Source organism: Lonchura striata, chromosome 5 (genome assembly GCF_050655825.1).
Source record: "Lonchura striata isolate lonStrDom1 chromosome 5, ASM5065582v1, whole genome shotgun sequence".
Taxonomy (NCBI): Eukaryota; Metazoa; Chordata; class Aves; order Passeriformes; family Estrildidae; genus Lonchura; species Lonchura striata.
In genome coordinates, this window is record NC_140707.1 from 63,521,739 (window position 1) to 63,639,442 (window position 117,704).

Sequence of the window (117,704 nt, forward strand, 5' to 3'; positions counted from 1 at the left end):
ACAGCAGAATTCCCTTTATTGCAGTGTAATGGTCACAGCACACAGTGCATTGGCACAAATGACATAGTTTAGACAGACATAAACTTGTAGTCTGAATGCCTTTTAAAGACATCTGTTGTTTTTGTGCTATCTCCTTTCTTATTTCATCTCCTGTTTTACTTAAAGGAAGAAGAAAAAGACCCCAGCTCAATGACCAGGGGTGTGTATACCTGTGTTCAGTGAGAAATCCCCATTACATAGAGTCAAGACTCTGACCCCCAGCAAAGACTGGCAGCCTTTGCTAATCATGAAAGGATGTTACCAGTTTCATCATCACACTGCTTTTACTCAAAATAATTAAAATGTCTCTATTTTTCTTGTGTATTCACTGGATAGATTTGACCACATCCACTGTATAATTACTTTTGGTGCTATTTTCATGTAAAATCAGCTATTTTTCCCCTTGTAGTTCTGTGTAGATCTTTTCTAGAGCAAGAAGGAAGCCCAAAAGGCAACTGCAGTTATATACCCAGAAAAGCAGTGGAGAGAAAAGGGCCAGGTGTAGCACATGAAACTGTCTGCATTTTTCTGTCCCAATTCCAACACCAGGCTGAAAATATCCCATGGCATTTACAAGAATCTTTAAAAAAAACCCCAAAACTTGAAGATATTCTTGCCTTTGTTCAGATTCCTGTCAGTTCAGAAAATTCATATTTACGCTATTCATGCTAATTATTATTCCTGAAACAAAACCCACATAACACAATGTTGGGAATTATTTTTTTTCTTTGGGATTTCTTTTGTGGTGAGCATTGTGTTTGCCTCTACAACACACTTTTCCATTTGTTTTCATGTAGTTTCATAACTCCTACCAAAAAACCCAAAAAACCAAGAACCAAACAAAAAAAAAACCCTAACCAAAAAAAAAGCCTTCCCCAGAAATGCCAAAAACTTTTGATTGATAACTTTGCACAAATCCCTACTTCCTTCAACACTATTTTTCAGAGTACAGATGATATGCACAGCTCATCCACTGGTGCAGCCCTGCAGCTTGAAAGGTGTTTGCTGTATTATCTCACTCAGATAATTATGTAGGCACTGGTGAACATCACTTTGAAACAGTCAATAAAGCAAGGTGAAAGCCTGAATTATCTTTGTTTTCACACATTTTGGAAGGCTGATAGAAAACTCAAGCAGCAACACCGAGAGGAGCATTGTACATGCACATTTAGCTGTGAAGAGTTGCTTCAGCTCAGCTCCATGGAGCCCACAGGAGCAGTTCTGAGACCAGATGTTTTTCTCCTTCATGAAATAGTGCTGGCCAGCATGCAATTCTGAGCAGAAAAATGCTGGGATTGCTGGAGATACAAGATCTCTTTGTGATGTGAGCTCTGGTTTTACACCTCATCCTGCTGTGTGCAAGTGCTGCAGGGCTGCACAGTTGGACCTGGGGGGTGTGAGCTGGAAATAAACCCCAAATCCAAGGCACATCTGCACACACCTGTCAGCCCCCAGGAGAAAGGGTGAATTTCTGGTCCCACTGAATCTGGTAGGAGTCTTCTCATCAACTTCAGTGTGCTTTTCTTTGCCTGTCTGGTTGTTTGGCTCCAAACTCCACATTTTTATGTCTTGAGCAAAAAGAGTGTTCCTGCAGCTGTTGGTAGTAATAAGTCTCTTCAAATCAATCACTAGGGAAGAACTTCACTCATTTATACAAACAAAGCCAATGTAATGTAGGGATGTCAAAAAGCAACCATGGCTGGCACCTGCAGGGAGGCTGAAAAAGTCAATTCAGGATGACTTTAGAGCTGCAGTTCTGTATTGACTTCCAAAGAGTCTTCCCTGCATGTGGATGGTGGGGTTTAGCCAGGAAAATGCTAGAGCCAGCTAAAGGAAAATGCAGTTATAGGTGATGATTATAGATAAGGAGTGTCTCTCAGGATCTCCCTTGCTTTCTGCTCCAGCCCAGAGGAGTTGTTTAGACTGGAAAGCAAGCAGCATGTGGAGTTAAGACATGGTTTTAACTTCAATTTGCTTTTAAAGGTGGCCAATTGTAACGCTTCATAGCGATGCCACAAGGTCTGTTGTAGATGTGTTTGGTTGGTTGTGGGGTTGTTTTGTTTTGTGGTTTTATTTTTCCCCAAGGATGAATTTTATTTTTCTTGGAACAATTGACTTTGGTAGCTTTCTAAGGAAATTAGGTCCAGATATTTTTTTCTGCACTTTTGAATGGTAACTAAACTAATGCTGCTGGCAATGTGAGGGCTGCTACTGAGTCAAAGGACAGCAAAGGCTCCTGTGCTTGCCAGCAAAGCTCCCTCTGGGATGAGTCTGGCTTGGCAAAGAGGGCTCCATGTGGCCCTATATATTTTTATGTATACCTGTACATATCTGTATCTATCCCTATACATCTATATCTATTCTTGTGTGTCTGTATACCTATAGGAAGACAGGAGTTTTTAAAAACCAAAAGGTAAACTCAAGGAAATTAACCACTTATGGAGTCGCAGTGGACTCTGCTCATTCAGAAACATTTTCATTTAAAAATACTTGGGTTATTTAAAACAAATACTTTCCATGAGATCAAGATTCAGAAGGATTCTCTCAATAGATTGTATTTTTTAGGAGAGTGGAGAGGATGGAAGATGAGGTTAAGTCATCAGAAGCATCAGCAACAAAATATATGAGCATTGCAGTGAGTATTTAAAGAGTGGATTGAATTTTTTGCTGGGTTCATGCCTTGGTGAATGGTTTTCACTGGTACCATGATGAAAACCTGTCCTTCTGTCCATATTTTGAATGTGGAACAGAAAGACCTATGTGAACATTTCTTGTCAATAAGGATGAATTCTGGGATGGGAACAGGGAAATTTTCCTAGGCAATTAGTTTAGTAGCTTTGTGCACTTTGACCCTTTTACACATACTAAGTGTTTTGATGGTAGTTTGAGGATAGTATTAGGAGCATCTGTTAGTCAGATTTCAAGTTAATTAACCAGCCAATCTGCTCACACTGGAAGGGGCTCGTGTATGATTATGAGTCACCCAGTTGGGTAACTGATATTTGTTTATTTTTAGGCAGACTATGAGGCACCCAGACACTACAGCAATGGGTTCCAGATCAGTACTTTAAATATATGAAATATACTGGTATTTGGACCTTGCAGATGAGAGGAGTGTCTGCTTTCTCACAACCTCTCCCTTTGTAGAAGATGAGGTCACGCTCATCACATGAAGACAAATTCCTTATCCTAAGTATAGTTAAGGCTCATTCCTGAAATATACAGAAAGCATTATTTTGGGATGGATCTGTATGTACTCTTGCAGTCCTTGGTAGGCCCTGTATTTCTAAGTGAAAGAGTTGGTCTTACCTGTGTAAGAGTATAAAATTCTGTGGTGCTGCGTTAATAGCATCCAAAATTTTTTGTGCTTTATTCTTGAAACGTGGTGCTGAAAATGTGGGTCCATGAAAGTATGAGAGGCTGGCAAAAGTGAGGCAAAGAAGGTACAGTGGGATTTGGGAACAGAAGTGGGGGCCTTGGGTACCGTTGAAACAAATTGCCTGTCTTTGGAGGTGATCACACCCTATAATCCCTTTAATGAATGCATCAAACTCCTTTCCATACTTAATTAGGCTCCAGTCCTTTCCCACTTCAGAGCCACCAGCTTCTTGCTCCCACCTTAAACGGATTTGTGGCCAGCTCAGACCCATTTGTTCTTGTGCCAATGCTGACTTTCCTTCAGGAATTTTCCTTATAGAGCAAACCACAATTTGTTTTGTCAAGAACAGGAGGAAAATTTTTCTTGTCCACATTTCTACATAAGGAATTTGGAAACAGAAGGAAGGCTTTGTATAATAGGGACTTTTCCAGGGGCCAGTGCCACCTCCTCAAGAGGAGTAAGTACTTTTCTTAGTTTCACTTTCCTTTCCTCAACTTTTGCCTCCTCCATCCTTTTCTCTATCTCATATTTCTCCCGCTGGCCTCCTGTTTTGTTTTCTGTGGAACCTGGCTGTGTGCATTCCCTGTCACTTCTGTCCCTTTGCTGATGGGCTCAGACACAACCCTGCCATCTCCGGGGTAAGGCAGCCACCCATCCTCTCTGTGTGGAAGGGCAGCAGTGGAGAGAAGGTGACACAGGCTTCATGGCATGTTTCTGGGGAAAACATGGGACAGGGGGACATCAACATCAGAAATGCAGAAATGACTTTGGACTATGCAGGATGACAGGAAGAAAGACAGAGTGAAATGGAGACCTAGCAGCTTGTTTACATTGCTGGAGACCATGAGTCCCAAACATTTATCTGTGGTTGTGAGATATGGAGCATTAATTAAACTGTGTAAACAACCATTTATTCATTCTTACTCTATAGCCTGGTGCAGAGAAAAATTAAGTGCTGGGAATTAGGTATCTTTCTGGAAAAGTGTAATTTTTGTAAGAATTGCATTAAGCAAAGAGTTGACTTAATTTAGAATTCCCCTTTTGTGTATTTATGTCTTAATATTGTATTTTTAATATTGTTTAATGTATTTTGCGTAAGCAGTCAATTAGCAATAACTTTATTTAACTATTACAAAGATGATTTCCATATTTTATTAGTATTTGTTTAAGCATTGTAAGTGCATAAGCACAGTCTTCTCTTCAGTTTCCAGATGGAAACAGCTGCATTTTCCTTTTCCTGAAATGGGTTCTTTGAGGATCTTTCCTTGAAATTATTTTGCTCTATACATTTCATATTTGATCACTTCTGCAATGAAATTTAATGAGTTTTCCTTATAACAATTTCCAGTCCAATGGCACTGCAGCATCATGATTCTGGCAAATGCAATGAGAAGATTTTTATGTAAACTGTTTCTATGTTGTGGTTGCAATAGAATTTGAAGAAAAATGTTGATAATTATGGTGAAATTAAAGGGAGGTGATATCATGTATGGTTTCAGACTCTGAAACAGATTCTCACAGTGGTTTCACCCCAGCTGGTGATGGTCATGGAATCACATGAAGGAGGTTTAGTACTGGATGACTGGCAGGGGTTTTCTGTGAGCCACAGAGGCCTGAAAATGTCAGTGGGATGGGAGAAGCCTTTGGGCTCCTGGCTCAAGCCAGTGGCACACATCTCCTGCTATTACAAACACCCAATTAAATCAGCAGTGTTTTTAATAAACAATTTAAAAATATCAGACGTAGCAAAACAAACATGGAGATGACAGAACCAGTGTTGTTTTTAGAGGTGGCAGAGAACAGAACATCCTTTTATTGGAAACACTACACGTCCAGGAGGAAAGCAGCTCCTTTGCAGTGTCTCAGCTTCCCCAGACACTGCTCACACAGTCTCAAGCAGTGCAGGCCCGTGGAAACCCATGTTCCAATATTTGTAGAAACAAGGGCTTCCCAGCTCTCCCAGGGATATTCTGTCACCTAAATAAAAATTCCTCTTGCAATTCTCGCATGTGAAGGCTAAAAAGATTTGGTAATAACCCAAGAAATAAGATTTAGATAGAGAAAAAGAAGGATTTTTGGTCACCCGCAAGCAGTCGATCATTTTGAATGTTAGTGGCACAAATCATACCTGGGCCTTGCCTTGTAATCTGTTATTTTAGCTGATGATTAAGAAGTAGGAAGCTGCCATGCACCTTGGCAGCTGCAGCTCTGGGCTGGGTTTGGCCACTGATGTGTGAGAAAAGACCACTTCAGGTCGTGCTGGTGCTTGAGTAGTTTGAAAACCTGCTGATGACTCCTTTTTAAATAAAGGAATGGGCCAGCCCTCACTGCAAACTCCTGAACATCCCAAATACAGCACAGTATTAAATAATTTCCCCAAAGTAACCTTCCAAAGTTAAGATGCAGATAACTCTGCCTGAGGGGTAAGAAGTGAGGGGTAAGGTATTTCCATGGAAGATTAAGAAATGAACTAAAAGGGGCTGGTGTCTTTCTGTGAGTGTTGGCCATTGAACTCCCAGTATCACAGGTGTAATCTCTGGGGGCTTGGGGAGAATCTAGAGAGACCAGTGCTATCTTTTAGTCTCTAGATAACTTTAATTTAATTATTGGACTCTACACTTTGAAATAAAATGTATTTTAAAAGTATTAAGTAATGATTTCATTTTGTCAAGGACTACTGGTTTAATTCTTGGGCTGTTTAACTCTTGGGCTGGTGTGCTCCTTGCCTACCTCTGTTCCTCAGCTTTAACAGTCCCTCAGCTCCAAGGCACCTCTTGGAGCAATGACCAGGTTGTTATGAAAAAGGATGGTCCCAAAACAAAACAAAGACCTAGCTGACTCATGAAAATTTACAGGGAGTGGGGGAAAATATCTGTTAAGCTCTCTTTCATATCTGTTGGCATAAAGTTAAGATGTATAAAATGTCCTGGAGGATCAGTCCTTTGGGTGACTTCATGCAGGTGTGACACTGAGTGATGCAGAAAGCCTGTCTGGTTTTTTTGCTCCTGGCCCTTCTTCCCCACCTGCCCCAGCACTATCCCCAGTCGTCAGCTGCCTCACCCAGACATTGGGCCCTGCTCAGACTGCCTTGGGAGTCTGGAGAGGTGTTTTAATCCTCTTTCCTTTACAGGAAAGAGGCAAGAGTACAATAAAAATCAAATCTCTTCACTGGGGCCTGGGCAAATATTCAAGTCTCTGGCCTCTGCAAGTTATTTTTGTTTAATAAAATGCAGCAGAGGAGGATTTCTCAGGAGACTCTCTGCTTCACTCCATACTGCAGGGTCAATATTTTAACAACTTATTTTTCCTTGCATTTGTACTCTTAGAGTAAGTGTTTGTGCTGGGATGGCTGAGGTGGGACTGACACCACTGAAATGCAGGGAGAGAGGAGTTAGCAGCTGTGACCCACACATATCATGTAAAACCACCATGAACAAAATGCCCCAAACACAGGCTCCAGCCATGGGCAATGGGGACTTTCTTGGGCACTTCCAAATGCAGCAGTTCTAAGAGTCCACAACATAAAATTATAGCAGAACTAACTGTGGTTGAATAGAGAGAGGTGAAAACATAAAAATCAACAGATGTAAGGTATTTGGGGTTACCCAGGACTGAACTCAGGCCCTCCCACAAGATTCTTTTAAAAATAAAAGCAATTAAATTATTTAAAAAACAAATAATTGATTAGCACAAAAGGCCTGTTGTCACAGACTCAGGGTTCTGTAGATTCACATGGCAAACTAAAAGGTCATTAATAAAGGCTAAATAATGAGTGAGTCAGGTTTCTGCCCTTATTGGGCAGAAATGCAGTGGGCACTACGTGAAGTAAACATTTCTGGGGGAGTGGTTAACTCTCAGGTCTGCCCTGCCAGAGCATTTCTCAAATCCCAGAAACAACTAAATTACTAAAATGGGTGTAATCTACTTTATCTTAGAAAAGTTATGTAGTTAGGGAAATTGAAGGAAAGGATCTAGCCAATAACTTCATTGTTTAGCTTCAGTTTCTTATTTTCTTTGTTTCCTCTCCCTGTTTCCTCTTCTCTGTCTGCTTGTGCCCCTAATTCAGAGTGTGGATTAGCAGCCAAGATTGCATTTTTGTTAGAGTACTGCAAGGGTGCTTAGGAAGGCTGAGCAGTGCCCTGATCAGCCCAATGCTGGTACAAATGTTCTCAGAGGAAATGGTAAGAGTGTGAGCTGTGCTCTTTCTTTCACAATGAGATGGAGAGGAAGAGTCAACACCACAACAGTTGCTGTCTTTTCTGTTTCTGCAGCTCTTCCCTCTTGCTCTCCATTTCTGTGCTCTTGTCTTTTCTATTTTTCTAGCTCTGGAGAAACAAAGGAGAATAACATCTCCTGTGGTCCATTTAAAACCTTTCCCTTAACCTTTTCCCTTTTTGCCAAAATGGACAGTTGTTGTCACCTCTGGTACCTTACAAGAGCCAGTCAGAGGGTGACTTTCCCTGAGAGTAGGTCATCCTGTAAGCAGGGAAAATAATGAAGCCTGTTTCTCTGCAGACCTATGTTCCTATCATGTAAAGGGCAGTATTGACTTTTAAGTTAATTATACTCAAATCTACTGTTATCTCTGCATAAAGCATAAAGCATGTCATGCCCTGCAACTTCTTGGCTGAATGTTCTTCAGCCACTCTGCCTTCCTGACTTCCCCACGGCTGCTCTGCTGCCTTTAGCCTTTCATCCTCCTTTCCATCTTCTCTGCACTTTACAGCCTCTGTGTTTTTCTGCTGCTCCAGGTTTCTCTTGAGATTGTCTTGTCATTCCCTCCTTGTTTTTAACTCATCCCTTCCCCCGATTTGAACCTTCTCTTTGAGGGGCTGTGTGAGCCGCTGCTGTCAGCATAAATAACAGCAGGGCTGTGGTTGAGCAGTAACAACTCCCAGCACATGGGGAGCTCCAGGGAAACAGGGCAATACCTCACCCCACTCCTCCACAATCCGTGAGCTCTCAAGGTCTTTCACATCCCACTAACCACAACACTCTCCAGAACTTGCTGTGCTCCAGAGATGGGACCCACCAACAGCCCATCTCCGCTGTTGGCCATCCATGCAGTGACCACAGTCCAGCTAGGGAATGTCCTTTTGCTGCTGCTGCCACTGTGCAGCTCTGTCACACAGCTCTAGGCAGGGCTCACCCAGCACTCGACAGCGGGGACAGTTCCTAACACTGCTACCAGGGCTTACACAACACAGCAGCTAAAGGTGGAAGAACTGAGCCACAGCCGCTCCCTGGTTTTCAATCAGCCCTTTGCACTGTGCAGTGCACTTCCTCAGTGGCTGCTATCTCTTATTATACATTTTTAATTGATTAATTTTTCATCCTTATCCTAAGGTCGTGCATTCATGGCAGTCATTGTCAGCACCTCGTGTTCATTTCATGTAAAGCTATATTTAGACATTTCCTGAATGACATATCTCTAATCTACAGTATCCTTTTATGGCTCTTATTAAGTCAGACTTCAGACCTTTAGGCCAGGATTGGGTTAGTCCTTGACTGGACCACAAGGTGGGCTGCTCAGGAGAAGCTGCTTGGTCCCACCAGTGTGACCACAGTTACACAGCTACATGAGGCTTCCTGGCTTTTTCACACTGTTTTTGGCATGGCAATATCTTGCCCTATTCCCTTCCTATTCCTGTGCCTGTCCATGGCATACTGCCCGAGGGTGGCTTTGAGGATCCTGTCTTTGGCCTCCCCCACAATAGCACCACAGTGGCTAGTTAGTTGGCTAGTTAGTGGTTAGCTGATGCACTGGTGTTCTCACCATGGCACTGTATTTCCCCTTTGCTTTGCCCTTACAACATTCCACACATAATTCACCCCTGCCACCCCACTCCCTCCCCCTCCTCTCCCCCCACAAAGATTTTAAAGCAAAGTGATATTCTTGAAATAGGGTGACAGGAGCAAAATCATTAGAGGTCAGCTTGGGAAAGTCCAAAACCGTGGTCTCTGCTTCCTGGCCACTGGTTTTTATAAATCCTGTAAAAATTAATTTAAGCCTGAAGGACTTTACTTTCTATTAAGTGCCCTTGAAATTGGCTAATGGGGGAAAGAAGATTGAAGGGTGAGAGATGTGCATTTCCCAGTTGATCTCAGAAGCTTTATTTCTATAGGAAATCGGTATAAAATGTGAAAGGGAGCAAGTCACGTTAAAATAACAGTTGTACTTGATCCTTCACATATCTGATGCTTTTAATACTTTCTCTCCCTTCCAATACATTAAGGGGGGCACACAGGGCTGAGATGCTCTGCCTGAAGCCTCGGGCTTCATTTGCCCAGCTGAAGTTGAGTGAGCACATTTGGGCCCCTGGGGCCGTGCCTTGCATCAGAAGCAGCACAGCTCCTATCAGCCACTGCGCTACTGATGCTGGGGGACACGTGGAGGGAAACAGGGTCTCTTCCAGAATATGTGAAAAGGTAGGTTTGACATAAGATTAAATCAATAAGAGGAAGATGGATGAGCATTCATTACCTGTATTATGGAGGAGACTGTTCTAAGAGAAGGAAAAGTTTACCTTAGGACATTTGTTCCCCTCCCCTTTGTTGTACAGCTGCTTGTCAGTCAGGTCTTTGGCTGTCACGGTTGGGAGGGTGTGTTTCAAGGTGAACTGTTGCTTATTTCAGTTTGCCTTAAAATGTTGCTTGGCAAACCGAGGTAGTTCAGGAGATGATTGATGAGCAATGAGACAAGCATGCAGCAGAGACAGGCTGGACAGCTGGGATGACTTCAGCCTCAGTCCAGAGCTGATCCTATCATTTAAAGGGCAGGATTGGGTCAAAAGGAAAAGGGATGCTAAAGGAAAAATATTGTAAATGCAGGCAAATCCTGTGGGAAGAAATTATGATGTCCAACTCCAGTTCAAAAGGCTGAATGATTTCTTTATTATAACTGTGCTATAATGCATTAATATACTCTATAAAGGAAGATACTAAAACTACATACCTACTTTCTCTATCATATCTAACTCACAACTCAGGACCCTGTCCTTGAGAGTCTAGACATAGGTGGGTTGGATTGGCCACCAGACTCAAACAATCCTCACCAGAGTCCAATCAAGCAATCACCACAGGTAAACAATTCTCCAAGCACATTCCACATGAGAAAAACAGGAGCAGAAATAGAAATAATCTTCTCTTTCTGTCTCTCTGTGCACCTCTATGAAAAATCCTGAGAGAGAGAAATGTGCTTACCACAGGAAAAGAATGAATAAAGGAGAGAAAGAGAGAGTTTCAAAGGCTGTGATACAGTAGTCACCATAGTGATGATGAGGGAGGGAGGCAGAAGAGAAGGCAAAGTCAGTTGAGAGTGAAGACGTTCAAGGTTTAAAAGGCAGCCTGCTGGCTTTGTGCATGTCTAGGAACCCTAAAGACTGGGCAAGCACCATCTGGCATCTTCAAGCCTTTCTGCTGCTTTTGGTTTAATTCTGTAAAAATTGATTTCAAGTTATTATTTGGATCATGATTTAAGAGTTACAATTAACTTTGGTTAAAGAATATTCTCTTTAGATACAAGTGACTCTTGGCTAAACTTGACCAACTTTGTAGTGAGATTGGTACAGGGGGAAAAAAATTCCTTGTGGCCTCCTTCCTGTCTTTTAGTAGTGCCTTTGAGTTGCTAATGCATTTTCTTGCTGTGAAGGGTGGATTGCCCATCTGATGGGGTACTTAGAACATTTCTGCACACCAGCCACAGGAGGTTCTGCAGCTCTGTGGCAGACCCCTTGCCCCCTCAGTGGGTGGAGGTGTCAAGGTAACATCAGAAGAAGATCCCAAAAACCACTATACTGAGATTCCAGTTATGAAAAATAGGAGACACTGAAAAGAGGAGACATCCTTGGATATACATTTCCACTTTAGAAGAAATTGCATCCATTTTAGACATGATCATCCCTTCAGCTGTTTGAGTTGGTCACATCCCTGCCTGAGGTTACCATTGTCACACCACAGGAATCCTCCTCACCTGAGCACTCCTCACCTGCCCCGGGGCACTGCTGGACCAGCCCTCCTCTGAGGCACCCAGTTATGTCACGAGCAGCTCTGCCAGCCCTGCTAAGGGAAAGCAACAACTTTCAGGCCAGGAGCTGCAGCTGAAGGACAAGGACATTCCTGACACTGCCACAGTTACATTTGCAAGAGGCCACCTGACCAAAGCTTTAAATCCATCCCTTCTCATGGGAGAGACATCACCAGGCAGTGCCTGTCTCCTTTCAGAATTCAAACTGCAGCTTGATGCCTGAAACTTTGCTTTATTGTGTGAGGCTGTTGTTTGTGCTGTTTCTGTGTCAGCTGCTGGAGATGACACAAGAGGCAGGGGTTAGAGCACTTGACAAAGAGATCCATTCACCTCCTGTCCATCAGCAGAGCGTTGAGGCAGAGCTGGAACTGTGCTACAAGGGAAGATCCTGAAGACCTTTCAAAGCTTTTATCTGTTGCATGAACTAATTAGAGATTCTTGAGGGACAACAAAGGGGAGAATAATTGTTCCAGATATTACAGTACCTATCTCTGAGTCTCAGCATCCCAGGCCATCCCTATTAATTTAGCTAGTCATGCCAAGACTTGTTCAGTCTTTGTCTTCTCAGAACTTTATTCCAGACAGCAGGGTTTCTCTGAACTGTGGGGAAGGAGGTGTATAAGATTAGAGACAAAAATCAGTCTTATTCCAGTTATTACTGGAATATTCCAAAGGCATAAGAATTTGACACTGGTTATTTAGTGTGCTGTTGCTGTCCCTTTGAAGGCTTCAGGTTATGCTGTGTTTACTTTGTCCCTTTTACTTGCACCTGTATCTTTTAATGCTTCATGGTAAAATCATCTGGTGTTGTCTTTTTTCCTCTCTTTCTTTAGAAATTAGGTAACTTTTAGATTTTCAAACCTGTTTTCCTGACCTTCTTCAATGAGAAAAGACCTTTGACTATGCCATGAGAAGTCTGGGGATATTTGTATTTTTTTCCTAATTTTTAAGGGTATAGAATGGACTGAGTATGGATTTACTTCCTGTTCAATAAATATCCTCACCAGAATATTCCCATTCTATTTTAGGTTGTAAAACCTAGCCTAGTTGCAGGAAAAATTGTGTCAAGCTCAATTAGCCCCCTTTCTTTGCTTTCTTCAGCAGATCACAGCATTTTAAAATTCTTGATTCTTGAACCCTGCCATTCTAGACAGTTTTCAGGCTTCCTGGACCCTCCTAGAAATACCTTAAAATGTGCAGGTGAAGTGCACTGCATGACGGACAATGAAACTGTGAACTTGAATCAATAGACAAACACACTGTCCCTTGCTCCTGCATGGTTTTTTATCATATTTCAACACTTCGTGCTATTTGTAGTTTTAATGCACCAACAAAGGTTCAGATTGCAGCATGGTTGTCTCCAATAACCCACCTCTGGGTGTTTATTTTGGCAAAGATGTCACAATGATAGCTGGTGTGGGGCACAGGCTTAGAGGTGACAGAGATGGAAAGGGAAACTGTACAAGAGCAGGGGAGAAAAAACAGGAATGAACATGATTAAAAGATGGCTGGTGTTTGGTGCAAAGGCATTGACGGTGTAGAAAGAGATCAGTACTTGGATGGAAAATCAAGAATTGAAAGTTATAATGAGAGAGAGACTGGGACGAGGATGGGATCCCTGAGAAATGGAGAGGGAAGTTAAAACAAAAGGAAAAATGAGCAGCATGAGAGGAAGTAGGGTCCATTTTAGGGTCCCATCAAGATGTGCAACACCCCCCATCAGGGTATGGAGAAGCATCCAGGCTGCTGAGCCTCACTGTGGTTAAACAGCAGTGATGCTGTGGTGGCAGGAGAGGAGCTCTTCCTCCAGAGCACCCAGTGCTGCAGCACTGAGCAGCTGCTCTCTTAGGTCAAGCAGTAGAAGTCTGTGGAGTAGATGTAAAGAGTCTCATCTATCTGAGCATGAGAATATGAATTACTCTGGATGACACAATTAAACAAAAAAACCCCAAAAAACCCAAAAACCAAAAAAAACCAAAACCACCCAAACCAAAAAACCATTTGTCACTCTCCTTGCCCTCAACCCAAAATAGAAATCCACATGAACAAGTAACAATGAGGTTGAAGTTCAGGTGATTCATAAATACAGATGACTCAGAAAAATGTCAGAATAATGACGGTGTTATGATGCAGTCCTTAGTGGGATACTATTCTTTCAGAAGAACTTGAATTTCTTTGATATACAAGATGGACAGAGGACCTCTTAGTACTTTTGTTCTATCTGCAGCATTTAATGTGTGGTGCCCTACTTATTTATTTTGTGTTATCCAGGCTTGTTTGAAAAGCCATCTGTTTCCTCCTAAGTGAGGGTGCTATATATTTGTTTTTCTCTGGTACATACTCTTTTCTGCCCTTTGAATCCCAGCTGGATGATTCTCTTAGGCAGGAAACAGGATTTTAAAAGAGGGTTTGAGGGATAAGTGCTCTTGGCTTTGGAGAATTTGAGAGTGACCATGTAAGACCTCTATTCCTCTCACTTTTTGTCAGCGATGTGCTAGCTCAAGTCCTAAAATCTTCTCTCTAGTATTCATCACTGCTGCTCTTAAGGGTTTCACAAACACTCAATTGATCTTCATATCAGCTTGGGAAGGGTTTCACTTTGCGCTGTTATTTTTGGGAGAAGTTAGGTGGGGTTTTAGAAATAAATTTCATTATCCATCTTTCAACTTTGATTATAGGGTGCATCTATCCAAGCAAAGACCTTGCCAGCAGCATTCTGGTAGCGTAATGGATAACACCTTCTGATGATGAATTAGAGGACTGCAAGTATGACTCCTGGATAGTGTTTCTTCTGCAGGCTGCATGCTTTTCCCTTCTCATTGAAGGTGTTTGAAGCACAGTCCTGGATTCCTTACTAGTTGAGTGTGCAAATACCCACTTTTCACCTATTTTCTATAGGTCTTGGTTTCTGTAGCACCAAGTTCCTCTTTAAGGATAACGTGAAATATAGATCTGGAAGGCAGGAGTCCCTCTTGCTGCATGTTTCATTTCCAAACCTCCTCAGAATGATCTCTTACTCAGAGAGGTAGCAGATCCTGTGGAAAAAATGTCATTACATCACTAAGGGCTTCAGAATACACATTCAGAAGCGGGGGCAGGAGGGATATCAGACAAGCTGAAGTTGCATACACAGGCTTAATATTAGTAGTTCTTCAGTCCCCCAGTCACATTGTTGTTACTAGATTTTCATATAAGTGGTAGAAATGGAATGACAAATACGCTAAGCAGAACTGATATCTATTCACTGCAAAATATATAACTTGTGGACAATAAAGTCAGATTATTTTGCTGGATTTACTCTGGGTTTACCCTAGTGTAACCCAGAACAGACTGTGGTCCTGTGGGTATCAGAGAAGTGAGACTTTAAAGAAATAAATCTCACCTATTTCAAGTTTTATTAGCTTCTATTTCCATTGTGCCTTTCAATTTTTATATTTGTCACATACTGGAGCTTGCCTAGATGAAACACTCATTGTGTTACAGAGTTTTTGTAAAGGGTAAATGATGTTTTTAAAAAGCTGAGAATAGACAATACATGTAATTGTTTATAGTGAACTTACTTTTGGCTCAATTCAGACTTTAGCATGACAAAGATTTTTATCCAAGAGCATAATGAATTTATATGGTATTGCCAAGCTGAATAATTTAAAAATAATGAGTCAGATCTTTTAAAAGAAGTAGGAAAGGGGCTTCTAGTTATAATGTTTAGGAGACAATATATGTTCAATTAATTTTGCTTTGCCTTCTGAGTCCTCAGCCTTTGCAGTGTGCTCAGTTTATATTTTTATGCTTCTGTCTACAACCATAAGAGCAGGAAAATTACTGCCTTTTCATTTAAATGAAAGAAAAATGGGAGTTTTTACATAATCACAACATTCCAAGAGACGGTACTTTGAGGAAAAAGCCTCAAATATCACAAAACTTACAATAAAGATTGAGAGAATTGGCAATTTGTAGTTCCTCCGATGTGTCTGAGGCTTAGAAATGCCCTTCTTATAAATAAAGAACTTCCTGAGGTCTATAAAAGATGCAAAGCTATATTTTAGCAGCAATGCCATTGGAAATAACTTCTCTTTCTGCAGGGAAAGATGCAGATTGCCACCTTTGCTCTCCACAGCCACTGAAATGGGAGGCCCAGTTAATGAAAAATAGTTCTGTTCTCAGCTGAGTTGACAGTGGTATGGATTGGGAGTAACTCCAAGAAAGTGAGTGCAAATACCACAGCTTTCCACTTTGGACCTAAGACCAGAATGTTTCCTGATACCCTGGGGGAACTGGAGGAGGGAGGGATACTGGGTTTTGGTTTTATGACTGTGCAGTATCTTAACCAGCCCAGGAGAGGTTTGGAGCCTCTTTCTGCTCTGGATTACATTGGTGTCAGACTGCAGCAATGGCACAAAGACAAATTAGCATTCCCTAGGTAAGAATGAGGCCAAAGAAGAATTTGCTTTTTGTGGCTTTTAATTCAGTGCAAAGATGATGTAAGATTTTGTGCATTTTAACTCGCATCTGTCTTCAACAGAGGAGCATTTAATTCAGGATGTGAAAGCATTTTTCTTAGCAGCTGGAGCAGACACTGAAGACTGAACTCAGGAAAGCAGCACAGGATCAGAAAAAGGCTCTTATCTCTCTTTTATCTCTCTGGGATACAAACTAGGAAGGATGAAAAACTGAAGGACCTGGGAACTGCTGTGGTGTGACCTAGGGAAAGGTGAAGTCCCATTGTCTCAGCTCCCTGAGGATCCTGAGAGTTGAGCTGTTCTGTTTGAGGCTGAACACAGCAGCTCCTTGTCCTCAAACCCACTCACAACATTTGCCTGCTATTATTAAAGTGAGAGGATTGTCCTTAGAATATTCTGGGGCTCCTTTAGCTCCATCTGCTAAAATTACAAGTGTTGGGCTTGCCTGCAGTTTGACAACAGGTTCTGTTCTATAAGTATCTGTTCTTATGAACAAATAAATACACAATTAATTTTGATTTGGAAAGAATCCTTTTCTACACTGGCAGCAGATTACTAAGTTTTTCCTATAAGCTGACCACTCCTTAAGTCTTCTGCTTCTCCAAGAGTTCTTGATGGAGCTGCAGCCTAAGCAACCTTTCTGAGTTTCAAGGACAGCTAGAGCAAAGTGTTACTCTCCTCTGCCCATTTTTCAGCAGGGAGATGCCTGTGACTGAGACACGAACCCATGGCTACAGCAGGTGACCCCTGCTGAGAGAAGTAGTGCATATATTTACTGTGGAAAATCTTCAAGCCACTTTTGTCAGGCTCACCTCTTTCCAATCATCTGATGGCTCCAAGGGATTTTTTCTAATCCTCCCAGTTCAGAGTTTTGCAGAATCTTAGCTGGTGCTTCACCACTTCCACAGCAGGTCTTTCAGCATCTAGGGGAGCAGGAAGGGCTTCTTCTCTGGTGGACATGGCTCTTGTGTGGGTTGATGCCAACAGAACTTCTCTGTTATCCCCCCAATACCAAAACAGCAGCCTCTGCAGTGGAATTGTAGGAGATTATAGCCAGTAATTGAAGACACAATATCCAACAGGTGCACCCAAAAATCTGAATAGTCCCTCCTGATTAAGAAAGTCAAAGTAGTTCCCTTAGCAGGGCAGCTCTCTTCCAAATCCTGCACATGAAAGACTCACAGCTCTTGAATCATTGCTGCCTCATGCTAATCATTGGAACTGGGCTCTTTCTAGCTCTTGTTAATTACTGTCTAGCTTATATATAACCCCCTCATATTGCAATCACAGAGATAGTAAAGATTATGCAAATGTTGATTAGGGTGTAATGTGGCTTACAGAGCATTCATCATAAGCAGTAAGAAAGGAGAAGAAGGGAAGCTTGATTCATAGGGGCTAGGCTGAAATTGTCCTGAGAGCACTTGGATTTTACTTTTTTTACTTGAAAACTGAGCATATTTAATATAGAGACTGCTGAAACTCAGCAAGGAAAATATTTGAATATAATCATGCTTCCCTGAAGATACATTTAAACTAGATACCTGCCCTTGGGTTTTAGCAATGCACTATGTGGGGGTTGCTAAGACAGCCAGTTGTTTTCATCCCAAGACAGCCACTCTCTTCCCAATACAACCTGGAGCACTTTTAGTCATTTTGTTCATATGCACAGGTTGGAAACCTCTCCAACCCCTGTGATAAAAAATTATAGGTGAAAGTGAAATCATTCTAAATATCATCCAGTGAATATGCTGATGTCTCCTAAATCTCAAGACCCAGGTGGATAAATAGAATCCAGCTCAGAGGTATCTTCAGACAAACAGCTGGATAATTATTGCTTCTCTAGTAACCTCATTTTATGCATACTGTCATGAGACAGAACGAATGGTACCTGGGAAACTGTAAATCTGAATTACCATTTTCCTACACAAGGTGAGAAAATTGCAAAGAACAGTGGGAAAAACTGTGGAGTCATATGAGGTAGATCAACAAGGGACTACAAGCTTTAAGGTAAAAGCCAGAGAGAAGGACTTTATGCTGTCATACAGGTGTGCACATCTTGAATCCCACAAGTGTGGATCCACTAGAGGGCTGGATGTAGGTTAAGACAAAGGAAAACATTGTGACAAGAGAAGTGGTTTCCTCTAGGCTTCTATAACAACTGTTCTTTATATGGTGATTCTCCTGACTGGATACTCTTCAGGAATCTGCCAGGACAGCAAACACAGAGGTCCCATCCTGTGTAATCTCTTCAGTACTGAAGCCTGGCTGGTCTGCCTGGGTCAGGCTGCACGTGAATTCAGGACAGAATACTTCAGGCTTTGGAAATGCACCTTTTACAGACAGTTTACTTACAGCAAAAGAACAGCCAGAGGCTCAAACAACCTTCCAGAATACTCTGAAATACCCCTTTAGAACTACCTAGAGCATTGTCAATAAAAGGGAGGGTGAAAAACCTCTCAGACCTGTTCTGATGCTCTGACAACACTGGGTGTAAGGCACACAGCTAAGCTGGCAGCCAGGAAAACTATGATACAGTGACCACTTCTCAAATTATTTCTAAGCCTGATTCTCACAGGTTGTTTGGTGTTCCCATAACTACATGCTGAAAAGGTGAAAGCAAAAGTAGTTACATCACTCTGAAGGAAGAGCTGCTATTGATTACTGAAGAAGAGCCTGTAACAATTTCTACAATAATGAAAGACACTCAGCATTGAAAGTATACCCACCTGGTCTTTCTGGTAATGTTAGGTAAGGCGTTTTCTCTTGTAAGATTAGATTCTGAGATTCTTTGTGGACAAAAGATCCTAAGAATATCAGGATAACCTAAGGATGTTTCATCCAGAAAATGAGGGCATCTGAATAAATCAATACAGCTGTTATATTCATGTCAGCCTTTTACTTTGCCAGGTTTCAACAGAGTCCTTGCAGTTACAAACGAGCATAATAAGTGACACTTTATGTCTGGAGAAATCTTTTGGACCAAAACCTTCTTCCTGATAAAGCTTCTTTGTGCTGCTCTAAAGGCACAAAGCAGCCTTTAAGATGCTTTTATCAGTTATATTCAGTTTCAGCTGTCACGGGGAAATCTCCATATGGTGGAGAGCTGATCTTGCTGAGTTTGCACTCTTCCCATCACGGCTCTGATTTTGCAGCCATACTGAGAGGCAGATGTATGGCTGAGGCATTGCCATGCTCTAGTGATCCCCTGCTGTGGAGCTGTGTCTTGTCTCTTTTTCCAGGCACAGCTTAGAGTTCACGTGAACCACTTTGCAGGCCCCTTTGGGAATCCACTGACATGCCCTCCAAAATGTCATTTGACTCCAAAGTCAATTTGGCATGGGCACAATGGCAGTCTTGATAATAGGGGAGCCTGGGGACCTCAATATATTTTTAATAGTCTCAACAAGAGAGTAAGAAGGCCTTAAGATAACTGAGACACAGTTGTGTTATGCCATACTAATATTCCTTGCCAAGTGTCAAGTAGCTCTGTAAGTTGACTTGGGAATTAAAATTAACTTGAAAGAAAAATGTTACATAGTAAAAGCACAAAGGCACATATAACTTACTTCTGGAAGAGTTGAGGAATGTTTCTCCTTAAATGCTTGTCATTTGGAAAACCGTTACTTTTTAGGAAATTAAAATAGAAAATCATAGCTTGGGCAGGGGAATTTTCTTCCCCTAAATAAATGGGCTATCACATTAGACATTATTGCCTAGTAGCAGTTGAAATAAACTCTGAGGAACCCCTATCTCATGTACAGGATGCAATAAATTAATGTGTATTCCCACAATACAGATCCTCTTGGGCATTGCTTCAGCAATAAAAAAGAATATAAATGTAATGTTTTTATTATTCGGTTAATAAGCATCTCCAATCTAGAGCATAGGATGAGGAAGCTGCAAGTCAAAAAACTGCATCAGTGCCAGAAATGTAGAAAGTGGTTCCTGCCTCGTGTTGCTCAGATCCACAATAGGTATTGATTAGGAAAAAAACCATAACCACCTTCTGCAGAAACTGTGGAGAAGCCATGTGAAGCACACAAACTACGACACTTAATAGTTAGCATTCCATACAGAAGCAGTGCCAAATTGCACCTGAAACAGCAGGGTTAATAAAGATGTACTGTACCATTCCAAATTACAAATGTTCAGCTGAATGACTGTTAATTGCAATAAGCAAATTCACACAAGAAACAATGGTTTGCTGCCCTCTTTCTCTCTCCCTCTCTCAGGTTTACTTCCAGAATTAAAAATAACCTGTTGATGCCACCTCTGAGAAGACAGGACTGGGAATAGATCCCCCTCTATAAACACATGATAACCATTTTGTTTAGGAGATCTCAGAGCAATAACTTTTCTGCATCCTCACTCACCAAGAGTCACCAAACCCTTTTGGTAAGAGGTAATAACATTAAGAGCTGCAGTTAAAAAAAGGCTAAACCTCTCAAGCACAATATCAGAGAACACTATAACCAGTACCCATGCAACAAGATATTTACCAAGTAAATCTCCCAGAAGATTCTGAGAAGGTGGCAAGGGGAACACCTGAGGGAAAAGGTTTTGTGGTGACACAAATCTGGCAATCACAGTATGCCTGTGAGCAAGATCCACCACAAACCACCTGATGACTTAATGTCACCAGCCCTTTCTACATCCGGTCTCTGACTAATTTCCAGTGCCTCAGAGGCAGTTGAAAAAAACCTCACAAGCCAAATGTAGATGGGGGAGAGGACCAGAAGTAGGCCTGAAACTTGGGAATGATTACAGTACAATGTCAAAGGTCAGCAGCTCAGCTGTCTTCAGATACCCTTTGGACACAACAAAGCATGGTGACCTGATTTAAAACCATGTAGGTGTTTGTTCCTGGAGTACTGTTTGCTTGCTTTTGGAATGGTTAGAAAGCTTTTCAATCTAAGTATACTCATGACCAATTTATGACCATGCATCACTGTTTTAACATAATCTTTTAATTTAAAGGATACTCTTTCCTTGATATTTACTGCCTGAATCACGCTATTTTGGCTTAATTTGGCTAGTTGAGGAAGCTAAGTTTGCTTGCTTGCAGCTCCCATTCAAGAACACAGATATTCTGCTCCCTTGTCACCCCAGTATTCCCCTTCTGCACCTGTGGCAACCTGAGTCAATCTTTTCTGACCGTAAATCACCAGAACTGGACGCAATTTTCCAAATGAGGTTCCTCAGCTGTGCTGTGTAAAGCCATATTAATACTTCCCTCTCTCTACTAAAAATACCATACTTTGTGCATCATAGACTCAAGTGAGTCTTTTCCATCGCCATTCTGCTGGCAGCTCACAGTCATTTTCTCATGGAGGAACTCACCCCCATAGTAAGGTCAGAGCAGTAGACCCAAGGCTACCAGCATCACCACCCTCCTTCTTTCACTATACTGTTTTAGGCACAGGGTATTGCTTCTAGCCTTTTCAACTTGAACAAATCCTTGCTTTGGCAATTGTTATTTGCTCCTTCTTCCCATATCTCTAAGTAAAAATCATCGTTGGGTTCATCCATCATGTCAGCCTTAGGAATTTTCCCCATTCCTCTAAGTTTGCTGTTCTGCAATCCCAAGTCTTAGTCAAATATCTGCATTTGTCCCTCTTGCAGTTTAACTTCAGCTGGATTAGTTTGTGATCACTCCGTTCATGATCAGTTTCAACACTCTGGCCTTCTACAAGGTCCTTGCCGCTTATTAATACCAGTCCTAAAATAGCATCCTCTCTCATGGACTGTTTGCTTGAAAAATCGAGTTTCTACAACACTCCAGAACATTTAAGCCCTACCAGTTCCCAGTGGTACCTTCCAGTCTGTAGCTGAGAAATTAGTTTCCCATAATCACATGCCATTTGCTCTTCTATGTCTTCCAAATAGTTTTTGGAGATATGTATCCCTGTCCAAGTTTGTAAGGGATTATCGCTCTTCTCTCAGTGGGTATTTTTTATTCTTTCCTCTCAGGTGATTTTCCAATGTAATGCACTTTTATTTTACTTCTTCAAACAATTTACTAAAATATAGAGCTATTCCATGGTCTTTACTATAATTTCTGCTGTTTTAAGTAGCTACCCCTCCAATGACTATATTCTAAATAATATTGCCAAGTAGAAGTGTTCTGCATATCACAGCAGCATTGAGACAACACTTTAAGTCCCAGAGAGAATATTGCTTATAACACAGAATTCTAAACCAATTAAAGACTAAACATTGGTGACATATCTTGCTGTAATAATTGTATTAGAAATCTCTAAAATTTTGGAATCACAATATGGAAAAAAAGTATCAAAGCAATTGAAATGGTAGGTATTTCATCAAATAATCATTTAATCCCTTCATCAACAGACATTTTTTTTAATGTGGAAAGGCTTCTGACATCTTTAAACGGGATGTGAATTTGTTTTCTCTCTTTGGGGAAGAATACATCAGCACAGCTGCTAGAGCTACAGGCACTGGAATCCTATTATGCTTTCTCCATTTTTTCTTTTCTTTTAGGGCAAAACAAGGGGACACAAATACAACAGCAAAAAGAGTGGCAAAGGAGGAAATTGCAGGTTTGTCTCTGATAGAAACTTATTTGCAGCCCTGCTGCTGGAGAAATCCAGGCTTGGTGCACAATCTTTTCTGCTGGTCCAGAGCCAAGCAGTCTTGAACAAGTGCTGAGAACACGTAAGACATCCATCTGAGCCTGTCTTTCTGATGGCAGGTTCACGGCATCGTTTCAAAAGCCGCAGTTGTCTTGACAGCTAAGCCAGCCTTTGACTGGGGACAGCAGCAAAGGCGGGAGAGAGGGGGAAAGAGAGAAAGCAGAGAAGTGGGATGAGGAGGAAAAACAGCACACAGGAGGGAATTAGCAGCGCGGCCAAGCTTCGTGATTTAGAGGCTGGTGAGGACAGTGCCGGAGCTAGAGATGTTTAGGTTTGCAGGGCAGCGTGGCGTGGGCGGCACGGAGAGCCGGGGGATAAGAACATCGAGGAGGGTCAGGATGGATTTCGGGACGCGTGGAAATGCTGCAAGCGGCAACTATGACGCAAAGCTTGTCCGTTCAGGATCACGCATCCAACTGTTCCTCCCTAGTGATCCCTCGATAAACAGCGTCCAAAAAGGACGGTGACCTCATCCCACTGAAATTAGCCAAACACCACACATTTCTCCGTGTTCAGCTCTGCACATTCCTTAGAGCTGCGGCTCTCCCGGCTGCCAGCTTCTTCGCTGCACCCAGGGCTGCGAATGCCCCGGTGGGGCAATTCCTCCAGCCCACCATGGACCAAGGGTCCGGCTAAGCCCCCCATCCCCAGCTCCGGCCGGGCGCTCCCGGCTCCGGCTGAGCCCCCGCGCTGCTTCTGCGCCAGAGCCGCCTCTCCCCCTCCCTCCCTCCCTCTCTCCCCGCAGCCCGGTGAGGCGGCGGAGACACGACGAGCCACGACAGCCAACGATGCCCCGTGCAAAAGCGTGACCGCCGGTACAGGCGGAACAAATGCCTCCGGTCGGGACACGCCGCGGAGCCAGCGGAGCACGACGCAGGCATTTATTTCACCTGGCTGCCGGGAGCGACAGGTTCTACGGGCTGCCAGCGCCGCCCCCTTTCCCCGGTCGCCTGCGGACGGACGCGGGTTCTTCTCGCAGCCCCGGGGCGCCGGGCAGGGAACACCCGCACCCCCTGCCCGCCGCCGGGGCTCGGGGCTGGCACCTACGGCCGGCGGCTGCCGGGGCGCCCCGACCGGCCTCTCCCGGGGCTGAGCGGCTCTGGCCCGCTGCTCTTTCCTCATCTCTTCCAGACCCTTCTCCCGCTCCCAACCGCTGTTTTCGCTCCCTCCCATTCTTCCCACTGGCGTTTTCTTTGTTTAAGAAACGCTATTGTGTTGGAGGCGCCTCTTTGAGCGGGGCTGCTGCACCTCCCTCGGGACAGGCAGGGGAAGCCAGCGGCTCTCCCGCTCTCCCGGAGCCCCGCGTCCCGGCGCCATCCCCCGCGCCCTTCCTTCCCCCAGCGCCCAGCAGCAGCGCCCGCCCTCCGGCCGAGCCCCCGCGGCTCCGCCGGCACCACGCCGGCCCGGAGCGGGACGCGCCGTCCCCCGCAGCCCAGCCCGCGCCTCCTTCGCCGGGCGCGGGGCCCCTTCGCCCGAGCCGTGCCCGCGGGAGGGGGTGACAGCAGCATCAGGTGCAGCCGGGGCCAGCGGCCAGGGCAAGCCCGGCCCCCGGCTGCCGCCTGCGCGCTGAGCGGCTGTGCCGGGCCCGCCCTCGGTGACTGGGAGGAGCCGGGAGAGCAGCGGGCTTCGCCGGGGATTTCCAGCCCGAGCGGGCGGGAGAGGAAGTGCGGGGCGGGGGGAGACGGCGCACAGCGGTCGGGACTTTCCGCCGGGCTGGCGGTCGCCTTCGCCCGGCTCCAGCTGCCGCCCGCCGCCCCGCTCCCCGCACACGCTCGCAGGTAGGGCGGCCGCGGGGCTCGGCTCGGCTGGGCGGCGGAGAAGAAGGAGGAGGAGGAGGGAGGGCGGGCGCTCCGCTGCCGCCGTGGCGGCGGCTCCCGCGCGGGGCTCCGGCACCGGCCGCGCTCGCTGCCCGCGCTCGGGCGCCGCGGGCAGGGGGACGGGGCCGGGCGGGCGGCGGGAGCCGGGGGCGCTGCGGCGGGGGCACTGAGCTCTGACCGGGGCATCTGCTGGCAGGCAGGGGCCGAGCGCGCTGCACCCGCAGCCCGTGCCGGGACCTCGGTGGCGGCCGGTGCCCGGGGATAGATCAGCCTGCGGCGGAGCGGCGCGGACTCTCCTGCCCGGACGCACTCGCACTCCAGGGCTTCGCAGGTGCCCCTTTTCGCTTACTTGTTCCTGCCTCCCCCTTCCCTCCCCTGCTCCTCTCGCTCGGTGCCCCGCTCCCCGCGGTGCGTGTGCGCCGTGCGGGGAGCGGAGGGAGGCGAGGCCGGAGCGGAGCCGGGGGCCGCGGCGGCGCTTGCGGCGTTTGATGTGTCGTTTGAATGCAGAAGGCTCGCTCGCTCCTGGCTCCCTCCATATGCAGTGCTGGGGGCGGGCCGACGGCCTTTAAAGGGGCACTGCCGGCAGCGCCGCGCCTGGCGCGGAGCGCGGTCCCGGCTGCGCGTCCCCCCGGCTGCCGCTGCGGCGGAGCCCCCGCCGCTCCCCGGCCATGGGGCTGCGCCCGGAGCCGCCGCCAGCGGAGCCGCCGCCAGCGGAGCTGCCCCTCTTCGGCGCGCACGGAGTTGTGTTTTCGCAAAGCCCGCCCGCCCGCACCGGCGCTGCGCTATCCCCGTCTGCCTGCCGTGAGCGGAAAGAAAAGTGTTTTGTTTTCACGCCATTCATTTCATGCGCTGGTTCGCGACGCCGCGTTTTAGCGCGTTGAATGAATCGCGGTGTTGTAGGTTAGAAAAAATAATGAATGTTTAAAAGTTTATACTGAGTCATTCCTCTGCAGATTAACCTATGACTGACTCATAATCTGAGAACTGCAGTGGCTTGTAAAATAGGAAGGTAAGGCATTTACGTCTTGCTTTATTTGTGCTTGCTTTTGAGTGGCTGAGATCTGAATTACCTGCAGAAAAACAGGATAAATTGTATTAATGTTAAGAGGCGTAATCTCATGTTCTGTCGATCAGAGCTTGTATGTGACGTGACGGACTGTATGTGCTCCTCTGCGTGGATCTTTACCATGCATTAGGGCATCTTTCATCTTTTGCTGTTTCTGTAGTAGTAAAATGTGGGAAGTTCCAGTGATACAATTTGAAATATGCTGTCTCTTTGGGTCTGTGACTTCTCTAGCTTGTTGAGATTTGAGCCTTATATACTGTATATTGTAATTGACATGTTTTCTATTTCTTGAGTAGAATGGTGTGTTTTTCCTTGCAGATTTGTCCCATAGGATGCACGTAGCATTATTGAGCACTAATCTGAACTTGCATTCGCAGACTGGAAAGGAGTTTAGTGCATGATGCAAAGGTGCACTAGCAGTGTCTAGCTTAGACAAATGAAATAGTATAATTTGAAGTAGTTAGTAAAAATCTGCATTTAAAATGGCTATTGACTTGCCTAGAAGCCTGGGTTAAAAGGCTGCACTGATGGTTGTTCAGAACTGGTGAGACCATAGCATGCACTACATGTTGTCCTTTTAAAGGAACCATTGGCTCATGCCACACATGGATTGAGATCAAAATGCTATTTGTGGTGATTAGGGAGAGGGCTGTTCATTTAAGGTGAGAAATACTTGAACATTTGGACGGAATCAGTTTTTGATGGCTGCACTGGGAAACCCCTTGTCATAGAGCTTGGTAACGGAAACAGTGATGTGCAGTGAGCTGGGGCATTGCAGGCAGGCGGCACTAGGGGGTTAGAAAAGTTGGGGTGTTCCAGCACAAGGATGGTAGGTGTTTTACTGAAATATGACTTGGTGAGTTGCTTCTGATAATAGCTGGACTTAGATTATAGAATCATAAAGTGCATTCACTATCAACGCAAATTAATTCTAATCAAAGGGGGTGCTAAATGACTCCAGTCTTTAGGCTTTCCTGAAGTCCTCCTATGATTAAGTTTGATGATACCAATTTTGAGAAGCCATTTTGCATGGATTCAGAGAATTTGAGTATCGTGTAAGCATATGTACTGTTGATACATCAGCTTCAGTGACCAAAGATTATTTATGAAGTCTTACTAGTCCATGTTAATTGAGCTTGTCTTTTAAATCATCTTGGGATCATGTTGTATTTCAGGTCTTTGTTCTTGTCCATAATGAACACTTAAAGAGAGAAGAAGAATGGCTTCTTGGTACTGAAGTCCAGATATTATATAGTAGATATGGCAACTCTGAAAATACAAAAAGCAAAAACCCTTGATTTTTGATTGATAAGCAGCTGATCATAGTTCTTAGGATGAAAAGGCAGTTTAAAAATAGGAATTACTTAAATCTACTCCAATATCCTAAACTGGCATGAATGAATAGATATATGTATGAATAGATATAGTAAAAACACAACATTCTGATCTCTTATCTTAGATGATGTAGTTACTGGATTTCATTAGAGTTTTTAGTATTTCTTAGTTGAAGGTGCTGCATGTTATGATGTGTGAATATTGCTCATTACACATTGATTTCAGGTGTCTGTATACTGCTGCACAGTTCCTTTAAAGAATTGCCAGGGCTTGAGTTTGTGTGTGTTTGTTTTTTTGTTTGTTTTTTTTTTTTTTTTGAGCTGTGGCTACTTTCTGAATAGAATGCTTGTATTTGAAACCTCCTTGAATTTTTGGTGTCTGGCTCAGGAACACCAGAAGTGGTGGGAGACATTGGAGATTTCAAAATTAAATGTGGGGAACATAAGCCAGGGGAGGGAGAGTTGTGTGGTTTTGTGCAACAGAATAAAGGTGTGATTGTAGCACAAGAGGGAGTGCTGAACTTGCACTAGTTTTTATCTTAAACTTTTTAACCTGTGGTGATGAAGTGGTGCTGTAGAAACTTACAGTAGTAAAGGTCTGGCAGAGAGAATATAACTGGTTTCCCAGCTCCGCCTGCTGGAATCCCATGCCTTCATAAATGAATAGTTTAAGGTGAGTATATTCAGTTTTGACAAATAGTCTCATTTTTTTCTGGTCTTCTTTCTTACAGCAGGTGGAGGGACTAGAGAATTGGGAAAAAAAGGGAGTCAGCTGACAATGAACTATCATTAGGTGCTGACAATGTAGGAAGATGTGTTGTCTCTCTCTTTTTGTAATGGGAAAGAAGAGAAAAGGAAACGAGTGCTAAAAAGCTCTTGGGATATCTAAGGGAAGAAAGGAGAGTATCCAGTAGAAACATCTTAGGACTTAAGGAGAAAATGAAGCAACAGGTGATTTGGTATTGAGAATTCCATATGTGTGTGAGAGAGGGAGAGATATTTACATAGTCTTTGAGGGAGTGTTTGTTTTCTTCATGTAGATCTTCTCTTCTGGAGCCCTGACGGAAAAATATTGTTGCCACTTCAAATTGCTCCTGACTGTTGGCTTTGTATCTAGGTTAACAGGGCAAGTGTCTCTAAAATTATATACTACAACTGTAGGTCACTAATCCTCTCCACCCCCCAAAAAATCTTAAGCCTTTGATTTCCACTCTGTTGTTCTTCCCCACTGCTTTACTCTGCATGTATAAAATGAGATTTCGGTAGAATTTCAAGTTCTGCTGTTCATCTAGTCAAGGCAGCCTGGGAAGCAAAGTCTCAACGTGTCTGTGTGTGCAGAAGTTCAGTATTGTATGTGTGTGATGGATTCCATCCCCTGCTCACTCCTTCTACTGAAACTTGGGGTGTTGTGTATTTGGACATCAAGATTTGCATTTTTGCCAGTTGCAGGCATTAGAACCTCAGTGGGCATATCAGGAATGCCTCAAGTTGGAATATTTCATAGTTCTGGTATTATTTTATACAGTTTCATAAAATGTTGATTTTTAAAATAGCTTTCTTTGATGTGTAGAGGAAACATTCTGTAGATTATTTGCCATCAAAAAGTTGCTACTAATTCTGTAGTAATTTAGATGCTCTAAAGTGAATCTTTTCACACACAAATAGTAAATGCTTCTCAAAAATATTTGTGAAAGAAGTCATGAATCTTCCATTTTACATGCTTTAGTGATGGCTATATTGTAGCTCATGATTAGAAAAATTTAATATTTGGAGCAATACTGGACTTTTTTCTCATGTTTTGGTTTCTTCATTAATGTGAAAACCATTCTTTTGTATATAAAGTAAGATATGTGCAAGGAAGACAAGCTCAAAATGCCATGCATCTCTACAGCTTTCTTGGGTGTCTAGGAAAACAAGTAATTTGGATTTTGTCTGTCTTGAAAAGTGTCTTGCAGATGCTAGTGTAAGAGAAGTGCCTTCCTGGCTGCCACTTTGTTCCTGCAAGCTTTGACATCTATCAAGAAAGAGAAGATGGTCCACTGCAGGTGCCAGTGTAAAACCAGGAGACCTGGAGGCTGGGTTTTGGTGTTCTTTCTGTCACTCCTGTAGATGTGTGTACCTGGGCCTTTCAGTTAGGGCCAAACCAACCAGGGGCTTTGATGTCGCAGAGCTGAGTGATGTGACATCATGTCCGAGTCCCAGGGGCAGAAGGGGGATTCCAGTCCAAGTTTCCCCCTTCCCAGGGGAGTACTCTCATCATCAAACCACAGGCCAGTTAAGAGTAGTGTCACTTCCTTCTCTTTAAACTTTTTGCCATGCCAGGAAAAATCAGAACTCGGTGTGCCTAAGAAACAGAGTGAGAGGAAGTGTGATGTCTCAGTCAAGTGGTTAGGACTTTGTTGGGATTACCAGGATGAGTCTGCTGATGCTTCATCCACAGTTGTTTTGTTTATTGTTTTCTCATGCATTTGAACTTGATGTTCTTCCTGAGGTTATCAGCCTTGTCAGGATGTTTTCTTAAGTGTGGAATATATGCTGGGAGAGAAAAGAGAAACTTGGGTGTTGTGCAGGTTTAGGTGGTAGCTGACTGGAGTTCTGAAAATAACCTTGATGCAGCTAGTGGCTTATTTTGAGTCTAGCTGCTTGCTCCATATACAGACCATTTTCCCAGTCTGTAATAACATGGGAATAGTGGTACTTTCCTATGATCTGAGGACATAAAAATGATGAGGTGCTGAGACCCAGCAGGGCAGTGCAAGCGTCATCTGTTGATAAAGTGAGTGAATTACAAGTGCTGTGTGGAGGCATCCAGTCCTGCCTGTCTGCAGAGCTGTGCCATCCTGCACCGTCAGCCTTGTGGGACAGGAAACAGCTCTTGCTTTGCTCTTCCATTGATGCCCACAGCAAACATGCAGGGCTCTATGAAGCTGAGTGTACAGGACAGAATTTTTTCAGTGGTAGTTGTTCCCGTGCTTGTACTTGTTCCTGGCTTTCTCCTTTGAATGTTGTAGAAAAGTAATATTTTCTTACTTATTTTATGGAGCCAGGTTGGGTGGCACTTGTGCCACTTTGTAACAGCAAAGCTCAGCTCATAAACCAAATTTTAGCTATGTGAATGGATTTTGTTTTGTAACCTCATCTCTCTACATGCAAGAGAGATAATTAGAGCAATTATTAGAGGTTTTTATAATGAAGATCTTGTGTGCTGTACCAGATTGACTGTGCCCACTCTGTGTCTACACATAGAGGAACCTTGTGAGAGTGGGTTGCTTTGTATGTTGAGGCTTGTATATTAATGACTCGCAGATGTAAACCTTGATTTTTGCACAGGAAGCATAACTTCATAATTTTCATTTAACTTTTTCTTCTTTTAATCTCCTTTAAACCATCCCAAGTGACTCCACTTTCTGCATTTAAGCTCTTCAGTTACCAATGGATTGCTCTTGTCTGTGCTGTGCTTCTCTTCCATCTTGTTTGTCCAGACAGAATAAATGCTCTTGATTTCCCCAGCTGGTCCTTCTGATTCTTAGAAATGACTTATTTTGACCTGCTTTCAATCAGATTTCTCGCAATTTTAGAGTTGTTAACGGGTGACTTTTATTCCAAGGTGGTTTTATCCTTGCGCTTGAGCAAAGTAACTGCATTCTCACCTTTACTTCCATTCATGTAATTATTTTTTTTTTCTTGGAATACCTGTTTCCAGGATTGTACCTGTTTTCACACTCTGGCAAGTAATTTCTGTCTGCAAAATCCACTTTTCTTTGACGTCTCTGTAGCTATGTGCTTCTGTGAGTCCCTCTCTACCCCACCTCCCACTCCAGGTGAATTAACATAGTCTTCTCTTCCAGGTCCCCAAAGATAGACTGCAGTGTTCCCTACTGTTGTCTGAAGTGCATAAGTCTGTGATTCTACACTTGTTCTTATTCCATCCTTTCCACTGTCCTCTTTTCTGTTCAACACAGCATCCTTGAGAGGATGTTGTGCTTGGGAATGTTTTTATCATTACAGCTGTTGTGGTTGAACTTGGTTAGAGTACGGTTCCGTATTTGGTAGATGAAGGTAAAAGTGCTTGTAGTTGTAAAATGCCATGTTCTCAAAATGTTACCATTTGGTAGTCTGAGTAGGAGGAGGTTGGATACCTAAATAAATGAAGATTGCTGAGTTGCGTGTGTGCCTCTCCAGCAGTTTTGGAACCCTTTGATGCAGTAGCATTTTCATTCCATTCTCCAATTAGTATTTTGGTGGGGAGCAGGGAATAAAGGATTTGTGCTAACTTCATTTGAAGTTAATGGCATGCAGTATCCCTTAAAGTCAGTAGTATCCTGTTCTCTGTCAGGATTTGAATCATGTTTCAATCTGCAGAACCTGAGCCTGCTATAGTTCAGATTAGCAAATACATCTCACTACTCACCCGCGGTGTCAATATGTGATGGGAATGCCAATGAATCCTATGCTGAAGTTCAGCTAGTAGATATTGCTGTTGTGTTGCTCATATTGTTTGGCAGGTGGTTTTTGTAGCAGTGTGGTTTTGAGCATAGACAGAAGAATTCTCTTGCAATATCTAGGAAGATAAAACAAGTTTATTATCATTTGAGTATTGAATTTCATCAGACATTTTTCACTAGTTGGCACCATAAATTTCCCCTATTCCTCTTTCCTTCTTGCAAATTCCTGAGAACTGCACTTTCATTTTGAAAAGGATTATTTAGACATGCAACTTTCAGTATTTTATCCAGTAAGATCTTGAGGGAATTTTGGGAGATTTACTCTTTTGGTAGTTTGTGTGGTTTGGTTGATGTTTGAGATTTTTTTTGTTGTCATTGTATTGGGTTTGTTTTTTGTTTGTTTTTTTTTTTTTTGTTAGCTTGTTTTTATGTGTGCTTTTGTTTGCTTTTTAAAGAAAGCTTTAGGACAAGCAAATAAATATCTACCCACTGCATTCTGTGTATTTTTGCAGAGGAGACTCTCTCAAAATGAATAAGGAAGAAGCTTGGAATTATTCTGTTTGTGTAAATAAAGCTTTTAGTACATATAGCCAAAGTATGATGCTGTAATTTTGCAGAATTAATGACTATGATTTTGGTGGTGTTTTTGTTTGTTTGTTTTTTTTTTTTCAGTATGAACTCTCAGTATATTAGCTGACTGTTTTGATATGAGCTCGGGCAGACAGGCTTTGAAAGTCCTCTGAGCCATACATAAAAAGGGAATTATTCCAGGACAAGTGTCCATATGCTGAGTTAATTGGAAAAGTTCAACGAGTTGAGCCCTTACTTAGTGTTGTGATTTATATAACAAACACAGAGGACAAAAGGTGGTGAGGAAAAAACCGATTTCTTGTGTATCCAGTTATACATAAGTTCTGTCATGTCTATTGGCAAGAGATAAATGATGGATGTTTACAAGCATTGTGCTGCACACTTTATTAATGCTTACAATAAATTGCTGCACATCTCCCATAGGGTGTTTTATAGCAGAATTGCAGCCTGAAGATGTCTGGGAATGCATAACTTCATCTTAGGTTGGGGTTTGTCAATGTTCTGTACACTTCAGAGGTAGTGACATCTATGTTTTCCTTTCTGAGGACAAGCTGAAGCATGCCTAAGGTAGCTGGAACTACTGCACAGTTATTGTTGTTTGGGTTTTTTTATAAATTCTAACTAAAATCTTCCTAAAATCTTATCTCCTGGTTAAACAAAGGTCTTGTGTACTTAAGAAATTTCTGTATGACTAATGTGGGTGTGTGCAGAAAAAAGGACCGTGATTGTCTATAGAGAAATGGTTTGGCTTCTCTTGTTGCTAATCGGATTTTGTAGGGGAATAATTAGGCCATGTGCTAAAGTATCAGTTGTTAACACCTCCAAACTCAAATATTTGTTATGTTAAAGAATGGGGAAAATTGGTGAGCTCTCCATTAGGTGGTGCTGCTGGGATTGAAATATTTATATACCCAATAGAAGCAGGCTTCTGCCTAGAACTATTTCCATGTCTGTATTTTTCTTTTTAAGGTCTTTATTAAAATAAACTTTTCAAAGGCAGGAATACTTGCTAAGGTATGGGGTTTTTTCAGTTTGAAGTGATTAGATAAAATACTAAAAAATCAGGCTGTCATCATGGGAAGGAGGAATGGAAGGAATCAATCATATGCTTTTTGTGTGGGTGATTTAGATTTTAGCAGCTGCCTCTGTTGTAGCTTTCATCTGTGCAAGTGTTGACTCCATTATGTTCATACCCTGCTGCCTTGTAGATGGGGATACTGTAGCATTAAAGAACTGCAGTCTCAAGAAATATTTTATTTTAAAATCCCAAAATTAATTTGACTAATATAGCAAAAACACTCTTGTGAATCTTTTGAGTTCCTGTGATCTCTTTTACCCTGTCTACTAGCATTTAATTTTAAAGAGTTCTGTTATAACTTAAACACATCGTGGTGGTATTTCTTTGCTTAAGCCTTGACTGACTACTGAATTTAGAAGAACCTAAGGGAACAAAGATGGTGCCTACACACACAGAGGCATTGAGTACCATCTTAAATGCTGTAGGTTGGCCTCTGTGGTGTGAAATTGATGCTCAAAAAGTATGAGATATGGCTAAACTCTTTATCTGCCAGTTCTACACAGGACTTGGCATCTGGAATTGTACTAAACACCTGTGATTAGACCTTTGACTCTCTCTGCAGTAGTTAGAGCTGAGATATGAACTAAATTAAAAGTTAATTTAAGTACTCCTTGCTGGTAGGATTGCTTCAGAGATAGTGGAATGAGGTTGCTGAGGTCTTGCTGAATTCTACCAGACCACAGAGCTGTGAGTAGGAAAAAAAAAACCAAACTTAATTATTAGAAAGGATCTTAGCCAAGAGCAATTAAGTTAGTCACATTTGGTTTCTTTTCATTACAGGTAGAAGTATTTTTAGTGTGATTTACAGAATCAAGGTAACTATAACCAGCTAGCAAAAAAAGTTCAGTAGCATTAAAATGCACTGAGCAAAAAATGCAAGAGATGCAATTTTTCATAAGAAACTGAGACTAATCCTTTTTTCTTTCTTTTGAAGAAGATGTAGCATAGCAAAATCCACTTCTTAGAGTTAGAAAGTTTAAATTATTTCAGATCTAGCAGCTGGAAGCCTAGTTTAACAGTCTTGACCTGAGTTTAACAGCTGTTGAAGTGGTGTGAGAGAGCCAGTGGGTATCACATGCAATTTTCTGTTTTTAAAGAGAAATAGAGGAGTTTGCAAAAATCTTTGTTGGCTTTCTAACCTTGGCCAGGATTAAAATGTGTAATTGTCAGATGCTATTGGTTCCTCAAAACATAACAGTAAGTAATACAGCAGGTTTAAGTAATAGGGGGATAGTTCTCCTCGTTCTTCATCACTTATTTTGGAGTAACTCGTTGTGATAAGTGGAAAAATGGACAAGTTGTCACGTGAGAGAACTTGGCCATTAGTGTTTTATCAGTTTGCTAATAATAACTTAGAGCTGGCTAATAATAACCCTTAAAGGGGCAATTAAAAGACAGCAGCTATGATGTCCAGCCATACGACGTCGTATCAAATGTGAGCTTGTCATTGCTTGGTTATTGATTGGTTTGATGAGTGAGGCCAAAGCTGAAGGTGGAAACCAATCAGGAAGGATGAAAGTTGTGCTTGGTCACCTTGAATAGAAAGCCTTGATTCTGACATTGTCCAGGATAGTGTATGGAGAGAAGGCTGATAGTATCCTGCACTGTCTTAGTACATACCTAAAAATTAACAAAACCTAGCCTTGCTTCTTCCTCCTACCTTGACTTTCAAGTGGTTAGGAGATTGTGTTTACAGGCTAAGATTTGGCAATTAGCAGGATTTGTCACTGCATTTTGCTGTGCTTAGACTCTTGATTGAGGAGTGTTGCTCCTACAGCCAAAATGGCATCCCACAGCATGTCTTACTGTCACGTTGATCAGAGAGGACATGGGACAGAGAAGTAGTGACAAAATATTGTAGTGTATTGAGGTTGTGCCTTGTTTTTTTTAGGTGAAGAATGAAAGTGAGGGGAGGCCTAGGGCGTGATAAGAGCAGAGTTGTGGTATATCCACCAAAAATGAGTGGGATGGTATATTTCTGCTTAAAAAAAAAAAGTAGTAAATAAATTATCAAACACAAGATTTTGCATAAATGGAGGATTGTATTTGCACAGGTATCTTTTGAAAAATGAGTACATGTCCTGTGTGCCTGGGCAAGAATTTATTGACGTAGAGGAAAGCTCTTGATAATAAATGTGGATGGCTGCCCTGAGTTATTAAATGAAATTCTAGAGCCTGATGTTAAGACTAAATGCGATGTGTCAGGCTTGATGCTGTTACTGACACCAAAATGAAATTGTCTGTCTTCATCACTCAGAGCTGCATAGTACTGGAACTCACTTTCTACCTTTAAACCTAGTGTTTAAATCACTGCTGAACACGAGTTCTATGTTGTATGATGTTTTGAAGTGTATGGTAAAAAACATGATTTTGTAATTATTTTAGTTTGGGTTTTGTTTTGTCTTGTTTTGGTTTTTTTCGCTACTGCAAGTATAGTAAATTCCAAGGAAGAGGTAGGAATGCCAAATAAAGATGTACAAATATCTTAATATTGTAGTCAGTTACCAGGGCTCAAGCATCATAGCCTATTGCCAAGTATTACAGACATTAAATCAGATAGAAATGAGCATTTAGTGAGTGTTTTAATAAGATTTCTGTATGGCCTTATTCCCTGTTAGAGCTCCCTGAGCCCATATGATGCATTCCTTAAAACTGATGCCTCTCTGTTCTTCTGGTGTCTACTCATTTTCCTGTGAATAGAAATGTTTTTAAGAAAGCTTTAATGTTTGGATACAAGTGACTTTTGAGGTGGTGTTTCCCTACAGCTGCACTTCTTATCCAGATGTTCACTGCAAGAGTGAAGAGGTTAGTGTACAATGGCTGCAAATTAATACAGAAGAGTTCAGCTTCCATTGTTTTAAGATGATGTAGGCTATTAATCTGGATAAGTGGTGACTTGGGGTCATTCTTCCTGCAGATATCCACTGTCCTCTTTGTCAGTATCACAGCTTTGCTGTGACTGTGGCAGAACTAGGTAGACAATCCAAACTAACTTGGGAAAAGCAGGCAGTGTGAGAATTGAAATGAGGCTGGTGAATTTTTAATGTTAACTGATAAAACTGATCTACTGCCAATACCGAATGAGGGAGAAATGCATGGGGGAGAGATGTTGGAGTGTTCCACATGTTCCAGCAGTGACCACTGCCTGCAGTCTGCCCAGCTGTAATTGTTTCTGGTGGCTGTCTCCAGTGTGTACTTAGACTTGGGGATAGCTGGACTGGGGGTGTGAAGTCTGGGGAGCCAATATGCCATACAGGACACATTGTCAGCAGGCAGAGTGCTGTAGAAAGACACAAGTCTTCATTACAGAACTAGGAGTCTTTCAGGTGTGCAGTGGTGTTCTGCCTGCTTTCATCATCTCCTTTTTCTCATTCACCAGAGGCCTAGAGCAGGGGCTGGGCTACAGGCTGGAACACAGCTGTTTGTTGCTTCTGCAAGGATCTGTTTTTCTAATTCATCCTTTATCTCTGCTCTAAGTTTTTTATTAGTATTTTATTTCTTGTGTGATTATTTTGTTTTGTTTGGGGTTTTTTTCCTAATTTGCACTGTGAGGTTTTTTGTTTCCGATTACTGTACTGAGATTCTTCCCTGTACCATGTGGAGATAAAGCATTAGACAAGAATTACTGAAGCTTCTCTGCCATTATGTTCCTATCTGAATGGAGGCAATGGTGTTTTATGGTGTTACCTTAGTTTATAAGAGTAGCTCCAAGGGTTCTGAGCTCTGCTGGGCCATCTTGCAAAGCAGCAGATTAAGCTTGCTCCAGCATGATTTCCAGATGTTTAACATGATGGGAAGAGCTGTGCTTGCTCTTGAGATTTGAGTGGAAGACCTGAGGCAGACTCACAAAAGCCAGTATTTTTCTGGCTGTAGTTTTTTAAGTAAGGCAAATCAGGAGCACAGCGTGCCAGTTGATGGAGGGTGAGCACTTGATGCAAGTGTGGATAAAGATGATTTCCTGTAAGTACAGCACTGTCGAGACTGGCCAGAAGGGGCTGGTTGCAGGTGAGGAGCAGTGTTCACTATCCCAGGAAACAGCTGTGCTGCTGCTTTCATTCCAGGTGCACTGATGGACACATGGGGAGCTGTGCTGAGGACTCAAGAGAATGATTTGGTAATTACTACATGGAGATGTTGCTTTTTACTTCAGCAATGCAGCAGCATTGCTGGTCATGGTCTGTGTGTTCCAGGCATAGAATTCAGGCCTTTAGATGAATGAATGCATCAGCAGATAACAGAAAAGAACATGCTTTTTGTTTTCTGTTCTGCCTGTGCTTTTTTGTCTTTCTCCATAATTACAGGTTGGTTCTGTTGGGCAGTGGAGGCAGCCCCCATCACTAGGTTTCAATTTAGAAAGAAGCATATTGTTACTAGAGTCAGAAGACCTTTCTCATTCATTCTCCTGTTCCCATCAACGTGGCTTTTGCTGGCAAATACATAGGTAAATTGTCTATGAGAAGAAAAATAAGATGGGATGTCTTGATGTACTGTGAGGGATGAGAATGTTTCAGTAGAACAGAATACTTTAGAAAGGATTTGCATCATCAAAAGCAGATAAAAAAAAAAGAACTGTAGAAGCAATTGTTCATATGTTGCATTATGGAACGCCAGCACTAAGGGTTGGCTGAATATGAATTTAACTTTCTGAATGCATTGTAGCCTGCTGGGAGAGTTGTTTTGCACTGTCATGGTAATACAATTATACTACTTCAGTACTAAAACAAATGTGATCTCTGTGCTTTTGAAATTTACCACATAGGCTTTAGTTTATGAGCAGCTTCACAATTTAAAGTCTCTTTTAGAACTCTAATCCTGATACTTATGCATGTATGATCCATGACATTAATTCAAAAATATTTATTTAATTTCCAACTTCCTAAAAGTTGTGTCATGAAAATGCTTACTATTAAGTATCATTCAAAATATTTTAAAAGCAGCAACTAAAATATAATTTATATTTTTAAATTGGTAATTTTTAGCAGATTAAGAGGAATAATGTAACCTGTGCAATGTTTTGAATTTACTCTTTGGTTTTTAAATATAATCCTTCAATTATTATCAGCTGTCTGAAAATTGAGGAAGGATTCCTTCATTCAAGCTACTTTAGTTTGAGCAAACAGGATTTTATACTGTAGTGGTGTTCCAGCATATTTTCCTGTTAAAAGAAGGAAGGAACTCCTTTCAGTTCATTACTGACTAATGATTCTTGGCTCTCTTACTAGCTTTTACAAGTAAAGTGAAAATGGAAGGACTAAGATGGTATCATGCTTTCTTGTAAATACCTTCTGACTGGCTCACTAATTTTCTACAAGACTAAAACTGGTTCCTTAAACTACTTCAGTTCTTAGTGTCACAGCTCAGAAATGGCAACAATGTGCTAACCAAGATTTTATACTGGCTAACACGTTTTAATGCCATTTGGTGGTAGTCTAAAAGCTACCTCTGTTTCCAGTGTTCACATTTCCACCCTTTAATATCAGAGTGTCTTTCCTGTGCTGAGAAGGTTGAAGAGCAGTAGAGCTGTGTTGCAAAATGGAGTGTCATCTCGGATAGTTTCTTTTCTTGGTTTTGGTTTAGGTTAACAGAAGTATCTTTACATCTGCAGTTTCTGGAAATTTAAGAACACTGTGAACCTCTGGCCAATAAAAAATTACCCATTATGTAAAGCATTCTTGTAGATATTGACTCACTGATGGCTTCCTCCATGAAGTAAACAGAGTTTTGCAATGAATTTGCTAGTGGAGTTGTAAGTTTCAGTGCAGCTTTTTGATTTGCTATAGTTTGTTATGGTTTAGCATAGCCTTTACCTACTATTTTTCTTTTTTTGCCTTCAGGCTTCGAGAATTGTTTAATAATTGTATTAATAGGAGATGCTTGAAACCGACTTGACTTGTTTGTTTCCTAGCAGGAAAGCCTGGGTGCTTAGGCTTAACTGAGTCAAGACCAGCTCTCAGCAGTGGGAAACTATATATTAATCTATGGAAGCACAGACTGCAGTCCTGTGTGGCACTGGGGTTTGTGTTGTGAATTTTTTTCATGTAAACAGGTAGGTAGGAACTATTCTTCCGCTGTGTATGTTTTTAATATGTTGAGAAAACTCATGACAGTAATGTGAGTTGGGGGTATTTTTTTGAGATTTTTTGGTTGTTTTTGGTGTGTTTTTTTTAGTATTAGTATCATTGCATGACGCCGTAAAGTACCTCGTTCTGCTTTGCATTTTCACATCTTTAAGTTAATGATATTAATTTAACAGTCTTCTCTGCCTGGGTTTGTTTAGTTATGAATGAAGGTGATACCTCAAAAGTCAAAACAAGTTTCATTCTCATTTCTATAAATAAATCCTCTTGTAGCATTGTTCTGTCTCATTGTGTGCCTTGCACACAATCAGAATGGACTATTTGGCAAGTTCTGCATTCTGCCTGATGGACTTAAGTTGCATGATTGTATATGGAGGCTGGGTTTTTTTATTTCATCAGTTGTACTTGCAAGGAAGGTAAGCAAATTATTATCTCTATTTCACAAAAAATCTTCCCCTCAGTTGTTTGACTTCAAACAGATTAAAAATATGATTAGAACTCATAGGTGGTAACCTGCTTCCTCAGTCAGCCACAGCCTAATTTGGAAAACTTCATTTAACCTTACTTGCAAGAGGAGAAAACATCCTGAATCCCTTAGAACAGTACCTTAAATATGTTTGGGGTTGTGCTTTCCTTCCTTGTTCCACTCTACTTTTTCTGGAGTTTAAAAAGAAACTATGCTTCTAAAAAAAAAAAAAAAAACTAGTTCTGTTTGCCTTCAGTTTAAGCTTTAAATTAGGAATTGATAAAAGAAGTGAAACTTTCTCTTTTCAACTTCTTGACATGATCACAGGAAATTTGTCAGTCCTTCAGGTGAGTGATGGGGGTTGTGTCTTTGCAAGGAGCAGCAGGTGATGCTCTGGGACTACTCAGTGGCATTTTCCTCAGAACAGGTCCAGCTTTATAAAGCTGGAAGGTAGAAAGGCTCTTTCAAAATTGTCTGTGGAAAGGGATAAAAATTAAGCTTTTTGGTACACTATTACTAGACATATGCTAAGCACTGTGCCTAAGAACTTGTTGTTGGTAATAAATTATGTGAATTAATGATGGTGTTTATATATAGGAGTTCATGTTCTTGTCACAATAAGTTCTTTTTGTAGGTTCACATGACAGTATAACAAGTCCTTTTTAGGTTGTGATCTAGAAGTAGCATCTGAAGGATGCGAGAAAAGGAAGTAGTCTGCTGGAATAGTTGAGCACTCTTTTGGCCTTTTCTCTTTTGCTCTCCCACACAGGACCATGAACAATTTATGAAGCAGACTTGCTATCTTTCTGGAAGATGTTTTTTTCCCCTTGGCCACATCTTCTAAGTTGGTGCTAGGTGTTTGCTGGTGTTTTCCTAAGAAATGTTGAGTGCCTCTTTACTGGAATGCAAGTTCCTACCAGAAAGCAGCTAGGCTGTACACGGCTGTCTTGAAGTAATTTTCACTGTCCTGAAGCAAAACAGGTTAAGATGTGTTAAGGTGCTAGTCTTAGACTAACTGCAGAAACCAAAAATATAATTAAAGATCTTATTTTCCTATTTTAATTTCATTTTTAGGGGAAATGGATATTTTTGGTCCATCTTCTTCCCAACTTTATCAAGATATAATTGTTTTTGTGTTCCTTATTTCTAGTTATTTTTTCACTTGTGACAGTTCCCTGCTTAAGACTGAAGTTGTATTATACAAGGTAATACTTATGAAGAGATGGGAGCTTGGTAGGTGCCCAGGTAAGATCAGAGAAAGGGGATCTGTTCCTCAGCAAAGGAGAATAGGAATACACAGAACTGATAGCTTTCCTGATTTTGTTCTTCTGTTTCAAAGCCCACAGGCCACTCTTTCCCCTTTTCAGAATTGTGATAATGTTTTTAAAATGTTGTATGTCATGTGGTCTGCAAACCAAGGAAGGGATTTGAAGCTGAAGATGATCTTTAGTGGTAAATTCTTTTCAATAGATAAAAGTTTAAAATAAAACTAAGTAAAATTTTCTTTGGGAGGCTAAACTGGGGATATATTATCCACTATAGGAATGTCAATGTTAGGTAAGCCATGTTAGAAGAAAAACTATAAAGTTGCTGTTTCAGTGCATGGGAACTCAGGAACCCCTGCAAAGAGTAAGCAAAGGACTTGTGCACAGCTTTGAGAAATTAATCTTCTCCCATCTGTTGGTGGGGGAGTGGGTAGTAGTTGTTTCCATTGTATCTGATTTATACCTGTGTTGCCCATTATTGGCCTTTTAAGGGAAAGGAAAGCCTTCAAACGTGCCCCTAAAACCAGCCAGCCTTAGCACTTAGCTTTGAGCCAAACCCCCAAAGGATGCATCTCCCTCTAAACTCTCCCATTTCCTTTCTGCTCAAACCCATTTAACACGCTCTGATTGCTGGCTGCTGCCCCTCTCCTGGGGCTGCACAGGAGTGGGGAGGTGCCAGAGGGCTGTGGAGGTCTCTGAGCTTCCCAGGTCCTTGTCCTGCCTAATGTTCCAGTGAGGCTGAACCAGAGGAGACTGGGCAGGATGCTCCCCCAAGGAGGACCTGGATCTCCAGGAAGAATAGGTTGCTGATGGTAGGCAGCTGCTATGAGCTAAAAGATCTGGCCTTGAGCCTGGCTCTGCAGGATGCAGAAGGAAGAAGGGGTGGAAAGCAGTGATGAGCCTATTGTTTCAAATGAGCCAACAACTGGCTGATTGACACCTAGGGCTCCTTGTTGCTCCCTTTGCTCTTAAACACAGATGTGGAGGGGGATGGAGATAACTCAAATCAGAGATTAGACTTCTAGTGTCCAGAGAGGCAGTGGGCATAAATTAAGGGGAGAAAAAAAAGGATAAAATTCCATCTTAATAAAAGAAAAGCTTTTGGCTGGGGGTGTGCTCAAACACTGCCACAGGCTGCCCAGTGTGGTGGTGGAGTCCCTCTGCAAATACTCAAAACTCGATGGGTGGCTGTGCTGCGCAGCTCTGCCTGACCCTGCTTGGGCAGAGGGGGCTGGCCTGGATGGTCTCCAGATGTCCCTTCCATCCCCACTGCCTCTGTGAAAGCTTCTTTAATATTTGGATGCCTTCTTTTGCTGCTGTTGTGGAACACTTGGGGAATAATTACAAATGCCCCTGCTGGGCACTTGTCTCACAAATACTGCTGTTGTGTAATCACGGCAGTTTTAATTGTATAGGGAAAGCATCCAAGTGCTAAGTAGTTAATTGACTAAAGTCCCCAATTTAAGCAATGAAAGCAAAAAAAAATCCACCAGTATCTCTCCCTTCCCTGAACTGAGAAAACACCAAAACATCCTAAACCTTAAAAGACATTTTGGTTTTAATCCCTTAAAATATTATGGTTATGAGAATTCAAGGAGCTTTATTATAATAAAGTTGTTTATTATTTTCTTCTCATTCCCTCTAGTTTTTCCACAAAGTACTATCCTCAAATTATCCTGTGAAAAATAAAAAGTAGGCAGGAACATGAGAGGAGGAGCAGCAGAGAAAATGCTAAGTGATCCCACCAAACCCTGTAGCTTGTGCCTTTCAACCCACGACTAGGAAGTTATGAGATGATTGGAAAGAACTTTCCTGTAGCTGTGCTTCTTTGCTGGGCTCTTTCAGTGCTCTCCTGATTGCATTTTGCACAGCCCTCGGGAAGACTGCAGTGCAGTAGTTGGCAAGGAGGGAATTACCAGGAGGGAAAATCAAGCTGTGGTGGCTCCTCTTGCAGTGTGGTGTTGCTGAGATCTGCATTTTGGATTTGGGTTTCTGATTTGGAAGCTTGCAAAAAAAAAGGATGTGGATAAGTTTCCCTTAAATGTCCCTAGAGTGTGCCTGGCATGCTGGGTAGCCACTAAGCTTATTGATGTAGTGGCTTGGGTTTTCTTCTTGATACAAAACACCTGCAGTTTCTGCCTATTACTTTGTTTTTAATCCTCTGTGCTCAGACAGTGGAGAATAAGGTAAGGTACTTTTTGTTGACTAACATATAAAGGATAATGGAAGTAATTTCTGTATGTTGTAGCATGCAACAATAACTGTGCTTGTTGGCAAGTAAAAGTTTTGATTGCCTTTTTTATTGCTTGTAATACATTGAAATTCTGTGTGATAATTCCCCTGAATTATCTGGTTCATTCAAGTTGAGAAACAGTTATGTGTACTTCATTAGTATTAAAAGATTCTTTTTTAGTCAGTTTTTGCTTTGGTTTTTCAATATAATAGGGAATTATTTTTCAACATCAATTATTTGCAATTGTTCTGAGAATGTTCCTTTTAAAAATTTTAATCTTAGGAGCTAAATCCCCAATCCTTTCTATGTCTTACCAATATCTCTGGATTTTTTTTATCATGCCACATTTTTAAGGGTGTAGCAATGTCACAATGCTCCTGTTCAGCTGTGGAGTGCACTTGTTTAGTAAGAATGAAACTTTGGAGGCACCTTAATTCTCTGTGGTTTGGAAGGGGTTGGTTGGTGTCTTGGGAGGGAAAGGAGAGGCTGAAAGTGCAAAACTCCCTGTACTAAATTTGGATTTATACCTAAGAATACGAAGGAGCAGTGGCCCAGGGTGATTGATATGATTGGTGCCTGAAGTTAATATTGGAGCTAAGAGTTTTAGAACTTCAGTTTTTTGCTGAGTTAATATGTAAATGTTTAGTACAGAAATTTGTACTCCTTTCATGACAGCTGTAGGTATAATGGGCTGATTTGTAATTTATATACTGTTTTGGTGGGGAAAGCATACAGTTGCAGATCTCCTTTTTGTTTGAGTAAGCATTTATTCTTGGAGTTTTCTGTAAATCTCAGTGCATGGCTATTTTTCCAGGTACTGTGTTTCTAGAATGAGCCAGATTGGGCTTTCATTGGCCTGTGTGTTTTGCCAGAATCCATAACCACTCTTTAGCACGTTACTTGCTGTGATTACGGTCCAAAGTGGCATTGCTGCTGCTTTGCTAGCAGCAGTAGCCTTTCCTTTCCACTTCCTGAGGACCAAAGGTGAATTGCAGCACATGACCAAGATCCAAAAAAAAAAAAAAGAAAATCGGAAAGCCACAAAACCCCATTTTATAGCCTTGCGAGTTTGTGGCGTTCCTCCTTTGCGGCTAAGCGCTGTCTTGGTCTCGCGTTGAAGTCCCACACTTCAGCTGCGGCGAGGGGCCCGGTGTGTTTAAGGTCAGGTAAGGATTTTTGTGACAAAATTTAGCCTGGTGTGTTTAGGGTCAGGTAAGCATTTCTGTGATGCTGTGACCTCCCCAGCTGTGTGTGTGGGATGGCAGCCGGGAGCACCCGGTGCCCCGGGAACGCCGGCACCGCGGAGGAGCCCGGCTTGGCCACAGCATCCCGGACTCTGGGCTGGGTGGGGGCAGAGTCACTGACAAGAGCTGAGCAGCTGAAATCCCTGTGGAATGGGCATTGGCTCTCTCCTGTACCTGGCCAGGTGAGGTTGCTGCTGTATGCTCCCAAAAATTGGCGTGTAAGGGTGAGACAGGCCCGTGGGGATGTCAGACTTCGTGTGGCGGTGACCTGGGCATTGTGGTAACTTTACTGTCACATTTCAGAATGCACGTAGATATTGATGAAGATTTGTATTAATTATGCTTTTGGACAGTTTTCTTCTTTTTATCTGTGCTTGTAAAAATTCCAGGATCAATTCCCCCAAACTTAAGTTGCTTACTTTCAGTGACCTCTTAGAATATTGTTGTGGGGTGGTTTTTTAAGAAATGCTCTGCAGAACACTTAAATGCTTTCCCAGAATTGAGCTGGTGTTTTCAAATGGAATTTATCAGACTTTCCAAGAAAATGTGAAGATTTTGTACGGTCTGTAATGACCTGCAGTGTATCTGTGTGGAGAAGTTTTTGTGTGCGTGAAAGCAAGAAATGATAGCTGTGATTTTAACTGTGCATGTCCTCCTTTAATGCTGTTTTGTTGAGTCCTTTGTGGTCAGTAGGGGAGGAGAAGAAAAATAGTTTAAAAATCATGTTGATATGTTTTGTCTACTGTTCTTTGTTATTTATCTTACGTGTAGGTTATTTTTAAAATTCATCATTAAGAATTAGTTTGATGGTCGAATGAAACTAAAGAAGTAACTTGATAGATTCTGAGAAGCCTGTTACAGCATTTTTGAATGAAGGTAATGTAACTCAAGCTTCTTCTTTCTTCAGGGCAAAGAAAGAAACCAGGCAGACTGTAGCAAAGCTCCCTTTATTGGCAGAAATAAAAAGAACTCTATCAGAGCATTGAGAAAGTCTATTCTTCTTTCTTCTCAAGCTACGGATCAAATGAGATTCAAATAAAACAAAAGAAAAGTAAGCAATCAGAGTCTTCCAAATCTGGGGGAGGTGTGGGAAGAAAAGTATACAGATTTGATCAAGAAAGCTGCTGCATGGACTTTGGAAATCAAGAGCTTTTATTTAGGCTAACAACTCAGTTTTTAATATAGTCTCTTCAGTTATCTGTGAAGGAGAAGTGTTACATGAGTAGGATCATACAGCTTTCAGACTGATAGTTTATGTTAGCAGGTAGTTGGGGAAGAGGCTAGAAAAAGCAGTAAGAACAGAGGCTGAGCAAGAGCTGAAAAGGATTTCAGCCTTTATGCCGTTCTGGCAGCAGCTGTGGTACTGAAGAGGTATTTAAATGGGAAAGGGTCCTGTAACCTGTTCTTAAGGTGAACGTTTTCTAAAGGTTAGAGCCTGAGAAAACACATACATTTAATGGAATTGTGTTACTGTGAGTTTGGACACTCACCTTTACACTTCTAATGCTTGTAACTTGTGTGTTACCTGAAACTTTATTCACATATGTGGCTTGTTCTTCAGTGGCACTGCCACTGCTTTCTGTGGCTCTGCTCTGGTAAAACCCTTCCTTTTGTTTTTAATGTAAGGTTTTTTTTTGGCTGCTGGGAAAATTCTCACATTTGTCAAATATGAAAAATTGACAGCATTGGGTAAACTCTGAAGGAGATTTATTTGGAATTACAGTTTGATATACTTTCAATGGTTGTTTTTTTTTTTTTTTGCCTTGTGTTTGAGTGCATGGCTGAACTGGGCTATACTCAATCCAAAATTCAGAAGCTTGCTAGGTACTTGTTAGGAGACAAATTGCTGTTACATTTATTAAGGATATGATGTTTCTTTTTAATTTTCTTTTTTCTCCTAAAGCATGAATATTTGGGTAGGAGAGAACATTTTACCTAAGCAGTCTTACTAGTGCCATGAAGTAGGTGCTTGAAAATCTGTTTTCCTTTGGTTTTAATTTTAGTCACGCACATATTTCCTCTTCTACGTCAAAAAATGGAATACAGTCTTTCGCGAGAATGAGCAGTTACTTTGATGAACTTGGTCTGAATTTTCATGTGCAATCCTTTCAGCAATTCATCATTGCACTGCTGATATGATGAAAAATAGATTTTTACAATATATTCTCCTGGCATCTGTGTTGATTTTTGTGTAGTGCGTCAAAGTAAACCTTTAATGAGGTAGTGGAGGGCTTGATTGAAATTCCTGGTCAAAACTGAGAAGATGAGAGAAAAATAGGGCTATATAAAGGAAAGTGTATGAGTACAAAAAGTTTGTACTAAGAGAGATGATTTCTTATGTGCCTATTACATTCAGCTTAGGCCACTTTTAAAGTAAATTTATCTGGAGATGATTTTAAAAAACTGGGTGATGACATATCATTAATGATACAATATTTTCTTGTGAGAGAAACTTAGGATTGTCCTCTCTCAGCTGAACTTAAGATGCTCTGGATTTGCTTTAATTACAGCTGTTTCCAGCCCTCTGTCTTGTGTCAGTGCACTGATGAAGTCCCTTATTTCACTGAGACACAGAGGCTGTTTGGATTGATAACAAAACCCATCCTTGTTCCAAAGTGGAGTAGCCTTCGCTGTAACTAATCACAGCTATCACCAGCACAGCTGTCAGTGAATAAGTATAACTCTGGTGCAGTCAATGCCCCGGAGAATAAATTAGCAAAGTAAGACCATATAAAGATAAAAATGCAGTGTGAGTTTACATATACCTAGTTTAATGATTTTCTTTTTTTTTTTCCCTGAATAACTGTCTTGAAAAATAGAAAATTGTTTTTAAAAGCCCCAAGAGAAAAAAAAAATCACTTTTTGACACTATGATGCTTCTCTAACCTGTAGAACTCACTGAGATAACAGTAAGAATATGCTGCTCTTGGCCTCAAAATAATTGCTTGTAAATTTAGCAGATGTACTGAAGAAATAGGAATTATTCTTAACAGAATCTTTGGAGCTACCTTTCCCCCTGCCTCTTTTTTTTTCCTCTTGACTATCCAATAGTGTATTGTAGATGCTGTATAATGATGGAAAAGAGTACACTTAAGAAGTGTGGGCAAGTTATTTCTTTTTATCCAGACTCTAGAATGGTTTAGAGTGGTGACAAATCTTGCTGGAAGAGTCCAAAAATAATACTTCTTCCTGATGTAGAACACTTCAGGCCAGGGAATGCTATTAAAGGTAAGAAGTGTTTTGCTTATTATACAGTTTAGGATGAAACAAAGTTATGAAGTCTTAAAATCATGTAGCAATTCTGTAAAATTGGTGGGAAAAAATCCAAACTACTGCTGTAATATTTAAAGTTTCATTGCCTAGGTACAAGTTATTTGCAAGAAGTGGGAATCAACACTCTTTGCTCTGAAGTGTATTAGCTATGCAAAATCCTATAGGCTCTAATCTTAGGATGTAAGCTCCTTACTCTATCAGTGAGTGTCCTCTGCATACTTTTAAATCTGGCATTTGCTCCAGTTGTAAATAATTATTTTCATTCTGCATATCTAGACTGTGCCTATATGAATCTTTATAACAAGCAGATAATTCTTTATAAGCATAAGTTTTCCAAGAAATCTGAGTATTTTCATTTAGTTTCTAGAGTAACACCTGGAGGCTTTCAGGTTTGAATTTTGAAAAATAAAAATGCATTTTTAAAGGTTAGATTGCCATTAATACATGCAACAGAATTGCTTTATTAAGTATTTATTTGGTAGAAGTGAACATGATTTCATTAATATTAACTAAAGAAGCCCTCAGGCAATAAGCACGCAAAAAGAATTTTCAACTGAACTGTCAACTTCATATTCCAAATCTGAAGACACATCTCTTTAAGGCCTTGTGGATGGTGTGGAATGCACCAGTTTTAATGGATTTCTGAAGAAACAGCAGTACTGTACAATTTTATCAGAAGTTTCTTTGAAAGGTTGTTATCACTTGTGTTAAACTTTTTTGGCTGTGTAACAGTGATAAACACTTTGTTCTGGGTAGTGATGTGAAATTCAGTCAGAAAAATTTATAAATTAATTTTACAACTTCCACACTAGGTATGTTGTAGAAGGATAACATCCTCATTGATTTTTGTTAATTCTCTTAATCCAGTACAAGAGAAACCTTCAAAGGGACCTGAGGTTTTTTGGTCCTGTCTGACCCAGGGCTGTGGAGGTGGCCTGTTCTCAAGATATCAATGATATCTATTGATCTGAAACCTCCAGAACTGCAGCTGGTGTAAACCTGCAGGCAGCAAATAAAACACTTGGGGTTGGCAAGACAAAATAATACCATAGTTTGTTACCTGGCAAAGTAATCAAAAAGGAGAGAAACTAGGAGAAACTGTGAGAGAAACAAGGAAGTTGTATGCAGGTTCCAGGTAAAAGTCTTTTAATGACACTTTACAGTTGGAATAATGAACACTGTCATGCACCAGCCAGGCATTTGTGTCTTACGTGGACTTGGCTTCCAGTAGCACATTCATAAAGTCTGTATTTACTACATGAGGAAGCTACATGCTCCTTCCTTTCTTACATTGCTGTGAAACCACAGCTTTCTCCATGAACACCTTAATAAAGGTAAGAAATTATTTATATAGCAGTGAATGTGAAGTTGGGATTATGAATACTATGACAAGTCTGGGTAAAGAGTCTGTGACTTTCTTTTGAAAACTCAACTTCAGTAATACTTATTTACCAGAGTTGTAGAAACTGAAATTTCTAGTATAACTAGAAATTCTAGCACAGGTGGTTTAGAGGGCTTTAATTTTTTTTTAATGTATTTTTTTCTTTCCACATTCTGTTTGCAGATGTGGTTTGGTTGTTTGGGTTTTTTTCCCATCTAATATAAAAATCTTAACAAAATTTCCACTTCTTTCCCAAACTCTAAGATGTTGGTCAATACAATCTAACAGTGAAATATACAATGTAGACATTGAAATCACTGACGTTAAACTCACTAACACTTCATTAAATAAGTGAACAATGTTTTTTTTCCCCTCACATTCTGATAAATAATAAAATATAGGCAAATGAAAAGAGAGTTACTGTCTTTTTTCCTTTTCCTTCCTGATTAAGAAGCAGTGGATTCAGGCAAAGCTGAAGGCATCATCTAGAATGGTGGGGAATTTTACTCAGGATTAGTGAGAGGTTGAATTTGCAAGAATAAATGTCTTCCATGCAGTTCAGTGTTCAGTGGAATATTCTGATGATGTCACATGCTGTGTTCATTTCTAGAGTTTGATTAGTATTTAGGGCAGTGAAAAGTATTTCTTTCTTACCTACATTCATAGTGTGCCATGTTCACTGGATAAAATGGAAGAGCAGGAAATGTTTTATGAGAATGGGTTAATTTCCATGAAAGAAAGGTTAGATAGATTTTTTTTTTTTTTTTGAGTTTTGGGTATAGGCTTAGAAAAAATACTTTAGTTAGAGTGGAAAGAACTTCATGTGGAAGTGAGATACTGTGGCTTTAGTTTTCTGGTATGGTCATTTCTTGCACAGCTCCTCATTTCAGTGTTGAGTTCAAAAAGTGTCAAGCCATACTTGAAGTTGCATTCTGTTTCATTTACCAGATTCCTCTAAACTCTGCTGTGTTCCAAATTTCCTGGGAGGACTATTTTTGTTAAAGATGAGTTGCATTTTAAAATTAATTAAGTTGTATTTTGTAGGTATTCTTGAGAAGGCAGTTTTGCAGTAATTATTTATAATAAGCTTCTTGAAGTGCTTTGGGTTTTTTCTTTTTATTTGCTGGTCTCTGACACCTTTGCCTTCACATACTTTCTTCTAATTGTAAAAGATAAGGTACTACCTGTCCTATTTTTTACCTCTGCTGAGATTTCAAGGCTGGATTCATTAAGAGACAGCACAGATCTGCCAGGAATTGCTAATACAGAAATATTCTTGTACTTGGCAGACAGCAGTGTAGATAGGTAGACTCTGATTTGAGGAATATCTTCTGCTGTTCTGATAGACTTGAAATTTTGTTAAATATGAAGCTGAGGATCTCTTTGATTAACAGAAAGTAAAAGAATAACATTGATCAGTAGGTCTTGGTTTAAGAACAAATAAAAGGTTGACAAAATACTGCAATTTTTTGATTCCTACTTGGTGATTTTGGAGATGAAGAGACCTTGTTGTCTTTAAATTGCTATAAGCAAGTTGTTACTGATTATTCATGCAGCAGATTTTTTTTGAAGGCACACCTTGGGAGGAAAAGGGCACTAGACTAAGGTCACTAGAAGATGAGACATCATTTTCTAGGACTGTATGCCAGGGTCAGAATGACTGGGACATGCTGCTTGCCTTTATCCTTGTTGATCCTTCCTGGGGTTTGTCACAGGAGGCAGAAGTGGCAATCACAGTGGGCAGTGTGGCTTTTGGGTGACTGTCATTTGACACTTGTATCATGTGAACCAAAGACTTGTGTGCTGTGCAGCAAAAGGTAAAGGAAGTGTTAGACCTGCAGTAAAGCAGGAATTGGAGGAAATCTGGATTGATGGAAATAGCTTTCCATAAAAACAGAGTACTCTGAATGCAAATATAAGCTGGCTTTTCATAGTTCTTTCTTCAAAGCACATATAAAACCATTTTAAAAGAGAACATTACCTTTAATTTCAAATATGATGATTTTCATGGCGTTTCTGGGAATATTTTATCTGAGTATATTTCTTCTGCAGAAGATAAAACGTTTCCTTTGTAAACAGGGCCAGAAGTTAAAAAAATAAAAAATTCATAGTGTTCAGCCACTTCCCTCACATAGGACTGTCATATGTATCTCAATCATGGACTTCCCCTAAACAGCAGAGGAAGAGATTAAAGTATACTTTGTTCTGTGATCATCTGATTATCTTTTGATCTTTCCTGTTCTTTATCTGCTTCTACTAAAAGCCTGGTATAGAAATACTGATCACAGCTGGGGGTTAACTTCATAGGTGAAATGCAAGAGCTTTGTCTAGGAGTGCACAAGAGAAAAGAGGAAATGTACAGGAACCCAAATTGGAATTGGAAATGCAGAAGAATACTCATTGTAAGCTTGAACAGCCTTTCTTTATCTTTTGTCTTGTGACCCAAGCTTTCAAAGCTTAAGAGGTCTTTTGATTCCTAAAAGATGCTTTTGATTTCTTGCACTTCAGATTACTTTATACAGTATTTTGGTAGCCCAGTGAGATTAGGAAGTAATTACTGAGAGCTGTAGATAGCAAGTGTAAGTCAAAATACAAACACTTTATTTTTACTGCTGCCTCAGGCTGAATCTTAAAGCTGTTTTTGCCAACCCATGTGTCATGATTTAAAGGAATGCTGTAAACTTCCAAAAAAATAAGAGTTGAACATAAAGTGACATAAAAATGAGCTTTCCTTAATTGCACTGACTTACCTTTTCTGCTGTCTTTTTTTTTAATAGATAAAATTTAAGCCCATTAAATTTGTGATTTTTTTCTTTTCTCTGATCCGGGGAAATACCTGTTTGACTGGATGTTAATTGTATTCAGCATATTATTGGATAGTTACTAAAAGTGTCAGTCCCTGGCTTCTTGGGCATTCTGAACTATGTTAATACTATGTTATTGCTTATAACTATTACTAATATAACTTCTTAGTGCTGATGTAATTACTTTCCATATCTGTCCTTTATTTAGAATCTAGAAGTTTGTTACACTAAGCAGGAGGGAGTATATGTTACTCTTTTCTTGACAGCATAGTCGAGCAGACTTGTTAAATTGAGATCCCTTGTATGGGGATGTTGGTTTGTTTAATCCTCTAAGACATTGCACATGGGTGTGTAGACTTGTTTTTGAAAGAAATACAACCAAGGAAATAGATAAGTTAAAAGAATAAAACAATGTAAAGCATAACTTACCTTTTATTTTCAGCTCTTCAGTCATCTTGCAAACTAGAACATGGGAAATACACAATGTTTGTGATTCAAGTGACACACATGGTTGTTCTTTTGCAATAATATAATGATAGCATATTTTGATTATGCTTCTGATTTTCTAGGTCAGATAGGAAAAGAAGGAATAGTTTGTACCTTCCAAACCAAAAATAGTTTTCCTATTTGTTCAATAATTTCTACAGGCTAGAGCCTGTGGAGATTGTGGTGAAATATGGTTTAATTGCTTGAGATCACAGCAGTTCAAGTATCAGAGCAGGCCTTTTTGCTACCTAAGAATATCAGATCATAATTGCTACAATAAAAACTCCTGACAGGGGGATGTTAAGTGCTGGGATAGGTTGCAGTTTCTTCCCCCAGGGAGTTTTGAAAACTCAGCAGTGGACAGCCTGACCTGACCTTGAAGATGGTCTCCTCTGAACAGGAGGTTGGGCTGGATGCCCTCCAGAGGTGCCTTCCAAGCTCAGCAGCTGGGGGTGCACTGAGGAGTGGCTGTGCAGAGCTTGCAAGTGGCAGGAGCTTCCTTTGTGGAGAATACTCAGTGCACGTCTTCTGTGTGTTTTCAAATGTTTGGCCTTATATCTGCTTATTTCCTGTTGGTCTGTTCTATTATATGTGTGATCTCCAGGTCTTCCTCACAGCAAAGAAGGTACATGTTTATGAAATCACAAGGCAAAGTTTAAAGTAGTTAAAATAGCCTATTTGTTTTAGCACGGAGAAGAAAAGTTTTAAATATCAACAGTGCTTTCATTCCTGTACAGGAATTAGATTTTTTATTTGAGTATAAGTATAAAAGAAGGTGAGGAGTGGTCTCATATTTCTCACTGTATAAATTTGTATCAGTGTTGGTCGCTTAGCAACCCTTCCTTACCCTCCTCAGAATATTCTCTCAGAGCATGTCCTAGAAATACCTAAGCCTCTGGTTAGTTGGTCCTATATATATATATGCTCTGGAGAAATAGTAAATAGCACTTCCAGCATGAAAAATGCATGGAGGTAAGAATAAATAAATCAGCAGTTCCCCTGTGCAAACAACATGAGTGGATGTGCCAAGACCTCTGACCTCACACAAAACAAATTTGATGGATGATTTTCTGCTTTCAAACCTGCCACTCCAGTGCTGCCTCAGTCATGGCCTGAGTCTTTCTTTGGAGAGATTCAAGCCATTTGCATTTTATTTATCTCTTGTTCAGACTCAGCAGTGGGGCTTTGCCATAGGCCAGGCTGAGGTGTGGTGGGTGCTGTGAGAATGATACTCTGCAGTAGGACCCCTTCATGCTTGACAGCTCCAGAGTAAAGATTTCCGTGGCAGACTTATTTTAATAATTTTGACATGTGAGCCCTGAGTAAACTGATATTGTATTGTCACCAATATACTGCTTTCAGCTTGCATTATTGTTTTAATAAGACATCGGAGTATGCCAATATATTTGCATATTTTAATAGCACTCAGAAGCAGAACCAATTCAGAAGACTTGTCTAGAAATGGTGAAAGAAAGATGGACGTTCTTTTCAGTATGTTCTAGGAATTTATTAGAAACTATAAAATGCTGAAATATAAGACAGAGAAAAAGTTCAGATTGTTTTAATAATTTAAATTTAAGATAAATGTTTCTGTGTGCTAACTTGAACCAATAATTCTTGATGATAGAAAGCAAGTGAGCTGGAAAGACTGAAGATTTTGAAATCTCTCTCCTGGTACCTGGTTATCAGGCTTTCTGAGGATATCCTGTGGAGTATGAAAGAAAATTCTATGAAGAGCAGTGAAACTGATGAAGTTTGTTTTCCTTCTAATCTGTGCTCTATATTCCTTTTTTTACCCCTACTCCTCAAAAAAAAACCCAAACAAAAACCAACCCAAAAAAAAAGCAATAAAACAACAAAAACCTCTAAATTGCCAGCCAATGCCTGCTTTTATGGTATAGGAGGAGACTGAGGCCATGAAGCTTGGTGGGATAAGAGGGAGCAAGTGTCCTTGTCTGGTTTGTATGTGGCTGTGCACTGGCTGACTGATAGAGCATGGGCTGCACTTTTATAGCCTCTTGCTCACTGGGACACTATGCTGAGTTTCTGTTCCCCTCATAGCTGTTCATTTTCATGGACATGCTGTCCAGTTGGTTCTGATGTGGTTTGGGGGGCTGAGAGGAGACAGCACAATCACAATCCCTTATCTCATTAAAAGCGAGACTGAAAAATTATACCCTGGACTACCCAAAAAAATTACCTAGTTAGGATGAGATGAAGTTTGTGTGCTTTTACATGTTTTAGATACAATTTTTTTTTTGAAGAGGGAAGGTTACTTTTCTGCTCTGATCTTGAGCTCCCTGTCCCACTTTAGGTTTCTCTTTCAGAACTTAATTTAGATATTGTGCATGCAGTGCTGTTCTGTTGGAGGAACTCCTGTCCTCAGTGCAAATTGTAATTTGATCAAAAAGTTTTGCTGTCCTGTAGTAATAGCCAAATTAAAGTGTCATGCATTATTCTCTTCCAAGGTACTGTAATGAAAACATTTATTTCTAATAGCTTTTTGCTCTTTTTGAATTTTAAACTTTGGCAAAAGCCTATTTACTTCCTATTGTCAATATACTGAAACTATCTTCATGCAGAGTATTCTAGGTTCCAAATCCCATGGTACCTAGTACAATCAAATTTTTAGGGGTGTTTTAGATTTATAGAAGAGTTACTTTTTTTTTTCTGTTTTCTTTAGGATGCAAATTTATTTTGAATTTTTATAGAAGCTTTATTGTATTTTTATGTCACAAACTGGCTTTATTCCCAAAGAACAAATCATAAAGATATGTGGTAATACAGAACACAAGTGCAGATTTTTAGGATGTTTACTCTTCATGCAGTGAGAACAACATGCTTGTTTGAACAAGGAAAGAGCAAAGTGCCTTTTGTTTGGGAATTCCCGTGCATCCTAATTCTCGGAACAACTCCATGGGTAAACTCACTTTTGCTTCCAGTTTCTAGGTTTCTGTACTGATATTAGTATTAGTTAAGCACCAGCAAATTGTTCTGACCTTCACCTTGAAGGACCAGCTGGGGTTCAGCCCCAGTTGCTTGAATATAATTTGTATTGAACAAGAGTAGTGACCAAACTGGAGCAAGCAGTGTCACAGTGTCACCTGTCTGATGGCCACAACAATGCCCATTTAAGTGTGAATATTAGCATGTGCTGGATGCAGGAGTGGTGGCTGAAAGACAAACAACAGTGGGCAGAACCAACCTGGGTAACTGTGCCTCTTTTTTTATGTGCTTATCTGTACTGAAAAGTGATTGTCCAAGGTTTAACAGTTTTAAAAGACATCTCAAAGTCAGGTACTTTTGATTGTGATTATCTTTTCCCACAGATAAGAAACTGGAGTGTAAGAACTAGCTGGTGATTAAGAAGGCATTAATATTTAGCTTGCTGAACTAGAACCAGAGTCTTTGGCTGGATGGCACCTTGTCATGCCTTTAGGAATCAGAGACCCTCACCAGAACTAGCCCATCTTGGATGCCCTTGCTGGCTAGGCTCCTCTCCCTGCTCTCTGGAAGTATGCTAACTTCACTGCCATAAGTGCAGAGTACCTTACTGAGGTGTGACTTCAAAATTGCTTCTTGTTGGCAGTTTGAAACATGATTATGGGGGAATAATCTCGAGTCCTGCTGTTAAAGGTTCTTGCAAAGGAAGAGTTGCTGCTGACACTCTGTAGTGGCATGGAAATCATAACAGGATGCTGTTTCCAGAGGGTTGGCAGCTGAAATGTTTTTATTTCTGTGCTTGTGTTCACCACTGATCTCACATGCAGGTGCAGAAGCATGTAACTAATATGCATCAGGGCAAAGCTCTGTGCAGACAGACAGATATCACTTTTCCCCATCCCCTTGTTAAATGCAGCTTGCTCATTGTAATAAGGTGGTGGTGGTCTTGCAGGCTCAATGCTCTGTTGTATTTTATGACAATACTTCATGAGTGGCTTCCTAGTTTTGCTACACAAGAAAATGCTGGCATTCAGAGTATTGTGGAAGAGAATTCCTCACCAATCTAGCTGCTTTATTGCTGAGCTTGTTTAGCTTTTCTGGTCTGACATACTTCTTCATAAAATAAATACAAAACTCAAGGCAGACAAATCTGTTAAGCATGTCACATAGTATGTTTTATTTGTCAGTGTGCTTTCTGCTTGTTTTCTGTGACAAGATATCCAAGATGTCAGTTCCAAAAGTGGAGTCCTGTCACACCTTGTGCACTTTATTCTGGTGTGAATTCTGTCTTGACAGCTGACAGTCCAGCCTGGAACAGTTTCAGATCTCTGTGAAACTCTCACCTGCTGCTCATTTGGCATTCAGTGCTGTCTTTGTTAAGTCTTGAATATTCTCCTGTCACCCTTGCCTGCCTCCTTCTGACTAATTATTCAGTTTCCTTGAAGAAATAATGCTTTTGGAAGAGTTCACATCTCCAATCATCTTTAGCTTCTTTTTTTCAGAAGAAACTTAATGGGGAAGCAGACATTCAGTAGTTGTGGACTGTAACTTGCAAGTTTGGGAACTTTGTGCTCTCTTGACTTGACAATTGTCTTGTCAGCATCTCTTTTAGTACCTCTTTTTCTATATTTCTTTTGTGAGTTAGAAGCAGGTCATACCTTGTTCTTTCTGTAATTTTAAGGAAAGTAATGTTCCCTGTGTTGGTCTTACAAATCAACATGCTTGAAACTGGCTTTTGAATTCAAGAATTGCCAGAACAGTGGAGGTCTTAAATATTATTTTAAAAAAATATGCAGCTGCAGAGGTTCTAGAGAAAGAGGTATTAGTATCTATAAAAGGAACTGAAACATTTACAGATTCCTAAACTGCAAGTGCCACTTGCAGCTTTTCCATGAAAAGCACATGAAGCTTTTCCAGTCGCACATAGGAAGCGAGAGCCTAGGTAGCTAAGTTTCAACAGTCTGAATACTTAGGGAGTTGCACTTTTTTCAATCCCTTGCTAATCTTGTCTCTTACAACCACAGAAAAGTGTTAGGTCCTAAGCTCATGACTGCGTTTCCCCATGTCCAGCCGCTGATGTACAGCAGCAGCACTCACACCTTGGGCAGCCTTTAAATCTAGACTACTTTTGTAAGCTGCTTTCCTTTCTCATTCATGGCACTTCTGTGAACCTCCTTGTCTGAATCATGTTCTCAACATCAATCTCATTTCTTTTGTGCTGGTTACAATCTTGATTTGCCTCTTCAGTGTCATTATTACCTGCTGAGTTTTTAGGCTTGGTGGTGAAACTCTAGCTAAGGTCTGAAATAATCTGAATTTCCTCATTAATGAGAAGTGTGAGTCACTTTCAGTTCAGCATAGACTTTTCAGTTCTTTCACATATTGTTCAGTCAAGACATAAGTCTCTGCAGTCTTTGAAGAGCAGACAAGGAATAGACTAACATTAATACAAATGTTGGATCAGAATTTATAGTAGCTTTGCAGTTCATAGAATGTGTTGGGTTTTTTATTTTTATTTTTTTCCTCTCTTTTTTTTTTTTTTCCCTTTGGTGTGTTTTTGTTTTATTGGTTTAGAATAAGACACAATCACTGGATCTGTGTGCCAAGTTACAAGGATGGGTTACTTGGGCTCTCTCTGAGTTTGGTGGAGATCAGAGAGGCTTTCCCCTGGGCAAGGGGGTAATGAAGTGAGAATTCATCCCTCAACACCTCTACCCTTGCTCAGCTGGTGTTGTAAAAACATGAAATGGTCTCAGCATTGAGTCAATGATTTTGTCATTTGTTTCTGTCAATAATGGCATCAGAAATAAAGAAAATTCTGTATCCGTTTAGTTTGCATGGAGAATTCTGTACCAAAATTACAGATGCAGAAATTGCCTACAAGTAAATATGTTTCATTACAAGTGTGTGGTTTTGGGCTTAGCAAGGGAAGGTGAGATACCACAAAAACAGTGTACGAGAGGGTTTGTGTATTTGGAATGTGAGGCATTTGACTCCTTTTGTGGTGTTTGCGGACATACTTTGAGAAGTGAACTGAGCCTCATTTCTTCATTCTGCTTCCTCCAACTGTGCTTTCTCCTGGATATGCAGAGCCTTTCTAAGAGCATTTATATTTGTGTGACTACAAGATTAGCTAGGAAATTATTGAAAACACATTTTAAAACGTAACCTGGGATATTATTCCTCTTGCTCTGCTGAAGCTTTGCATGCTGACCTAGAAGATGGATTGTCCAAGATAATAGGTACTGTAATTTACTCTTCGAATGGATTAATTCTTTTCTCAGCTACCTGCCAGTTGTGCTTAGCGCTGGTAAATTGATCAAATGGCCACATTACATAGGTCCTTCTCTGCTGTCAGTTAGACTTTGCTCAGCTGCTCTCTTCATGTGAAGATGTGGCATGAAAAGGTTGGAAAGTATCTAATGTGTAAAACCCTTTTGTGGTAAACCCTTCTGTTGTAAAGCAGACTTAAAGCAGCCTGTCTTACACTATGCTATTGCAAAGGGATAGACAGGAAAAGTGGGCAGGGGAATTGGGCAGGCTGTGGGTACCCTGTGTAGGACACTGGTGGCTGTGTGCTTTTGCAGTAGCATTAGAGCAGGATCATGTGCAGTACTGTACCAGAACATCTTCCTCACTACACCTCTTGCTGCCTGAAATGGTTGGACTTCAACATTAAGCAATACTTTCCAGAGAGAGAGAAAGCTATGAAAGAATCCCTTAATGTATTCCTAGACTCGTGGACATAATTTTCATTTTGTTTTCAGGAGCAGGTTTTGATTCTTTGCTTTCTAGGGTCTTTGAATAGGTAGACTATTTTACAGATTTGCTATGCTAAATATACTCAGGCAGTAATGCAAGTATTACATTCACGTGATGTGTGGACACAGATCTGTTCTTGATGCTTTCTGATTTTATGCAATCTCTCAAATGCTCTGTTTTATTTAAATGGCAAAAGAGGTTCTCATTTCTCAGTTTTTCTGATTTTTTTGATTCACAGAAACTATCTTAGAGCATGGACACCAGTAAGAAGTCAGAACCCCCTTTATCTGTAGAAATGGTACAGCAGAGGGCCAATCCTGACCGCAGTCCATCAGCATCCATCTATGTTCCAGAGCAAGGTGGCTACAAAGAGAAATTTGTGAATGCTGTGGAAGATAAGTACAAATGTGAAAAATGTCACCTCATCTTATGCAATCCTAAGCAGACTGAATGTGGACACAGGTTCTGTGAAACCTGCATGAATGCCTTGCTGAGGTATGTCACTTGTTCTGGTAGAGCATGTTGATAACTTTAAATATTGTGAACTACTGCCATTACTGTGAACACCATTGTAGCTTTAGGAATATGTTGAGCCCTCCACTGTTACTTGCTTGAGTATTTGTTATCATCTGTGTGCTGGTGCAAACATTTTTGCTCTACTCTGCGTCAGGGTTAGACAACTGAGCTTTCCATCACTATTGTTGGAACAGTTGTTAAGGTGGTGCAATCCTGTGTAGAAATGTGTTAGGTAAGAATTTAGTTCCCTGTGGAGGCCAAATGTTTCACAAGACCTCTAACTTGGGTAATCTGGTGTCAAATACATACAGTAGTTGTGTGAGGAAGTGAGCTTGTACATGTTGCTTGGGAAGGTGATACCTAACCTGGCGTGGACCCAGCCTCGGAATGGGTGATGGGACCCTTGGATAAATGTACCTGCTTGTGGAGCAGTTTCCTTGTAGCCCTTCCAGCTGTTTGTTATGGGACTGGCATGTCCTGTAGATTGCAGGAGGGTCAGAAAGGCTGGCATCTCTATTACAGATTTGTTTGGGCCAGAGTGCAAAGAGGTGAGTGAATGATACAGATGTAAAATGAGTGCTGAGAAGTGCAATCTTTCCCAGTCTACATAAGAATGCAAGTGCAATCATTCAGGCAGTATCTAGGTCTTAAGTGCCTGTGCATCAGTAGATTTCTTTGCCTCTCAACTTTGGTGCATTACTGCTGGCTGTATTCAGTAATGTGATTTCAAAACTTTGTGTAAGGTTTGGAGACCATTCAGCACACTTCAGTCTCCTGGGGTACATAAGCACCGAATATGTTCATTTACTACTGGAAAAGCAGAAATACAGAAGATACTTGGCTGGATGAATGTTGTATACTGGACTACTATAAGAGAGAGCATTTAACTTTGGAAGCCTTGGTGATCTGCTTCCTTTTTGTGACCACTCTGACTCTAGATGTTGGTTTATATGCCACTTGGAAATACTGTAATCTGATATCTAATACTTAGATATATAAGTCAGGGCTACATGCAGTATGGCAAAAGAGTATGGAAGTTATTGCAATACTCAATCTCCTGATAAGGAGTAATCTCTGTACTGGGCAAACACAAGGGTCCATAGCTCACTAATGCACTCCTGCAGGTTTTGTGCCTGCAGCATTTCAAATTTAAAACAACAACAAAAAAACCCACCAACTTTTCTTTTGACATACAGTGAGAGGTGAGGTGTGGTATTTAAGAAATGCCATTATTTCTTATTCAGTATGTGTTTTTGGAAGACTCTTATCTGGTTAATAACAGTGACTGCAAAAAACCAAACACCTGCCATGCTTGGATGTGAACAGGTTGGCAGAGCAGATCCTTGACAATCTAAGCAGTAACAATTCTGGCATTGCTAGAGTCTGGGCAATTTTCCTTCCCTGCTGTGAGGGAATGTGAGACATGCACATGTGTTTATTACAGTGTAGCCAGAATATGTGTAATTTTATCTTTCTGACTTTCCGGCCAGTCTGTTACTGAAAAGGACACGTGCTTAAGGCCATTGAGTTATTTCACTTTAAGTGCTTGTTGTAAACAAATCCTTTATTAAAATAAAATTTACACACCCCCCTTTATTTTTTTTTAACAAATAGAGTACCTTAAAACTGAGAGTAAAATGGGTTTATGTTGTTCCTGTATTTGGCACTAAATTTTTTCACTCAGTGTTGATACTCTGTTGCATATACAAACACAGTAATTATATGCTAGCAACTTCTGTTCCAGGGTTGTTTGAGGACAAGGAATTGGGAGTTAGTGGAGCTAAAGCAGTAAAGATGTCTGCTCAGTATGCAAGAGTAGTTTGAAAAAGCAAGTTGGATGCTTGAATGAATTCAGTAAGAGCAAGGAAAGCATGTCATTGTATTAAACACTATATGCCCTGATGTAGTTTAGATTCCCTTTTTTTCTCTGACTTATAAAAAGCATTATAGATACTGAAGCTTCAAGGTACTTAAGATGCTCAGAAATGTGATGAAACACAAAATGGCTGGTTTGAAAAGCAGAAGCCAGCAAGATGATTTGAAATAACTATACAGAATATATAACATAATTGAACTTTTTTAGCCTTTGACATTGATTTGCACTGCTGCTGGCAGCCACAGCTTAGGTAGCCTGTCAGTGAGTTGCTTTATGAAAGAATTCACACAGCTTTAACCTAGTGCTTTTTGACTCTGTGCTTTAGAAGGGAAATAATTTTCACTGTTCCCATTTTATGTGGGGAAAAGGAACTAAAAAGGAACAGAATCACTAGGTTGGAAGAGACCTTCAAGATCACTGAGTCCAACCCAGCCCTAACACCTCAACTAAACTATGGCACCAAGTGCCACATCCAGTCTGTTTTTAAACACATCCAGGCATGGTGACTCCACCACGAATGAAGCAGCCTGCTCTGGTGGAAGGTGTTCCTCTCCATGGCAGGGCAGTGGAACCAGATGAGCTTTACTCCTTTCCAACCCAATCCATTCTATGATTCTAAGGGGTTTACACTACAACAGTTGGCAGGTCAGAACCAGAAACAGCTGTAGAAACTCAGCTTTTTCTGCACTCCAGTTTCTCTTCACAATCTGCCCTGCTCCTGATTCTGCCTGTTGTCCAAAAGGTCACAAGTTTAATAATTAGTTTACCAAGACAGCTATAAGGCAGTAGTTCAGATAGAGGAGGCAGCAAGCATCTGTAACAGTTGCTAAAACCAGAACAGACTTGAAGGAGATGGACATAAATACTTTTTTACCCTAAGGATATATAATTGACTGTCTGAGAAAGTAAATTTTCATTAGGTATTGTTTGAAAAACAATAATTGAAGAAACAATATTTTGCCTGTTTGCACAGATTGAGAAATGGCAACTATTTTGGATCAGATGCAGACTGAAAAACAGGGAATGAGTTTTGCTAATTTGAAAACCACTGTGCAGTTGTCTGGAGACATTGTGGTCATTTTACTTTGAGCATGCCATATGCCCAAAGTAAAGTTTCCAATTTACACTGAAAACTCAAATGTTCAAATTTATTGAAATAATGTTGTATTTTCTCCTTACAATTAACTATATCCACTTCTAATGGTTTTAGAATATATTGAATAATCAAAACTAAGTGCTTCATAAACTGAAATTCTTGTACTACAAAAATTCAGATGAGCTAAAATAGTTTTTCTCTTTTCTCTTCAGGTCTTCTAGTCCAAAATGTACAGCATGTCAAGAAAGCATAGTAAAAGATAAGGTATTGTTAAAATTGTTTCTTATTCAAGAGTATTGAACTGTGTGGCATACACAAATTGTGCTACTGTTATGTGGTAATTATTTCATAGACCTAATAAGCTGCCTAAAAAGGTAGGTTTGTCATAAAACCTAAGCCATGCATTTATAGAGGTAGGTGGCTCATTTTTCCTGTTAACCTCATGGTAGAAAACATGACAGCTTCATCCCAAAATGTCGAGACAGGTGTCACATCTCTTATTCATAGCTGGGAGCTGCAGCAACACATTGCGGTTGTCCTCCCATCAATCAAGAGGATAAGAAATATTCCATTTCCTGTAGATGCAGGGATGTGACAGGCCTAGGTGAACACTGATTTGGCTCTGGACCAGTGGCTACTGTTTCACTCATCTCTTTTACAGTGTGGTGTTCAGTGAACCCCACTGGAATTAGGACAGTGGGGAGTTACAGTAATGATAATGGAATCAGATTCTTTTTTATATGCATAAGTTATTTCAGTGATACCCTCTTCACTGGTTTTCACATCACAACTTTTTGCTGCCTTTGAAACGTTGAAGGTAGATAAACTTCTTGACTTAGTACATGGTTTATGTGGTTTTACATTATTGCTAAAGTGTTTAGTAAAGTTTTTGTGCTAGTAGTCTTTCTTGCCCAAATGAGTACTTGTGTTCATAACAATTTTGAAGAAAAGTTTGATGGGTACATTAATCTGTCTTTGTTTTAATCCAGAACAGTTCTCTGAACAGTTTTCAGTGTAATTTAGTTTTGACATGGAGGGACTCTCCAGAAGCTCAGACCAACAATACTGATGCCTAATTTATTTGTTCTTTTAACTCTTGACTTTCTGGCTCTCAATATACATAAAAATGTACATTTATTATGAAACTTCAAATATCTTTAAAAAAGGACAAGAAGGCCGATGTATACTAAATACTTATTAGACTAACTCTGCAAATTAGTGTTTTTCATGAAACTGGAAACCTCTCTTTCCACAAAATGCTGAAGTCCTAAATCACAGAAATGCTTTTAGATAGTCTTTGAAAAACTTGAAAGGTTGTCTTCTTACCTTACCTTCAGTCAGCAAAACTCTGCATACTGACCCTGTGAATTACTTTGGAAGAGATACTGCAGCATAGCCAATTGATTATTTAAATGAGACTTATTGATTCATTAAACTTCCCACACGCTTCTGAAAAGTAAATAGAAATCAGTGACCTGTGTCAGATGGGATCAGATGAGTGATTGCAGTGTTCCCTCCTTCACTGATACTGGGAATAGGTTCATAGTCACTGTGGGCAGGTGGATTATAATTCTTGGTTAAGTGTTAGCATGCAGAACCATTCCATAATTGCAAGTGTGCTGCAGTGTGCACATTATCACAGGAGTCTGTTTATCAGAAAAGCAGTCATGGGTTGGGCTTGGTTCTTAGGTATTTCTTAATGGCTATTAAAGCAGTTGAAAAACAATTAGAAGTTTATCTCTTTAGTTTTGGACTTTAAAATAGCATTAATGGTTTTCAATTCTTGTCTCTGTCTAGTTCCTGCCTTTTGCAGTTTGGCTCCTTGAGAGTTCAGTTGTGTTGTCTCTCATGGGGTAAAACTCAAACCCCAACCTTTCTATCTGTAACTTCTTCCAGTTTTATTGTGGACAAAAATGCTGAAAGTGCTTATAAGTATTAAAATTGAGAAATAGTTAAAACCTGCTTATCTGTGAATAAGGTTCCATCCAAAACCTTAGAAAATATCTGTAATTATTTGTCACCACTGATGTGCAGGTAGGTATTCCAGCCACCCAGTCTCCTAATTTTGGGACCACAATTGATGAAACGCTTCCTCCCCAAACTACTGTGCTTTCAGTCTCTTTTGTCCTATGGTATTGTGCCTAATACAGCAGCTCCCCAAACAATGGGGAGAGTTCTAGCCTGTGCAGGCCTAATATTGGCAAGCAAAAACCAAATTTGGTTCTTTCTTGTACCTTTCCCTTTATTGTATTTACAGTACAGCTGAAACAGTAGTAGAGTATCTGTCCAAGTACTCTTTCATTGAGCTGCTTTGCTGCTGAGGAACCTCAGTGTTGTGCACATTCTAGAAAAATAGAATAGCAAGATTTTATTTCTGGCATATAAATCTAGAATTGACTGACACTGTTGTAGCTGAATTGCATGGCTTCTACTTTATTTGAACTTGCATATCCTTGAATGGCTTTCAGTTTCTAAAATTAAGTGATTTTTGATTTTTCAGGTATTTAAAGATAATTGTTGCAGGAGAGAACTACTTGCCCTTCAGATATATTGCAGAAATGAAAACAAGGGCTGTAAGGAGCAGCTGTCTTTGGGTCAATTACTGGTGAGTTAATCTAACAGTCTTAAACTTTCTTTTGAGTTAGAGATTGATTAAAAATTCTTGCAAATTAAAATAACAGTCAGTTTCTTACCTTACTCACACTGGTGGTTAATGTGATTTAGAAATGTTATGATAGATTTAAATTGTTTTAAAACTCAGCTTTTTTATGAACTGTAAGGAATTCTAAAAGAATCATGTGATTGTCTGGCACTAAAGCTTGGAAATATAAACGTATGAACCAAATGAGAACTGGAAAGAGAAACAGAAGAGTGAAGAATCTTAGTGTGTACTTGACAAATGTGAGAAATTTGATTTCTATTTTTGTGTGTTTTTATTTATCTTAATCCTCTCATGTGGTGTTTATATTTTAAATTAAACCTTTAGCTTCTCCAGAGTTGTTAAAATAAGCTGTAGCTGTTTTGGTGAAGGCATGAGATAGCAGTAATTCAGCAGTTGTATGGTATGGCTGCACAGCAGTTTGCAGTAAGATTTGTAGATTCTTGCTTTGAGTGAGCAAGCACAGGTACCTAAACAATTTAAAGCAGCATCTGTGTTTATGTGGAATAATACCCATTTAAAAAAGGGGCTTACTTTTTCTTTAAATGGCCTGGGTAGAATTTTGTGCTGTTAGAATGCTTTTAATGTAGGAGTAGCTCATGTACATCTGTAATGCAGTGAAATCAGCTGTCCAGTTAAAGGGACTGTACAGTCAGAAATGTATTCCTGAATAGTTTTATCAGTGTTTGCTCTTGTGGGTTGAAGTTCACAAAATAACTCTCCTTACTTTGGTTCTGAAGTCTTCAAAGGATGGAAGGCATCCACAAAACTTAATTGGATTGACTTTTTTTTTTTCTTTAATCTTTCAGATGCATTTGAGGACTGATTGTCAGTTCGAAGAACTCCCATGTCCTCGTGCTGATTGCAAAGAAAAAATACTGAGAAAAGATTTGCCAGACCATGTAGAGAAGACCTGTAAATACCGGGAGACAACCTGTAAATACTGTAAAAGCCAAGTCCCAATGATTATGTTGCAGGTGCAGTATTTTCTTGTGTATATACATCAAGATTCCCTACATTAATGTAGAATAATAACAACTTTTCTTGACCTTCTGTAGCTGCCAAAAGAGCTTTAGCCCTTTAGCCAGAATTAATAATTCAAAAAAGAAAATAGGCTGACTTTCAAAACATGTCTTTTTCCTGAAAAAAAAAGTGCATTGAACAGGAAATATTTTCTTTATTCTGATGTTCAGATATTTTATTTTAAAAAGTTCAGATCCACTGCCTGGTATTGATATTGAAGTTAATTTTCCTGTGCTTTTTAGATTTTTTTTGCAATTTTGATAATAAATGTAACTACTATAATAACTATCACATATTATGTAAGAAAAGCATAAGCATTGCAATTGACTGGAAAAATAACATCTTCTATGTCGTCCTTCTTGGGTACTGTGTGATCTGTTATGGGAGGAAGGGAAGAGTGTAAAACCAGTTCTGTCTTATGAGAGGAAAGGAAGAATGCAAAAGCAAATTGTACCTTGGCATAATGAGCAGTGGTACATGACAGGACAAGGATGAGTTACTGCTGTTCTTGGCATCAGAGTAGCTTGTCTGATAGGCAGCATATTGAGGGTTAGAATTACAGAGCAGAGGTTGAGAAAGTCATGCTTTTTTACACATTGAATTTTAACTTTGACTGTGTTTATGTTATTTGACATGGAAAAATATGCTGAATCTATCTTGGTATGATTTGAAGTATTTTAAAATTGTCTATATAGTTTCTGTAGTTTGATGGACTTGGATTTCACACCTTCTTACTACAGTAAGACTGACAAAAGTTTTATTCTCATTTGTGTTCTTGTATGTTGTTTGTTAGGTGAAGTCTGACAACGATGAGAAGTGTTCTTTGCTTGGAGATGTTGTTACAAAAAGGCATAGGTAGAAACTTGCCAAGTTCTGGTTTAGATTTGGCTCTCAATTAACTGAGTGCACACTTGCAGGGGCTGGTAGTTCAATAACTGTGCCTTACAGGTGGCTGAGATGTGAAAATACACAGAAAAAATTGTCTGTCCTGTATTTATTCTTGTACATTCCAATACAGAGGTGAAATGTATTTAGGTAGATTATGGATGCTGTTCTCCCAGAATTATGATTAGGCTGGGGATTGGCATGAGGCAAAAACTGATATTAAAAAATGTGTGGTGTCTTAACAGACAGAATCAGTGAGTTTTTACTATGTTCTGCAAACTTGATAGGCTGATATTTTTGGGGCTTTCTCCTAGATTTTTAAAAGTTCAGTGGTCATAGAAATGCAGACGTGGCTTCTTTGTTGTGACCTGATTAAAATGTTATCTCGCTATACTTTAGTAATAAGAATCAGAAGCTTAATAACACTGTATGTTTGAATCTTAGAATCACAGAATGGTTTGACTTGGAAGGGATCTTAAAGATCATTCTTGTTCCAACCTTTCTGCTGTGGGCAGGGAGAGCTTCCACTCAACCAGGTTGCTCAAAACCACATCCAGCATGGCCTTGAATGCTTCCAGGAATTAAGCATTCACTGTTTCTCTGGAAAATCTGTTCCAGTGCCTCATGATCCTCACAGTCTAGAGCTTCCTAAGATCTAATTTAAATCTGCCCTCTATCAGCCTAAAACCCTTCTCCCTTGTCCAATCTCTACATGCCTCTGTAAAAGAAGTCCCTCTCTGGCTTTCTGTAGGCCCCTTTAAGTACTGTAAGGTTTCTTTTGACTTCTCATTTAAGTTTTGTCGCCCCGTTGACAAAACTAGACTTTTAAAGATGAACTTGAGTTCATCTCTGGGTTCTGCAGCCTGGAATTTTCTCTAATGTAATGACTGAAGCTGGCCTCAGTGACTTGAACTGAAAACGGAGATGGGGGAGCAGACTGAGAAAAAAGGTATGCAAATGGAAACAAAAAAATTTACTGGAGAACATGTGGTTCATGTCTTCATAGAATCCCGTGACCCGTGGGGTAGGAAATCCCCGTTGTTGGAGGCAGACTCCAACAAGTTAACAATGTCAGTAGAATGCTTTTGTAGATTGTATTTTTCTTGCCTGCATGCTCACTCGCCTCTTAATGTCCTTTGTTCAAACAGTCTAAAAATTTAGGGTTTCTTTTTGTCACAAACCTACTTTTTCCATCCTCTACCCCATGACAGATAAAGATGGTGCATTGTTAGAATGGAAATTAGTAGTATGAAATGCTTCTGGATTACTGTATTTTTCTGTATATAATCCACAAAGCTGCTTGGAAGTGCTTGTCCTGTAGCACTGATCCTCAGACAGCAGCAGAGTGATACGGATCTGGAAGGACAGCACTGTTTTATGCCTGGGCTCCTCCCTGAAACCCTGGCCATAAACCAGACCCTGCCAGGACAGTCTGGGCTCTGCCCAGTGCTCTGAAATACAGCTGGGCTGACTGGGATAGCATCAGGGAAGACCCCAGACATTGTCCCTTGCTGCCTGTCACTGCTCTGGAGCCAGACATGTTCCTAATGTGGCACTGGCTCTTCTGTGAGTAGTGTTAATATCCTGGCCTGCCCTCACCTGTGCTGGGAGCCCTGCATGTGCTATGACCTGTGGTTTGTACTGCATTTGGTGTTTGGCTTTATGTACTCCACTGTGTGAATTGAGGTTAGGAGGGAGGGAGTTCTGCCACTGGACTGGGGTTACTCTAGTATATCCTGAAGTCTCTGGAAAGGCTTGCTGTGGCTTCAGTGGGTGGACACTGGGATGTGGAGCAAGGAGGAAAACAGGAGAGAATGCTAAGGAGTTGCATGTTGCCTTTTTATCATGAACCAAGACTTAGTGTCACAGCCTTTGTCAGATGGTTTGGGTAGGTTAGGGAACAGGGTTAGGGAATGAAAATTAGGGAATGAACATTAGAAGGGAGTATTACTTGTCTGGTTTTGTAGTTGATAAATAATTAATGATGTGTGTAGGGCATTAGGCTCCTAAAGTGGTTGTGTGAGATGTCTCCCTTCAGCACAATTCCAGATGTGTTCAGAATGAGAGGCCCAGGTCCAGCTCTTGGTGCTTTGGGGCTCCACTTGTCAGAAGAGCATCGCTGTCACCCTGGCAGGCTGTTCTGAGGAGAGGGGGTGGCATTGCTCCTGGTGGGTACCCTGCTGGGGCCAGACTGCAGATGGCTCAGGAGCTGTCCCAGCTCTCTGGCTGAGGAGCAGCTGAGGGTTCCCTGGTTCCTGTGGCTGGGACTGCACCACGTCCCAAGTGAGCGAGTGTGAATGGGGAGCATGGCAGGGTAGATGGCTCAGGACAGCATCTGATGGCCTGCTTTAAAAGGAGGAGATACACGACTTCAGATGGTGGCAGATTTATGCCAGAATTCCCACCAAGGCCTTTCACATCTTGGAGATCAGATCTCCTTTACCTCGCGGTTTTCTTTCAAAAAATAGACCTGGTTACTGGGCAAAAAGGGCCATGCTATTTGTTCTTCCCTTTCTAACAGGCTTGTAAATCTAGAGCTTTGTTTCCTTTGCTTTCCTGAAGTACCAGAAATTAAGCAGTGTGTTTCAAGTTGAATGGGACGTGTCACTTGACAGGAAACAGATTTTTCATTTTGTTGAGAAAACAGAGGAAATGTAAATTCAGTTATCTTGGGTCTGACTTTCTTCCCTCACTGGGGTGGTAGGATTTGACAGCTATGCTGAGATACCTGTCATCTTAAAATCCCTCCCTGCCCAGCATCGTGATGTGTAACGGTGAGTCCTAGTATCAGGTGTATGGGAATCAAAATTAGAAAAGAATAGGAAGAGAATCTCTGGGAGTGGATAGTGTACATTTCTGATGAACTTTTCCATGCAGTATATGCCCTTTCTAGAAAGGACATCTGCACTGGTTCTGCTTTCTCTTAAAGATGCCCAATTTTGTAAGTAATTGTTGGGGGTTAAAGTTTGACTTTGACTACTGTTTGATTGTATGAAGTAAAACCAATAAAATGGGAAGCAAATAGATTTGCTTTGCATGGGAGAAGACAACGAACCTCTTGGTTTTGCTTCAGAATATCAACACCTCCATCAAAAGTATAAAATTATGTTTGAGCAATTGCAGTTCTTTAACTGCGCAATTGGGAATAATAATTGAAAAAATGTTGTGGGATTTTTAATTATTGTAGGATGCTTTTCTTTGCAGGTAAGTCCTTTCTTAATTAAAGTGTAAGATCTGATTTGTGGTTTGTTTACTTTTTTCCTCTGTAGAAACATGAAGATACAGACTGCCCATGTGTCATGGTTTCATGTCCTCATAAATGTAGTGTTAAAACACTCATGAGGAGCGAGGTAAGAAGTCATGCCCAGTGTTGTGCTGAAAAACTAAATAATGTCTTTAGTAAGATCTCGCAAGAATTTTGCCAGAAGCCATTTTCTTGTTAAAATGTGAGATCTAAGGAAAAGCTTTTTCTACCACACAGTTAAGTGTGATAACACTCAAATATTTTTAATGAGTTCTTGAAAAACTTTTTAAAAAGAAACTATTTCTTAATTTGAGTCATTATTACACTTGGCTTGTCCAAGGTTAGTGCATGTCCTTCTTGCTTTTGTTTTTACTATCTTTCCCCCTGCCCTTCCCTCGTTTCAGCACCATAAAGCAGCATCTTGGGGTAGTTAGCTTATATTAAAATACACAATTATGATTCAGTTCACGTTGACAAGAGTTAGTAAAGACTATAAAAATGTAGATGTGAAATTTCATGGAAAAACTTAAATTACTATTAAATCTATTTTTTTTTTTTTGGGGGGGGGGATAGTAACTGATACTTAGAGAAATGGCATAAGATTAAGGCTGAGTACAGCACTCCAACAGCAGATGCAACAATGCATAAAAGTTTCTCCTGATGTGTAGAAGCTTCCAGTTATATGTAAATGAAAAAAACCCTCAAGCCTGGCTTTGAAGAGATCCATGTTCTTGTACATGAAAAGATAAAAGTAGCATGTGTCAAAATTTGAGGTACTTAATTTTTCCCTTAAGAACTTACTGAAGTCTTCATCACTCAGTAAGCCTGTTTTATGGAAAGTGAAGTTTCTGATCTGAGGATGAGATTTTCTCTTTCCTGTGCTACTTACTTCCCAAGCTGGATTTATACCATTTTTCAGTTGCACTTGTAAATTATTAATTGTAGCAGAGTGCAGAAGGCACATAAGACTCCTGCCAAAGTTTAATGCAGTCTTTTCCTCCAAGATAATGAAATACAAAATATATGATAGATACTGTATTTATTAAGAGAAATTGAGCTGTTAAGAAAAGAGAAAATACATATACTGGCCAACCCTACCAGTGCTTACTGCCAAGATTAGATCCTGGTTTTGGAGCACTTTGGCTTACTCTTAAACCCTGACTTCAGCAGTTACTTTCAGAAGAGATGTGTCTGAGTGCTTGTAAGGGCTGCACCATTAAAGGCTGGGTTGTTACACACAGAGTCAGAATGAGGTTTGAAACCATGGGTAGAAACAGAACTTTAAACAGCCCTTTGCCCTGCATCATCTGTTGCTGTATGTTGCTTAATTTTTTTTTTTTCTAATACTGTGAAAATATATGTATTCCTTGGTTGCATGATTAGGGACAAGAAGTCTAATGCAGAAAATGGGAAAATGCCTGCCTAACAGTTTGAGAAAATTCCAGAGTGTACAAGTGGATATCTGACTGTAGAGTAAAAGGCAATTTTCATGTTTAATTCATAACTCTTTTGCAGACTTCTGGTTTTCAGAAGTTGAAAAACGTGGCATTCTTGTAAAACCTGTTAGACCACATGTCCCTTTCTTACTTCATTTTTTTTCTCCACTGCGTGTCTTTTGAAACGATACTGTGAATTTCTACAGGTAGTGTTTAGAATACAATAGTTGTGAATCAGAGATGAGTGACTGATGGCATCTCAGTATGAGATTTTAAAGACTCTCTTGTCTGTTCCAGAGCTACACATTGAGAGCAATGTTGATTCACCACTTCTTTCCAGGGAGGTGGCTGAGCTGAGTCATGTGGGGCATAAGGTGTGGGAATTTCAGATGAGATTCTGCAACCCAAAAGAGTGATGCCAGCTGAGGAGCCAGGCTCTGGCTTCTGACTGATTTGTGGGAAATACAAACTGCAGACTCTGTTTTTGAAAAGAGAGTGTTTCTTAGGCTGTCCTTTCCAAAAATGTCTTTCTGCTCCAACTTTTAGGCAGTATGCATCCAGCTGCTGCCATCTGTGCTGCTGCTGTCCATGTATATGTATATGCTTCTGTGAATTGGTTTACTTTTAAATGAAAAGTGGTCTGTGCTCATAATAATCCAAGATATTGGACTAAATCTCAATCTGTGAAAAATGCAGGCATTTTACTAATCAGTTTTAATCCTGTGTACTGCATTTTTTAAAAGTTACTTAACTGTACCTATTCTAAAATTTTGTCTGTTTCATGCAGTACTTGTTTAGTCTTTTTTGTGTAGTTTAACTGTTAAATTTAGGCACGGAGAATTGCATGTTATGTTTTGAAAAGTCGGTTCCTCATGAAATTAGGATTAGAAAAAAATGTACCGTATTACAGTGAAACTGATCTTAAGACTTGCTCAGAGCACCAGTAAAAAAAAAAATCCTTTTTTGAGAAAATATTAGCCATTCACTAAAGTCAAATGAAATCAATTATAGAGTATGTTCTTTCTGTTTGTTTTGGTCTTTTTAAAATTGGGTTGCCCATTGAAATAGTCTTTGGTAGAAGTTTCACTGTATATTTAATGTATCATGCTGTATACTGTATTGGCATGTGAGTGTGGTTTACATATGTGTATATACAGAATTAGCACTTGAGATCAGACTGGAGAAAATATACACATGTGTGTTGTATGTTCTGCAAATGGCACACAATACAAACCTGATAATCTCTGCCCTTTATGTTATCATGCCAAAGTCTTTTTGCCAAAACTCACATTTTTTTCCTATTGCAGTTGAATGCACATTTGTCAGAATGTATTAATGCCCCAAGTACCTGTAGTTTTAAGCGTTATGGCTGCACTTTTCAGGTCAGTATATAACAATTATACTTCCCAATTGATGAAAGTCTGCAAATAGAACCTAATTCTTTGACATTAAAGTTCTGGACGTCTCTAGTTTCAGTTAAGAAAATCATCCAGTTGCACCAAGTGATTATACAGGAGATGTTTGATTTTGCATTTTAAAAATAAACTACATGAAAAGCCCACACATTCCTGCAGTGGTTTGTGAGTTCAGGTATTAGGTGTATCTTGTCAAAATAGGAATATGATACATTTGAAGAACTTGTTAATGTAGGATAAGAGGAAAGTCTCTTTAGTTCTTCGGAGAATATACTAGTAACTTCAGTTCTTTCTATTAAAGCATTTTCTTGAACTAAGTATGTTTATATTTTCTCTCATTTGTGTGTTTTAATTGAAGTTACATATAGGTTAGCACACTTAAAACATGTATTTTTATGTGCATTAATATGTCTGTGTGCACATAGGTGTATAATCAAAGCATGAAATTTATTTTTTTAAAAAAGTTTTAGGTTTTAATCCTGGCAATCCCTGCAATATTTAAAAAAATAAAGTCAAACCTGGGAGTTTAGTTTCAGTAGTATTCTTCCAGTTTCTTCCAATATTCTGCTTCCCTTACCATAAATCCTGGGGAATTTGGATGCTTATGTAATTAAAATATTAGTCAGGACATTTCAGAAACCGCTGACAGGAAAAAAATGGTGTGTATGTGATAGAGTGATTAATTTGTTAGCCCATGGTTATTTAAAAGTACAAGGACTCACTGAAGAGCAACATGTCTCTATAGATGTCCTGCAGGTATTTCCAGGTTCTTAAATAATGAGCATTCATCTTTTTAAATGTTAACAGTAATGCTCTTAGTGGTAGAACTGATCAATGCTGTAACCCTGCCCACTGTTATGTTGTACGTATTGCCATTCATTTTATGTATGTATATGTGTGCATATATGTACATATATCCACATATATATTTTTAGTACTTTATATAGAGTACATACCTTGAGGATCATTGAAACCCTTTCAGTTGCTTTGCAGTACTATCTACCATCAAAGCTAATTATCCTCTGCATTGCAAAGCACTTGCTGAAGTAGGTGTAAGCAACACAATACAAACGAAGTAAGTAATGTGGTCTGCATCTTATGTACTCTGTATAGAATCTATGTGTGTTCTGTAAACTCTTTATATAGTGATTATTTGTAACAGCACTTATAGGTTGTGCAGAGGCAGCATATCTGAATATCATGGAACAATCATGGTAACATCATAAACATGACAAAACAGGCATTGTAATAAGTCAGTGTAGTTTATAAAGCTGGCAGTTTCCAGTGATGATAAATTTATCTTAAATATTTGTCTTTAATATTCAGCTGAAGGAAAATGTAATGCTTATGAAGCTGTTAATGAAATAGAACAGAAGTTTTAAATTACTGTTAGTGGAATTGGAACTTTCAGATTTTATATGATTCAAGGGTTTTATTGTGCTTTGTTTAGTTCTAAGCTACACAAAGGACTCTAAAATACAACTCATTTTGTAAATCTTGTTCATCTTTATTGTTTCTGAGTTATCAAGCACACTGGATGGAGATACATAGCAGTTGTATAAAACACTTGCTATATTAAATGTATTCCTGATTTTTTGTAAATTCCCAAGTAGATTTCCCTCCTCTCTACAGTTCTGCAACAAGGACCTGTGAACCAAAATATGTAGTATTGGTTCAATGTCTTTATATACTCTTTCTTTGTAGGTTTAAAAGAAGTGGAATTGGCTAAAATGTATAAATTCTTTGTTGTCACAGGGAACAAACCAACAAATTAAAGCACATGAAGCCAGCTCAGCAGTGCAGCATGTTAACTTATTGAAAGAGTGGAGCAATGCTCTAGAAAATAAGGTATATCTTCTACTCACTTCTAATTTTCATTGACTTCTTTAAATCATACAAAAGTACTGGAAGAAGCACTTTTTTTCCTGTTTTACAGCTGTTCAACATTACAGCTAAAGCACTAGTAGATTTCAAAAGCTATCAAGCCATTTAGCATGTCTTTGTACCTTTGCTATATAATAAAATGCTGTGAGAAACTTGGCTTCGCAACTCCATGGATAATTTTCCTTATTGATAACTTAATGAAAACACTTTCTTCAGATAAATAAACAGTCCAGTGTTATGTTTCCTCTCTGAGTTGTCTTCTTACAGAACAGAGTTTAGAAAGCCATGGCAGCACTGTGAGCTGTATCTTTGCTTGCTAATAATTTTTCCTGACATAACTTCAGAAGTGTGTAATAAACTGATTATTTATTTTATTTATTTTTATTCTTGCTCTCCAAACCTTAAGGCTTGCACAGTTTAATTAAATTAAATATACTGTTACTCATGGGCATGATGATGTCTGCTTTAGTGCTAGACCAGCATGAAGTTCATGTTGCAGTGTTTCCTTGGGACTCCAGGTTTTAAATTGTTTGGGATTTGGGAGATGCTGGGAGTTGTATCATCTATGATCTTGTGAATAAGCTTGAATGACTTAACCACATGTTCTGTGAATAAAATTCAAGCCTTTGATTTAAAAAATGCAAAACTTCAGAACAGATTGCAGTTTTCTTAAATCCTATTGAAAAAAAAAAAAAATCTTATATGGACATCAAACTGATGTTTCTGTATTTTTAGGGGAAAAAAAGATCCCAGAATTACCAAAGTATTCTACAAATGCAGGCACAAGAGTGAGGAGCCCCCTTCAGACTTTTCTCAAATGAGTTCACAAGTAGCAGTTCCAGTGTAAGCTCAGTGGCATTAGGGTATGGTTTCTGTCATCTCAGAGCAGATCATAAGCTAGATCACAAGAAACTCTGTCTAGGAAGCACATTCCTTTCTTGTCCTACAGAGGTCTCTTCTGCCTGGGTCTCCAGCAAGGTCATGCAGCTGCAGGAATTGTAGTTTTAAAGCAGACGTTAACTGGAATAGTGTAAATATGTTTTTTGCCCCCAGCATGGTTGTTCCTGAACTGAACTTGAAGCCTCTTAAGGAAGCCATTGAACCTGGCAGAGTTCTAATACAAATATTTTTAGACAAATTTTTCTACATGTGTAGGTAGGTCTTAGTTTGATGATCCCTAACATAAGTTTGCTTTTGCATCTGAAACTTTGTCAATTTAGGAACTTTACATTTTTCAGTTTTGAGAGATACAGATTCATATCCTTAGTTCATTTTTCATTAGTCTGATGAAAACTATGCAACTTATTTCACATCATAGGAAAAAACCCACCTTCCCTTTGACTTGCAGAATAGATCATGTTCTGCCTTTTCTCAGTGTCCTGAGAGGTGCTTTGTCATTTAAAAAATGCCCAGTGGTTCTGTGTTTGTCTCTTACAGACCTTAGGGATGATACACTTCACTACTGTTTTATGCTTGACTTCTGTTTCAACTTTCATTTAGGACATAACTGCTTATCATCATATGTCCATTTTTTTTGTTTTTACTTCCTGCTTTATAGACTTCTTCCTATTCATAATAAAGAATTGAATCACTGGAAATCCCAAGCCAGTGCCAAGTTACCAGAATAGCTAACCACATGTCATATGTCAGTGACTTTAGTCTAGGGAAGGGTAACAAAATGATTTGTAACTTCATTGCTGTGCTCTTCTTTGAGGAAAAAATTAATCAATGCACTGAAGAATAACAGTGCAAAGTTAACTTGGCTGATGGGTATCTCAGAAATCTTGGCCCTACTGAAGCCAGTGGAATTCTTAGTTTGTACAGGGTCAAGATTTCATTTGGGGTTCTCTCTGGAGGGGAAAGGAGAAGTTCTCCCAGTCACCACATTCTTTAACAGTGCATGTGGAGTAGGCAAACTGGAGATCTTCAGCGCTGCAAAGCTCATGCTAAGTTAGGAGTTTGGTATTGAATGGTGCTGGTGGCAAAGAGCAGTAAGAGAAGGTCAGATGTAAAATCCTGAATCAAAACTTTGTAGGGGGAATTAAAATTCAGGGCTTTTTCCCCCTCTGTGATGATGTAGAATTGCAGACTGAACTCCCACAGTTTTGTAATGTTGGAAATAATCAGCTGAACGTAATTTTGTGTCTTCATCACATTCTTACAGAAAACTGGTATAAACTCTTATCTTTTTCTGATACGAGACTTAAATATGGAACCTGTTTGAATACAGTTTCTTGTGGCATATGGTTTTTTCTATTCTTCAGTAAGCAACAGCTTAACTTGCAAAATTGCTGAATAAGAGCATGCTTTTTCCTAGGAATATTTCAAATATGCCAACTAAGTAAAGGAAGCTGATGCAATTTGTAATTAGATGGTGTGTTTCCTTCACCCTTTTTTAAACTGAAGTTCTAAAGACTTATGCTGAAACTATAGTTGGGGAAATATTTTGTACTGATTTTTTTTTTTTAATTCACAAATCATTAACTACAATTGCTGACTAAGCAATGAAGTTCTGTACAATTAATGACTGCAGGACATAACTCTACTTTTCTTGTGTTCTGTAAAGCTGTGTAGAAAAATCTCTGTACAAAACAGGCCCACATTTTATAACTTGTACAAAAATGGAGATGCAATGCTTAGTGGCCCAGAGCATAACTGCCTTGTGATTGGGAGGCCTCAGGAAGAAACAGGGAGAAAAGGGAAATGTAAAGATCACAATTAACTAAAGAACTCTGATTCATTAAGGAAATGGAGAATGCAAAAAAAATGAAGCATCCACCCAGCAGATCATAAATATCTGTGAGGCAGAGGTACTAGTTTAAATTTAATTTTTTTCTGGTACCTAGGTATTCCTCCAGTCTCAGTATTGCTTCTCTCTCTGCACTGACAGACTTTGCTTTGTCTCATTTCTGTTGAGTTTCTTTTGCAAGTTTTTCAATGTATAAAGTATAGAACCAACCTATGTGTGTATATGCACATGTACTGTACTATACTATATTGAAAAGTAGATACCCACACATATTATGGTATCTCTGTATTTTTGGGCCCCTGTCTAATGAACTTGCTGAATGCCTGAGGGCTTAAATGGTCCTTTGTCTAGTTCAGGCTGGTTCAGAGATTTGAGATTAATTACCTTTTCAAATAGGCTAGGTTCTGCTAGGAATGCAGTGACACACACGGGATTTGGTGATGGTGTCTGATTAGAGGGCAGTTAGGGGGATGGAATTCTGCAGTGGCATCCACATCAGAGGTGAAGATGGCTTAGCCTCAAACAAGCACCTGTAATAGAGGCCAGGAGTATATTTTTTGAGAACATGTAACATCAAGTAATTGGTCATGATGTGAAACATTTATCAATATTTTTTGGGGTCTGAAATGGTGCTGTGTCATATCTGTTTTAAGATCTATCTATGGAATAGTCAGGACATGTCCAAACATTATCTTGTGCCAAGTGTTTTGTTTTCTACATTTTTGCTGCTGAATGATCTTGCCTGGGCAAAAACTACATTTCTCAAAAAAGCAATGCACCACCACCAGGCAGCCCCTTTCTCCAAACTACATTAATGAACAAGCACTAAGCAGCGTGACAGAAAATATTTACTGTATTACTTTCATCCCTAAGGAGATGTATAATACGATATTCTTTTAACAAGGCTCATGTTTTAAAAACAGAATGAGTCACTAATGAATAAATTCATAAAATGTCAGTACAGAGAGAGAGAGAATATAATTCACAGCCTGTAGTTCTTTGGTCTTTTCTACTAGTATGCACCACTAGATTGTCCTTCAAATGCATGGATCCCGTCTATATTCACTCATTTTAAGAGTTTTCATCGCCATCACATTCTTTTAAGCCAAGTCTGTCCCATGCAGATGTTTTTCCTTAAACTTGCTAGAGATCAGGACAGATTGGAGTAGGTGAAGATTAGTGTTCCCTGATCAACCAGCTCAGCTTGTCTCTGGTGTCCCTTCTGTGCAGGGCTCGAGTTCTTAACACCAATTTAGAGTGGATTCGGTTGTTTCTTCCAAACTCCAAGCAACTCCCAAGTCAGTTGATGTAAACCAGGAAACCAAGCCATTAAACAACAACTGAATAAAGAAAATGTTACATTTAGACACAAGTTCTTTGCTGGTTTTGTATCCCATCTGCACTTTCTTAAGCCAAAGCTGTACCAATGCCATACATTGGAAGTGCAAAAATAGCTATCAGAAGGTTGGGTTTTATTTATTTATTTGCAATACATGAAGAGAGATTTTATTAGGATCTTATCCCTTCATGTGTTTAAGATAGTTTTAAACTAACACAGGTGTTTTAGTATTTTAATAAACTTTGGCAGGAGTAATTGTAGAATTTTTTCCAGGTGGCCTTGCTCCAGAATGAAAGTTTGGAAAAGAACAAGAGTATACAAACTTTACATAATCAGATTTGTAGCTTTGAAATAGAAATTGAAAGACAGAAGGAAATGCTGCGGAATAATGAATCTAAAATACTTCATTTACAGGTAAGAAATACAGACTCTCCCCATTAAAGCAGAAATGGTAGTAGCTTCTGTTCTGTGCCTTTACACTTGTGAAGTGAGGTGGTCTAATTAAAAAGTGGGGGGAGATATTTTACATTATCAGGGAGCCATTCTGATTTTTTTCTGGTTTGTTGTGTTTAATGGGGTAAGATACTTCACTAAACCACTGCAATTACCTAACCTATGTTAAAACAAAAATATTTAAAAAGGGAAAAGATTGAAAACAAAGTGAAACTCTTGTATGAAGAATCTTTTTTTTTTACTTAAAGAAACTGCTTAAGGAAGTCCCACTGAAGGACAAGATTAGTACCTTAAAATTGTCGAGTAGTACATATATTCCTTTTCTACTTGCTGGTAGTGAAAAAAAATACTAATCATCAGTGAGATCAGTCTGGTGTGGATTTAATTGAAACATAGCATAATGCATTTGAATACACTTTTTAAAAATCCAGATTTCTGCTGTCCTCCTGAGGAAAATTTATGTAGTTATTCCTTTGCTCTTAACTCTGAGTTTCATGTTCTGTGTTTCGAATGACCTGGCCACAAGCCAGCATGAAACTAGGAATACTCAGGATGCCCTAGCATGGTGGTTAGCCCAGGCTGAAATTCCTTGCTCCGTATTCAGAGCTGACTTGGGATGTGGGTGCTGGGAATTTGTATTAGCTTGCATGATACTAACCACATTAAGGGAAACCTCAGGAGATATTTAGTGAGGAATTGTGGATGTGTCATTTACACATTAATGTAGTATGTCTGTTGCTAGAATATCAGATACTTGTTGTAGCATCCATCTTAAAGGAATGTAAATAAAATTATCTTTTTCACTTATTATTCACGTTGCATATAAACTGCAAATGTTGTTAACTCGAGAAAGATAAAGGTATTCAAACCAGTGTGTGGTTAAAATTCAAAGGGTGGCACATTCAGGAGCTCAGATCCTGGAGACCCTTGATGATGGTTTATCAGGAAGCCTTCAAGTTTGGAAACTGCAACATTTTTCCTTACAGCAGTAATTTCTTTCCATGACCTGCCCACTTAGTAACCAGCTCAGCCTGCCTTAGTCATTGTTACTTGTCTGATAGTGTGGGATGTGGCTGCCTGCATGCAATATTGCATTCTGACACTGGGGAGCTAATCCTTGTATGTACTGATATTGCTGATTGAATCTACCAGGAGGTAAGTTAATTTGTAAGCCTGGAGTTCTTACACATGCTGTCTCAATGGCCAGCAGTGAGAGTGGAAATGGAAAAAAAAATATAGAGCAGAGTATTTCATTATTGTCTTAAATGACAGATTGCAATATCTTTTTCCTTGAGCTGTAAGTGTTAGCAAAATCAATTTTCAAGTGATTGGTTTAGGAAAAAAGAAAACCCCAAACCACTACAAAGCAGCAGATTCCAACAGGTGGCTTTGTGGTGGTAATAAGTACTGGAGAAAAATGTTTTGCTCTTTTTTCTTTTTTTTTTTTCCCTTTTTTTCCCTCCTCCTGCTCTTTACTTCCTCTTGCCAGCTATTTCAGTTTAGTTATTTTAAGCCAAACTGTATTTTAATGCTATTTCAACCTGTTTCCTTCCACTTAGCAGAATTTCCTGATCCCTTCTGATTGTTAAGGGTATCCTGGAAACACCCCTCAATTTGTTTTTCATGGGCAGCATGATCAGCCTCCTTCTGTTGCCCACCAGGAGTGGAAGGAATTAGCTACCTTTTGTGAGCCATTCTTTCCCTGGGTTGTGTTGAGCAGCTGTGGTTACCTGGGAGCCAGAGATGCTGCACTAACCAGTTCAGGTCTGAACACGGGGTATTTGCTTCATCCCCCAAGATGTATAAATGCTCCCCATGCTGAGTACAGTTCCAGTATTGGCTGTGGGGTGACTTTTTTTGGCTGGAGAGTGGCAACAGCATCACTGAGCATCACTTGCACTGTGAGGCATCTGACACAGCCAGTGTAAATGCATCAAAGGAGTCTGGGCACTGGCAGGAACCTCAGCCTAGAGATGTTTTGTTTTCAGATGAGTTTTCTATATATTGGTCTCCAGGGAAAGTGTTTGTACTGGTACTTTTTACCAGTGCATGGTACTTTTTTGGCTGCTGTCATGTGGAGAGGAGCTTTCACATCCAGTCTTTCATATGGAAATGGAAGCATGTGAATATGCCCATTGTAAGCAGGGTGGGGACATGAGATACTGAGGGACAAAAGAAACAGTGGCCTCATGAACATAAAATTATTTGATGAGTAATACATTCCTTCAGAGAAGGACACGTGATTTCTTTTCCAAGTCAAGCAGTACCTTTTCTAGTCTGTTCTTTAGCTTTTCAGTTTCAGTTGCAATGGAAAGGTCATTACAGCGCTTCAGATCCTTGTGACATTTTCTGAAATTCTTTTATTAAGTATAGTGCTAAAATTCTGGAAGTTGGTAGAAATACTAAACAAAACCCCGTATGAAAATCAACATCAAAAGAAACTCACAATGGTTTGCCAAGCACATAACTCAAGATTAATGATCTAGAGAGGTCAGTTGCTAGAATGAAAAGTGCATGCAGAAAATTGATATCTACTTGAAAATTTATGAGTACAGTGTGAGACATCTGTGTGCTTTCTAATGGAATAATTAGAGTGAAAATCGCCACTGCTGCATTAAATTCAGATTTAGTACAGCAGTATCTCCCAGTAGGAGGGAGGTTGACTCCCTGTAGGGTAAAAAGACAGAGATCCCACTGCTTTTTAAAAACTAAATAGAAGTCTTACTTCTGATTATTTTATATCTCTTGAATTCTCATGTTAAGGTGCAGTAGATAAAAATGCTACACATTTGCCAATGTGAAACAGAAGCAGCTAAACCAGAATTAGTTATGTGTGTACAAAGGTAGAATGTTGCACAGGTTGATGGAGAGAAGTGGGTCCCTAATAACAACTTTGTGTAATCTTCTCCCAAAAGAATAGCTTACAGTTCTTCTGCATGTTTAGCACTTCCCCTTTCATACAAAAATGTGATCATTTAATTTGTTTGATGCTAGTCCAAAGAGATGCAAGCTGTGAGGCACTGTGCAAACCCCAGCCATGTTACTGTTTGTGCCTTGGAAAGTTCATGTTTAATATGAGTAAAGGAAAAATATCAGACTTGGGCATATTGTGAGTTCTTTTTGCATGTTAACTGTGAACTAGTGGCCAAATCCTTTGGTTCTGCTCTCACAACATGCAGTCAGGCCATGCTGTGGTATGTTTCCTTCTTTATATGGCTAACAGCCCTTCCCTGCTCTGCTGTCTGATACCATCAGCCCAGGTGGGAGGGTGTGACTGTGCTGGTAGGTGCTGTTTTGTAAGTCCAGGCAAGCTGCTTCATATATTTACTGGGCCCATACCCCTGGCATTTATGATTCAGTGCACAGCTTTCCTTCACAAAGCCCTAATTCTGGATGTGAGAGATACATAACTAGTTTTAAAACACAAACATAGAAATAAATAATTAATCCTGAAATATGTTTGATTGCCCAGTTGTTTCGACACGAAAAACAAGACTCCTAGAACCTGATGTTCCTAGCTGGCTCATCAAATTGACAACCTTCAATTAATGGTTACAGACTTTCAGTATAACTGAAACCATGTGATTAAAAGCAAATGGCTCAAAGGGGAAATGGAAGTTGCATGAGGCAGAAGGGTTTTCCCCATCAGTGGGGAACACTGAATCCACATGGCCAACCAGAAGGCAGATGCAAAATAAATTTATTTTCTTGTTTTGTACTCAACTGCCACTTCATTTTTGTGAAGAAATGAAAAATCATTTTTACATTTGTTGGCTCTATATGATGAGAAACTACAAAGCTATAAAGCTAGATTTGGAATTTAACTGTAGGTGGTAGCAAAAGTAGTTTCTTCTCTCAGATATTTTTGTTATCATTTGAACTTCACAACTGATTATAGGGTTCTGGCTAAAATTCCTGCTAGTCCAAATTAGCTGTGATAATGTGAAGTGCTGTGTATTTCTTGCATCAGATTTCAGATAGACTGGGAAATATGTTGTTTATATTTTAATATACTAAGGTGCTTGCAATGTCCTTCTTCAAGAGAATATTGGCCTTTCTGTCTGTTTCTTTCTTGAGTGTTATATTTCATGCCTTTCCAAAACCAGCTGGGCTATTTTTTTGTTTGTTTTCTAAAAAGGACTCAACAGAAAACACCTTCAAAATGCATGGGTTATTGAGTTTAGGAAGTAAGAGTGGGAATTTTAAAGGTACTTAAGGAGATAGAAGTGGTAATTCTGCTTACATTCTTGAGGGCTTCTGGTATGGTTGTGGGCACATAATAACTTAGGTTTTGATGACTGATTTATGTGAGCTGGGAGCTTGCACATGTGTGTACTCGTGTTCCATGTGTGCAAGAATAATGATATTTTCCTGCAGGCATAAGTTATTTTGCTGTAAACCAATATAAACCTCTACACATGGGCAGCCATTTGATCCACACCACAGGAAGTTGTGCCCATAATTTCTTGCTTAAGTACTGTCACATGAAACTCAACAGGTATCAGCCCATAATACCAATGTAGAGACACTCAGAAAATTGTTCATATATTGAAAAGTTAAAAAAAAAAACAAAAATCAAACTACCTTAGATAAGAGGTACACACTAACAAGTCCCTTTTTTAAAATAATTCTGATTGTGCTCTACCTATGCAGCACTAAATATTTAAGTGTTTCATTAATACCTGGGCTATTCCTTTAAATTTTCAGAGTTTGTGTAATTAAAATACTAGACATAAGAAAAAATTGTTTATATTAGAATTCAGTCTTATTACTGATAATATAATCTTTGTTTAATTTGCATAAATTAATGTCTTTGTGTTATTTTAACTCATGTGCTGTTATTTTGTAAAGCGAGTGATAGACAGTCAAGCAGAGAAACTGAAAGAACTGGACAAAGAAATCCGTCCCTTCCGACAGAACTGGGAGGAGGCTGACAGCATGAAGAGCAGCGTGGAATCCCTCCAGAACAGAGTGACTGAGCTGGAAAGTGTTGATAAAACTGCAGGGCAAGGAGCTCGGAATACCAGTGAGTGTGGGCACAACAGGCTAGGGGCTGTTGAAAGGAAAACGGTGTCCCTCGAGTGGCACTCCCATTGTGACTTTTATATGGAAACATCAATAATGATGATTCTTCTGATTTTTTAGTAGGAGATTGTGTATTTCATTTGTTAATAGTGTGGTATTGCTTCCATGCTTTTTCTTAGGCTTGATTATTGTCTTCCGTTTTGTTTTATTGACTCTTGTCTTGACTGCATTGTTAGCTCATTATGAACAGTTTCTCAGTTGATCTTTGATAACTAATAGCTTTCAGCAACTTCTTTAAATACTGTCTTGGTATATTGACATTTTTTACTACTCTTCTCCCTTGTGAGTGGATCCATACCTTGTGTGTGGTTATCTGCATGAAACCACCCATCCTGATTCTGTTAGACAGGTGTATTTGATAGTAAGGAGACTGACATCTGCTTAAGAATAAGGTTATTGTTATTATCTTAAGATCTACTTAAGAATAAGGTTATTGCTTAAGAATAAGCTTCTGAATAAAAACTGGAATTCAGCAGATCAGTGTAGTGAGCACATGCAGGCATTTAAATGATTGTGACAAATTTAAATAGACAGATATAAGGTAAACCTGCTTTATTAATTCATCTGCTTCTCAGTATTGTGTGTTGGCCAATTTTGCCAACAAAACAAAAGAGTAACATGAGAGGGAAAGGGGACGCAGAAGACTTAGCTCTCACACTAAACTAAATAAATGAGCATATAGTACAGATCTAAGCTTGGATTTTTTGTGGTTTTTTTATTAAGAACTTTAGACATTGCAACAGCACTGTGCTTCTGAGACAAATAGTGTCTAAAAAGAATGTTTTGAGTGATCAGGAATGCTTCTGAATTTCAGATGGATTACACAGGATGTGTAACTGCTTCCAAGGTCTTACCTGCTAAATAGCAATCTGCAGATAATGCTATCAAGTCTCCTTTCAAAAAATGGAAGCCTTTAGTTATACTGTTTAGTGACCAGGAAAAATCTGTTAGATGATTTGAATATTTGACTTTTACTGCATGTACGATTAATACCCACATTTGTAAAAATCCCAACTAATATAGATACCAGCCAGCAAATTAGAGCCTGTAGGAATTGCTTCATCAGTGGCCAAATTGGTTCTCGAGGAGGAAATTGTTTTCATACACAGTAGCAGCACTGGTGCTTGATTTTCACAGTCTTTAGTAAACTGCAGGTTTCTCACCCCCATCCTTTCTGTTTCTGCCAGGCCTGCTGGAGACCCAGCTGAGCAGGCACGATCAGATGCTGAGCGTTCATGACATCCGCCTGGCTGACATGGACCTCCGCTTCCAGGTCCTAGAAACTGCAAGTTACAACGGAGTGCTGATTTGGAAAATCCGAGACTATAAACGTCGGAAGCAAGAAGCAGTCATGGGGAAGACTCTGTCCCTGTACAGCCAACCCTTTTATACTGGATACTTTGGCTACAAGATGTGTGCCAGAGTTTACCTGAACGGAGATGGCATGGGAAAGGGGACGCACTTGTCTCTGTTTTTTGTCATAATGCGTGGAGAATACGATGCTCTGCTTCCTTGGCCCTTCAAACAGAAAGTGACTCTCATGCTCATGGATCAGGGACCGTCTCGACGCCACTTGGGAGATGCTTTCAAGCCAGATCCCAACAGCAGCAGTTTCAAGAAGCCAACTGGAGAAATGAACATTGCATCTGGCTGCCCAGTCTTTGTGGCTCAAACTGTTCTAGAGAATGGAACGTATATTAAAGATGATACTATTTTTATTAAAGTCATAGTGGATACATCGGATCTACCAGACCCCTGACATACACTGGGGGAGGCGGATTAAACAGAAGGCAACTCCGTTTGGGGGTTTTATATCAGTTTGTCTTCAATCAGAGGTCCTAAAGCTCACAGAACCACCTTGTGGAACAGATGGAAGAGTTTGAAGGCATAACTGCATAGGGTCCAATTGCGAAAGTAGCAACACATTAAGAAATCATACCATGGTATATTTTTTAATAGAACTAGCAACACTTGAGCTCTGACGAATCACTTATCCCTCGTCAGGCTAGTGATTATGGTCAGAGAGGATTTTTTTTAATTTATTAATGATCTAGTCGATTGGAGGTGAAAAGACATATACAGTATGTGCTGAATCAATTACTGACTTTTATTTCTTTTAAGCTAGAATACAAGAAAAACCCTTCACATGTGGGCTAGCTGGAAATTGTCAGCATGTTAAAAGAAGATGAAGTAATGTTGCAATTATGATATTCTTTGAAAAACTGAGGTGCAATCTTGTCTGAAATATAGTATATTGTCTTTTTAAGGCCTCATCTGGTCTCTGTTTTAATAATTACTTTGTCAGAAGATCTTGGAAAAGTATCCATGTCTTCTCAAAAGTATCTGAATCAAAATCATATTTTTATTTAAAGTTCTATTGTTACAGAAAACATTTTATTTTAAAACTGTTGATAGACTGATATTTCTTGGAAGAAAAAATAGAAGATATCAAACACTGGTTATCACTTGTGATAGGAAAAAAAAACTATTCAATTCTGTTATTTCTCTTTAGAAATGTAAACCTACAATATATGTCGTAGTTAATGACACTATTTCAAAATTAAGGAAAAATCACTCATGGATGCTGTGCATCATTATCAGATTTATAATTGTTTTCACCCTAAAATAGGGCATTTGTTGAACTTTGGAGTTCTAAACGGAATCCTGTACATTTTTTAAAGTTCTGCCCCATGCTTTCCAATCAAGCTATATATGTTGCACATTATGCTGTCAGCAGTATATAGTGTTTTCAGTATTGGGGAGGAGGATTAGTGCTGAAAAAAAGCCTCTATGTTTGTTCTGTACTAGCAGCCATTGCTTCAAGACAAACCAGCAATGTCTTAATACAGTGATGGTGGCTTGCATGCATACATGTGCCTTAGATGTGCTGTGCTGCTTATAAACCATAGCTTTTTATTCAGATTAATTCTGATATCTGAAATGGTAGTTTAATTGGACTTCAGGCATAATGTTTAGCCTTGTCTTCAGAGCCCTTAGGTACCTTGCAATGTATGAAACAGAAGCCAAAGCCCACTCCTTTGGCTTCTGCAACTTCTATGACTTGGCCATGGTGGAATCCATCCTATTAAGGTGCCAAAACATTATGCTCAGTGCTCCTATGGAGCTTGGACTAGACAGTCTCCATGGCCACTGTGAAGGCAGGTGACATTTTTCCTCTAATGCCTGTGGCTGTAAGGTGGCATCACTTGAAACTAATCCATCTGAGAGCTCTGGGGCTGTGAATATGGATGCTCGTGGCAGCTTCTCATAGCAGACAAGCATCCTAATGGGGAATGCATGGGCTTCTTTCTTGTAACAGCCTCAACTGTAGTGAAAAGCATTTGCTAGCCCTGAAACATGCTGATTGCAACCTGCTGTGTTCATCTGCTTCTATTTAATAGCCTGTGACACGCAAGTCCAGAGACACAGCCTGACTGTGGTGCTCTTTAAACTCCTGCCTAAGCAGAGCGGGCTTGCACCACTGTGTTTTCAGCCTTTGTGGGCTTGAAAAAAAACTGTTGCATCTCAGCCTTTAATGTCAGGCTGTATCAGTTTTCTGCTTTTTTGAGGCATAGTCACAATTTTTGTCTAAGGTGCAGTTGAATTCATGCCTTTGTATTTCAGCTTGTCTTTGCCGTTGTCTTTTTTGGCTGTGCCTTCACACACAGTGCCTGCAAGAAGTATTTATGGATGTACAATGCATGCTAAGTGGTCTTCATGGGTTTTCCAGGCACCTGCTAGAATACTGCCTGCTGCTGACTGTCCTGACCGTCAGCAGCAACTTGTCTTCCTTTCCTTGCCTTCCATTGTCTGGGTACTGTACTCCCTCTATGGTACGTGGCTGTCAACAGGTGCAAGCTCAAATATGGAGGCACGTGCTAGCATTTAATTTCTAGCACGGAAGGAGGATGTTCTGCACAAGAGATAAATATCTATAGATATACCTGCATCTATATCTCTAGATATCATTGTATGGCACTTGCAGTTTTATGCAGGCTGCATAAGTAAACCCATCACTTACGCTTTAGGGCGAAGGTTCGCTCAACTTGTGTCATTTTAATAATTGTGAATGTAGGCAGCTAAGCTTTTGTGTTTGTGCATCACAGAATTTTACTGAAAACAGGATTCCCAAGTGGAAATGTCCAAAGGACTCTCCTCCCATTGCTAATGCATGTCTTGTAAAATTAAATGAAATTGTTTGGCCATCTCAAAACAGTTTATATCCTGTTTCAATCTGGGACTTGGAGGAGATTTTGAGTATAAGCAGGGCCCGGCATATTCTGCAGATTTGTGACTACAGTTTCCAACTTCTGTGACAGAATTGCGCTTCTAAATCCAAGCTTTTTAAAAGAGGAGGAAAAAAACCATTTCCAGCCTTGGTGATTGAAAGAGGACTTTGAAACATGTGAATGTGTAAACCAATAGGGAAGTCTTCCTGAGTCTGCACACAGCCTAAACTAGTAGCTTTAAGAGATCTGAATATCTCGTCTTGGTGGGATATTGACTCAGAAACTTCACAGAGAAGTTTAAATATGAACACTGCTAACTCTCTAAATGCCGATCACTGTAGCAGAAACATCAGTCACTGTTGTATTTCACAGATCTCTATGCTGCTTTCCACATCTCCCAAGTGCCAAAAGCACCAGCTGCCAGAATCTTCAGCTTCACTTGGGCAGCTTTTATAATGCAGTAATGTGCTATCGATATAAAAATATTTTTGCATATGTGCTTTTTATCACAGTTAATAAAACAGAGGCCTACTGCACTTATTTTTTAAAACTACATGAAGCTGCCAGAGAATTTCCAGTTTGCCAACCCTGCGTACTGTGAAATCCAGGATCTTGCTACACAAATGTAGACACCGCCTGCTGTGGAATACCTGAAGCCTTGACTGTAACACCCCTTTCTCCGCAGAACTCACAGGCCATCTCTGTAGAGTTCTTACTGTGTACATAGAAATCAGTTTCCTCTGCTTTCCAGCAAGGAGTATGTAGCATTTTGTGAAAACAAGGCCACTGTATATTCTCTAAGTTGAAAGGAAAAGATACCTGGTGCTTTACTCAACACTTTTAAGTTATTTAACTGTTTCATCGCTGAAATGCCCTTTATCCTTTTTCTCTTTGTTCCTGACTGAGATATCCAAAGTTTTCTAGGGACTGTCTGTTTAAAGTGATTCATGGGACAACACCCTGCCCCCATGTAATGTATATTCTTGAATCCTGGCAAACTCCTGCGGGGTGCCACTGTTGCAAGGGGCTCCCAGAGTATTTGGATTACTTTGAACAGAGTTTATTCAGTGAAACCACATTGTCCTCTCCTTAGTAGTAATTCTTAGCAGCACACAGCTGAAGTCTCTTGCTGGTGTTCTTTCTTCACGGTGACGCTCCAAGTTGTGTACAAACCTCTTCCGTTTCCAGCTTCCTCTAGGGAGATTCCAGTGTGTGACAATCTGGATGTTGCCCTTTGTGTGCACTCTTCAGCACAGAGTGAGTGCACCTATTACCTAGAAAGTCTTGAATCCTAGACAGGAAACTGTTTGGGTGTTTAAAGACCAACCTGCAATTATGATGCATGACCATGTCTGCATTGCTTCTCTAAACTAATTAATTGGGGTCTTGTTTCAGTTACTGTCTACACGGTACACCTTCAACTGCTGACTTACAATATGCAATGTTGATTTCAGCCTTGTACTGTAAATGTTGTTCTTCACAAAGAGAATGTGCAATAGGAAAAGGGAATGGTGGGTGGCATACTTTTGATGGAAAAAACACGCTAGATTTTTAAAAACATGGGGAAAAAAAAAAAGAAATGCAGTTTATTTCTTTTTCTTGTGTTTTCTACTTGGAAAAGGAAAGATGAAGATATGTGCCTGTTTCTGTGCCTGGTGAATTTCTCAAATGCAAAGGTAATAGAGATTTGTGTTAGCTGGGATTTAAGTGTTGAGCCCATGAATGTTAGCCCATGAATGTTGTATCGCTTCTGTTTCCTCAGCTTACCATGATTATGGCTTGCTGAGCTGGAGTTTAAAAGCTACCACCTATTTGTAGTTGTATTCCATCTCGTGGGATAGGCATTTCACCAACAGTGCAGGGTATCTGTTGATATTTTGTTCAGTTTTTAAAACACTGGTGCTCTTTGGTCCAAGACAGAGAAGTGTGTAGGGAGTGACAAGGAAAGTTGCCTGCATTGATGCCTTTGATATGATTTAACTATGCAAATATACAGATAGGTGAGGGGGGAAATTCTTGGGTTGGGTAATTCTAATCTATTAGATTTTGCTCTGTAAATTACTTGTATGTGTGTAGATACATACATGTACACACAGACATGCATGCACATAAATATGCAAAGTCTTTTCTTTATGTAGAAGTGATGAAACAAAACCCTTTCCTCCAAGTTATACTTGATCAATTGGTGCAAATGTAACTTGTTGCTGCTAAAGGAGGATCTTGGCTAAGGGCAAACTTTGATTCATATCTTTCAGGTTTGAAGACCTGTATGTAGCAAACACTTTGTCTAGCTTTTCTGAAGATTCTGAATTGTAATTTAGGACACAAGTTCTTCCTCATGCTCTGAAAATTTGGAGATTCCTGTATTTTAAACAACTATAGTGATGGGCAACTTTTTGATGGCAAATTATTTCCTCTAATTTAGAACAAAAAATGATAAAAAGCATCTGGACTTCTTCCCTGGAATTCCTGTCCTGTTGAGTCAATACCTTGATATTCTGGTTGACCTAGAAGTCAAAGCTACTGCAATAAAAATGATTGGTTTGGCAGTTTAATCTGAGTTTCTAATACTGTGTACAGTGTATAGCAAGTGCTATTTATCTTTTTTGGAACAAGGAAATCAAGGATGAGATGTGAAGTGATTTGTCCAGAGTCACAAAAGGAATCTCGTGGAGCTGGGACTGAATGAGAGGTTCCGGTTCCCTTGTGTTATCTCTGAATCACAAAGTTTTACTCTTTTAATACCTTTGTCCCTTAAAGGAACTGGAAAATAAGTTGACATACTCTGAAGACCCACATCAGGACAGTAAGGGCTAGAATTAAACATACGAGCTGTCGTGATTTGGGGTTGTACACGCGTGGTGGCTCAGATGTGTGGAGAGTGAAGGCCGGCACAGCATGTTAGTGTCAGTAACAGCAGCAAACCTGTGTCCTGCTCTGTCTGTTCAGAATCGTCCAAAACCAGTCTTGTTTGATGCTCCTCTTAACTGAGGAGGAAGAATACCATTGTACAGTGAAGTGGGTTCATCTTTGTTCTACCAGTCAGTGTGACTGACCATTTCTTTCTTGTGGGGCTTTCTCCCTTCTTCTGTAAACCAAAATCTGGAGGGCTTGATTGTTCTTTCTTGGCTCTTAATCCAGGCTTCTCCCTTCTTCTGTAAACCAAAATCTGGAGGGCTTGATTGTTCTTTCTTGGCTCTTAATCCAGGCCTTTGCAGAGAAGCACCAGATAGGAATGTTGTGGAAAACTTTGGACTGCTGATTCAGGGGACATCCTCTTAAGATACAGAAGAGTAAAGTTATACAATTTATAAGGGATCTGACTATTCCTGTTTCTCTTCGAATATATGGTCAAGACTGCAGCTTCTGTCTTCCATTTCATGATGTCAATGTAGATACTAGGCTGTGTTTTTTCATTATTTCCCCTCCAAGTTAGGATTAGTTCCTTAGGGTTCAAATAAGTTCTGAATTTCACAGAGAAGCACCCGAACCAAAACCCTGGATTCAAACATCCCAGACTTGATGTGAAATTCGAATCTGGATCCCGACTCTGTGGCTTACTAACCTACCCATTCAGGGAAGGGTTTGTTGTCTCTATGTGGTGTTTGTGTTTTTGGTCCTTTGGAACTAAGCTTTTAATTTGGTTGCCAGTTCTGCAAGGACTTTTTAACTTCTTAGCAATGCCGGTGTTCACACGCTCCATTGCTGGCAGTGTGATGCGTAGTGATAAAATTTGACTCTGTCTAAGGGTTACTGAGATAAACCAGCATTATCATTCGTAAAGGTCATTTTCTTGCATAGTGTTCCGAGCTTTGTATTTGAATATAGCTCGCACCTGAAAGGACACATCTTCCAACTATGACCTGCATCACTGGCAGAGAGTTGTGTAATCTGTACTTGTGGAATGGGAAGGTACAAGCTTCCATCGTTGCTGAAGCATCGTGTAATCCACCTTTTTTGTTTTCTTGTAGCTGTTGTTCAATTAATACTTTTTTTTTTTTCAGTTTTATAGAGAAAAAAAGGGGAAGTTCAGGATTTTTTCTACAAGGTATAAAACTCCAATGAATTAGTGGTGACTAGAGAGCTGTGAAAAATACCCCATTAGGAGATGATGGGCTAAATGTAGGTCCATTTCTCTTAGACAAGTAGGATAACCTTTAAGATGCATGGAACAACATATTAATCGGGAAAACTAAAGCTGACATTTGTTTCCAAGAAATTCTGTGAGAACTATCTATGGAAAAGATATCCGTGATTGAGAATAATGTACAAATTAATGTGTTTGAAACTTGTGTATCCATTTCTTTAATCTCATACTCTTCAGTGAACGGTACACTTGTGTTCAGTTTTATGATCAAAAACAAAGACCAAAGAAGGCCAGCCTCATTTGATCGTGTATATTCTGCCTGTCTTAATTATCAATAGCTGTAAGGATACAGTGCAAGTGATCTGGTAACCAGTGGATCTTGTCCTTTTCTTTTAGGGGGAAAAACAATTTTAAAATGTATAATTTATTGCTCAGCAATAACCATGTTGTTAAAATAATAATAAAAAAAAGGAAATAGCAACATGTCTTAATTTCCCAATAGCATTATTATATGTTGTATTTCAGTTTACTGTATATTGTGTTTTTGTATTTATTTGTGTTTGGAGGTCTTGCTATGTCTTTTTGTGTTTAAATGCTAATAAACAAGGACAGTGTGTAAGAGTGTAGAATGCTGAACTCTGAAATGCTAAACTGTGTTATTAAAGGAAAAATAAATAAGTAGGAAATCATATTTTTTAAAAAAACCTGGTGCGTTGAATTTGAATGACTGCTGTTGACTTGCAGATGGCCAGAGTGCATCCTTGTTCCTCTGTGAGCCCATCGAATGGCTGTTCTGTGCTTTGTGTTCACACACCCAATAGAGCTTTACTGTGGCATTTCCCATCCTCTGCACAGGTAACTTCCAATAACTTCTGTCAGAGTCCTATTTTCCATGTGCTAACTCTGCTGGAATAAACCAGGCAATGGTGTTCATCCTGACATCAGAGTTGAGAGCCCTTGTACAAATAGAGTAGAAATAAATGGAATGGCTTTTCATGCATTTGTGGTACACTGCTTTCCCAAAGAGGTGTGGGAGAGCTGAAGCATAGCTTAAATGTTTAAAGATGTAGATTTCTTATTTTTTCTTTTGTGTCATTAGTGACTCTTCTCAGCTGACAACCTCATGCCAGGTGTGTGCTCGAAGTCACAGAACATGATGCAGTCTGTAAAACACCGGGCAGTTCTGGAATGTGTGGAGCAATAGTATTTCCACCACGTTTCAGATTCAACCTGGGGATGAAAACCCTGATCCCCTGGGGTTTTGTATAAAGCATGAAACTTCTACTGAGCACCACACTGTTGTTTCTTCCCTGTCGTCCCTCCCACCCCTCTCTTACTGAAATTGCAGTTTCCCTTCATTCCCATTGCTGCAGGGGCAGTACTGGGTTTAGCAATGCGGGAACGTCCTGCCTGTGCTGAGACACAAGACCGCAGTGTCTTGGCAAAAGCCGCCGCTTTGCTGGCCTGGAATGTGAGAACGACCTGGCCAGCCCCTCCCGGTGTTTGGAACAGGCACTCTGAAAGTGCTGGGCAGCCGAGTGCCTTCTCTCGATAAAATGGGAATGCCAGAGAAATGGCAAATGCAGGCAGGTGAAAGGGGAGGGTGGCTGAGAAGTGCCGTCCTCACCTTGTGCCCGATGTGCTGAGGTGGATGTTCCTTCGCTGCTGAGAGCAGCCACTGGGTGTGACTCCGGGTGCTCCAGCCTCTCTGTCCTGCTCATCAGCCTTTCCACTCGCACTCCCAGCCTTGGCACCTGAGGCTGCAATGCCTAAAGCTCTTCGTATCTCTGCTGTGGAGCATTAAGGGGTGGTGAGTTCCCTTGTCTTAATGAAGTGAGTTACCTTCCAGTAGAGTCCTCTGCAGAGGAGTCTCCTCCTCCCAAATCGGGGAGCTTGATGCTGCTCAGATGTGACACTTCCATCATTACAGAGCAGCAGGATAAGCAGAGAGGAAACAAATTGCTTTAAACGTGAAGGCAAATACTAATTCTATCCTCACCTCCCTGCTCCTTCACCCCCAGTAAGGAATCGTAATTGAAATGACACGTGGTGCCCTTCCTGGCTCCAGTGAAGCTTTATGAAAGGTTTCTCCTTCATGCCAGGTCCCAGAAGGTGACTGTCAGCTTCGTGAGGTGCTTTCCCCCAGTGGGCCATCAGGTACTTAAGGTGATAGGAGCAGAGTGCCAGCTCTGGAAGCACCAAGCAGCCAGGGAGAGCAGTGTGAGGAGCTCCTGGGCTGCAGAGGGTCCTGGATGGCAGGAACACTGCCAGAGCCTGGACCTGCTGCTAGGGCCATCCTTTGGAAGAACTGTAGGAGGTTTTTTTAAAGCTTTTGGGAAGATTTCTAGAGTTTCAACACCTTGGGTTTGCTTGCTGTCCAGTAAGAAGTTAGAGGTTTTCAAAATGTTCAGTCCTGTGTATCCTGCTCCCTGTTTGCTTTGATGTGACCAAGTCCTGGAATTGTCTAAGGAATAGGGAAATAGCCAGTGATCAAAGCAAGTGGTGAAATAGATTATTTCCCCCCACCTTCCCCAAAGCCAGTTATTTCGTGAGTCAGTTGTGTGGTTCCTTCCTGCACGCCTGGATTGAGCTCTGGAGGCTGTTCCTGTCGAGTCATGTGTCTGGCTTGTTGTTTGGCCAAAACAGGTGAAAACCCAAGTATCTTCCCTACCCCCCTTGACAAATGTGACACCTGGGGAAGCTGAGCCCACTCAGATCTCTCACTCCTTCAAGTGGGTCTTTGGCAGTGAACGCTGGACCTCAGCGCATGCTCTGGTGTGTTCTGTAGGATCAGAAGAATGGGGAATGGCCCAAGCCAGGGACTGAATTCCCACTGCCTGGGCTGGCAAACACAGAAGAGACCTCAGGTCTCAACTGACTTCCACCCTGCAGGCTGCACCTTGGGTTAAGCAATGTTTGGGCACAGCTGGTTTGGTTGCAGCTGTGTTTTGGCAGCACAGCTGCGTGAGTGGAGGTGGGAGCTCCAGACACTGCTGTGGACACTCAATGGCTGCTCTGTGCCAATGCAGAAGCTTTGCAGAGATTACTTGGATTTCTACCCAGTATTTCTGCCTGGCAGGTAGAAGTGGCATCTGCCTCAGCATATCCTGTGCCATTAGCCTGCAGGAACATGGGTGAGGTGTGAGCCTGTCCCCAGCTGTGGCCTCTTTAGCAGGTGTCCCTGGGGTAGGTAGTGATGGCTGGTGAAAGATGCTTGGTTTTCCCAGGATAAAAAGAAATGCTAGCCATGCATGTGGTTGGATGGAGTGGGCTGGTTCCAGTGTGCAGTTTGGCCTGGGCTCAGGGCTGAGAAGGAAACCTGCTCCTAAATGCACACAGATCTCACTCCATAGCTGCTCCTTGCAGACACCCCTAACAGGAAGCTCCTGTTCCCCTGCTTCACACTACAATTAAGAAGTGTGTTGGGGTGTGCCTTCCAGGTAGCTCTGAGATCAAATGTGATCCTCTCCAGTGACTTCTCCTGCCTTGCTGCCCTAAGGTTAAGGTGACTCTGTGGCTGCTGGAGGCCTGTAAGCACCTCTTGCTGAATTGGCATGAAGCTCCAAAGAGGGGTTTCACTCCACAGACTGGCTGTACATTCAGCTTCAGCTCCTGACCAGCCCTGAAATGAGGCTGTGCCTGTCCCAGCAGCACACACAGCTCCTCTGCCATCAGAGATTGGTTCTCACAGTATAGATGGTGCTGTTCCACCCGAGACTATCTTTTTCTTAAATTAAAGGAAATCTCTCATGGGGATTTTCTCTGGTTGATGCTAGGGGCTGCCTGCTTTAAGGGCAGCCATGAGACAGAAAACAGCTAGAGGGGCTGTCACCTCCAGGCCATTTCTCCTCATTTATTTAAGCTTAGCTTCATGTTTAAACCTTCAGCAATGCTGCACTGTGCCAAAGAGACTGGCAAACATTCTGTGCCAGGGTACAGCCCAGCTCCCACAGGGGGTGGCTTCAGCACTTGGGGTTTGGGAGCCAGTTTTTGGCACACTTCTGCCTTCTCCCCTCTCTCTGTTTGGAGCCATGGCATGTAACACAATTATCACAGAGTAATTTTGCCATGCACTTAATGACTTTCTGGGGACGGTGCCATTACTGCTTGGCTGTTTGGAAGGTGCAGGAAGTGTGTGCTTGTGGGGGGCAATCATCCACCTTGGGGCCTGGTGCCCACACCATCATTGCTTTGTGCTCAGCCCTGAGCTCCCTTTCCAGATGCAAAGTGCTGTATCTGAGTGCTCATACTGGGCAAAGTCCCTTGTGTTGCAGGATATTTCCTTTTAAGCAGTGAGGAGAGATGCAGTTGTACAACAGGGAAATTCTGAGAGGTCCTGGATGTCCCTGAAGGGATTTAGGAGGTGGCTTTCCTGGCTGGTTAAGGGGAACTGTGTTTTTGGCTTTGATGCCCGTTTATAACTCAATACTGGGAAGGTCAAGCATCCACTGAGTGCTTGTTTCCCCTCTGTAGTGGTGATGTTCTTGTCCCCCCAGGGGCATTGTGGGCAGCCAGCACAGGGGAACAGAAGGATGGGCAGGCAGCAAGGAATAAAATGTGCTGATCTCTGCACTGGGGCAGCTGCTTTAATTTCTGGGGACTGATTTCTCCTTCCTTTCAACTTTGTTTCACTCTCCCTGTAACCACCTGACCCAAACCTTGCTCCTGTACAGCCTTCCATTGTGCCCGTCTCATCCTGAGGCACAACAGCATCTTGGGGCAATAGCAACAATAAAAGCTAGGATAAAGAGGAGTGTGCTCCAGCCAGGGGGAGAGACCTGCAGTGAGGGCGGGTTATTCTAACCGGGTTATTCAGCGATGCTGGAGTGAGCACCGAGCCCCAGTAATAACTTGCTAGAATTTCTGTCATTCCTCTACCCTGCCCTGTCCTACCCTAATACTGGAGCAGGGACTGTCCATCCTTGAGCAGGGTTTCACAGGCAGATTAGGGATTTTTGACCTCTGCCTGCTTGCCAGATGAGTTCCAGCTCATTTAAAATCAAGTATCAGCTTTGGTGGCACAAGCAGCACGGAGAAGCAGCAGCTGCAGAGTACAGAAAGTAAAACTAAGGGTGTGGAACATAGCACACTGTGTTTCAGGGGTTGTGGCACTGCTCTCTGCACAGGGTCCTATGAGCAGTTGCTCCCATCCTGGCTGTGCTGCAGGATGCTGAGGCCACAGACAAGCGTGCACTGGCCCTCTGCACACTGCAGTCCTTTCTCTAAGCTCATATTGCCAAGTATCCATGATTTATAATTTCCCCCCCTCTATTAAAATACAGGACATCTCACTGCAGCCAGCATTCACCCTGCAAGTCCCCTAGGAAAGATTTGTGAGTGGTAATTAGAGTGCAGCAACCTTTCACCTCGAGGACATCTCTCAGCATTGAGCTCCCTGGGTAGAAAGTGCTGACTGTGTTTTGGCTGATGCTCAAGCTTAGAGCTGCAGCTCTAAGGAGCTTTCTCTCCTGGCACCTCAGTCTGCCAAGTTGGAAGCCAGGAAGCAGTGGGAGTATGAATGCTGGGATGGGGATGGTTTGCTTCCCACTCCTGCACTCCTAAATCCTTGCTGATGTCAGGTGAGCTTCTTGTGGTCTGTGTCCCATCCACTGGATGACCCTTCCAAGAACTCCTCCAGTCTCTTTCTGGCCTCTAGTAAACCCCTGCATTTACCAATCTTCTGCCCTTGCCCTGCTGGTACGAGGATCAGCTGAAGGGCAGCTGAGCTTCATGGCTTTCTCCTTGGCATCAGCCTCTGCCACCATCAGTGCTCTCCCCCCACCTTTCTCTGCTCCTAACACACCCCTGGTAAAGACCCGAGCCTGGACCGGCATGCGGCACTGCTCCATGCTGCAGCAGACGACAGGGATGGTGCAATCCCCCTCCTGCTGCATCCCCATGCACCGGTGCCACTGCCAGCAGCCACGACAGGAGCATCGCAGAGCTGTGCTGGCACTGCCAGCTAATGATCAAATCAGCTGGTGGCCAAAGTACAATTACCAGTCGTGGCTGGGAGCCGTTCCCTTCCAAGAGAGCTAATTGAAAATACACGGAGGCTATTATTAGTAATTACGAGGTAGCTGCTGTTCAGCAGGGAGAGTGGTGTGGGATGTGCACGCAGAGTGTTCATCCCAACACTCTTCAGCTGGACCTGGGTGGGTGAGGGGATCGTGGGGGCCAGGCCTGGTGAGCCAAGTTGGGGGATCCCCACTCTTGCCTCCACAGCTCCCTCCTCGGTGGCTCTCTTAGATTCCCAACGGGATCTAATGCCAAGGAAAGAGGGAGATTGGGAAAGGAGCTGAGCACGAACCAGCTTCTGGAACAGCGCAAGGCTGAGGCTGCGCTGAGGTTTAAACCTGCTTCCCTCTGTGGTGAACTCCCGCTCCCTGCGGCCTCCGAGGCCCGTCACGTGCCCGGGAAGGTGCAAGGTCCGGCCGGGCAGGATCGCGGGGCCGAGGGAAGGCAGCCGGCCGCCAAATGGAGCGCCTGCTCTTCCCGCTGGGCATCCTGCAGCTCCTCGGTGAGTCCGCCCGGGCCCGCCTGGGCATCCTGCAGCTCCTCGGTGAGTCCGCCCGGGCCCGCCTGGGCATCCTGCAGCTCCTCGGTGAGTCCGCCCGGGCCCGCCGGCGTGGCGAGCGGGGTGACGGCGGGGCGAGCTCCGCGTCCCGCGTGTGCTCCCGGCAGCCTGGATCGGAGCGGAGCTGCGGGCTCTGTCACGCACAGGCAATCGGGAGAAGGCATTTCCAGCCGGACACGGGGAAGACAGGCGGGGACCGAGGCTGGCACAGCCCTGCGGAGCCCGCTCAGCCTCTCATGTGCAGTCAGAAGCGCTGCGCTGCGGGACACGCTCCCTGTTGAATATGCATGTAGCTTTGATGTTTCAAGGACTGCGCTTCCCGGGAGACAGGGAAATAGCACAGGGATAATTCCAGGGCTGGGGAGGGTGCAGGAATGCATGGGACACAGCGATTAGCCTCCGACCGGCGGAGCCGTGTCCAGGGCGGGCCCGGCTGGGAGCTCGCTCGGCCCGCGGGACGTGAGGCTCTGTGCGATGGGGCTCTCGGCTGAGCTCCCACCTCTCCGTTCCCCGGGGACACGAGGGAACCGCAGCAAGGACGGAACTTTTTTTTTTTTTTTTTTTTTCCTTCTTAAGCTCTTTTCCTGCTCCTTTTCTGAGCCAGGAAGGTGTTTATGACCACAACGCTGCGAGCAGCTGCTTGGCTGCGGCTCTCACCGCCGGTGATGTTTTGCCCCTCTCGGAGGGTTTCAGAGGGGTGTTCGCTCTGCCTCAGGGGTCCCTCAGGCACCCGCAGCCCTCCGCGACTCTACCTGGCCTCCAGGACGTCCATTCTGGTTAAAAATACATCCTTTCCTCTTCATCTGGAGATGGCTACTGCAGCCAGCAGTCTCGGCAGAGCCCCTGGCAGAGCGAAACAGCGCAAGTTACACCTCAGGGTGATCGCAGTGTGCTGGCAGAGCCTCTGCAGCCACACGGCACCCCATGGTTTGAGGAGCCGCGCCCAGGCTTTGTGCAGCGCATCTCTCAGCCGCGGTCATTCCGAGCCCCTCCCGACCCCGGCTGGCCGCCGTGACCTCTCCAGTGCCCCAGTCCTGCCACCACGGGCTGTCTACATGGTTTGTAATTCTGTGGGTCTTTCTCCTACGGAAAAGATGATCCATTAAAAGCACAAAAGTAGGGCTATTTTTTTTTTTTTTTTTTTTTTTTGTAATTTTCTCTGTCTCATACTCACTTGCCTGAAGCTATTTAATTCAGGCTTCTGGAGATTGATTCATCTTCAGCTGAATATGCACCCCCCAGCCAAGCCTGGGCAATGTCAGGTTGGGAGGCTGCTCTGCTGTGCTTGTCCAACAGAGAGGTCAGAGTGAAAACCCCCTCTGCCGTGTCCTGTCCCTGGCCAGCAGGCTCATCCCTGAGTGCAAGGACAGGACTGCCACTATCCCAGGAAACCCCAAGGGGAAGAACCCTGTTTCCCAACATGTTTATGCCTCAGGCTGAAGTACACCATTGAATCCTCCCTCTCCAGCTCCAAACACATGAAACCAGCCTGTACTTGTGCTACATGTCCTATGGTAAATGCCCTTTCTTCTCTTGCCCTGTCTTAGTGGTATCACAGCTCTGCATGCCCACTCTGTACCTGCTGGAAAACGAAGGCTGAGGAATCTTGCCTTGTTTAATTAGTCTGAGTGACAACTAAACCCCCTGCAAAGATTGTTTAACTACCAGGTGTATGTTATTCTTACTCTTTGCCTGCAGGACACTTCCCTGCCTTCTGTCTGCCTGCTGGTTGTCCCTTGCTTCTCTTCCTGTCTGGGTGGCTAAAACCATCACCCAGCCAAAAAAAAAAAAAAACCCTGTGTAGAGAAGGGCCATGACTGCTCAGCTGGGACAATGGAGGAGCTGCTCTTGGGTAGAAAATCCCCAAATCTGACCTATGAATGCCGAGCCATCCTAAAGCACATCGTAGAGCTGGCTCCCAGTGCCTCTCATGGACTGAGTTAAACTGGTTTTTGTGTTCCCTCCCAGCTGCCTCCGCTGCCGTGTACAAGCAGTGGATCCCCAACACCAATTTCGAAACCGCCTCCAACTGGGATAAAGGCAGAGTCCCCTGTGCCAGGGATGTGGTTCACTTTGAGAAGGACAAGGTATAGACATTTTAAATTTATTTTATTTTTGTTTTCACAAAACACTGTCAGGCATTGGAAAAGTCCCTTTACTTGACAGGCCAAAGCACACTTTATTCTTGCTTTTCTTGCAGGTTGTCTCAGTGTTCGTCAGGTCTGCCCACGCACTGACAGACATGGTAAGGCATGGTGGGCAGAGGTGTATGAGGGTGGGCGAGGGCAGGGCCAGCCCTGGAGCTCTGCCTGGTGGCACATTCCCCTCTTCCCCTCTCCACAGAATCATGAAATGATCTGGCTTGGGAGGGACCTTAAAGGTCATCAGTCCCAACCCCCTGTCATGGACAGGGACACCTTCCACCAGCCCAGGTTGCTCAAAGTCCCGTCCATCCTGGCCCTGAATGCTTCCAGGGATGGGGCATCCACAGCTTCTCTGGGCAACTTGTGCCAGTGTCTCATCACCCTCACAGTAAAGAATTTCTTCCTAATATCTAATGTCCTACTGGCCTCTGTCAGTTTATATTCATTCCATGGACTTTGGCACTTTCCTCCGTGGTCCAGGCAGACCAAGGATACCTCAGCTAGGGCAAGGAACAGGAGTCCTACAGCAGCCTGGGTTTCTTTTTATCATGGAAGCAAAAAGCCCATTTCTGGTTATTTTGGTTGGTTGCTTTTGGTTTGATTTTTTGTTTGTTTGTTTGTTTTGCTTTTTATTTAGGAGAGATGAGAGAAAGTACAGCAAAATCCAATTTAATTTGAAAGAAATTGATTTTTTTCTCCTCAAAGGAGAGATAAAACCCCCTCCATTTGATGGGCATCTTAGCAATAGTTGGCCAAGGAGCACCAACCCACAGCACTGCTGACAGAGCAGGCACTAGCCCTGGGCAGAGGCTAAGTGAAGCTGACATCAAAATAGCTTGAAATGAAAACAAACTGTTCTGGGAAATCCCAAAATGTTGCTTGAGAAATTTTCTTTCAAGTGTCATTGGGTTTTATATTTTTCTGTGGTATTATCAGTCTAGCTGTGGCAGGATGGGCATGGCACCCTGCTGAAATGTGTGTGTTGAGTGATATAAGATTGGGGCAGCTCAACTCAGAGGGGGTTTATGAGCAACCTGGTTTTGCCCCACATGAGGAACTCTGCCCTAGAGCAAGCTGACAGGCAGCCATGGAAACATGGGCTCACAGTCTCAGTGGCTTGGAGGGTAAAATTTAACAGGGAGGAATTAAAGGGAAAAGCAAGCCCATTGTCCCAACCTGCCAGTGGGGGATGGGTCACAAGTGAGCCTTTCTCAGTGCTGAGACAGGAAGAGATGGGATGGGTCCTGTTTGGAAAACCTCATCCTCTAGACCTGATGAGCTTGTGGACAAGGTTCCTCTCTCACTTTTAGGGCAGCTTTGCTCTTTTATTGGCCATTAAATTTGAAGAAGCCCTTGAAATTTATGTGGTGTAATTTGTTGAGGCTGTCTATGCCACTAATACTTTTGATGCTTTAATAACGCCATGTGCCACATTTAATCCCTCTACAAATATTTGGAAAAGATACTTTATTTATATGGCATTTTAAATATGAATTTTTGAAAGAAAGAATGTACTGGGGAAATACGTACAAATCTAATGTAATAAATGATGTGGAATTTACCCAGAGAAGAAAAGAGCAAAATACCACTCCAGTAGATTTTATTTTACTTACAGATGAATGTATAATATTTCTAAAGTACTTTCATCAGAGGCCTGCAAAGTGCATAATTGCAGAGCAGCGTCAGTCATTATGGCTGAGCCTCCTGCAGCCAAGCTGGAGAGCAGAGCTGAGCAGCCTGAGGGGAGAGAGATCCACTGCACAAACCAGCATCCATGGCCCTGCCCCCTGCTCGGGTGGGTGGCTCCTGTTGTGCCTGAGGGATGGGTCAGGGTGCCCCAGTGACCCCTGTGTCATCCCTGTCAAAGGATCCAGAGTGCTGGCAGGAGCCCTGGGGACCCTCTGCTGCCTTGGGGTTTCTCTGAGCCCCTGCTGCTGGCAGGCAGCTGCACAGGCTCCAGGTTTACAGTGAATTTTGTGGTCCCACTGCTGTGCGGATGGGGAGGACTGCCAGGGGGTTCTGCGAGGGAATGAACATGGGCTGTGAGGGCACCATTCCCCTCCTGCACTGAGCTGCACTGCAGTGAGCAGCCAACCCTGCCCTTTAACCTGTACCGCAGCTCACACCTTCCTTGTGTGCATCACTGCCCCAGCCATTCCCTGTGAACTGTCCCAGCATGACTCTTAGTGAAGTGGTTAATATTTCTTTTTCATTTCAGCTCAGGCACTTCCCTCCTGTTCACTGCCATGCTCTACTGTCACCAGATGATACAGGGACTGCCAAGGTTAGGCATGAAAAAGGAATGAAACCCACCACCTGAACTAGGCTGCTACTCATACAAATGGCATGAAATTTGGCAACCAGCTGGTTAGGAAATGAATTGGTCATGAAGATTTTTGCAGGGAGGCTGGGCTGCACCTGTTTGGCTGCCAGCCACGAGCGCTGGAGCATTAATCACTTAAATCAGCAAGAATACATTAAGCTTTAGAGTCACCATGGAGATGCTATACAGCCTTTGGCCAAAAATAAAAAAAAAGCAGAATGTTGTTTGCTGTAGTACCATGGAAGGAAATTCATGGCTGAGGAAGGATTAGACTCTCAGTAATTTTCATGAAGATAAGTGCCTGCTGTGGCAAGTATAGGGGAGGATGCTTGGTGCTGGTAGTGAAGGGACAGCGTGAGATCTCCCATCCCAACTCCCCAGCAGAGCAGAGTGTCTGGTGGTCCTCATGTGTCACCATCGCTCCTCTCCCAGACATGTAAGTGAAAGTTCACTTCTGTATGGTGGGCTCTCCAGCTCCCCTGCCCATCCATCCTGTGTGGGCACCAGCCATGTGCAGGGAGATGCCTTCTTGGGAGGAGGCTGTTGGGGCACAGAGCCCGCCTCTCTGCGCAGAGCTCACCCACTGAGCACCCAGTTCAGCAGTTATTTGAAGTTTCAAATGGATCCCTAACTCAGTCACACATTAAATCCAAATCCAGCTTAAAGCATAAGTGGCTTTGATGCACAACCGTTGTGATTAGGTTGGATTTTCTATGGTGTTTAGCTGCCTAAAGATGCAGATCAGTATTTACCCAGCTTTTGGAGGTGCCTGAGACTAAATGTGCAGAAAAGATGGAAATGGAGATGATGATGCCTGGCATGGGTCCTCCAGGGCAGGGCAGACTTTGGCTTTGTTTGTCTCCTGATGGGGGAGAAAGACTCCTGAGCGGGAGTGGACCCTCTGGCTGTGTCTGTGCTTCCAAAGGGAGCCAGGCCAGGGCATGGCTGCAGCAGTGAGCCTGGTGTTTGCCCCAGTAACACCAGCCCTTGTGCAGTTTGTGCCTGAGCCAGCCAGCACTGATGTGTGGGCCACGGATGGATGCTGCTGCTTCTATTTTCAGGGTGGCAGGAGTCAGGTTTATTCACATGGGCAGAGCAGTCTTGCTTGACCCCAGGGTCAGGACACTGGCTGGGGTTACTCAGCAGCCCTGACATCACCTTTCCAGGTCTGCCCCATCCCCGAGCTCTGCTGTGGGGCCGCATCTGTCCGTACCCCCTCCCTGCCTGCCCCACGGGATGCTGCAAGGCTGGGCAAGGGTTTGGAGTGGCACTGGGGTCTGACCAGAGACACCTCCCCCAGCCTTATATTTTTAGCTGCCTAATTGCAAGAGCAGAATGTACTCGGCTTTGCTGCAGGATGCTCCCGCTCGGTTCCTGGCAGAGATTGATCTTGAAATGCCAATTGCTCTCCAGGGGCACCGGCTCTAATGAATTGCCACAGTTCGCGCTAGTCCCAGCCACTGGTGCTCCCTCCCCCACCTCTTCCCAGACAGTGGGGTAATGAGACAACCAGAAAAGGGATTATTTTTCCTTCCCCTAAAATGAAGATAAAAAATTTCAGAGGTGTGTGTGCCAGCACATAATTCCAAGATGGAATCCTGCAGTCTTTTCTGTGTCAGCGTGTACAATGAAGGTGCGTGCAGGAAAGGAGTTTGGTAAACCAGCCATTTACACTCATCTTCCCAAGTCTATTTGTTCATTTCAGGCTGGTTTCCAGCAGCAGGAGTTACTAAAGTCTGTGATGAGCAGAGCAGCTTGCCAGCATCCTGGGCTTTAGCGGATGCTGGAGCCTGTCTGGCTGGGAAGCTGCTCCATGGACCGTCTGCCATCCCTTCACTGCTGGGCATGGCCCCTCTGCCTGCACCTCAAGCCTCTTCCTGGCTTTCTCTGACCTTGTCTGTAGAGGAAAGTTCAGGGAAAGGAGCTTAACTAATCTGAAATAGATTTGGCAAATGGCTTTAAGCCTCTCGGTGTCTTCTGCATCCAGAGCTCAGTGTCTTCAGCTATCCAAGAGGCTTCCCTTGTCACTGTGACACCTGATTTCTGTACGTTGTTGGGACCTGTTCGGCTAGAAGTCTGTACTGGGCATCTGCAATCAAGTTAATGGGCTTTTTGGGTCTGTCATTTGCTTTTTACCCTCCCATGGCTTTCACTGGGGAGGTTTGGCAGGGGCTGTTCTGGGCAGCACCTGTGTGGCATGGCCAGGAGCTGTGGCTTCTCTGTAGGGATGGGGAGGACCATGATGTGTTGAGAACCTGTTGTGTCAGACCACCCCTGTGCCAGGGGATGTGGTGGCAAGGCCAGGTTGGGCAGGTGCTGTAGGGAGCCCGTGTGCTGAAACAAAACCTAAAATGTGATGAGCAGACAGTAGGGGAGCCAGCCCTGGCATCAATGACAGCGCGGCTGTGCTGCTGCTGCCGGCCAGGAGGGGAGGGAGGGCAGCCAAGCACCTCGTTAGCTTGCAGGGGATGACGCTGAAATGATGATATCCCCTGGCACACCTCTCCTGTGCCTGTACTTCTGCCTGCTCTGGGTCAGAAGCAGAGGGGTGAGCTATTGCTGGGATCAGAGCAGGGCTGTGGGCATCCCCCACACAGCTGGTGGGGCTGATGGACAGCAACACCAGCTTCTGTGCCCAGCCTGCATGAGCATGGGCTTCATGGGGATACAGGCTGCAGTTCTGGCCTGGTTTCCTTGGGAAGGGAAAGCCCCATTCCTCTTGGGACCACGTGTCTGGGCAGGGAGCAGCAAGGTCCAGCAGCAGGTGACCCTCCTCAGCTGACACAGAGGTCTTGGATGACAGGAGGTCATCCTGCCTTGCCAGGGACCTGGACTAGTCACTGTGGGATCGAGGGCTGTGGCAGGAACAGGCTGGCTCTGGCAGCAAACTGGAGATGTGGGGTGGCATGTGTGGCTGAGGGGAAGGACACTGTCCTGAGGGTGCAGGTGAAAGCTTCACCTGGATCAGAAGGTGAATAAATTAAGCCTCAGTAATGAACCCAAGAAATGCTGCTGCAAGCAAGCCCTTGGCAATGCTCCAGAGTTATCAGAGGGATTCACCTGTGGTGATCCTGGCCCTGTGCCTTTTGGGGGTGTCAGTTATCACCCAGGCACCACCACCAGCTGCGCTGAGACCCCCAGCCCCAGCAGGCACTGGGAAAATCCCTGCTGTTCCCACCTGTGTGCAGAATGGGCAGGGCCCACTTGCCTGCTGCCCTGGCTGCCTGCTGCTGTCTGCGGGTGCCACTGCCCCAGCAGGGCTGCACTGGGAAAGACGAAATGGAAATAATTTCCCTTGTGCATTATTGCTTGTGATGGGTTACAACAGTCTATGTTGGAGCCATAGCCCACCTGCATCCTATCCCAGTGATGTTTTTCGGTGGAGGGCTATCAGCACCAGGGCCAGAGCTGCTCCTGGGCTGGGTGCCAGGAGAGGGGATGTACCCAGGGCTGATGGCTGCTGACCTGCCTGCTGCTGCAGCACTATGGAGCTCAGTGTGCCCAGGCAGTCTTAGTGTTGAGTGATGGGGATAGTGGCACCATCTCATCCAAGCAAGGAATTAAAATGTATTGATGCTGCAAATAAAAGCAAGACTGGGGGAAGACCTGGCTGCAGTCACAAGTGCTCTTCACCCAGGTTAAAGCACAAGTGTTGCATTTTTCCTGGTCTGATCATAGTGCTCCTGTCGGTCATCTCAGCCTGATGCTTGTGACTCAAGGATGTGCCAGAGGCTGGTTACAATTAGAGGCCACCTGACTAGAAAGCCATCTCTCAGGACTTTGCTATTTTTTATTTCACATTTTGGAGATTATTTTCTTTTTCACTTATGCATTGAGGGAGCAGATTCCTTCTGGTAGTGCAATGCTGGGGCTGGTCTGGTCCAAGAGCCACATGGGGTCTTTTTTTTTTTTTTTCCCTGACTGTGGTAAGAAAAATTGTGCCTGTGTTTCAGTTGTCATTGCACTTGATAATGATAACCGAGGAGATAAGTGATTTACCTCTATCAGGGATGGAAAATGACTAATTGGACTCTAAGCATTTGCTGTATTAATGGCCCTGGAGTACAGGTTGGCAGGAGGAAGGGAAAGCAGATGAAATAGCCAGCATTTTGGCTTTGGTCCACTGGTACCTGTCATTGCTCAGTTCAAAATGTACTTGGAAAGTGGCCCAACCTGTATGCAATTTCCATACTAAACTCCCAAAGGTAGGAAACCACTGCCCAACCAGAGTCCTCTGCAGTGAGCTGAGATACTTAACTTATGGTAGGAAAAAAGAAAGGGCAAATTATTTACAAAGATCCACTGGATGATGAAGACACTCCTGAAATGCTGCCCAGTGGTAAGAATCTCAGGCAGAGCTGGTGGTGGATGTGCAGCACAGCTGCCTCAGTAGGCAGGGAGCTATAGCTGCAGGGCCCAGCCCCAGAAATTCCTGTGGCAAAGCAGAAGTACAGAGCTCTTTCTGAACTTCATGTCTGTGGAGATGAGGTGACTCTTGCATCATGTTGTGTTGCATCTTAATTACAGGGCTGGTGCTTGCAGTGTTTGGGTTAATCCCAGGGTATGAAGGGACATGGTGTGTGCTCACTCTCATTTCCCTGCCACACTGACACCCACATGAGCAGCTTTGTCTGGAAAGCCCCCTAGCCTGAGATATTGGCCTCAGCAGTGGAGGAGGATCTCCTGTTGTGGCTGTAGAAGCTGCATCTTGTCCAGAGAGCTCACAGGCCAATGTCTCCAGAGCACAGGCTCTGCAGGTATGAGGCAGATTTGGCATGAGGCATTTCTCCCAGCTCTCCTCTTGAGTAGAGCTGGTGCTGTGTCCTGCTGGCCCATCCAGGCCTGCTTACCCTCCCAAGCACAGGCAGGATGCACCACCTTGGTTGGTCATGGAAGCAGTGTTGTGCATCTCTGTGTGCATCCCTAACTGAGCAAGTTACCCTCTTGTAGCTCATCTCCTCTCTTACCATACTGAACTCAGCCCCACCGCGTGAACCCTGACATGTTTTCCTTCTCCCCTAGTTAGTTTGTGAAGGTCTGAATGAACAATGCCCTTGGACGCAAAAGCTTCTTATGTCCTGCATGGTCATCACAGGGTGTTTGGGAAGCTCTGACCCATGGCCATAGCCAAAGTGGGAACTACAGGGAAGAGAGCTGTCAGGCAGGCAGGGAGGAGAGCAGGGACTTCCCAACACAGTGGTGTCGACCCAGCCACAACACTCACAAATGCTGACTTCAGCAGCCTGGGAAAGCAAGCAGAGACCAATCATGGCCCTGCTGTGTAACCATCCCCCTCACCAGCAGCTGCTGGATGATTTTCCTTCTTTCCCACAAATATCCCTGCAGCTTTGGGTCTGAGTGCCCAGAGCTGACTGCTGTGAAGAGCTGGTGCCCTGTGCTGGTGCAAGGATCTGCTGCATCCTCTCCAAAGCCCCATGCTGAGCAGCTCAGATGGCCCCACAGCCAGCTGGCCACCCTTCCTGCCTGCCCCGCAGCACACAGCCAGCACAGGGGCCCAGCCTGCAAACTGGGCAACCACCCAGGGGCTCCAGCAGCCCAGCCAGTCTGGAAGAAGAGACTGGGCTGGCAGTGCTGCTGGCACTGCCCTGAGCATGGGCAGTAGCTGACTGCTCCAAAATGTCCCATTGCCCACTCCTGTCTGAGCTCACCCAAAAACAAGCCAGGGCACTTGAAGTGAAGAACAGCATTTTGTGGTTGAAGCTGGTAGCATTGCCCTCACCCGGCTGAAGTCAGGCCAAGTCCCGAGCCTCAAAACAGACATGTGTTGATGGTTTTTTCATCATTTTTTTTTATCCTGGCAGGATACAAAAGCCTTTCAGCCTTTCAGCCTTTTTCAGTGCTTCAGTATTGGACAAATTTCCTCTACTCAAAAGTGATAGAAATTCAGAGACCCTGATGGCAGGACACAGCTTGTGGTCTGATAGAGCAGTGTCCATAGGCAAAGGCTTCTTCCTGGCTGGGGGGAGACTCCACGCCCTTGGGGCACGTTGCCCCAACCTCAGTTATTCCCAGTGTCATCCCCTCTTGTCCAGCCCAACGTATGACATTGCTGGGTCCAAAGCAGATGGTGCAGAAGAGCGCCGTGGGACTCTTCTTGGTGACAGCCACCCTCTGCTCTCTATCATGGCTTCTTATGGTTCCTGAACCAAGAGGGCACCAGGGCTAAGGCCTTCAAAGTGTGACACCAGCAAGGCACTAAACTTCCTAACAGGTGCCTACCTACAGTTTGGGGGTGATGGGCTTTTTGCCTTGTCCACCTCCCCCCTCTCTTCCCCATGGTGGCCTCTGAGTGGGACTGAGTATCCTCAAGCAAGACTGGCCAGGGACAGAGAGCTATCATGGCCACCATGCAGCAGTCAGTCATAAGTCTTGCTTTCTCTAACCTACATACATGTTTAATGACCAGTTAAGTAGATGAAACCTTAAAATCCCATTTAACTTTTTCTGCTTGAGCACAGGACCCTGTACATTGGCAGAACTCAGTCCTGGAAGGCTTTCAGCTACTGTTGGGAGTGATGCTAAAACACTGGATAGACCAAGTTAGAGAAGGGTGCCTTAAGCATCACTGACTCTAAAATATTGGAAAAAACCATTACTTTGCCTCTGCAATTTCTAAATGTAAAATAAGATGGGCTGGGCTGAATAATCTTTTTGCTGTGGATAATTTGCCTGAATCAATCATTTGTCAGACCCTGTCCCAGAGTTAGCAGTGCTGGCTGGTGGCCCAGGTGGCCACTGTTTCTTGCTGGAAAGGTTCCCATGCCAGAGATGTGCCTGTTGAGGTTTGTCAATGGGTGGGCCCTGCAGCTGAAGCCAGGTCAGTACTGTGACTCTGACTACCAGCTGGTGATGTCCTACCCAAAAGAAGAGAGTCTGGCTATGGCAAGCTGCTCCAAATGCCACTGTGTGTTTCCCTTCCTTGTGCTCAGTGCAAATTCACTACCTGACACTGTACCAAGCATAGCCTGGGCCCTGATTTATATTCTGTGGGGCAAGCACAGCCCCTGGAGCTGGGAACCCATTAAGTGAGGGTGCATCTGGCACTTGCAGAGTAAGGTTGGGTTTTCCTTGGTGTAGCAACCATGTGTAAATCAATTCCTGAGCTGCTGCGAGTGTGTACAAGAGGAGGAAGCAACTGTCAAAGTGCTATTTTGCTTTTTCCTGTTCTTGCTTCTCTGAATGTTTTTCTGTGTTGTGGAAGACAACATCACACTGCCTCTCCCCATGTACATGGGGCATGGCAAGGGTAGCTCCTGATCACTGTGAAGTGCCTCAGAGACTGAGTGTAATAGGCAGCCTGACAATTAGCAGTATTATTTGGTGACAAGCCTGGGTGGTGGGCAGCAGGACAGTAACACTCTGCATCCTTCATCTAGTACCTGCCCCTGAACGGAGAATTCCTGCTGGCAGCTGGTGCAGCCTTCACAGCTTTTGATGGCAGCTGGGATCCAGGCTGTGACTCAGGTATTTAGTACCCAAACCAGGCACCCCATCAGCCTGTGATGAATCATGTTAATTCAGCCCAAATACCTCTAGAAAGGTCCTCCCTCAGAGCAAAGTGAATCACTCCTCTTCAATACTTACCTTTTCTTTGATGACCTCCCTCACATAAGATAATTTTTTCCTCCTAGATCACCTGTCTTCTTAAAAGGTAATTATAGTAGGGAAGCTTTGAAGTTGTAGTAGAGAGGCAAATATTATTTGTATTTTCCCCTGCCTATTAAGCACGTAGCCACATCAAAGCCCTTATTTTCTCTGCCAGGGTGTTTCTAAAGAAAACCAGTTAGGAGTTACACACTGGTGAACCAAGCCATGGTCATCACAACATGCTGGCCTTTGGCCCCACACACTCATCCTCCCCTCCCCCAGCCCATGGCTGAGACAGCAGCTTTGTGTCATTGGTGCTGGCTTTTATCTGAAAGCTGTTTTCTAGGGAGGTGTATTTTGGGTGCTTAAGAACTACCCCATGCTTTCTGTGGCAAGTAACTTTTTAGTTCCTCTACAGAGAAGGAAGCATTCAAACAGAGCACCTGTGCCTACACTCTGAATGAAAAAAAAAAGAGCAAAAAGAGAGAAAAGGTCAGTCTCCCCAGAGGAAGGATTGTATCTTAAGACTCTCTGAAGCCACTCTGAAGTCCTTCATCCCTATAATTTTTATTGTTTTGGGGCTTGTTTGCCCCCCAGCAGGGATGTCTGGCACCCATGCTTGGCAGTGGGCTTTTCCTGCTTACCATGCAGTGCTCTCCTGAAATCAGCTGGCATTTCTGGGACAACTTTCACAAATGGACTTCTCTAAAGCATGATTTTAAAATGAATGCAAATAATTCAGTCACTAAGTACCTGCATGCTGGCTGAATTAGTAAAGGTTCAGCTGCTGGGAAGGGAGAGAAGGCATCAGGGCACAGCATGATAAGACTAACCAGCAGGGAAATGGTTAATGGTTAAATAATCGATAGTTAAATTGAGCACTGGCTTTAGGGTTACCTGCTTCAGGAAATAGGGCTGGTCACATTTATGCAGACCTGCCAGGCTGCTGGAAAACTGGGACATGAATTATCATACGCATTTTTATCAGGTTTAACTGTTACTCAGCATTCAGGCAGATGTTTTTCTCGTTAGCCAGAAGGATGTGTTTTGCAAAATGGGGAAATCCCAGATGTGGGATTTGGGCTGACCCCAGCCCTGAGTCCTGGGAAGCTTTGCCAAGCTCTGGGAAATGCCTGCAGTGGGTGTCTTTGAGGGTGATGCCAGGGCCAGCCCTCGGCTCCCTGCCCACAGGGTGAGATCCTTCACTTCAGGCCAGGCAACTCCTGGATTTACCAACCCAGATGCATCTGCTGGGGCTTTGGATTTGGGTTTGGTCGTGCTCAGCCTTTTCTGTGCCTTTTCCAGGCGGAACAGCGAGGTTTGCTGACGCCGAGCACCGCGCGTGGTTCGACCCCACGCTGTGGCAGGACGTTCTCCCCAGCGGGGAGCCCAGGCCGAGCGGGCCCCTGTTCTCCGTGGACGAGGAGCGCGTCCCGTGCCGCTACGATGATGTTATCTTCCAGCCCGAAACCTCCTTCCGGGTAAACACCGACTCATCGCAGCCCGTGATTCACCTCCGCAGCATCTCCGTCATGGGCCAGGTGAGGTGGGGAGGAAGAGAAACTGGCTGGGCACCTTCTCAGCACAGCCCAAGCGGGGAGCAGCGCTGGGCAGCAGATGGGGCACACCCATGGGGCTGCAGCTGCGTGAGCTGCTGCTGCTGCTGAGGATGGCCTCGATGGCTTTTTGCATCAACCACTTTGTTATCGGCTCCCTCCCTGCAGTGTGGGGGTGCAGGCTGTCTCACCATGAATGTTTAAAGAAGGGCCAAACCATGGATCAAACCATCAGCAAAGGACAGCTTCTCTGGCTCCCAGGGGTCGCTCCTTTCCCAGGCACGTGTCTGCAGCCGTGCTGCTCAGGGACCCTCTGGGGACACCTCCCTCCTGCACCCGACCTTAACATGGCCTGTGGCCCAGTGATCATGTCCCAGCTTTGCTTCTGCACTGCTCTTTAATTGATTGGAGGGATAATTATAGAAGTGCTGGCAGCCTGCTGTGCCACAGCCTGGGAATCAGGCTCCCCACGAGCCGGGTCCCTTCTGGTCAGAGAGCAGAAGATCACAGGAGCTGCAGCAGTAAACACAGGCTCCTTCCAGGAGTGGGAGATGCGGCAGGCGTTTCATAAGTTATTTATTATTTCTGCTGCTGCGCTGGCTGGGATCTGCCATTTCGGGGCCAGGCGCTAGGTAGCTGCTTTTTGAGTAATAGACTCAGTCAGTGCCCAGGCGGGTGCAGGCGAGTCTGAACAAGGCAGTGCCCCAGTGGAACTCACTCCAGGCTCACATAGCCCCAGGGATGCAGAGGTGGATGCTCTTGGGTGCTCAGAGTGATGCTGGTCCTCCTGATACTTCAGACTACCCCACAGCACATCATCCCCCCGAGGGGCCACTGCTGGCTGTCCCTCAGGGCAGGCGCTGCTGCTGAGCAATGAAATGGAAGGAGAAGGTGCTTTTTATGATCACAACATATTCCCTCAGATCTGACCTTATGAGCTTCTCTATCCCTTTGTAGCCAGCCTACTCTGTGCTTTGTGATGACTATTTTCACCCCAGGGCCTGAGAAATCTGCTGTTGTGCCAGAGCATGGAGACACTTCCTGTGGAAGAGAGTGGGTGAGGGAATCACCGGTGACTTGGCAGGATGAGGCTGGTCAGTCCAGCTCAGCCTTTGCTAATGCCAAGCACATAGAAATTCTTCCCAGACAGAAGGAAAACAGCTCAGCCCCAGCCCCCTTCCTCCCAGTAGTGGAAAGCTGGTTACTTGAATTCTCTGAGCCACCATAAAGATGGAAAGCAAGAGAAGAAAAGACCCAGCCATCTCATTGTCATTGTTTTTGGTTTTAGAGAGGTTTCTGTTGGTCCAGGGGAAAAGATAGAATGGGTGTATTGGCAGGGTTTTCCTGCTGCATCACTGCCTGCAGTGGGGCTTCCCAGGGATGGCCATCAGATGTGACTCCAGGTATCCCAGCAGCATGGCTGGGTGCCTGGGGCCAGCACTGGTACCTGTCCTGGGATATTCACCTTTGCTGCTCTTCCCTGCACAGGAGCTGAACACCCCATCATCCTGGGCTGGGTACCTGGGGGGCCCCTCTGCCCCACTGCAGTTTCATGGCAATGGCACTCTCCAGGTGACCGGCACTGGCTGTCCTGATAAGTCTGGCTGTGCCTGTGGGAACACCCCGGTGAGTCTCCCCTTTCCCATTTTGGGGGCTCCGGTGCAGTGTGTGGGGTGAGGGACTGACACTGCCCTGCTCTCCTTCAGGATGGCCCCCGCATCTGCGCAGCACTGCTCAGGGCATCAGGGAGGCAGTGCCCAGAGCCAGCGTGCCAGAGCCCTCTGCAGCCCCTTGGCCACTGCTGTGGGGTCTGTGGTGAGTGGGGGACACGGGGGACACGGCCCTATTCCTTCTCCCTGCCATGCCAGCTGCCCCAGCCTACTTCCCATGGGGGAAAGTTGGGAGCAGGGGGTGCTTGCAGCTGGTTGTGAGCTGAAGTTTTGTTGTATCACTGATGCCAGGGGTCCCATCTGTGTGTCCTATGTACAGATCCCATCGTGCCACCATCCCAATACGTTTCTCTGATGAGATCCTGGCTTTTGGGAGGCTGTTTCGAGTCACAGCCCTTTATCCCTGCTTCTGGTTTATCCTGTCAGGATGTCACAGCTCATCAAGCTAATAGGGCTCTGCTGAGTTTATGCAGCTGAAAATACGCAGAGGAAATGCAACCTTTTCCACTGTAATGTCAGCTTCCCAACAGCCAGCTTGTTTAATTTCAGTTAAAATAAAAGCATGCAGATTGAGTGTTCTCTCTGCAATGGGTGCTCCTGCATTAATCTGCATGAAATATTGCCGGGGCAATTTTCCATGCACAACTGTACCTGGATACTTGGTATCCAATACTTGGTGTGTCATACCAAATTCATTAAAATGGCACCATATGTTTCTCCAACCTGCTCCTAAAAGCATAGTGTCTTACAGTCTTTAGGAAAATTTAAAATTTCAGCAAATGGTGAGATTTTTTCTCAGGAGTTTTCTCAGGTACTTTTTCTCAGGAAAATATTTGTCTCCATGACTGCAGTGCAGTGGTGCAGGGAGCACAAATGTTCCCTCCTCTCAGCCTACCCCCCAAAACCAGGGTAATGCTGCTGCACCACAGCCTCATGGCCCCAAAACCTGGGACATGAAGAGCTTCCTAGAGCTCTAAGTGGGAGAACACTTTCCAGGGAAAAATTCTCTCCGGAATATGCTGGCTTTTATCAAACCAAACTGACAAAAAGACCAGCAGAGGAGGTTTCTCTCTGAGCCAGCCAGACCAGTTGCACAGGGTAGCAGAGGGTCCCCAGTGCCTGTCATGGCAGTCAGAGCTGTGCTGCCATGGCTGCTCTCTGCCCATGCCTGGTGAGTTTGATGTCTGTCTGTTTTCTGGCTGCAGGGGCCACCATTAACCTGGAGTTTACTCCTGATTTTGACCTTCAGAAGTACCAGGACAGATTGGTCCAAGAGTTGCTGAGCCAGGTACTAAGCCTGTCAGACTGGGAGGGGCTAACGAAACCACAAGCCACTGGTCACATCTGCCAGTGACTTGGTAGCTGTGGGGCTGTCTGGGGCAGGCATGCAGTCCCAGCAATGCCAGGGGTGCAGCTCACTCCTCACCACCCTGCAGGGCCCACGCTCCCCGTGTGACCTCTTGGATGTGCCCACTTGCTGCAGGAGCTGGGTCTCTTGCTCCCCACCACAGCCCCACCATCTGCTCAGCTCAGGGCAGGAAGAGCTGCTGGCTTGCAGTGGGGAGGGGTGCAGGGGGGCTTGCTGGCAACCCTGCTCTAGAAAACACAGGAGAGCAGGTCTAGGTCCCATGGGACTCTGTGCACCCAGCTGGGATGGTTAAACCCTGCAGCAGGGCATTCCCTGGTCTCTGGCCAATGCTGAGTTGCTTTTCCATTCCCCAGTAAGCAGGCACTGGGTGGGTGACTGGCACTGGCCAGCTCTCAGGTGTTCTGCAAAGCATCACTTCATGCTCCTGCTTGTCAGACACAACATGACTTCCCTCCTCTTTGCCAGGGGCTGCCGGGGGAGGAGGTGTGCTCTGTGTTGCACTGGGTGGTTCAATACCAGGGTATTGCTTTATTGATCCTGAGCTGAAAGCTGTCTGCCTGCCCTCCTTACAGCCACACGTCTTAATACAGCTTTTAATGGGTGTGATACATGAAATTGCTTTCTCAGCGTGCTCTCCTCCATGTGGGCTCTTTGTGTGCTGGGTGCTGGTCACAGCTTGGGAGAGAGGGGACGTACAAGCCTCTCCTTTGGGAAATGCAACAGCACTGCTGTGACAGGGATGGCAGCTCTGTGGTGGGGCTCAATGAAGGTTCAGATGGGCCTTGCAGCTGCACTCATCGTGGCTGTCTGGAGATGTGACTGATTTGTGCCTGCCCTCTCACTGGCTTTACGTGTCTCCTTGTGTTTTGGGAAGCCCAAATACGCTGGCGTGCAGATGGCCATATCCAAGGTACACAAAGCACAGACCCTCCTGGGCATCGTGTCCCGAAGCGCCGCTCCTCTCATCCAGATCGTGCTGATTGATGACAGAGCAGGAGCGCAGGCAGGCACCGCTGCGGAGCAGCTGGCAGCAGACATCATGCAGAGCATAGCACAGCACGGTAACGCCCCTGTCCTCCTCAGCAGCTCCCCTGCAGGGGCACCCAGACCCACTGCTGGCCAGAACTTTGCATTCCCTGCCAGCAGCCCACATGTCCAGTAGGGTTTGAATGTCTCTAAGGATGGAGATTCAACAGCATCTCTCCGCAGCCTGTCTCCACAACTGACCATCTTCACAGTAAACCAGATTTTTATATATAAATACTTAGACAAATATAGGTATTTAAGTAGAATTTACCATATTCAGTATTTGCCCATTGCGTCTTGCCCTGTCACTGGGTGCTGCTGTGAAGAGCCTGGCTCAGTGCTCCAGTTGTGGCTCACCAGGGCAGGGCAAAGCAGAGTGGAAGGGTCAGGAAGGGTCACCTCACTTGCCCGGGTGGGAATTCTCCTCCTGCAGCCTGGAATACTTGTGTGTTTCCATGCCATGTCTGGCCATGACCAGCTTGGTGCCTGCCAGGGCTTTCCTGTCTGCAGAGCTGCTCTGCAGCCAGAATGCTGCTTGTGGAGGCAGCCAATGGAAGTTGGCAGATGCTGATGGGCACACAGGTCGCAGCCAGGGGACCTGGTGGTCATTGTGTGGGTGGCAGACCCACAGGG

The 117,704-nt window shown here is 42.5% G+C and overlaps 2 protein-coding genes across 15 annotated transcripts in view; both read left to right on the forward strand.

Moving 5' to 3' along the window:
• Positions 1-24,169: 24,169 nt before the first annotated feature.
• Positions 24,170-90,273, forward strand: TRAF3 (TNF receptor associated factor 3). Of its 10 annotated transcripts, XM_021541365.4 has the most exons (13): positions 24,197-24,335; positions 24,571-24,705; positions 25,328-25,383; positions 59,061-59,317; positions 62,523-62,574; positions 64,811-64,915; positions 65,779-65,946; positions 70,147-70,227; positions 72,865-72,939; positions 74,728-74,820; positions 79,218-79,358; positions 84,249-84,423; positions 85,670-90,273. In XM_021541365.4, the coding sequence occupies exons 4-13, from the start codon at positions 59,076-59,078 to the stop codon at positions 86,239-86,241; spliced, it is 1,704 nt and encodes a 567-aa protein (XP_021397040.1). In that variant the 5' UTR covers positions 24,197-24,335; positions 24,571-24,705; positions 25,328-25,383; positions 59,061-59,075; the 3' UTR covers positions 86,242-90,273. The 10 variants fall into 10 exon arrangements, with proteins under 10 accessions (XP_021397046.1, XP_021397040.1, XP_021397048.1 ...); XM_021541371.4 differs by lacking the exon at positions 25,328-25,383 and having other exon boundaries at positions 24,170-24,335; XM_021541373.4 differs by lacking the exon at positions 74,728-74,820.
• An 8,965-nt stretch (positions 90,274-99,238) lies between these two features.
• AMN (amnion associated transmembrane protein) overlaps positions 99,239-117,704 on the forward strand; it is a 21,526-nt gene continuing 3,060 nt past the window's right edge. Inside the window, exons 1-9 of one of the 5 annotated variants that reach the window (XM_085580787.1) lie at positions 99,239-99,402; positions 101,344-101,462; positions 101,576-101,620; positions 111,240-111,327; positions 112,756-112,991; positions 114,495-114,632; positions 114,713-114,821; positions 115,882-115,964; positions 116,920-117,106. In XM_085580787.1, coding sequence (XP_085436913.1) covers positions 99,276-99,402; positions 101,344-101,462; positions 101,576-101,620; positions 111,240-111,327; positions 112,756-112,991; positions 114,495-114,632; positions 114,713-114,821; positions 115,882-115,964; positions 116,920-117,106 — 1,132 coding nt within the window. In that variant the 5' untranslated portion in view covers positions 99,239-99,275. Of the gene's footprint in view, positions 99,403-101,141; positions 101,463-101,575; positions 101,621-111,239; positions 111,328-112,755; positions 112,992-114,494; positions 114,633-114,712; positions 114,822-115,881; positions 115,965-116,919; positions 117,353-117,704 lie in introns of those variants that run through there. The other 4 variants (XM_085580789.1, XM_085580790.1, XM_085580791.1 and 1 more) reach the window with 4 other exon arrangements.

Excerpts from the sequence above, each read along its gene's own strand:
- TRAF3 (XM_021541371.4), top strand. The coding sequence starts at position 59,076 with ATGGACACCAGTAAGAAGTCAGAACCCCCTTTATCTGTAGAAATGGTA. Across the intron at positions 62,575-64,810 it reads AAAGCATAGTAAAAGATAAG|GTATTTAAAGATAATTGTTG; the intron begins GTATTGTTAAAA and ends TTGATTTTTCAG. Across the intron at positions 65,947-70,146 it reads TCCCAATGATTATGTTGCAG|AAACATGAAGATACAGACTG; the intron begins GTGCAGTATTTT and ends TTTCCTCTGTAG.